Raw genomic sequence first — 144179 nt, 5'->3', positions numbered from 1 at the left:
AAAGGCTAAATATTAATTTTCCTCACTGCCTTGACTTGAATGAACAAATGAGCGAAAGAGCCAGAACCGAGGAGAATTGTACTTGCTTTGTTGCTAACCCCATAGCCAGCATTCCCTAAAGTACATCCATACTGCAAAGTTAAATATTTTAAAAATCTGATCATGGAAAGTTGCATTTTTGCCCTGATATTTTTCTCCTTATCGTCTCATAGGAAGGTGACTTGGAGACCTAGCCAATCTATTTCATTAAAAACTATAGTAGATCCAAGTTCTTCCAATCTGTAAGGGTGATAACAGAACAGACAAGAGACTAGAATCCCATTCACTTGGATCCATCCACCCATCATCTTGCTTATATTTAATTCTTCTACCAACTTGTTTGAACTTAGGAAAGGCACCTTGATCCTAGGAAAGCATCAGAACTATGCCACTGAATGATTATCAGCACAGGATATGCAAGATTCTGAGTCTAATGCAAGAGATCAACTCCAGAAACCACGGGTTAAAGCCAGGTTCTGCACCCTGCCCTTACCTGTTGTGTGATACCAACTTTTCAACAAATGCTGAAACTATGATCACATCTATTCACCATTCGTTCCAGTGGGGAGAGCTGGGAGGAGAGTAGGATGCAAGGTGAGACCAGAAGTATGTTTCGGAGCATGACTGCCCTTGTGTGATTGCAGACTAGGACTTTGCTGGTTGCCCTCACATAATAAATTAGCTTTCACAAAACACGCGTTATTAGGAAAGCTTCAGGCATGGCTGTTTGGAAATGGTGCTCCATTGGAGTTTAAGACAATGCAGAGGTTAGTAGACATATCAGCAATAACTTTTGCTTAATTTTAATGTGAAAGTTTTAGCTACTTCGCTGTGAATTGAAGGGAATTTGGATGGAGGGGACGAGGATTTGTATCATACGATGTGGTGGCATCTTTCTTGAGATGTGGGCAATGCTGGCATGATCATGTAGGTCCGAGATCTGTCATTTGCAGTCTGAGTTAGATATAGTTCAGAACAAAGCATGAGACTCTGTATTTGGTAAAATGCTTTATTAGGTCAGCATTATGACCTTTTTTTGAATCCTTGTACCCTATTACAATTAAATTCCTCAGTCTTTCATTATTTTGTCTGGTAAACATATTTTTGTCTTAATTCTAGTCTGTTTGGGGGGTGCCTGGGTGGCTCAGTTGGTTAAGCATCTGCCTTCAGTTCCGGTCATGATCCCAGAGTCCTGGGGTTGAGCCCCATGTCAGGGAACTCAGCAGGGAGCCTGCTTCTCTCTCTCCAAAACCCCCTGCTTCTGTTCTCTCTCCCCCCTGCCCCTCAAATAAATAAGTAAAATCTTTTTAAAAAAATTCCATTCTGCTTTTTAAAATTGTTATATGTGGGCACTGTTCTTTTGTGTGAATGTTCATTTTATGTTAAATGTTTAGAAGTTCATTTTTGGTACTGTATATTCTTTACTCTACTTAGGTAAGTAATAGAAATGTCCATTTATGTATATTTTTTCCTGAAGGTAATCTGCTTTATTAGACAAGCAGTTCTTTTACTGACCTGATGTCCACAAATAGACATTTCTTTAGAGCTGATGACAAGAAGTATGGTACCATGCAGATTCTTTGTCTGTTCTTAGACTGCCCTCTTTTATTTCCATGTGAATCTCATTGCATAAGGATCTAAGTAATTAATTAGCCAATTTGTAAGTAATTCTTCTTGACAAGCTAACCACCTTCCTTTAGCAAGGGTGTAAAATGAGCAATCTAGGGGACATGTATGAAATTCATTAATTAAATTAAATACAAAGCCAAGGATTTTCAGTGATGTTTCTTTTGTATGGCAAACTGTAATTATAATTAATAATTACATTGCAATCATTTAATGTAAATAGTGCCTGATTTTAAAGATAAGTTCATAGAACAACATTCACTATCAAATGTTATTATATGCTAAAGCCTGAATGTTTCTATCATTAGGTTTTTTCCAGGGGACAATTTTCCCATTGATATTATCAAAGAGGAAGTTTTTCTGAAGTTAGGAGACTTCCCATGTATCTTTCCACACCTTGGAAGAGAGAGTATACTGATGAATGTACCGTGCATACTAATATCCTCGGCTATATTGGTGGAGTGACAAGAATGTCACTTGCCACTTAGAAAGATGTTACCACACAGGAGGATGATTACTGGAAGCTGTCCCCACTGCAGAGGGAGCAGAACCAGTCTTGCTAATACAGATAGAGCCTATGTGATGCAGTCGAAGGTTACTGCAAGGCTCTTTGCCTGCAGCAGTAGGGGCTTCCTATGGAACCGTCATCCTGTCTACTTTGCCTGACACACCTCTATGTCCAATGAAAATAGTGGTGAATGGTTAAAATTGGCAGGTGGGTGCTGAATATATGCATCTTAAATCAGGATGAGGCCTGAGTGGCCGCCACACATTGCAAGGTAAAGAGTTCCCAAAGAGAGTGAGTGACATGCAAAGAGGAGATGTTAGGGTGGTGGCCTGAGTCACACTAGTGCCTACATGGTGGGGAGTGTGGGAACTGCATGCAGCCGTGCAGAGACAGGAAGCATGGGCAGGCGCTGCAGCAGCCACAGGCCTCCAAGTGGGGAGAAGGAGGAGCAAGAAGCAGGTGTGTGTGGCTGGGCAGGGGAACTTAAGACACATGTGCCTACACGTGGGTCTGTCCCCTCCATAAGGACACCTCCTTCCTCTCCTAGAGACAGAATGGGAGGGTCCATCCCTCACAGGGGACCAAAGTATGGCTCCCTTTGAAGCATCAGAGAAAACCTTCTCAGGAGATATGGGCGGATACCATGTTGCACGTGAGGTTAAAACAGGAATAACTCAGACTGCAAAGCCAAATTTAAAATCAGAGAAACAACTCATCAGAGGAACAGCAGAGAGGACAATGTGTACCAGAACTGGAGCTGAGGATCCCCAAGCTCCAACAGTAACAGGCGCCGCCCTGGACAATGCTGTTACTGTGACTGTCCATCACCAACGTGGCTGAGCTCCAGCCCCCCAAAACGTCCCTTTCATTCCAGTAGGCCTCTGGTAGGAAGCAAAATCTGGTAAGTAGGGGGAAGTAGAAGCTTAAATGCAAATCAGTGAATGAAAATAAAGAAGAGAAACCAAAAGTTGCAAACAGAAAACCAAAATATTTCCTTTATTTCGAAATCCATGGTAAACAGAATAATGTTATATACCATCAGGGAAATCTGAGTTAACACTGGTAGACGAGCAGAATATTTAGATTTTTTTTTAATTGAAGAGGAGCATGTGGGTAACAAAGGATTTATTACATGCTACTTCTATCTTTCAAGAGCTGATTTTAAAGAAAATTATCCTTTCCCAAGAATTAAGTTATGAATTAGATGGTAAATGAATATTTATATAGGTTGACACCAAAAATTAATACTGATCTTTCATTTGTTCATTCATTTCTTCCTTTAGCAACTATTTATTGATTGTTAACTTTGGTCTTGACACTGTGCCAAACCCTGGGCATAACAGGAGTGATGCCAACTGCAGTCCTTGTGTTCACAGAGCTCCTCCCCTCTCTTGCCCTCCACCAGGTTAGGGGAGAAGACATTAATCAAACAATCGTACCAGTCATATCAACAATTGCAAAGTTTAAACCATACTAGAGGATATTTTATAGTAGGGAGATTTGCCTCAGAGCCCCAAGAGAAGTCTTAACCAAGGAACTGACAATTTCAAACACAGGTAACTATGTGAGCAAAGGCCCTCTGGCATGAAGAATCATGGCCTGAGAGGTCACTATGGCGGTTATCTGAAGAAGGAGGATAAAGAGTTTCTTCTTTATTTTTTTTTTAATTTTTAAAAAGGTTTTATTTATTTATTTGAGAGAGAGGGAAAGAGAACGTGCATGAGCAGGGAAGGAGCAGAGGGAGAGGAGAAGCGGACTCCATGCTAAGCATGGAGCCCCATGCAGGGCTCCATCCCGTGACCCTGAGATCATGATCTGAGCTGAAATCAAGAGTCAGATGCATAATCAACTGAGCCACCCAGGCATCTTTTTCATTGTTAGAGCAATGCAACCTGTTGGAGGTTTTTAAGCAGAAAAGCAGCATTCTCGGAATGCCGTTTCCTAAAGGTCACTCTGGCTTCTGAGTGGAGGAGGGGGAAGAGTGTGAGGACTGGAAGAATAGTGAATGATCCAGATTGTTACAGGAAGAAGGTCCTGAAGTCATGTGGACAGGAGGCCATGGTGGCTTGGGGTGAGACAGAGAATGCATTTGGGAGATATTTAGGGGATGAAATCATAGGACTAGATGTGGGGATCAGAATATGGTGAGGGAGAAAGGGCCGGTAAGTGTGAGTCCTAGATACCTGGCTTCTATAACAGGAAAGGTGGGCATGTCTTGTGCTGAGAAAAGGAAATAGAAGACTTCTATGGATTGGTGGGTGGAAAGATCAAGAAGTTAGTTCTGGAACTGTAGGTGTACCTGTGAGACATCCACATAGAGTAAAGCTGGCAGGTGGATAAATGGGTCTGAAGCACCCATGGCATGTCTGGTCCCAAGACAGATATTTATCAATCACATGGAAAGGTTGCAACTGATGTGAATGCATGGGAAGAGAACACAGAGTTGGGGGGAAAAAGGGAGGGCCTGGTACCATGGTGACTATTTAATGGCCAAGCACAGGAGGGTGAGTACCGGAAGGAGAGGTGGCAGCCAGAGAGGTACAGGGAAGACCAGCAGAATCTTGCATCACACAGGCCAGGAAAGTTTCCCACAACCACGTTGTGGTCAGTGGGTTGCACAGAGCTATCCGAGCAGCGAGTTGAGGGCTGTGCCGTGGCCACCGAACCAGGGTTCTAGGAAGGTCATGGTGACCCTGGCAAGAGCAGTTTTAGTGGAGGATGGAGTAACCGCCACAATGAGGGGTCGGGAAGTAAGCGGAAAATGGAGGTTGGGGAAAGCAGGCTAAAACAAATAAACAAACAAACAAAACACCTCAAAAGCTTTGACAGTGATGAAGCTAAGAAGTGGCTGAGTGGCCATAAGAGGCTGAATAAGTGGCAGATCCTAACGTGTGCACAAAAGGATTCTGTCAAGAGAGATTCTCTCTGTGGGAGGAGAGTTACCAGACCGTGCAAGGGTCCTGAGGAGACAAGCCCGGAAGGGAGCCAAAGCCGGAGTGGAGGGATGGCTGTGAATGTTTGGTATCCAGGCCACGGAAGAGTCCTCATGTTACAGCTTCAATTTTGTTCGGGTTGTAGCAAATTTGCTGCTGAGATCCAGGGAGGGGCGAATGCGTGCTTGTGTGTGCACGTGGTGCTGAGTGCCGCCGTCAGCCAAGGAGGCGAGAAGCCTGGCCGGAGAGTGAGTTAGCTAATTGGAGAAAGGTAGTAAGAGGCTTCATCTGTGATTTGTTTTTCTGCATTGACAGAAAAGAAAATCTTCTCTGTTGCACGGCATTCTTCGGAAGGGTTAGGCGCTCGGGGCTGGACAGAGACCGTCGGGGTCAGCAGGGGAAAGATTCTGCCAGACAAGGGAAACAAAAAAGCTGAAGGGGCAAGGGAACTTAGAGTATTAGCAACAGGGCCAGAAAAGTGCTGAAGCAGAGGCTCTGCGGGACGAGTAGGGAAGTGAAGACCGGAGAAGGTCAATGCCCTGCGTCGTAGGCTGGAGCACCGCACCGGAAGCCCAGGAGCCCGGAAGCCCAGAAGCCCGGAAGTCCAAAGTCCGGAAGTCCGAAGTCCGGAAGTCCGAAGTCCGGAAGTCCGAAGTCCGGAAGTCCGAAGTCCCGAAGTGGCTGAAAGCAGTGGTCTCAGTGGGAGGAGCTGAACGAGCCCGGAGCGAGGAGCAGCGTGCAGAGAGCGTGGTGGCACCCACTGTTCTGAGCGTGAGGAGCCGCGCGTGATGGCAAGACCCGATGTGTGTGCACCAAAGGAGGTGACTTAGAGGAGAGCAAACCAATGGAGATGAGCATGTGAGGAATGAGGGGCCGTTTTGTCAAATGATTGTCACGTGTGCATTGAAGCTCCTGGGGGTAGCAGAGCTTGTAGGCCAGAGGCTAAGAGTAGAATTGGTTGTTTTTCTTTTTCTTTTTTTTCTTCAAGATGGAACAATGGCGGAGGTGGGAGTAGAAATGAGCAGGGAGGATGGCAGCCCTACCTCCTCCCTACTAAAATAGTGGGGACAGGAGGGAAGAAACCCTGAGGGCAATCAGAAGAAGTGACTTTGAGGGGAGGCGAAGTCTCGGGTGAGGCAAGGTGAGTGAAGGAAGGTCAATGAGAGCTGAGGAGCCTGGAGAGTTTCTCTGATGGCCAGCGAGGGGCAGGGCACTAGATCAGGGCTCCCACTAGAGCATTATTATTAGAACACAGAGGAAACAGAGTACTACAACTGCAGGCCAGAAAGAGAACAAAAGCCTTAAAAAATCGTAAGAAACGGAACCTATTAGCGACTAATCTCTGCCAGGGTTAAGCTAATTCAAACCGAGAAAAGCAGGTACCCCAAGCAGCTCTCTGAACGGCCTTCCCCTAGCAAAGGAGGCTTTCAACCAGACAAGAATTTGTCGAAACTAGGGTTGGAACCCCATTTGAGACAATTCTCTTAATATTTAACCCCAAATATTTGTACTGGAGCTTAAAAAGTGTGTTTGCTCCCTAGTGAAAACAGAGAACAGCTGAATAAAAAAATACATATACAAGCTTGCCAGTTAAAGACGCCAATCTAATCATCTCTTGGCTTTCTCTTCTTTAGACTGAATGATTGCTGTCTCTCACTTGTTTGCATACGTCTTATTTTCTTATCCCTGTTGAATTTAGGGATAGAACATTCCCCGAGTTCTTGGTGTCCCTCTCACTTTGGACCTCAGGAATGGACACAGTGCCCTGGGGAACGTTAGCTAATACCAAGTAAAAAGGGAGGATGATCTCACTGTTCCTCCGGGCGCTTGTTTGCTCATCCCCACACTGTGCAGCAGTTTAAGAGCTGGTGTGATGACTGATTGCTTATCTATTTTCATGGCTGGCTCTTGTTTAGTTGCCCTCGCCTGGAGCCAGTCACGTCTCACTTTCTATTTGTACACTTCATTTCCCTCTCTTGAAGGCACTACCCTGTATTTATCTCCAGGGAACTTAAAAAAAGCATTCTGACCACTTCTCTCATTTAGTCAGGTTATTTTAAATTTTGCTGTTCGCTGGCAGACCGATGCTGGCCCTCCCAGTCCTCCAGTGAGGAAGTGACTCATGTTCTCCGAGTTCCCTTCATGCCAGGGCTGTGTCGGAGGGCATCTGTTTGCAAACATTTGCAGCCGGAATGGCTATCTGTGACTCCTGGGGCTTCTCTTCTGTGCAGGGGGCGTTCTCCACATGCCTCCATCATCTTCCTGCAGCCCTTTATCAGTGTTAAGGGAACTAACTCCCTAGTGTTTCACACACTTTAAGGGCATCATCAGGCATCCATTGAAAGAAGAGTGAATGTCAAGAGAGAGCTCTGGAAAGGATACACCTCAGCATGCACAAATCCTTCCTCGGGAAGAGCTAATCTCTTCCTTGGCTGAGTTACGGTGGATGGCACTTCATCTCCTTTTCTTCTCCTCCTTCTGACTCTGTCTAAGTGTTGTTGCAAACACTTGTGCTTAAATCTTGCCTCCCCTAAGAAACTATAGGCCTGCTGAAGAAAGGGCTGGTGACTTAATTCATCTCTGTTTCACTCACAGAATCTTACGTAATGTCTTCTGACAGTCAGTGCTCAATAAATATTTGTGGAGTGAGTGAACAAGGAAAGGGTGCGTACGACTTAAGAGAGTTCGATCCCAAGGTGGGTTTTTTTTTTTTTTTCTGGCAAAGTCACTGAATTTTGATCAAACTCTTCTTTCTAAATAGAAACTCTAACTGATTTAAACAGTGAAAGAATGGAAAAAAATACATTTGGCGCCTAGAAATCAAGATTTTTTGGAGAAAAGGAGAAACCTTTGTGGATTTTTCTCTAAAAAGCCCTCAGATCAGTTGTCCTAAGCAATTGTAAGAGGAAGTCAGGTGTTTTCCTGCCCCTCTCAAGTTTGGACAAGATACTTGGAAGTGTTCAGCAGCAGTAGCAAATCAGTGAGGGCCATATGCTGGGATCCTCTTAGCCGGCTCCAAATGCTCTGATTATGAGAAGAAAAAAAAACCATATGCAAGCCAGTATTTCTGGATAAAGCACACATTCAAAAATGAACAAGACAGTCTGGGAAAAATTAGATTGAATTAAACATATAAATCAGATACTTTGTCATACTGTCATTGCCATGCAGGATTATCTAGACTAGGCTAAGAAGGCTATTGTTTGCAAAAATTGACCTATAGTAAATAGGTGTTGTTAATTCCTGTGATCAAGTACCCCTTTATCTGTCAGGCCATCCCCTGCACTGTGGCCCAAAGAATGTATTGTACCTGAAAGTCCATCCTGGGACTGTTTGTGTTCACGGCTTGGCATTTTCTTTATGGAATGTATAAAAGGTTTTAGTTAATGTAAACGTTTTGTTAAGAAAAATAGGCCACATGTAAAAAACAATCATCTACTCAATTATCTATTCTGATATGGTTTGTTACATTAATGGAAGATCAGCCACTGTGTTGCTGTTTCTTGGTATCAGGTGGAATGTAGAATAAAGAAGGAGAAATACAGATATGAGTTACAGTCTTAGTAGGAGGTACTGACTCTTTCAACATACAAACTCACTCAGACCTGGTCCTGAGATTTTCCAACCAGAGCCAGGAGCAGGGACATGGAAAGCCATAACCTGAGTCCATTGTCTGGTGGGATCTGGAATAATTTCTGCAATTGCAGAAACTGCAGGTCTAGAGAGAAGTTTGGAAACTGAGGTATCTAGAGAGAGTTTGGAAGCCAAGGCATCCAGGGCATTGCAAAATATCCCTACGCCATGAAGAATTTAACCAGCCTACCGAAACTCAACACTAACAAACAAAATATAAAACTTCCCCAACTACTGAATATAGCTACTCTCATTAATTGAAAAGTCACTCTGCTAGGCATTATGCAGAATGCTTTACATAGAATATCCTATTTAATTCCTCACCACTACTTGATGGGGGTGGGGGGGGAGCATAAATCTCCATTTCATTGGTGAAGAAACACAAGATTGCAGAGGATTAAAGGACTTGCCCAAACCACCAAATTGTGGTTTGGTTACCACATCTCCCCAATTTCCAAGCCTGGGCTCCTCCACTCTGCCATACACACATTCCATGGAAGATTGCACGCCTTGGTCCCTTGGCATTTGGAGCGAGCTCTGACTTGATCCCCAAATTGCTTGGCAGAAAACATGGGACCCTGCCCAGTTCCAGCCAGTCCCCTCTGCCTTTTCCTCAAAGGCGCCTGATGGAAGAATTGTCTACAAGATGATTTACAGAGAAATGGGTTCCAAACAAACAAAAGATGGAGAAATGCTACAGTTGAAAATTCTCCCTTGGAGATTCATATTATATAGTAGAATCCTAAAGACTCAGGACAGTCTTGCATGAAGGAAACACTATCTAGCTCAGTGTTTCCCAAGCTGATTTGAATACAGAATCCTTCCTGCTTGTATAAAATCTATAAATAACTATGGAAAATTATAACCTGCTGGCCATATCTTGGAAAATGGTGATTAAGGACATTTCCTAGCCTCCCCTCTCAAGAGTGACTCTCTTTTTTGGACTCCTGCTTCTATAGCTTTGAAGTTCTTGTTCTTGGATCTTTTTGGAAATCACACCACTTGAATCAAGATGGATTTTGCTACATCCTTTTGGACAAAAGACTGCTTAAAGGGTTAGTACCTAGTGCCAAGCTCATCCAGATTTCATACCCTTCTTCCTCACTCTGGCTTCAGTTTGCTGAGGCCCCAGTCACAAGAATAAATCCATGTAAATCATAACATGCACAGACGTTGATAAAGAAGAGCAAAGAAAGACGATGAAGGCAAAGGAAATGGAACAAAAAAGAAGGAAACAGGAGATTCAGTTTTCTTGTTTGAAAGCTCAACCATCACTTCCTTAGTGGCATCTGATAACATACAGAATACATTTACAACCTTTCCTATTGTTGAATCATTCCAAAACAACTTGACAAGTCATGTGTTTGTGTACAGAACTTGCAAATTCAAAGTGAGAAAAATACTCTGTCTTCTGTGACAGGGATGTTGCTGAAGGTGAGCAGTTCTTTCGTTCAGTTCTGTAGACCACTGACCTTCCTAGAGACAATAATTAGCTCATTCATTCAACAAGTTTTTATTGAGCACCTACTAAATGCCAGGCTTTTTTTCCCCCCTATGTACTTAAACAAGGAGGTTAAAAATACTGTGTGTTGGAAGGTGATAAATGCTAGAAGAGAAATAGAATAGAAAAGTTGAATAAAGGTGGGTCAGATAGGTGGGGGGAGTGGTACAATTTGCACTTCTAATAGACTGGAGAGACGAGAGGAGGTGAAAGTAAGCAAAGATTTGAAGGAGTTCAAATGAAGAGCTGATGTATTTTTATTGTCACACTTTCTTCCTCATCTCCTCTTCCATCCTCTTCTTCCTCCTTTGGTCAGGCTTCATTCATAGTTTAATTGTTCTTAAAACATAGATATTCAATCTGTTCAGAAAAAAAGTAAAAAAGAAGGCAAACGTGACCTGAAATCTTACCAGGCCTTCCAGTTCTGCTCCATACCCCACTATATATCTCCATGAACGTGAACATATGTACTTGCAATTTTTCAAAAATGGTATCATGCACTATATATTACTCCATAACCTGCATTTCCACCAAACAGAATTCGTAATGTCATTTTCCTGGTTTTTTAAAACTCTATTCTTATATTCTGTCACATGTTTTTAAAAATCAAGATGATATCAAAATATATACATTAAAAATGCCACTGCTATTTTCATGCTTATCCACCCTTTTCTCCTCCATAATAAAGATGTGTCCTTCTAGAATTTACTTGATGCACATATAGCAAATACAGATTTATATACCTTTTCTGCCTGCCCACCCCCACTTCTTACATAAAAAGTTACATACTACACACTAACACTCAGCTTTTTAACTAAAACAAGGAGGGGGATCTTTCCCATATTACCAAAGAGAGCTCTTTTTCAGATTAAGGCCTTGGTTGTGTGGCTCTACCATAATTTATTTAACTGCTCCACTATTGATGGTTATTTGGACTTAGTCTTAAACACAAGGAGACATGATCTTGAAATAGGATGTATCTGAAACAGAATTTAAGGGATGATACTAAATTACTAAATTTTCCCCTTGAAATTGTAATTGAAGTCAATGGGAAAAAATGTTCCACAAAACTTCTGATGACATTTATGGCTGCTTTAAATATTGAGGGTCCCTGGGGAAATGCTTATGTATAAACAGATTTTTTTCTTTTCTTGTTCATTTCTCATGTGAAGTGGGGTAGAAATTTATAATGAAACTTATTTAAAATACTTTATGGCGTATCTGGGTGGCATCGTCGGTTGTGTGACTGACTCTTGGTCTCAGCTCAGGTTGAGATCTCAGGGTCATGAGATCAAGCTTCATGTCTGGCTCCATGCTTGCTTTCTCTCTCAAGTGAATACATAAATCTTTTTTTTTTTAATTTAAAAATAAAATAGCACTTCACAGGTTTATTCACAGGTTTTGAATATTTTGTAAGCGTCTATCTCGTCAACTATAATATATATCTATTTCAACAGTAGTGGTAAAAGTAGTTTAAATTTCTCTGTCAGATACTTCTTTTTCTCTTTTTAATCTTTTTATTTTATTTTATTTATTTATTTGACAGAGAGAGATCACAAATAGGCAGAGAGGCAGGCAGGGGGAGGGGCGGGGAAGCAGGCTCCCTGCTGAGCAGAGAGCCCAATGCAGGGCTGGATCCCCGGACCCTAAGATCTTGACCTGATCTGAAGGCAGAGGCTTAACCCACTGAGCCACCCAGGCACCCCTCTGTCAGATACTTTTATTGCAAATTTTTTATCAATTATTTCCCCCCAAAGCTTAAAATTACTCATTGTGAGCATTAGTGTAGGATTTTCCTTCAAACTAGTTTATGTTTTCAGAAAAGTAGGTAATGAAAGGTTGCATAGAATGAATGAATGAATACCACGTGCCAGGTGTATCCAAAACTTATCTCAGGTGATTGTCACAAAGCTATGATAAGACATTATTAGCTCCTTTACAGATAAGAAAATAAAATCCTAGAGGTAAAATGCTATGTCCAAATTACATATCTATTTACTTTAAAAGCCAGGATTCAGGGGCGCCTGGGTGGCTCAGTGGGCTAAAGCCTCTGCCTTCAGCTCAGGTCATGATCCCAGGGTTCTGGGATCGAGTCCTGCATCGGGCTCTCTGCTCAGCTGGGAACCTGCTTCCTCCTCTCTCTCCCTGCCTGCCTCTCTGCCTACTTGTGATCTCTGTCTGTCAAATAAATAAATACAATCTTTAAAAAAAAAATTTAAAAAAAAGTAAAAGCCGGGATTCAGTCCTTAGTGTTTTCTTGCTCTGAAGTCTGTGTGCTTATGCAGTGCATTACCCTGACTCTCAGGAAGTTAATGGTACATGGCCTATGCTCATTTATTTGCTGACAATTTTCAGATAAATCACCTTCCTTTAAATTAAAAAAAGAAAAATCATTTTGCCATCTTTTAAATTAAGAAAAGAAAAATCATTTAAGGTTTTGTAAGCTAGCCAGGGACCTAGGTCAGCTATCTCTTTCTCTCTCTTTTTTTTCTTTTTTGCCCTCAAGAATAAAGTAGCTCTGAAAGGAAGTGATGCATATTAGATAGTAGGTCTTGGCTTCTAAAATTTAATAATAGGACAACAAATTTTTGTAGACAAACCATTGTCCCTTACAAAGATAAGGTAGAAAGAAGCACAGAGAAACCCGCTCTAGAGCATAATTTCAGTTTCTTCCACAGAGAAACCAGATCTGGAGAGATAAGTATGTCACCAAACAAAAGAAAGTAAAAGAAAAATGGGGTAATTAGAATCATATCTCCAGTTTCGTAGAGCATGGCCATATTATAACTGTTCTCTATTGACAGAAACACACTATCATCTACTGTTGGGAGTTGTCATTTGGCACAACATGTTTTATAGAATTATTGGAATAAAAAAAGGGGGAGGGAGTCCAGTGATTCATATATTGAAAAAATATCTTGATATGTTTTGATATATCTTGAGGATGAGGTAGTTCATCCTCTTGTCTAGGTTGTTGATGTGTTTGTGAAATGTAATGTGCACTGAGATTTTCCCTTCCCATTTCATCGGTTTATCTTCCTCTTTCTCTCAGAATTGGAGAAGTAATGTGGATTTGAGTTTCTCCATTGTGAAGCAACTCTAGTCAGAGAAAGTGTTGATGCTGTCTGTGCATAAAAACATCATTTTCAAAAAATAAAGCAAAAATGGTATCAGTGGGAAAATAGAAGTGTTTTGTGGGTTGGGCAGGTTCAGGAAAAAAAAAAATTCTTTTGGTTGGTAAGAGTTGTTTGATTTTAGGTATTCTGACCGAGAACTTATGGACCCAGAGTGAAGGCACTTTTCCAGACAGCTGTCCCAGTAAATCCCAACTCTGTAGGCATTCAAACCCCTTCAGTCTAGGCCTGTTGCATCCTTCGTGGATTCGGGTTGTCACTTCATTCTCTGAGCAGAACTGGGGAGGTGATAACTGGGACAGTTGGAGGACCACCCCATTCGCTTTGGTCAGTGATGGACAGAGACGGAGAACACTTTGTGATTTAAGCGCAGTGAAGCACATGTAACTTGAGAGAAATGACATAGCTGGGGAGAGAAAATGATCTTTCCCCCAAATTTCCTTTTCTCAGGGGAGAGCAAGGGCTACCCACCTAGGAGACCACAAGAAGGTGTCCATCAGAGGAGCTACATACATGTAAAAATATATTTTTTAATATTTAAATTATTTATTTGAGAGACAGAGAGAGAGAGTGAGTGCAGGGGTTGGGGGCAGAGGGAAACAGAGAGAGAGAGAGAGAGAGAGAGAGAGAGAATCTGGAGCAGACTCCCTGCTGATGCAGGGCTTGATCTCCAACCCAAGATCATGACCTGAGCTGAAATTAAGAGTTGGATGTTCAAGTGACTGAGCCACCCAGGTGCCCCTAAAAATATCTTTCATTAAGAAATGATGGAAAATGGGCATTGGAAATATTAATTACACTTGTGTGTTGGATATTCTTGATATATCTTTTTTGGCACATATCAATAAAATAAATGAATATTCAAAGTAGTGATTACCACTGGGGAAAGGAATGAAGACTACAAGGGTCAAAATAAGGTTTTAAATATATCTATTAAATTTTATGTCTTTAAAAATAAGGTGAAACAGGTATGGCAAATTTAGTATTTGGTAAGTGGGTTGATTTGCTCATGGATATTAAATGAATTTCACTCTGGTTTTTTTCATGGTTTGAAATATTTTTCTGTGGTCAATATGAATTGCCTTGCTAAAAAGATCCATACCAATCTCCTTCCGATGTGCCTCCCTGAGCTCAGAGAATGGAAATCTAAAAACCAGACTCTCTTCCATCTGGAGTCCCTGAAGTGATTTAGATTCTAACAACATGAGACTTAATTGGAGCTGACAAAATCGAGGCAAGAGGCAGGAATGAGGCATCTATTTGGCGGAATGGCCGTAGGGGTAGTGTGGTTCTGAATTCAGTGGCAGGTTCCCCAACATAGCCAAGGTGGCATGTTTTGGAGCTAGCAGGCTCTTAGACCATGCTGTGTGTGGGTGTGGGTGTTAACACCAAGCAGAAAACCAGCAGAGACAAGAGTTCCAGAAATGGGTAAGCCTGCATAGGAGTGGTGTTAAGTCTGTGGTTGAATACTGAGCTATACAAATGTCGAGTGAAATACTATGGCCTGGCAAAGAGCAACTGTAGAAGCTGAGCCTTTCCCAGAATCCCACAAGACTAGAAGATAATCAGGTTCTGACCAGTCAGAACTCAGAGATCTAGTTGAACCCTTGGGCAGTTGATAGAAATGTCTCATTTTAGTAGTGGGATTAAATTAGCTTTTTTTTTTTAAGGATTTTATTTATTTGACAGAGAGAGATCACAAGTGGGCAGAGAGGCAAGCAGAGAGAGAGAGAGAGAGAGAGGAGGAAGCAGGCTCCCTGTGGAGCAGAGAGCCCAATGTGGGACTTGATCCAAGGACCCTGAGATCATGACCTGAACCTAAGGCAGAGGCTTAACCCACTGAGCCACCCAGGTGCCCTTAAATTAGCTTTTGAATAAAAACTATCCTACATACTCCAAAAAAAGTTATAAACAAACTTCAAAAGGGTCAGATTGACTTGCAAGTGACTTAACTGCCAGCCAAAACAAATTTCAACAAAATTTAACGTCCTTTACAGGAAGGGAAAAATTCAGATACTCAACAGTATAATATTCACAATGTTCAGCATCCAATAAAAAAAAATTAGTGTCAATATAGAAAAGCAGGAAGAAAAGAAAAAGATCAAAAAATGACAGCAATGATGGAATCAACAGAAAAATCCCCTAAGACAACTATTGTATGTTCAAGTATCTAAGGGAAAGCAAGAGCATAATGAGGAGGATAAAAGAAATTTAAAAAGAACAAAATGAAAATTTCTGAAGTTGAAAAACACAATGTCTGACGTAAACATTTCATTGGATGGGATTGGCAACAGATTAGACATACAGAAAAGAGCAGTGAACTTAAAAACATTGCAGAAGAATGTTGGGTGGCCAAACTGAAGCAAAAAGAATAAAAGTGGGGGGCCTGGGTGGTTCAGTTGATAAGCATCTGCCTTCGGCTCATGTGATGATCCTGGGGTCCTGGGACCGAGCCCCACATCAGGCTTCTTGCTCAGTGGAGAGTCTGCTTCTCCCTCTCCCTCAGCCCCTCTCTGCTCGTGCTCTCTCATACACAGTCTCTCTCAAGTATATATATAGATCTATCTATCTGTATGTATATAAAGAAAGAAGAAAAGCATGAAAAAAATGAACAGAGACTTAGCACCCAGGAAGACAATAAATATCAAGCAGTCCAGATCCATGTAATTGGAGTACAGAAGGCAAGGAGAAAGGAGAAAACAAGTCATTCAAAGAAAAAGATGTTTGAAGAAGTAATAGCCCCCAGTTTTCCAAATCAGCTGAACAAAATCCATAACCACACTATTGAGAAAGCATGATAAACATAGAATATTAAAAGCAGTATGAGGAGAAGGAATGGGAAGAATTACACATGGGAGGAAAATAAGTATGGTCAGCAACTTCTCATCAGAGACAATGCAAGCTGGAAGACAGAATATTTCTGTTCTGAAAATGATGAAAGGGGAAAAAAGTCAACCTAGAATTCTATATCTAGAAGAAATATCCTTCAAAAAGACAGACAAAAACACAGGCATTTTCGGGCAAGGCAAAAAAAAAATGTTAAAACAAGATTTGTTTACAAATTTTACAAAATTTACAAATTTAACAAAAAAAATGTTTAAGAAAATTTGTTCTTTGGGCTGATGAAACACGATCCCTGATAAAAACTCAGATCAATAAAGGAATGAAGAATAGCAGACACAGTAAATATGTTAGTAAATATTAATGACTTCTTTCCTCATTTTTAAATTATTTTTCAAATAATTGAGTATGCCAATCAAAATGAATGAGAATGTATTTGTGGCTTTTACCACATGTAGAAGCAAAGTGTGTGATGACAGCAGTTCTGGGACAGGAGGGGGTGAACAAACCATGCTATCTGTGTGAAGTGGTATACTATTACATGAAAGTGGACAGAGACAAGTTCAAGATGAATGTTCTAAGTCCTTGAGCAGTTGATAACACTGGGGAGCTGGGGAGGTGTTTTGGAGCTCTGCATATTCCCTCTGCAACTTTTCTGTAAATCCAAAATGATTTCAACATAAAAAGTTAAAAAGACTAGCAATTTTTTTTTCTTTTAAGAGAGAGAAAATGTGAATAGTGGGGGCAGGGGGGGCGCGCAAGGAGAGGTAGAGGGAGAGAGAGCAGCTTAAGCAGGCTCCACACCCAGGGTGGAGCCAGAGGTGGGCTTGATCTTACAACCCTGAGATCAACACTTGACCCAAAATCAAGAGTGGGACACTTAACGGACTGAGCCACCCAAGCGCCCAGAAACTACCAACTTTATATATGTATTTGGAATGGGTGTATTTCATCTTATGCTATTGATATCTTAATAAAGTTGATTTAATAAGCAAAGATACCACCAGGGATCCAGTTGCGTTTCCTCTCTGTGTGTGACGGAATCAGCTCCATTTTCAAAGTGGTTAACCATTACAGTTTCCGGATGGTGCCAGCCACAACTGGGGCTGTTGGTTTCATGATTGTGTAGGGAGAAGAGCAAGCACCTTACAGGAAACTCTGATAATTCTCTCCCAGCGAGCCCCCAAACATCGCTTCTTATGTCCCACTATACGGATTGGCTATTCTTCCTACTCCTTAACAGAGTACTCTGGCCTGGCAAATAGGATACCTTGATATTGGGACAGATGGGTTCTTGTTGAAATGGTGGTAAAAAGGAATGTAGGCTGGGGAGCTAGCCAACACATGCCTGGAAGAATTGGCTTCTGGCTTGCTGTAAAGACAATATATTTTAAATTTCAAACCTAATAGGCTCTAAACACTAATTACTTAGCATTACTTAGTTAACTGTAGCTATTTTGTCAGCCTACCTGCCTTTCCAAGGATTGGATGGGTTTACACTTACACCGTTTACATCAAGTATAAGATAAGCTCAAATCAGTGATTTTGACTTCCTGAAGATGCACCATCCCATTCTCTTTCCTCCTCCTTCCCCTCAACAGCCTTGCTTTCCCTTTACCTCCCTCTCATTTCCCACATTCTTTTTGTTCTGAATACCTGGTTTACAGTAGCACAAGTAGAGCAATCTTTGAGTCAAGTGCAAGACCAAATGAAATTTATTTGATAGTGTTGCTGCTTTTAAAGAATGTTTGTCCTATAGATGCTGAGGCTTTGATTTTTCCAACAGCTACCAAATATAAAAGTGGTTAGCGTTGCGTACAAAAACATCAAATGTTCTAGCTGTGAGCTCTGTGCAAGGGAATAATCAGTTTAAGAGTGGGAATTAGAACCTTGGCAAACAGAAGAAAGCGATCACAATGAGTCCTCCATCCCCCTTGCCTATGGTATACAATTTTCTCAAACTTCCATTGGTAGATGTTTCCCCAGCAACTGTCATGGTAGAAGATTGTAATTTTCCTAAGCCTACTGCAATGCTTCTAGCTTTGACTGAGCCTAACACTTTTGGAACGGATTTCAAATTTTCAAGGAAAAATATGTAACTGGTTTCAGAGTTTGCCAATAACAGGAATACACATCAAATAATGTGTTAACCATAATTATGTTTTAGTTAGCAAGCTCTTATATAATTAGCAATTTTTAGATTACTGTAATAATCAAAAATGCATATATTTTGATAATGTACTGATTACATAGCCCACAGAATATTGCAGTTCTTAAGATGCTTGCCTCTGAGCATTTTTAGAATTCATAGAGTGAAAAGTCAGCTCATCTAGCTTCTCAGCTGCAAACCACTTAACAAATCCAGAGTGAATTTGAAAAATGCCAACCCTGCTTTCTAAAGAGCCTGTTATTGTGCCAGATTCCGCTGATGGAGGAATGTTTTCTACAGCTTGAATATCAATTGTGAAAAAGTATCCAGCAGAAAGTAGAAATATTAGACAAAGGGGAAAACTTTTAACCTGAGAAAGAATGTACTATTTCCCTAGCTAGAGTGGCCTGGACTTATGATTATCTGAATTCTGACTTCCCAGATCTTTCCAGTAACACAAAAGTGTTACTTTTGCTTTTTTTTTTTTCTTTTTAATAATCTCTATACCCAACATGGGGCTTGAACTCACAAAATCAAGAGTGATCAAGAGTCACACGTTTTACTCTGAGCCAGCCAGGTGTCTCTACTTTTATTGTTTTTAACTTTCAAACATTTTACACCATTCACTGTTATTAATTCACAATTTGGTTGAGTGTTAATTAAAATAAGTTAAGTATAATGTGTGTATGTTTAACCCAAATTTACAAATCAAGGTAAATCATTGTTCTTTTCCCTGGAAGATAAAAAAATATTCTGTGCTGTTTCATTGGGAACTGGTGCATATGCATTAGGTATGAGTGTGTGAAGCCAGGATTTACACTAACTGACCTCACACTCAGCGTAGTGGCAGAGTTGGTGACACTAGGGCCATGCTGTCCAAGAGAACATAGTGTGAGCCACAGATGTAATATCTAATTTCTTAGTAGCCATATAACAAGCAAAAAGAAACAGGTGAGATTAATTTTAACAATATATTTTATTTAGTCCTATATATCTAAAATACACTGTTTAAACATATAATTGATATAAGATGATATATATAAAGACTGTATACTTTACCTGTTTTTCATACCATGTCTTTAAAATTTAGTGTGTATATTATCCTTATAACACATCTCAGTTTGGCCTAGCCACATTTCAAATGCTCAACAGCTACATGTGTTTAGTGGATACCATATTCGACAACACAGCTCTAGGTAGAATTTGCCATGGATTGGATGTCATCTGCTCATTAGGCTTTGGAAGATGAATTATGTTAATGGATTTTTTAAAATATGAACTTCTTTTGAAGTATTAAACATACAGAAAAATGCACAGATAGTAAGTATAATTGGGTGACTTTTCATTAAAAAACATAGCTGTTTAACTAGAATCCATGAGATGAAATATTAACAGAACCACAGAAATTCCCTCATGATCCCTTGGATTTTCTTTTAATATCACAAATATCAAGACCTTGCTCTCTTTCTTCTCTTTCCCTGAAGTGGATCAGCGTAAATAACCAAGAAGGTATTGTTGATGTGGTGAAAACCAGCCCTTTGGTGCTCAGGGCATTTTCATCAATGCCATGAACCTGGATTATGGACCCTCACAAATATGAAGAAACTCTCAGGGAATCACGCCAGGAAAGGAGGCTTGGCCACAAAGGACATCTCGACTATTATGCGTATTTGTATTTGTCCTGGCTCTCATTTAGTTTAAAATATAGAGTGATTTAGATTCAAATGGCTTCTTAATCTGCTTTCTTTCCTCACATGGTCATTAAATATAAGAGTAGGATGTGAGAGAGAGTATAGTTCTCAGTTATATCAACTTCCATGAAATGTTGTAAAGATGATAAACATTTTTCATCAGCCAAAGTTTTCTCTTGGCATAAGAAGAACTGGGCGTCCAACATATACTCTAGAAATATTTTGTGTAACTAGGAGCTTGAGAAGCAGAGCAAGTAGCCAAGCACTTTATGTATATTTTTCTGAAAAAAAAAAAAAATGTTTGGAAGGCTATCTCTGAGCTTTATAGGTGTAAAATCTTTCTGGAGTCTGGCTGGGATGGGGGAGGCGCACAGAAAGGGCCAGCGTGGGGGTAAATGGGAATGCAAGGAAGCAAACACAGCCAAGCTAGAGACGAAATCACACATTACGCCTGGGATTGGAGAGCTGCGTACCTTAAAGAGCATTCCTAGGCAGAGAGCAGTCTCATCAATGCACAAATCAAAATGGCTCTCCCAGGAAATAGGACGTCTAGCTCCTGCTGTGAGCTTGATGGCTCTTTCTCCCTCTTTCTCTCTCTTTCTGGCTCATCCTTCCCAGGAGGGTGCCTTTCTTTGGAGGAAAAAGTGTCTGGGCTATTTTCAAGCACCTGACAAATGAAGGTCATAATGAGAGCTGAATGGCCATATAGCTATTTAAGTGGTTAAAGACAGAAAATGATATTGGCTAAAACCCAGTCTTTCCATAGCTTAGTGACTATTTTGTCAGGCCCTCTTCTGAAGACACTGAAATCATTTTATAATATTGATGTTGAGGGAATGCGGCTGAGAATTTCATGTTATTTCACTTTTTCTGTGTCATAGAATATGATTTAACCCTGATGTATCTGAATGGGTTGAAAAGCCGTATCATTGTGAAGTCTCTGGGCTGAGAAATGGGCTGGCAATGGTACGTGACCTGTGAAAGGTCTCATTCCCCACAAGACTTCTGACTGAGAATCTCTGGGAAACTCTGAATAATAGCCTTAGAACATTCAAGAATAAGGGGTGCTTGGCCTCCTCAGTCAGTGGAGTGTGAGACTTTTGATGGATCTTGAGGTTGTGAGTTCGAGCTCTGTGTTGGGTGTACAGATTACTTAAAAATAAAATCTTTTTTTTAATTAAAAAATAAAATCATAAAAAAAAGCATTCAAGAATAAAAAAAAGTAAAATCTGAATATTTACATGGAAAACAGATCCTCCTGTTCCCTGAAAAACCACAAAGTAAAATTAAAAAAAAAGAGCCATCTGAATTTATTTTTTTTTAATTTCAGCTTTACTGAGACCTATAAAATTGTAAGATATTCAAAGTATAAGACATGATGATTTGATATAGTAAAAATTGTGAAAGGATTTCCTCCCATCTAGTTCATTAACACTTTTATTGCCTCACAGAAAAGTCGGTGCTGGCTATGTAGTTACTGCATGTTTTTTAGCAAAAGGAGCAGCGATTTAGCTCTGGGAAGGCAGTTGCCTACAGCAAGAGTTTGATCTCCAGACAACCCCCAGACAATTCCTAAAACCTACCCATTTCCGTTACAACTTTCTGTAACTTCCTGCTTGAGGAGGAAGGGGGAAAAGGAGAGAAAGATGGTGACCTTCTGTATCTACTTTCTCTGGCTCTTCCTCCTATCTTCTGCTCTAACCTACTCTTTACTCCCTGATAAAGGTCTCAAGGGTTGATGTGTTTGAACAGAGCATAGAGCTAACGTTGTACTAGAGCTTCTCTTTGTGCACCTTCTCTTTAGGTAAGTTTATCACTGTCATAAATTCAGATGCCTTCTATATACCAACAGCTTCTAGATCTACATATACAGCACAGACCTCCCCTCTGAGCTTCAGACCCATAAATGGAACTTCATAATAGACATCTCCAAACACATGGTTTCTAGGTACATCAAGTTCTGCAAGTCCAGGGTGCCTGGATGGCTCAGGCAAGTAAGCTTCTGCTTCCGGCTCAGGTCATGATCTCAGGGTTCTGGGATTGAACATTAGGCTTCCTGCTCCATGGGGAGCCTGCTTGTCCCCCTCTCTCTGCCTGCTGCTCCACCTGCTTGTTCTCTCTCTCACTCTCTGTCAACTGAATAAATAAAATCTTTTAAAAAATTCAGCAAGTTCCCTGACAAACCTGTCCTCTTCCAGTATTCTCTGCCTCAGTGAATGGCACCACCATGTCCCTGGTTGTCCAAGTCTGACACTTGGGAGTCATCCATGACCTCCTACATCAGTACTCCAACTTCTGGTTAAGCACCTAATCCTATTGAATCCGGCTCCTGCATCATCTTAAATCTATCCACTTATCTCCACCACTCCTAACTGCCCTATCATCACCTCGAAACAGTTATCTAATACCAGTCATATCCCTGGAGTGGGTGTAGGGTCTCTCCATGCATGTCAAGTAACTATTAAATGCACAAAAATAATCTTCACTGCTTTAAACCCTTCAAAGTCTTATTTCCTACGTCTCTAAGAATTAACTCCGGAATCTTTAATATCATGCACCAGACTCTGCATGAGCAGAATCTTCCCTCTCCCCATCTCTGCTCACCTCAACTTTCTGCTGCCTGGCCAGGGTGGCCCCTTTCAGTTTCCAGTGGGATCTACTTCATCCTGCCTTGGCCTTTGAATGTACTAATCACTCTGCTTAGAATGCTCATCCACTTCTAGGAAGAGTTCCCTGACTCCTAAGACTAGCTCAGGGCCTACTGTTCCGGGTTCTCAGTATTTGCAGGGGTAATTATTCTGTATCTCTCTTCTTCACTGGTCTGTGGGGGTCATGAGAACAAGTGTCCAATGTTAGTACATTGCTGGGTATACAATAGACACCCAAGAGACGTTTGTTGAATGGAGGAATGAAAGAAAAGTCACTCATTGGTCTCACTAGAACTGGAAGAAAATTGTGTTACAGAGGCACTAGGGAGATAAAGAACTGGGATATTGGCATCTAACTGGCTCAAGTCATCCATGCCAACCTCCCACCTCAGGACTCCAAATTCCAATCAGCCACTAAATCCAGCCCCTGCATATCTTAAATCTCTACTTAAGCTTTGGGTGAAGGGCACCGTCCTTCAAACTGCCAAGTCTGCTCAAGACTTCTGACACCACCCAGAAGTTTGACGGTTCCCGGGGCCACCCTCATATCAGATTAACTGGGCACAAATTCACAGACTCCCTCAGGCCTGATGGTTTGAAAGGATGACTCACAGAACTCAAGAAAGTACTATGTATATGAGTACAGTTTTGTTTTTTGTTTTTTGTGTTTTTTTTTGGTAGCAAAAGATACAAATCCGAACCAGCCAAAAGAAGATATGCATTGGGCAGAATCTGGGACTGAGAAGACTCCAAGCTTGAAGCTTCCATGTCCTTAAGGAAGTGTGACTCTCCTAGTGGCCGTACACACATGGAGTGTGGTCAGGTAACAGGCTCACCTGAGCTTTGGTGTTGAGATTTTACTGAGGTTTCATTAAGCATGACTATTAAACGTGGCCCACATTATGGTTAAGCTCCGTTTCCAGCCCTCTCTCCTCCTGGGAGGTAAGATTGGTCATAATGTGGCTCAAAGTCTTTATGGTATGGTCTGTGCTCACTTTAAAACTATTGGTGTAGGCAGGGCCCCTCTACTGACTTACCTCTTTGCATAACCGGTCAGGTGCCCACAATGAATCATCTAATTAGGAGAAACTACTGTGAATATAACACATTTTTATTAGAATTCTTCGGGAAATTCCAAGGGTACAAAGATTAACTCCCAGGAGCAGGGACAAAGGCCAAACCTCTCTTTGAGTCAAGTTAATTCATCACTATACAGATCTTGGAACTGGCAAGATGATGCCCAGGAGAGTCTGTGTTCCTTTCCTAACTATATAATAAGGCCAGAGACCAGAAAAGAGCAAATTGGGGCTTAGGGAGGTTTTAGTCTTCAAATACCATTAGCACACTTTAATTTGGTTACTTTGATCTTTGGTTACTTAAACTTCATGTATAATTTCCTCCTAACAATGTGAAAGGCTTACTGATGTAATATTAATATTATGAGATGTACAAGTGAGAGATGACATTTTCAGTGACCACTATAGTAGGTTAGGGCTTACCCAAACCAAGGGTTACAATATACTACCTTACCTTTTCCTGGTGATTTGTAGTTTACAAAATGCTTTATATACCTTATCCCCTTGATTGCTAGTCAGAGTGTAAAAGAACATAAATAAATAATTTGAAAATTGAGTGACAATTAACAGAGCAAAAAGATTATTCAACTTAATTTATTTAAGAATTAAATCGTGCTAGAATTCATTTCTCTAGCTCCCAGAAGCATCATTTACATAAGAATTGATATGCTAATTGAGATTCATTTAAGAACTCTGTTATGTGACAATGCTTTGTTAATGTAGTTAACATTTTACAAATTTGAGAGTTCAAAGTTTGATAGACAATAGTTTTTTGAGAATTTTTTTTCCTGGAATCAAGCTTGTGTTAGTGTGACATGAAAAAATTAAGGTAAAGTTGATAATTAATTTTCTTCTCAGAAAGAAGCTGTTTACCATTTAAGCAAACTATTTTTTTCCTTTTCCCCCTGAATAGGTAGAAATTCTATCATATGTCTTTTTGAGAACATGTTCTTTACTTCTAACAATATACCAACCTACCGCTCAGTGATTTTTCAGCTGCAGAAAGTTTTGGCTTCACACTTTGTTCCTTTAAAATTTCTATATTTAAACCTTTCACAAATTCATACTGTCCAAACTAAGAAGGCTTAGCTATAAGGATGACATTTTTTTTAAGCCTATCAAAAAATGATTCCAGATACTTTATTTAAAAAAACAAAAAAACTCCCAACTAACTGGGCCGGGCTGGTTCAGTCAGCAGATCATGTGACTCTTGATCTTTGGATCATGAGTTCGAACCCCATGTTGGATGCAGAGATTACGTAAGAAACAAAACAAAACAAAAGAAACCCCAACCTAATAAAGGATTCTGGTTCATGATAGCAGATTGGGCTCAGACCAAAGCCTTATTCTATACCTTCCAAACCCTAGAAATAAGAGAAAAATTAAAAAAAAAAAAAAACTGATAAAAAACTGTTTGGTGGTGGTGGTGAAGGGAAGTTGTAGAACAAAAACTATGAGATGCTTGTAAAATATGGAAAGCAGAGAAGTTCAAATTTTAAAAGTCATGGCTGGAAATGTAAGAGTAATTGCTGGAAGAGATTTTTTTTAAATTAATAGATATATTGCCATGTATCAGTTAGGGAAGTGGGGAAACGGGGAAAGTAGGTGTGTGTGTGTGTGTGTGTGTGTATCTCACACTATCCATAAACTATATACATATGTATATGTTTATATATACTGTGTAAGTACTACATATATATTGTATAAGTGGATGTAAATATACCAGTAAGTGGGCAAGCCAATTTCCTGAACAAATCTCTTTGTACATAGGAATATATATAGGAACGTGTATATAATATAGAGGTATTATATATAGGGATTAGTTATAGGGATTATATAGGGATAAATATGTTTATCCCTATATAATATATAAATAAATATATTTATTATAAATATCCCTATAGTCTATATGGATAAGTGTATATATAATTGTATATCATATAATCAGTATCATATAATTATATATTATTATAATAATTAATAATAATCACATATAATTAACATTTACTATATAAAATTAATATTTACTATATTAATTATATGTGACATTAATTATTATAATTATATAATTATATTATATATTAATAATAATTTATCATATATAATTAATATCTACTATATTAATTAAGTATATAAAATATATATAATTATATATAAATATATAATTAAATATATCTACTATATTAATTATATATGATTAATTATATTAATTATATATGATTATTATTACTTATGATTTTATATTATATATGATATTAATTATATATAATATATAGTAAATATTAATTATATATGACATATATAATTAATCATATAATCATATATGATTATATACGATATATAATGAATATATATGTAACCGTGGGAGGTAAGGATTATATATAGAGAGAGAGAGAGAGAGAGAGAATATCCTATATAATTGTAGAGGGATATATATTAGATCCCTATATGATTGTGAGCACTGGTTAAGCAGATTCTGTGAAACTGTTGTCTCTGCATTTGATACTGAAGCTTGAAATCCACAGGGCTAGCATTCAGCATGGAAAGATCATGAGCAGGATGGAGCCCACAAACACCAACTGGAACCCCTTGAGGAGAGACTGAAATCTGTGCCCATTCTTGTTAATTCTGACATTGGTGACAAAGGTATCTTGCAGAAGCCGGGCCTTGTGTCATGGAACTAAACATGCAAGCCTGGCTTGGGTGCCAGAGAAGTGAAAGGATGATCCAGAGGAAGGTAAAACAATTTCAAGTCTAGCTGCAATTCCTTCCTGCCTGTGGGACACATTAGGACATCAGTAACAACGTGTGAGAGCAGTCTAACTGGAAACATAAAAGAAAGAGAACTCTGGGAAATGTAGTTCAGCCTAGCCAAGTTGGCACATTACGAAGTCATCATACTCAGAAAGAAGGAAAATATATTGGATCTGAGAATTTATACTTACCAAATTTGAAAAATGGTTGCCATTATTTCTTCAAATATGTTTCTGCTCCCTATTCTTTTAGGATTCCAATTACACATATGTAATCATGTCTCATAGATAATTAAGACTCTTTCATTATTTTTCCAGCCATTTTTCTCTCCATGTTTCATATTAGAGAGATTCTGTTTGCTGTGTTTTCAAGTTCACTGATCTTTTCTTCTGCAGAGTCCAACCAGCTGTTAAATCTATCTGGTAAATTTTCATTTCAGGTTTTGTATTTTGTAACACTAAAAGTTACTTTTATATGATTTAATTTCTCTCATTATGTTCATGTGTTCCTTTAATTCCTTAGTATATTTTTAATAATTAGTTCATAGTCCTTTTCAGCTAACTTTATGATCATTATCATCCTGAGTCTATTTTATTTTTTATTATTTTTATTTTAAGTAAACTCCATGCCCACTGTGGGGTTTGAACTCACGACCCCAAGATCGAGAGTCATGTGCTCTACCATCTAACCCAGCCAGACGCCAGTGATCTATTTTTATTAACAGATTTCTTTTCCTGTATATTAGTTACAGTATTCTGCTTTTTTTTGCCTATCTAGTAATTTTTATTGGATGCTGGACATTGTGAATATTGCATTGTTGGGTGTCTGGATTTTATAAAAACTTCTTTCATTCTTTTATTTTTAAAGGTTTATTTCTTTATTTGAGAGAGCGTGCAAGCATGAGTGGGGGGAGGGGCAGAGGGAGAGGGAATGGGAAAGAGGCAGACTCCTTGATGAGCATGAAGCCATCTCAGGACTCCACCTCATGACCTTGAGATCATGACCTGAGCTAAAACAAAGAGTTGGCATCCTACTCCACTGAATCACACAGGCATCCCTATGAAAACTTCTTTCAAAGTTGCTGAAGTTTGTTATGACTGGAAGGCAAGTTATTTGTGGATCAGTTTGATCCTTTTGGTGCTTCTTTATAAACTTCGTTAAGGTGGGCGTACAGTAGCCTCAGCTTTGGACCTACTCTAGCACTAAGTTGTTAAACTTCTGGGGTCTCCACTGGATGCTCTATGTTATCAGTATGGTTTCTCCTTTTTCACTAGTTGGGAAATCAAACATCTCCCAGCCCCATGTGAGCTCTGGGAATTTTTCAGCTTACAGCTCTTTTGCAAGACCTCATGGAGTTCTGCATTGCACATGGGCCATGTAGTATCCAGCCAAAAGCTAAACAGTCTTAGGAAGATTTGCACATTTCTTGAACTCTTGTTGTGCACAGTTTCCATTTCCCCCAGCATTCTGCCCTGCAAATTCCATTCACCTAAGCGCCCCCAAACTCCAATCCCAGTCTCTTCAGTTCAGGGACAACACTGTGGTCTGCCTAGTTCCCCCTTATTGTGCTACAGTCTGGAAAATGCCTCTAGGCAGAAGCCAATAGTGATCATCAGTTTCACCTTATTTGTTTCATTTCTTTCAAGTATCGCAGTCCTGACTGTTTGACAATGTCTAAAAACTGTTGTTTCAGACATTTTGTCCAATTTTCTAGTTGTTTATGATTAGTTCAGTGCCAGTATTCTGTCATGGTTGAAAAAAGAAATCTACATTTTTTCTCTTGGCTAGTATCATTGAGCCAATGAATCACATGAAAAAGACTCTACCTCTGGACTTTTTAGAGGCATGAGCCAATGTTCCCGTTTTATTGTAAGACAGTGTGAGTTGGGTTTTTCTGCTTACCTACAACCAAAAGTTACATAGTAAGTGGAACACTATATAAAGACTTGGAGTCTCAGTCAAAAATTAAAATATTTATTTAATATTCTATTATTTCTCTTACATTTTTTTCCCCCAAATTGGCCTTTAGCATTGTTCTTATTTGGTTAAATTGCCATCTATACATTATATATGCCTTTTATACAATAATTTACTGAGATACATCTGTATACATTTACCCAACTATAATTCAGATGCTGTGCTAGACACTAAGAGTTTAAAGGTAAAGTTCCTGTTCTCAAGAAGCTAACAGTCTACTAAGGAAAATTTACATATAAGCAAATAAGTATAACGTAGTTTGTTGTGCATTGAATTACATCTCCCAAAAAGATATGTAGAAGTCCTAACCTCTGATACATGTGATGCCATTTTCTGTGGGAATAAGGTCTTTGCAGAGATAGTCAAGACAAAATAAGTCCGTACTAGATTAAAGTGGGCTCCACTCCAATGACTAGTATCCTAATAAAAAAGGAGGAAATTTGGACAGAGACACAGAGAGAAGGCCACATGAAAGCAGAAGCGCAGAGAAAAACAGGGGAGAAGCCTCCAAGATGGAGGCAGAGATTGGAATGATGTATCTACAAGCCAAAGAATGTGAAGGATTGCCAGCAACCACCAGGAGCTAGGAAGCTGAAAAAAAAAGATTCTTCTCTAGAGCCTTCTAGAGAGCTTGGCTCTGCCTACATCTTGATTTTGGACTTCTAGCTTCCAAAACTGTGAACGAATAAATTTTTCTTGTTTTAAGCCACCCCGTTTGTGATACTTGGTTCCAGTAGTCCCAGGAAATTAATACTCAGTTTTATACACACAACAGTGGAAGTGCATAGCAAAGAAGTAGCACAAAGGAAGTAGCACAAAGTAGCATTTCTGGAACCCATATGCACTGTGATGTTATTTACTAGTAGTGACTAGAAGGACCTCTTAGTAGACACTGATCCAGATACTTGGTATCCGTCACAAGCCAGAGGGGGAAGGAGGAGCAGAAAAATATTTGAAGAAAAAAAATCCAACAATTTTCCAAAATAGATGAAAACTATGAATCCACATACCCAAGATCCTCACATTTCAGGAGCTGAAACCAACAAAGATTTCTCACGCACATGACATTCAGCGTGTTTCTGGGAGACTCTGCAGGGCGTTTTTCATCCGGGTGATGGCTTAGCAGGATCTTCCTCAGCTTTCAGCCAACATCACACAATTCTCGGGGTGGCTTCTAGTCAGTGATGAGCAAGGCAATGGATCAAAGGCTTAGTCATTTCTGCCCAAGGCGGAACTTCTCTGAAGGGCACTCTCTGATCCAGGGACCTGCCTTTTGGGGGTGGATTCTGCCTGGTCTGCACTGTGGTCTTACAGCTTCCCCTGCCCAGTCTTGTTTCCTCCCCTTTCCCTTTGTAACTTGTGCTCCACAATCCAATGTCTACACCCCTGACTCCACCCCCACAGCTGCTTTCTGGAGGATCTAATCTGTGACCCTCCCCTTCTCCCTCCACCCCTCCAGCATGAGAGGAATTTGGAAATCAAAGTAAAACAGATGGAGAAAGGTAGCTTTCTCTGTCTGATTCACTAAGAGATCTTTCCTGTAAAACAGAGAGCACTTTTTGTTGTGTTGTTGTTTGTTTGTTTTTGTTTTTTTTAATGTTTTAATTTTTTAATTAACATATAATGTATTATTAGCCCCAGGGGTACAGGTCTGTGAATCGCCAGATTTACACACTTCACAGCACTCAACCATAGCCCATACCCTCCCCAATGTCCATAACCCCACCACCCTTTCCCTCCCCCCTCCCCTGGCCACCCTCAGTTTGTTTTGTGAGATTAAGAGTCTCTTATGGTCCTATCTTGTTTCATTTATTCTTTTCCTATCCCCCAGACCCCCCACATTGCATCTCAACTTCCTCATAACAGGGAGATTATATGATAGTTGTCTTTCTCCAATTGATTTATTTTGCTAAGCATAATACCTTCTAGTTAGTACTTGGATAGGAGAGCACGTTTTAATGGAAACATACCCAAGTAGGAGGCAAATGTTCTTTCAGCAGAGTAAGCGGCATTTTTTTGTAAGATAGATGGACTCTGTCACTGTAACAGGAGGACTAGGCTGTCTGTGGTCTCAGAAGAATTCTAATTCCCAGCTGAGTCCGTGGAAGCCAGCTGCAGCCTATCCCTGCAAAGACAGAGAAGCCAAACTGTCTTGCCCAACACCCAAGGAGCCAGAGCCTCTTTTCGTTCTTTCATAACAAGGCCATAGCTGGGCAGATGAAAAGCCATCTACACCCAAGTGACATCTGTGTTGCAGATTTTGTGAGCCTGGAAGGAAGCTGGGGATGAGGTCCTTTATCTTCGGGGGGTAGGGGTGAGGAGTGATCACTAACTTTCCCTAAAACTGGTGCCATGAAGGATCTTGGTCAGCGAAATCCCAGCCCACAGTGGGCTCGTGCCATGCTGCCTGAGGATGTTTCCTGGAAAACTTGAGTAATGACCTTTTGATTTCTAATTTTTGCAAAGTCTGCTTTTACTTTCAGGCCAGTTCAATGTGATTTTAATCTGGGAAAAGAGGCACAGCAAAGTTTAGGAAGGAGGGGTTTTCAATCACTTGGCAGGTCACTGTCTGAATTTTTGTACCATCAGGAAGGACAGCTAGTCAACCTAGATTTCTCTTAATGATCCCTCCCCAAAGAAGGTTGCAAGGGACATCCTGTGTGGGATGTTGTTAAAGACAGGTCAACATACTGTTTGTAAAGACATCTATCTGTGTGTAGAATTTCCTGGATACAAATCGGTCTATTTTAGTTTTATGAATCTCAGTAGTTGGTTTATACTATAAAGTGGTTTCCCAAAGTCTGCAGGATAAAACCCAAAATGTTTTATGTCAATGTCTTGGGTGCAAGGTCTCTTTCTACCTCCCAGTTTTACCTACTGTCCCTTCCCACAGGCTCTGCCGACTCAAGTCATGGTAACTTTCTTGCAGTCTGCAAAATGTATCCTGTTTATATTATTTCCTCCATCTGAAATGAGAGCCACCTATTGTCCCTCTGGTGAAAACATAATCATTTCTTGAAATTCAGCTTGTATCACCCACTTTTTGGAGCTCTCCTGTATTTTTCTTCCTTCTCTTCTGAACTTGTCAAATGAACATGTCTCTTGAACAATGTCATCTGTTGCTCTCCCCTGATACTTTTATATCTAATCATGGAGGCCAAGAACTGGGGAGTTACTGACAGCTTTTATAAAAGACAAAGATTTTGTAGTCATTAATTACCTTACCCTTTTTATAGGTATAGTGCAGCTATTTTTAACCTGTTCATACAATTCAGATGAATCAAAGTAGAAAACATCTGTGTAACAACAATTGTTTTGTTTTGTTTTTGTACCAATGATCAGAATTTATTTAACCTTACTGTCTAGTCAGGTAAATGGTGATTTTTAAAGAACAAATTGGGAAAAAAATGGAAGTACATACACACGATAGAAGATTCAAAAAGTACAAAAAATATACTGTAAAAACAAGTCTTCCTTTTGCCTCTAGTCCCCCAGTTCTCTCCCTGGAATCACTAATACTACAATTTATTGTGTATTTCTCCAGAGATATTCTAAATATATTTGCAGAAAAATAATTATATATCATAAATGGTAGAAAGAAACAATAATTTTTAAGTAAAAAACCTTACTAAAATAAAGCACTAGTATAAGTACTATAATTACTATATTCTTTACTATATGTTCCTGAGGAAGAGGGCCTTATATTTAGTAAATTAAATACACAATAAGCCAAATTCTGGAAAGAGGAGTGAGGCAGAAATTTAAGTAATCAAAGGTAATTTTTCAATAGATTCTTCTTGGTTTACAGTTTTGCTTCTGAAACTAGTAGTCTAATTAAAGACTAATTTCCTAGTTCCAGAGATGGAGTATGAGTAAAACACAAGTGAGTTTTGTTGCCTCTTCCCGTCCTCCTGAGATGCAGAGAGAAAAAAAAGAAAGATCTTTGTTGACTTGGGAGGTGGGCATTCGAGTTTCTTACCATTTCAGATATGGTGAGCGCTCGCTGTCAGAAGAGAGGTGGGGACAGATTTGTTTCCGAAATGCACAGGTTTCTAAGGAACTACATTCTTTTTCCACTGGTCGGGGCAGGAGAACACTGGGTTTGGTGGTCTCAGCAACAGTGGAATGGGCTGGCTGTTCATCCTGTCACCTCAGACTGTCCCATAATTGAGGACCTTGAATTCTGGCTTATGGAGCCCACTGGGGGCACCTGGCTGGCTCAGTGGGTAGATCATGTGACTCTTGATCTCAAGGTTGTGAGTTCAAGCCCCATGCTGGGTATAGGGATTACTTGAAAATAAAGTCTTAAAAAACAAAAAAGGAGCCAACTGGATACACTCATGGCTTTATAAGCCTGGTAGGGTGTTCTGGGTAGGGCTGCCCAGATCCAAATTTCTTCTTCCACCTCTCCTTCTTATTTTTGCTTTAATTCTCTATTTATAAATGATCTTTTTTATATTTAAATTGGCAAAGTAATCCCATGTTACACAAAAGATATTGAAAGTTATACCACTGAGAATAAGTCTCATTCTGGCTCTCTAGCCATTCAGTTCTGCCCCAGATGTGACAATTATCAATAGCTTGTATGTCTTCCAGAGCTTTCTCTCTGCAAACAGTAGAATGATATTCACAGTGGTCTGCACCCTACTTAGTCACTTAATATCTTTTTGAGACTATTCCAAGTCAATACATATATGCTATTCTCTTTTTTTAACAACTGCATATAATTTCATTGGTAAATAAACTCTCATTTAGTGCACAAGTCCTTTCTTAAGGGACATTTATGTTGATTTCATCCCCTTGCAAGTAGTGCTAGAATGAATATTTTTTTCAGCTTTTTTGAATATAATTGACAAACAAGATTGTGATATATCAAGGGTATACAATGTTATTTGATATTTGTATTTATTGATATTTATTGAGATTTGATATTATTTGATATTTGTATACATAGTGCGTGGATTCTCACATCCACTGCCTCTCATATTTACCTTTGTGTGTCTGCGTGTGTCTGCGTGTGTGTGTGCGCTGAAGTTCTACTCTCTCAGCAAATTTCAACTCTACAGTACAGTTGTATCATCCCTGGTTACCATGTTATACATTAGATCCTCAGACCTTACTCATCAGGAAGTTTGTACCCTTTTATCAACTTTTCTTCCTCAATTTCTCTTTTTCTCTTCTCTTCTTTTATTGATTTTTATTTCCCCCAGCACTCAGCCCCAGGCAACTACTTTTTTACCCTCCGTATCTATGATTTTGACTTTTTATTTATTTTATTATTTATTTATTTTTATTTATTATTTTCAAATTATTATTTTTTAGTAATCTCTATACCCAATGTGGGGCTTGAATTCATGACCCTGAGATCAAAAGTCGCATGCTCTTCCAACCGAGCCAGCCAGATGCCCCTATGAGTTTGACTGTTTAAAAACAATTCCACAATATAAATGATACCATGTAGTATTTGTCTTTTTCTGTGTGGCTTATTTCACTTAGCATGGTGTTCTCCAGGTTCATTCATGGTGTGACAAATGGCAGGACTATTGTGTTGTTGTTTTTTCTTAAGGCTGAATAATATTCCATTGTGTGTGTGTGTATCATATTTACTTTATCCATTCATCTGTAAACAGTTTGTTACCATGTCTTGGCTTTTGTGAATAATGCTGTAATGAACATGGGAATACAAATATCTTTTTGAGATTATGATTTCGTTTCCATTGGATAAATACCCAGACGTTGGATTGCTAGGTCATATGGTAACTATATTTTTATTTTTTAATTTTTTAAATTTTTTTTTAAGATTTTATTTATTTGACAGACAGAGATCACAAGTAGGCAGAGAAGTAGGTAGAGAGAGAGGAAGGGAAGCAGGCTCCCCGCTGAGCAGAGAGCCCAATGCAGGGCTCGATCCCAGGACCCCGAGATCATGACCTGAGCCGAAGGCAGAGGCTTTAACCCATTGAGCCACCCAGGCGCCCCAAGTAACTGTATTTTTAATCTTTTGATGAACTCCCATACTGTTTCCCATAATGGCTATACCAGTTTACATCCCACCAAGTGTACAAGAGTTCCCGTTTCTCCAAATCCTCTCCAGCATTTGTTATCTCTTGTTTTATTGATAATAGATGTCCTCTAACGGTATGAGGTGATATCTCATTGTGGTTTTGACTTGCATTTCCGTGATGATGAGTGATGTTGAGATCTTTTTATGTACCTGTTGGTCATTTGTGTGTCTTCTTTAGAAAAATGTCTTTTCAGGTATTTTGCCCATTTTTATTGGGTTATTTTTATCAATTGACTGACTGATCGCTATTCAGGTAAATGAATTTCTTGTATATTTTGGATGTTAACCTCTTAATGGATATTTGATTTGCTAATATTTTCTCCCATTCTGTAGGTTGTTTTTCCAGTTTGTTCATGGTTTCTTTTGCTGTGCAGAAGCTTTTTAGTTTGATGTGGTTTTATTTTTTGCTTTTGTTATGTTTGCTTTTGGTGTCAAATCTAAGAAATCATTACCAAGACCAGTGTCAAGAAGCTTACTCCCTGTGTATTCTTCTGAGAATTTCAAGTCTTACATTCAAGTCTTAATCCATTTTGAATTGATTTTTGTGTATGGTGCGTTGTATGTCTAGTTTCCCCAACACCATTTATTAAAGAGATTGTCCTTAACCCATTGTATATTCTTGGCACTGTTGTCAAATTTAATTGACTATATAAGTATGCATCTGTTTATTTCTGGGCTCTTCATTCTGTTTCATTAATCTATTTGTTTTTATGCCAATATAATATTGTTTTGATTACTGTAACTTAAAAATATAGTTCAAAGTCAGGAAGTGTGATACCTCCAGCTTTGTTCTTTATTCTCAAAATTGCTTTGGCTATTTGGGGTCTTTTGTAGATTGGTTATTCTAGTTACATGAAAAATGTCATTGGAATTTTAATAAGGATTGCATTGACTCTGTGGATTGCTTTGGGTAGTATGGATACTTAAATAATATTAATTTTTCCAATTCATAAACATGGAATATCTTTCTATTTAGTTGTGTCTTTTTCAATTTCTTTCATCAGTGTTTTATAGTTTTCAGTGTACACATTTTTCACTTCCTTGATTAAATTTATTTCTAAGGGGGCACCTGGGTGGCTCAGTGGGTTAAAGCCTCTGCCTTCGGCTCAGGTCATGATCCCAGGGTCCTGGGATCGAGCCCCGCATTGGGCTCTCTGCTCAGTGGAACCTGCTTCCTCCTCTCCCTCTCTCTCTGCCTGCCTCTGCCTACTTGTGATCTCTATCTGTCAAATAAATAAATAAAATCTTTAAAACCAAAATTTTTTCTAAGTATTTTATTCTTTTTGAAACTATTGTAAATGGGATTATTTTCTTAATTTCTCTTTCTGATAGTTCATTGTTAGTGTATAGAAACACTCCTAATTTTTGTACCTAAAACTTTACTGAATTTGTTTAATAGTTTTTAGTGGTGTCTTTAGAGTTTTCGATGTATGACACATTGTCTGTGAACAGAGATAATTTTACTTCCTCCTTTCTAATTTGTATGCTCTTTCCTACTTTCTATCTTGGCTTAATTATTCTGTCTCATAATGTTGCTGTTACTGCACAATAGTGCCCTATAAGGTAGTTTTGGCCATCAAATAATTTTTTCTCAGTAGTCACAATAATGACAAATCCATATTCATAATTAAATATGTGCCTAATATTTTAATCGGTTACATATCCCCAAAACACTACACATATTACTTATAGGGCAAATTGTCATGGAAATAGAATCGAGTAGCCTTGCATTTAAGGCCAAAGTAACAATTATTTTAGGAGATATAGATTATTTTCTTGATTTTGGCTTTTAAGATGAGTTTTTTCTTGATTGAAGTCACTCCAAGGACAACCTTAGAACCTTCAAATCATAAAATGTAGTATTCAGAACTAGCAGAAGGTATAACTTCTGATATGATCTGCTATTTTTAATTCTGGTGAGCCAATTAATTAAACATTTTATAGTAAGAGAATAGAAATTGCAAATATTTCTCATCACAAAAACTGTAACATTCTATAAAAACACTTTTGAATAAATATAAAGCATACTAACTTAAAAAAAATATTTATTTATTTGAGAGAGAGAGAGAGCAAGCACATGGGGGGAGGGGCAGAGGGAGAGTGAGAGAAAGAATCCCAAGCAGACTCCCTGCCAAGGCCAGAGCCCAGTGCAGGGCTCAATCCCATGACCCTGAGATCATGACCTTAGCCAAACCCCAAGAGTCAGACCCTCAACCAGTTGAGCCACCCAGGCGTCCTAAGCATAGCAACTTTCTATTTGAACTAATTAATTTCCAATTAGTAATGCCAAACTTAGAAGGATATTTTTGGACTCCGATTGTATTTATAAAGATGTTCAAAAATGTAATGAGCATAATCCAAAATTGCAAGATCTACATTAAATATAATGTATATGGTCAACATTAATGTATTAAAAGAAAAAAGTCACTAGTGTTTAATTCCTGTTATAATTTGAGTGTTAAGTAAGAACAGTAGAGTAACACTGGTTTATGCTTAATTTCTCAAGTATAAGGACCAAGTAGTATGTTATGACTACAATGAAAACAAATTGCGTAAGAAGTAGATTATATGTAGAACTGCATTTTCTTTTCTGCAAGGTAGGAATGTGCTTACAAGAGTTAGAGACTAAATTTGAAATAAAGAATTTGTCCTATTTTGAAGGGAGGAAAACTAAATCTCTTTATTTTGATATCATTTTCTTTTTGGATTTTTTCCTTCTTTTAATATATATCAGCTCCATGGTGAAAAATTAGACTAATGTGATAGAAAAAATCTCTTGTATTTACGAGTTTGTTTTGTTGCTTAATCTTTGTGTGAGCATGATCTCGGTCTTCCATTAAATACAGATTTCAGAATATTTTATCCCTCTTTAAGTTTTTGATTCTTACAGAAGAGTCATATTTAAAATCAGTGCTATACTCCTGCAATCAACTGCTCAAAAAATCAGTAGCTCCTTCAGGGTTTTCTGAAGTTGGGGGTTTAGTCAAAATTAAAGATACATTTTAGATAATGCTGATCTCTTGCAAATTATGATTTTCTCAAATTTATAAAATTTCACTTATCATAGATTATACTCTGTTTGAAACTAATAGTTATTTCTTTAAATATTTAATAATTAAGACGGTCACTGGTAGATATATTTATCCATTATAATTTTTTTAAGTTTAATTTTTTTCTTTTTATTAACATGTAATGTATTATTTGTTTCAGGGGCACAAGTCTGTGAATCATCAGTCTTACACAATTCACAGCACTCACCATAGCACATACCCTCCCAATGTCCATCACCCAGCCACCCTGCCCCTCCCACCCCTCTTTCCCCCTCTTCCAGCAACCCTCAGTTTGTTTCCTGATATTAAGAGTCTCTTATGGTTTGTCTCCCTCCCCGGTTCTATCTTGTTTCATTTTTCCCTCCCTTCCCCCTACAACTCCCTGCACTGCCTCTCAAATTCCTCATATTAGAGAGATTGTATGATATCTGTCTTTCTCTGATTAACTTATTTCGCTTAATTTTTAAAAACACAAACAATGGGAACCTTTCCTCTCTACTTATTTCAAAATATACTATAGTTGGTTATTATCGTCTTTTGCTTATTGTTTCTATTGTTTGAGAAGTTAGGTCAAATTTTAATTAATTTTAAGTATGAATTTTCATTTTTAAAAAATATTTCATTTATTTATTTATTTGTCAGAGAGAGAGAGAGAGAGAGAGAGAGAGAGAGCATAAGTCGGGGGGGGGCGGCTGCAGGCAGAGGGAGAAGCCGGCTCCCTGCTGAGCAAGGAGCACAACGTGGAGCTCGATCCCAGGACTCTGGGATCATGACCTGAGCCAAACAAAGGCAGACACTTAACTGACTGAGCCACCCAAGTGTCCCAATTTTGTTTTTAAAGCTTATTTTACTTGGCATTTTTTGAAATAAATGATGGAAAATGAAATAATTTGGAAATGAAAGATTGATAATTTTTCTCCTAAATTAGACACAACCCTCCAATAATTTGTAGAAACTAAACTAACTATACCTAAAATGATCTTGCCTTGGAACCAGATCCATGTGGGGTAGCCTAGCCCTTCAAATAAGGAGGGGCCAAAGGACCCTCCATAGTCAGGATCCAGGATGATAGTCAGCACCTGCTCCTGGAAAGGCTTGTGCTCAGACTCCTTTTCTGGCAATAATCATTTATCAGTCATGATCCAACCAAAATCTTTGGCCCATTTTGGTTAAGAAAGCCAACGTGAGATCTGACCTGGCATCCTGGCCTACAATTTGCTATTGGATTACCTTACCACTCACCATAACAGGCAAAGAGAAGGGCTTGGAGAACCATTCTTTCTACCACCAACACACTGGTTTTCTTGGGGAGTCCCAGGTTATTCAATAGAGTTTATTTTGGTGCTTCTGATCTGGGTTGTATTTTTGATCAACCCACTTATTTTCAGTGCCAGGGGTCCTTAAGATGAGATTGTTAAATAGAGTTGTTCAGCTGCTGCTGCTGCTGTTTCTTCTTCCTCCTCCTCCTCTTCTCCTTCTTCTTCTTCTTCTTCTTCTTCTTCTTCTTCTTCTTCTTCTTCTTCTCCTCCTCCTCCTCCTCCTCCTCCTCCTCCTCCTCCGCCGCCGCCTCCTCCTCCTCCTCCTCCTCCTCCTCCTCCTTCTTCTTGCCCTTCTTCTTCCTTCTTAAAGCACGTTGAATGCCAGAAGCCAAACTAAAGGAATCTTCATGTCAAGGGATTGCTGAGACCATAGTTTCTACTGTTCTTCCAAAAGCATAGGTTCACGTTTCATGTAGGTAGCTGGCTAGTGGGAGAAGAAGTCGTTCTAAGTCTTCCTTCATGGCATGAGATGTCCTCACAAAAGAATATATTGTCTGAGACACCTGCTATCATCTTTTTTCTTTAAGTGGAATACATCCTGTTTTCTCCTCAACCCCACAACCTCTAGCAAACAAGCTGGTATTTCCCAAATTACAGAAACTGGGTTCAGAGTCCAAGGAATGTAAAATCAAGTCTAAGAGCTAAATGAGTCCTACTTACGGACCCAGTCCACTAAGTTAGGCTGATTTTCAAGGCCTGGAGTCAAATAAACAATGAGTATTGCTTATTTGGAAACTCTTTCTCTCAGGCTTTTAAATGATCTTTTTTAGAGTGTGGCTTCATTTCATGTGAGGAGATCTCATTTTCACAGTGGGTACTCAGTGATGTTACCCTTTTGAAAAGCCAATGGGGCTCCCCACTGATTCGTGACCATTTGCAGAACACTGTCAGTCTCTGGGGCCCTTAATTTTTTTCTCCCCTGGTTCAACGAGACAAATGCACTGAAACTCTGCCAAGGTTTTGCTTCAACCATAGCATGAGATAAAGAGGATTTACAGGCAAAGAACTCTCTTGAACAGCAGCCAAAAAAGCAGATAACTTTTAAATAACACACTGTGGTAGAAGAAACTGCCTTGTGGCAATCTACTTTTGAGAAAAATAGCAACTATTTATAGTACATGTTGGCAAACATGTATGCTTAGGCTCTAGGAAAGGTGGAAGGTTACCATACTGTTTATGGTTTTTCTTACATGGCTAACACTGAATTGAATGTTACAGACAGAAGTTACATTTTTATTACTTATCTTCAACCAAGTTCAATTGATTTACAACAATCAGCCATATGACTAATTCAATTTGAATGGAAATGAGTTCAAAAAATACACTAAAAGAAACATACAATGATAAATTATCTAAATTATACAAAGGTACCCCCTCACTTTAACAAATTTAGATTTGTAAAGTAGATAAATAATAGATAATTGCTTTCTTTTATTGAAGGGCTCTTTTATTTTTCAGTATAAGGTGATTCATCTCCAGATTTCCCTAAATAGTGAACTCTCTTAATGTTCTTAAAGTATAATTAGATTCCAAAAATCCTTTTCAAAAACATGTTTTCTGGAACACATCTACTGCATGTGAGCCGGGGAAGGGGCAGAGGGAGAGGGAGGAAACTCTCCCACGGAGTGCAAAGGCAGGACTCGATCCTAAGACCCTGAGATCATGACCTGAGCCGAAACCAAGAGTGGCTCCTTAACCAACTGAGCTACCCAGGCGCCCCTTGTTGACACTTTTTTTTTTTTTGAACCAATAAACCAACCTTTATCTGCAAAGTAAGAATCATTTATACCCACAGTTATACTCACAATTTCATTTCCTCTTTTAGCTCAGAAACTCTTGAGAAAATTTTCTTTGGTCTTCCTCTTTGGTAGGAACTGGTAGTATATTTTTCTGATCTTAATTCTTTGCATAAACTTCTAAACAAGTATGACTCTAGTGGCTTAGATTCACCATTCTGAGAATATCATTTAATGTGGAAAACAGGTCCATGGAAAATTTTTACACCAACATTTCTCTGTAATTAACAGTGAGTTCATTCATCGATGGCATTTTGGAAACCAACTATTGATTTACATCCTTTGACTTAGAATTAAAGTATCAGTATACACATCTTAAGCATTTTACCTAATTTATATTATTTGTTTCAACATATTCGTTTAGCACTTTAAATATCTTATCTCAAAAAGTTGGCTTTGGTACCTTTCTGCAGAACAAATAATGGTCTTTTTTGAAGCTTTTCTCTTTAGGTAGTCTAACTAGATTTATTAACTGGGTATACTTTGTATTGCCTACAGATGGATCAATGTTTGATTTCTAGATTAGGGCTATCTCTATAGCAACTCACATGCTGTAAATGCATCTACTTGTGATACTGCTCAAAAATTACATCTTTTCCATGCTCTTATCTTTCTCACCCCAAACATGGACAATTTTAACATAAGCTGTTAAATTGAGTGATTCTATAATTATGTATGCGAGTTGGGTATTGCTATGAAATTAAACTTCATCTCATATAGGTGTAACTGGTTTCATAAAAAATTTATTCTTTTTAAAATTTTAAGCTCACAGATGCTTTAAGAAGTTCAAATCTTTTTGGAGGGGAGATTGCCTGATTTGCTAGGCACTGTTGCTTCACTTCATAACTTTTCCATGACAAAAACAAAAAAATGCTGAGGATTAAATGAGTTACTGGAGAGCATACATGTGAATTTCAGGTAATCCTCATTATTCTGCATGATTTAAGGTTTCTGATTCCTTGGCTTTGTTGGTTGCCCACTTTTGCCCCTACATTTAAGATATATTGAGATATATTTATTTGTATATTTGTTATATATAAATATTTAAATACAGATATATATTTATGTATTTATTAATATATATTAGTATATTTATTTTGCTCCCAGATTTATTGAGATGTAATTGATATACATTGTATAAGTTTAAGGTGTACAATGTGATGATTTAACACACATATATATTGTAAAATGACTACCACAATAAGGTTAGCTAACATATCCTTCACCTCACATAATTACTGTTTTATTGTGGTTGTGGTGGTGGTGAGAATATTAAAGCTTTTACCTGCATAACAACTTTCAAGTATATAATACAGTTATTGTTAACTACAGTCACCATGCTCTATCTTAGATCTCTGGAGTTAATTCATCTAATAACAAATGTCTCTCCATTTTTCCCGACCTCTTGATTCCTGACAACGACGATTCTACTCTGTTTCTATGAGTTCAATGTTTTTAGATTCCAAACCTAAGTGCGATCATGCAATATTTGTCTTTCTCTGTCAGACCTATCTCAGCATAATGCTCTCAAGGTCCATCCATGTTGTCACAAATGGAAGAATTTCCTTCTTTATGGCTGAATAGTATTCCATTGTATATAGATACACATTTTCTTTATCCATTCATCTGTCAATGGACATTTAGTTTGTTTTCATATCTTGGCTATTGTGGATAATGCTTTGCAGTCCTGTTTTTGAAAATCATCTCTGAAAGCCAAGCACCTGTTCCTCCAGCCCTTGCAACAATGCTATAAATCTCGAATTCCCTGTCAACTAGAATAGATTTTGTTGTCTACAGTGGAACTTCAAATGATACAGTAATTGGTACCAGAAGTGGCTGCTGACCTTAGAAATCCAAAGATGTAAATCTGGAAGTGGTTGTTGAACATGAGCGAGTTTGAAATCAGTGAAGAGATCTGTTTACTTTGAGAGGATTTCCGATGGGAGTCACCTGTGGTCTCCTAGAAGGAAGTACCTTTTGGAGAGAGTTTTGACAGGACCAAAGTGGCTATGCTGTAGCAGAGTGTAGTGAACAAAAGCACCATAATGGATGCAGATTGAGCAAATTACTTCTAATTATATTTAGTAGTTCTGAGACAGAAAATGACAGGCTTAGAGTTTTAAGTTTAAGTGATTGCTAGAGAACCAGAGAGTTCCAATGACTGCCACACAATACCTTGTCTCTTGTAATCACAGTCTGGATCTATAAATTTCTGATTTATAATGTGTGCTGAATTCATAGCCTCACCAGGTTTCTGAGAAGACCTAGAAACAGTGACCAACCCAGTAGCAATGAGCAACCCACATGTTTAAATTATGCTCTCTAAATTTAATTTTCCACTATGATGAACCTGGGCAGAAAATATTTCCAAGTTATATACGACAAATGACTTGTATCCAGAATATATAGAGAATTATTATGAGGCAATAGTAATAAGACATACATCAGTTAAAAGTAGGACAAATATTTGAACAGATACTTCACAAAAGAAGATATAGACATGGTTAACAAAACGTAGAAAGAGCTGATCATTAGTCATGAAGAAAAAGCAAATTAAAACCAGAGGAGACACTACTACACACCAATAGAATGGCTAAAATTTGAAGGCCTGGTAATATCAAGTGTTGTAGAGCATAAGAAGCAACTGGATCAATCACTCATTGGTAGTGGGTATGCAAATATAGTATAGATCCTCTGGAAAAACAGTTTGGCAAGTTTTCATAACATCAAGCATACACATGGCATAAGACCCAGAAATTCCATTTTTGGGTATTTTCCCAAGGAAGGGGAAACATATGTTCACACAAAAACCTGTGTATAAATGTTTAGAGCAGATTTATTTATAACAGTCCGAAATTGGAAAGCACCCAAATGTCCATCAACCAGTGATCGGATGTTGTATATCCATGTAGTGCAATACTACTCAGCAACAGAAAGAGACAAGCTATTGATACATGCAAACTATGAACAAATCTCAAAAGCATTATGCTAAATTAAGAAGCCAGACACAAGAGGCAGCATATTGCATGGTACAATTTATAAGATATTCTAAAAATCCAAAATTATATATAGAGAAAACAGATCAGTTTTCCTGGAGAAGAAGGCTGGAGGGAAAAGTCTGACTTCAAAGGGGCATGAAAGAAATTTGGAATGATGGAAATGCTCTACATCTTCATTGTAGTAATGGTTACACAACTGTAAACATTTGTCAAAAATTATCCAGTTATATATGTTAAAATAAAAAGGACCCCAAAATATAGACATGCGCAGTAAAGACTAAGAGCCTGGGGATAACAATTAAGAGAGTAGCTTAAATTGCTTTATGAAAACTCTACAATTTGTCTCTACAACTTAACACTGTTAAGTGTATTTTCAGGATGGGCTAGTATGATGCATTGGTTCTGAACAAGGCTATAAAATTCAAGTTGACTTCAGTTCAAGTTCTGGCTCTGCCATTTATGAGTAGAGTGACCTTATACTAATTATTTCATTTCCACCTGAAAGGCTTATGGTGGGGATTTAATGATGCAATTAACTGCTTCATCACTGCTTGGCTCATATGGGCATTCAACAAATGTTAGTTATTTACGAACATTTAGAAAGAGCCTAAGGTGGGGAGAAACACACATAAACAAATAAATTACAGTATCTTGTGAAAAGAGCAGAAATAGAGCAAGTGTAAGGTGCAGTGATGGCAAAAAATGAGAAATGTTTCACCATGTTTGGAGAAGCCAATGAAGACTTCGTGGAGGAAATCATGACTAAAATAAAATTTGAAAGACAAATAGATGGTTTTCATCCTGATTAGGAGAGTGAAGGGCATAAAATGTCATAGTGTACTTGGAGAATTATGCCTGCAGTTTGCCATTTCTTTCCTTTTCTTTCTTGAGTGATTAGAGAAGTTATTGCAGTATGAAGGAGTCAGCCAGAATAAGCTCTGGAATGCTAATTTAAGAATCTTGTTGTATCTCATCCTGCATGTGGTGGAGTGGTTGGGAGCCAGCAAAGAGGGAAACAAATTACAAGATTACTTTGGTCATCTTGGAGAAGGTGGATTGAAGCTAGGATGAATCTAGAGGGAGATAGACCTGTCAGAAGTCTTGTTAGATGAAATCAGGTAAAGGATGGTGACATTCAGTGCTTTAGCTATGGGAATGGAAAGGTGAGAATAAATTCAACACAGTTTTAGGGGAATTCACATAACTGAATATGAAGGAAAATGATTCCGAAATGACATTCACAATTCATGCTTGGGTATCTAGGTGGGTAGTGGTACCTCTTGATAAATAGAAAAAAACATATTCCTAAAGGGAAATAATGAGTTCAGGTGGGTAGTGTTGATATTTGAGATGCCTGTGGACATCCAGTTAGAGCTTTCCAGTAAGAGGAAGGATATGTGAACCTAGAGCTCAGTATTGAAGTCTGCTGGGGAGCTATATATATGGCAGTTGAAGTCACAAAAATAAAGATCACCCCGGAAAAGCATATAGTATGGGAAGGGAACCAGGGACAGGACCCTGGGAAATATCAACACTTAAGTCTATATAGAAAAGACCTTAAATGGTGGTCATAAAAGAAGGAAGATCAAGAACAAGTAGTATCAAGGAAACCAAGGAAGGTGTTTTAAGAATGAGGTATTATCAAGAGAGTTATACGCAGCAGTGATGTCAGGGAGGATGAAAACTAAGAAACAGACAAAGGATAGGAGTAGTTTTAGCAGTGGGATCAAACCAGATCACTGTGGTTTGAAGAGTGAATGGAAGTTAATACATGTGGAAATATCAAATGCAGGCAACTGTTTTGGAAACTCATAGTCAAGAAGAGAAAGAGAAAAATGGAATGAAGGAAATACAGGTTGAAAGGAGGTTTTTTGTTTGTTTCTGCTTTTTGTATGAGGCAAAGGCGAGACTTCACAGTATTCCTATATCAAAGGGGAAAAGGCTGAAGACCCAGGAGTGTATTATTTAACGCCCAATCCCAACCAGGAGACAGAAATCACAAGTTAGTTGATAGAAAATTTAATATAAAAATTCTTAAATATGTATAAAGCTGTTTATCAGGTAAGCTCTGCCTGCCTCAAAAACCTCTATCCTGCCTCAAAGCAGTGGACTCTGGGAGCAGAGGACGCCTGAGCTCCTTCCTTACCGACCGCTTTCTTAAGGCGGGACAATGAGTTCCTCCGGCTGCCGAGCGCGAGCTTCCTGGGCGGAGGCGCGCGCTCAGCTGCGCGCGCAGCCGCGGCCCGGTGTCGCCTAGCAACCAAGAACAACAGTGGCCTAGGAGGCGCGCGCCAGCCGCGGCGGGTGCAGTTCTCCAGGTCCGAGGAGCCTCGGCTTTGAGGGATGTCCTGGCAGGTAAACGCAGGAGTGGGGCTGAGCAGCTACTCCCGCGGTTTGGAGAGGCCCAGGGCCAAGGTCCCAGCAGAACTTGGGCCAGGAGAAGGTGCCCCGCGGGTGGGGACATCTGGGCCACCTGAGGGAACGAACGAACACCTTGGGGGGGGGGGGCGGTTGTCGGTCCCTGCTCTATGCCCGCAGTATTAGACGGGGTTCGGGGTGGGCTTCCTAAGCATCCCGCTGCCTGCCATTTAACAGGTGACAAAACTGAGGCCCGGAGAGGGCATCTGAGGGTCTAAGATTCCGCTACTTGACTTTCAGCAAATCAAGAAGCGAGTCCCCACTTGTTCTAGCCTTCCTCCTCCCCGGAAGTTTTTTCAAAAAAAAAAAAAAAAAAAAAAAAATCTCCCCATAGACTAAAATTTAAAGTCGTGTAGTCTGAAAGTTCACCAAGAAGTACAAATGATTGGTACATTTGCGGGGGAAAATGTGGCGCCTCTCTAATAATCGGGAAGATGCACATTTAAAGCAGATTTGTTTTCGTACTCAAGGCCGTGAAGTTCATGCATTTTCATCCAGTTATTTTCCTTTATCTTAAAGAAGCAGTTGCAGAATGTGGATGAACATTTTAGGTTTAAGGATGTTCATTGCAGACTTACCCGTAATTTCGGGAAGTTGGAAACAAGTGCTCAGCAATAGGGGACTGTCAGTATTTTTTAAATGACATGATATGCTGATTCATTGGAGATGATTGGAGCAATAAATGGAGAATGAACTCTCTTAAACTTGTCCATCAGTTTTCCTACGATATTAGGAAGTTGAGAATAGGGGCTAGGAATCCAGGTAGGCTGGTAAAATCACTGTAGAAAACACACGGAAAAAGGAACTATATTGAAATAGTGCTGATCTCCCTGAGTTTTTTCCTGAGTGATTTTTTTTTTTTTTTAAATCCAAGTGCCCTTCCTTGTTTTCCAAATTTTCTGTAATGAAATGTATTACCTTTTAAAGTAGACAGTAGACACAGAGCTATACACTTAAACATGATTAAAATCGCAAATTTTATAGTATGTTTATTTTAGCACAATAAAAGTCATCAATGGGCAGGTGGTAAAATAGTCAAGGAAAGCAGGTTTGCTTCAGTAGAAAGGATTTATTTTCTTAATTTGACATCTCTGAAGCTTTAAAGGAAAACAGATTTTTAAAGAATAAAATAATATAAGGTAATTTGGTTGTAGCATGTTGATTTTAAGTGAAATGTTGAATTTACAAAGTTAAAAAAAAAACACTTTAGGATTATCTTTGAGGCTTATTGCCTCTGGCTCTATGTCAGTTGTATACCTCCTCCTGCATTAACTGTTATGCTCAAGATGGCAATAAAAACACAAACTAAATGCTTCCTACTTCATGGTATTGCGTAGGAACAGCTCCATTGCTATAATCCTGTGTTAAGGCCATTCCAACCTCTACACTCTTCAATATGCAATTATTCAAAGCCACTATCTTAAAATGGGGAAAAGACGTTCCTGAGTGAAAATCAGATGACCTACAGTAATTTTGCATAGGTGTAATTCAGTTCTCAAACATTATTCAGAAGCAGTTCTTATGTAAATCAAAGGCTGCTGTATCTTGGAATTGGTTGCAAAGAGCTGTGAAGTCTCTTTTTCCTAAAGGTTAGTCGTAGGATAGATTTTCATTTGTCCAGAATAGTTTCTGTGCATCTGCTTGGAATATTATAGACACAAAGCCTAGGGTCTTTGTGCTTGTTAAGCATCTATGAAAGATGTTTGAATTTTGAAAAAAATATTGCCTCTAAAATCTGAAAAGAAAATTGAAAATTTAATGTTAAATTTTTTTATTAATATTAAGTAACATTTGAAAACAGTTTTCTCATTTTGTAAGAATTTCCAGGTGCACAAACTGCTGAATAATTTCAAATGCTAATTTCAAAACTTTTTAAGGCAAAAATTGTATTTAATGGAGAATGTGGGTGCATTTTAATGTTCAATATATTGGATATAATGTGAGGTAGTTCATCACAGCATAAACTTGCCCAGTGCAAGTTTTTCAAAGATCTTGAAATTTATGTGACCTGAGCTTAGGGATGTCTTTCAGAAGTCCCTAGGAGTTTTTCTAGGAACACATGGCTTTTTAAAATATGTGATAAATTAGGGTCAGTGTCCCTAATGCTAGGAGTTGCAGTTGTATCTTGACAGACTATCTGAACTAACTCTGACATTGTAGATTCTCTCCAAGGATTTTTCACTTCCCAGAATTTCTCTGGAAACTATAGTAATTTCCTTAAGACTAGTTTGTACCATCTGAAATTGCACAAATGCCAAGCATAACCCCACAAACTCTCATGGGAGAAGATTCAAAAGATTTCTGGGGTTATTCTAGCAGTCATCAACATCGGGAAAGTCCTCTGTACCCAAGTGGAGTTACTCCTCTGTGGTGTATCAACTGTGACTAACAATGCTCTTGACGTTTTTCCTGCACAGTCAAGGACATGCGAGGTGGAAAAGGGTCTTGCAAGCAGTAGTCCCAATTTCCCCAGTATACAATTCTTCACATTCTCAGTTACTTTTTTTATTGTGCTATGGGTTATATTAGAGAAAACTTCTGGTTATCTGGGAAAATGACACCAATGTTAGTCTAGTATTGGTATGTCTTGGGTATCATACATAAAATCATACTCCCAGGAAAAAGAGTTAATGATTTTTATAAATATCGAATGCCTAGTGTGCGCCAGATACTCTCGGGATAGATCAGTGTGAGAAAGCAGACCAAAATCCATCCTTTTGTGGTGAAACATTCTTGCAGATCTCAAAAGTAACTTGGATTTAGTCTCCCAAACCCTCTAAGTGAACTGTAAGCATGGTAAACTATTCCCAGTTATGTAAGTAAAAGTTATGTCTCTAATGCATTGTCTTCCTTACGACCTGGAAGCCAGGACTAATGCTCAAAAAATTCCAAAAACACTGAGAATTTGAAATAAGAATGTAGGTAACATATTTGTACATGTACAATAATTTCTACATATATTAGTAGAAATAACTAATATTAGTAGCATAGTCTCTTTTCATGTACAGTTAAAATATGGAAATAAATCTCTTTCTAAGGGCATAGGTGACATAGATTTGTACATTGTATAAACAATGTACAAATGACACTTTTTTTTTAAAGCAGGCTCCACTCCCAGCCTAGAGCCCAACATGGGGCCTGAACTCACAACCCTGAGATCAAGACCTGAGCTGAGATCAAGAGTCAGATGCTTAATCAACTGACCCACCCAGGTGCTCTTATTTAACTATTTATTGTATCTTTTTCCAGAATGGGTAAAAAGATAAAGAAGGAAGCAGAACCACCTCCTAAGGATGTGGTAAGTTTCTGATTTGAATATTATAGTAGCACATTAACAACCAGTTTTAAAAATAAATTGTTCAGTTTGGCACATACCAGTATATACATGAGTACACAGTGGCAGAAGTCCAAAGTCTGACTAATGATAAGATTAGTTAGAGAAATCTAACATTATATAAACAAACATTTACAATGTTGTCATTACATAATTAGCACAATTAGAGAATAATTATTAGCTTTTCCAGTATGTGGATGGCATGTTTATAAGCCTAGTTAATGAGCAAATAGTTTTGGTTTGTTCTTTTAAATATTTTAAATTTATATTTGCCTGTCTCTCATTAACGTTAATTATCCAAGTGCATTTTCAAAGATAACTAGAGTTTATGCTATAGTGACTAGATGGGGGTAGAAGGTTGTCTGAAGACCACCATTTGGACATCAGAAGTCTTGTATTTTCCAGTTCTATGGAGAGAAAAGTGTGGGTTCATCCTCTTTTTCTATTCCCAATATTTGAGTAATGCATTTCCTACAACACGAAACCCTGTCTCTCTTTTTTTATTTTTTATTTTTTTTTAAGATTTTTATTTATTTATTTGACAGACAGAGATCACAAGTAGGCAGAGAGGCAGGCAGAGAGAGAGGAAGGGAAGCAGGCTTCCCACCGAGCAGAGAGCCCGATGCGGGGCTCAATCCCAGCACCCTGGGATCATGACCTGAGCCAAAGGCAGAGGCTTTAACCCACTGAGCCACCCAGGTGCCCCCCCGTCTCTCTTTTAAAAGCATGGTTTTATCTTATTTCTTTAAGGTTTATCAATTACTGAAAGATTGTATTAAAAATAGAAAATGAACTTGGATAGTTTTCAGTGTGGAAACTTCTTTTGAAACAGACATTTGGTATCATTTTCTTCAAATAAAATGCAAATAAAAAAGTGCTTATAGTCAGTCAGTAGACTCACAGGATTTTATAGTTTGAGGGAGCTGAGCTTAGCGCAAGATCTTCCCAACAACACTGGAGTTTTGTGGTTACAAACGTGAGCTACATCCCAGCTATGCCTCTCATGAGCTGTGTTATTTGGCACAGTTGCCAAATGCGGCTGAGTTATTTCAGCTTTTCAAAAAAAAATTTCTTCAGTGCGAATTATAATGTCCAATTCATTTTGGTTGTTGTAGGAATTAAAATGAAATAAAGCACATCAAATTTTCAGTACCTGGCACATGGTTAACACTAGTAAATAAGACCTGTTATTATGGGACTCCTTCAGACTCTGACACAGGCGCACACACACACACACACACACACTCTATGTAACTCCTTATGGATGATCCTTCAGTACAGTTGGGAACAAAGACAGCAGAAGCATCTGTCTGCCCAGGCCTAGGAAAGCTTTGCAGAGATAGACGGTCATTGTGGTTCATGATACATTTTCATCATTCTAGTTGTTCTGCCTTTGGACATACTCCTAAAACATTCCAAATTCTCTTGTTTTTGCATTACCACTTTTTATTGCAAGATAGCATTTTTAAAAAGATTTTATTTTATTTTTTTAAAGATTTTATTTATCTGTCTATCTAACTGAGGGGGGAGAGACAGAGAGAACATTCAGGGGGAGGGGCAGAAGGGGGAGGGAAAGAGGCTCACACAGACTCCCTGCTAAGTGTTGGGCTTCACACCAGGACCTGAGATCATGACCTGAGCCTAAGTAAGTCAATAGTCAGATGCTTAACTGACTGAGCCACCCAGGTGCCCCAAGATTTTATTTTTAAGTGATCTCTACACCCAGTGTGGGGCTCAAGCTCACAATCCCAAGATCAAGAGTTGCATGCTTCACTGACTGAGCCAGTCAGGTACCCCACAAAATAGCGTTATTGACATCTTATTACCGGAAAGTGGATTAATGAACACAGTAGTGTTCGAACACTGTTTGATTAAAATTGGAATTAAGAGACTATTAAACAATAGATATATTTGTCTAGTACACTTTCTATAATTTTGCAGTGTCTTTCCTCTGTATTGCAGTCCTTGCAGGACACAGTCAAGGACTTGAGAAACAGTTTTAATCCTAGCATTACCAGAAATCTAGCTCTTGTTTCCTCATGAGGTTCACAACAGCCTTAGGGACAGCCAAAGTGTATGCAATGGCCAATGTCAAAGAAATTACTGCCTGTGTTTTCTTTGGGAGTTTTATGGTTTCAGGTCTCATATTTAAGTCTTTAATCCACTTGAGTTTATTTGTGTGTATGTGGTATAAGACAGTCGTCTGGTTTCTTTCTTTTCCCTACACCATTTGTTGAAGAGACTGCCTTTTCCCCATTGTATATTCTTGCCTCCTATGATGAAGATTAATTGACCATATAAGCATGGGCTTATTTCTGGGCTCTGATTCTGTTCCATTGATCTATGTGTCTTATTTTTGTGCCAATACTTTGCTGTTTTGATGGCTATAGCTTTTGTAGCACATCTTGAAATCTGGTATTGTTATAACTCCAGCTTTGTTCTTCTTTCTCAAGATTAGTTTGGCTATTTGGGATATTTTGTGGTTCCGTACACATTTTAGTATTATTTGTTCTAGTTCTGTGAAAAATATTTTTAGTATTTTTGATAGGGATTGCATCAAGTATCCCTTCATAGATGAATAGATAGAGAAGATATGAGATTTTATATATACATATATACACATACATACAATGGAATATTACTCAGCTATAAAAAGAATGCAACAACATGGAAGGACCTAGAGGGTATAATGCTAAGTGAAGTAAATCAAAGACAGACAAATACCTAATGATTTCAGTCATACATGGAATTTAAGAAAAAAACAAATGAACAAACAAAACAAGAGACAAACAGAAAAAACAGACTTTAAATTCAGAGAACAAACTGGTGGTTGCCAGAGGGAAGGTAGGTGGAGGATGAATGAGATAAACGGGATTTAAGAATACACTTATCTTGATGTGAACTGAGAAATGTACAGAATTTTTGAATCATATTGTACACCTGAAACTAATATAACATCCTATGTTAATTATACTTAAAAAAAAAAATAAGAGTGAGACCAAAAAAAAAAAAAGGCATGTTACAGTTACCAATGGTCCTTGACTATTGCCTTTCTTCAAGGTCCTTCCATCCTTCCCCTACTCTGACTTTATGTTAATAAAGCTAATAGATTAGTGTGAAAGTATGTAATCACTTTCTATCTTGAAAATTCAAATACTTCAAAACAGTATGCCATAGTTTAAGCTATCTGAACTTGGAATTTTTTCCGAGGTGTACTTCTTCAAAGTCTACAAATTTTTCTTGTACAAATTTTAAAGGAAAACCAAATTTAAAAGATAGATATATAGCTGCTTAAGAAAATAAACTTTCCTGTGTCAACAAATAACAACTTCCTTATAGAGTTCCTAAAAACATTATTTCCAAAGATTTGTATTTTTATTAGTCTTTCATCTACTATTTAAAATGGGTTATGGGGACAGAAAGAAGAATGTTCAGTTATATGGTTAAAACAAAAAGCTCCCTTTGCTTTTCTTATTTTCTCATTGTCAAAGCATACATCTAATATATGCCTGTATGGTTTATTGACCTCCATTCTTTTTCATGAAATTGACCACTACCTAAGAAGATGCTTGGATGTGGGGAAGATACAGCTTGAGTGAGCAGTGCAAGATTCTGCCTTCCCACATCATTTCCATGTCTAGCTGAAAGGTTGTTTGTGATGCTTTAAATAGAAGGCAAACTTCTTGTAGAGTGATTGCATAAGAGAGTTACTAACAAAGGACCTTAGTAGCCAATATTTAATATAAGGCAAGATATTCAGTGACTGAGAACATAGGCTGCAGAGTTATACTACCAGAATCTGAATCCTCACTCCATCATCCATCATTTGATCCGGGGCAAAGTTTCCAAACTCTGTCCGTTCCAGTGAGGATGTAATGATAGCCACCTCGTATCTACTCACAGCAACGAGACAACATAGATAAATAGAAGATGCTTAGAACAGTGCTTGGCACTAGATAAGAACTCAGTAAAAGTGGTTATTTTGAATCATGCAGTTGAGGGTACTCTTCATTACTCTGTAAAACTTTAGAGTTTTTATGAATTGTCTCAGGAGGCAGGGAGATCAGCTGTGGAAGACCTGCTGGCCACTGAAGTTCCCGGTGGCCTGGGTGTGGCCATTATGATTCATGGTCAGGTCTTCAAGTCTATGAGCATGGAACTTTCATTTGCTTAATACTTCAGAGGAAATCAAGTTTCAGTGGATAAATCCACAGCATCTAAACTCACAAGGGATGATGGTTCTGTAATCTCACTAAGTATCAAGTTAAAGAACGTTTATGTTCATGGGTCAGCACCTTTTCTCCATAGTTCGATGCCATATGGGGGAGGAGTATGAGTCAGAGCAACAGGCAATAACAGAACTTGCTCCCTCACCTGGGCAACAAAACCCAGTTCCTTGCAAGAGTGGGATGGCTCCAGGGTCCTTTTTCTCCAGGACGCTTTCATCAACCTCAGAATGCAACCCTTAATGCTCTGTCACCGACTGCCAAAATGGACTTATTTCAGAAATGAAGCTTCATGGGACTTTATTTTCCTGTCTTTTGCTCTCATCACAGATAAATAAAATGTCATAGTTTAGGGGTGCCTGGGTGGCTCAGTGGGTTAAAGCCTCTGCCTTCCCTTCGGCTTGGGTCATGATCTCAGGGTCCTGGGATCCAGCCCTGCATGGGGCTCTCTGCTCAGCAGGGAGCCTGCTTCCTCCTCTCTCTCTGCCTGCCTCTCTGCCTACTTGTGATCTCTGTCTGTCAAATAAATAAATAAATAAAATAAATCTTTAAAAAGTCATAGTTTAATAAAAATTATTATAAATTAATAAACATATACAAAACTGTATAAAAAAATATCAGCTTGCTTACCTAGCTCTAAACCTTTAATTTGGGTCATAGAGAAAACCAGAGACCATTTTAGCTGTTTTCATTTTCATTTTTACACTTTTTAGCAGATTTTAACTGATGTTTAGATATTCTTTACTAAAAGTTCATACTAGAGTGGTAGTCTGCTTCCTTCTGTTTATCTGTCTTTCTTTTCCTGCGTAATTGGTTCCTCGTGACCTGAGACCACTGATGTAGTAAACACATTCCAGTCGACATCAAAAAAGCCTTTTATTTGCCCTTACTGGTACCATAAAAGTCACTAAACTGTCATGATTTATATACTTTCACTGAGTTCAACTTTATAATTTTGTATTCTTTTATACCTGTGCTAATGCAGTAGTCACTGGCCACATGTGGTTATTTAAATTTAAATTTACAATAATTAAAGTAAAATCAATCAAAATTAAAAACTAAAACTTAAATGAAAAATTCAGTTCCTCCATCACATTACACTTCAAGTGCCCAAAAGCCCCACGTGGCTTGTGACTTCTCTATTGGACGATGAAGAATCAGAACATTCCCATCATTGAAATTCTACTGGGCAGCACCGTTCTAGACAATCTTGTTTCCTTACCAGAGATATAAAAATATCTCTATGAGTCTATAGCTTCTCTAATTAACTGAGCTTAAAATTTCAAGTTTAGCCAAAATGCTTCCCCTTTATTACACTCTTTCTATAAATAACTTTTGTTCATCATTTATTTTGTACAGAGCGTGAAATTATAATTTCACAACCAGCTTGCTGGTGACTGACTGTGAGCTCCTCACAGGAAAGCAGATGGGATATGTAATTACAGCACAGTATTATTTATTTAGTTGTGTGGCATTCTGTTATAGCTATCATTTTATTCTCAGCACCTATTTTAATAAAAAATTACTATAATGCTGTAGGCTCTGTAGGAGAAACAAACGTCATGCCAAGTTTCTCCACTCTCTGCTAAATATTGGTATTTTTCCTCCTTTAATAGCCCTTTAGATTGTGGGTCTCACAGTTTGAATCTTCCCTTTAAGCTTCTTGTAACCCATATCATCTTTTTCTTAAGGATGACCAGAAGACATGGCAAAATACTGAAGTGTTTTCTCAACCATTAAAGAAGGATTAAAGATATTTATGATAGTTTTAGTTTAAATATATTTTCATGTACTCCTTTGACAATTGTAGTCATTGTGTCATGACATAGCCTTGTTTTAACATGGCATATTTATTCACATGCTTATAAAGTCAGCTTTAAAAATATTGAAATACCAGAATAGCAAATATTCTAGTTGGAGGAAACAGTCACTTAACAAATAATAATATAATTCAGACAGCAATGATCAATGAGGAAAAATAAAGTAGTCTATAGGGATGGAGAGTGATCAGGCTACTTTAAATAAAATCCATGTCAGGGCAAGCTTTCCCAGTGGGGTCACACTTAAGAAAGACAAATGGAATGAGGAAGTATGCTATGCAAATATCTGGAGAGAGCACCCCAGCCAGAGAATAATAACTAAGGCCTTACTTAGTATGTGCAGGAAATGCCAAGAAAGTTGGTATGACTGGAAATTACAAAGCAGGGAGTATAAGGTGGGTGCCAAAGGTGGTGGGATGATGGTGATGATTGTTTTTTTTCCTAATGTGCAAAAAGGGGAATCCAGTGGTAAGCTATAAGTAGAGGATTAGCAGCATCTCATTTATATTTAAAACAAAAAGCACAAGAGCATTCTAGCTCCACTGTGAGAGGAAAGTGAAAACTGGAAGACCGATTTGGAGGCTGTTAACAGAGGAGCCATAAACTATGCAGCTAGCCCCAGATGGTAATTGTGAAGGCAAGAAGTGGCCATAGTCAGGATCCATGTTGAGGGTAGAGTTGACAGAATTTGCTGATGGTTTGCATGTGTTGTGTGAGAAGAAGAGGAGTTGGGGGATGTTTCAAGGTTTGGCTTGAACAACTGAGCAAATGATGGTAAACTTACTGAAGAAGACACATACACCAAAGAAACAATGCAATGTCTTGAGTGCTATTATAGAGAAGTTCAGAGGAATATAGCTGTGAAAAAAAAAAAACAAACAAACAAAGCAACTCCCTCAAACAACAACAAAAACCAAGGATTTTCAATATCAAAAAAGCAAAAAACATTATCCAGAAGGATGGAGGCCTGGTAATTAAAGTCAGCCTTAAGCTTCTACAGTTTCTAGTATTGTTTATTATTTTAATTCTCTAGAAGTGAGATAAAAATGTCAAGTGATAGGTAACATGGTGATCACTGATGATGGTCTTAGTACTATTTTGGTGAACTGATGAGGATGAAAGTCAGTTTAGAGACGTTCAGCAGGAAGTGTGAGAAGGAGCAAATGGAGAAAAATCAATAGTTCACAAAATTTTTGACCAAAAGGGAAGGAGAGATAGGATAGCATCTGGAAGGTGATTAACATCTAGGAAAAGATTATTTTTGTTTTAAAATAAGAGAGTTTTGAGAAGCCAAAGTTTAGAGAGACTAAGATGGCTGGAATTTGCAGGGCCGAGTGCCAGAGAGGAGGGAAATACATAGAAAAATAGCTCCAGAAATTTGGTTAATGGTCCCCTTGATTCTTTGAAGTCTAAGCAGCACAGGGTGAAACTCATGCTCATGACAAAGAACAGGCATGAACAACTATCAGGGAGATGTAAGCTGCATAATTTTTAGACTCATACAGGTCTGGAAGACATTCTGATTTTGACCCAAAAGATTGGAGAGATCTTATTGAACATCTGGGGTATTAAATAGAGCCCCCAGCAAGGTCGTGCCTTAGTAGTAGAATGGTTAATCCAGCCCTAGAGCAAACGCTTCCCCAGGCTTGCTGTAATAAGGCTTTAAAACAGACCTTAAATAGATCAAGCTGAACCATAAATAAAACAACTGTCAAGCAGAACAAAATTCAACATCTTTTAAGAGAACCCCCCTAAAAGAATCCAGACACTCAACAACGTAATTTTCACAATGTTTAGCTGCCAATAAAAATTATTATATATGCAAAGAAATATGTGATCTAGTCAGAAGAAACTCCGTTGTTAAGCCAATAGAAGAGATAAAATTGGATACTAAAAAAATTTAACTATCCAAAAGAAGATAGGAAAAAAGGAACCAGGGACCAAATCAGAGAGAGAGAAAACAACTAACAGGATGGTCCATTAAAACCCAATTATATCTATAACTATATTAAATGTAAATGATTTAATACTCCAATTAAAAGTGAGAGATTGTCATACTGAATAAAAAAACAAGATCCAAAATATAAGCTGTCTATAAGAAATCTCCTTTCAGTATAAAGATATGGATAGGTTAAAAGTAAAAATAAGGAAAAAGATACACTGAAATAATCATAAGAGAGCTGGAGTGTCTATATTAATACTAGATAAATTATATTACAGGGCAAATAATATTACCAGAGAAAAAGAGATATATATCATCATAATTAAAAGGTTCATTTGGAAAAATGGTCCTAAATGTTGTTCACCTAATAACACTTGTTTAAAATACATGAAGAAAAAAATGATACCATTTGTCCTTAGCATCAAAAATAATGAAATATTTAGAGATAAGTTTAATAAAATAAATGTAATGCTTATATGCTGAAAAACTATAAAACATTGCTGAGACAAATTAAAGAAGACAAATAAGTGAAGAGATATACTTGTTGGATACAGATACATTGCTGGTGGGAACACAAGACAGTAAAACAATTTTGGAAAAAAAATTATTATTATTATTATTTTTTTTTTAATAAAACTAAACATGCAGTACCAGACAAGCCAGAAATTCTACTGCTAGGTATTTATTCAAGAGAAATGAAAGCATATTTCTACAAGAAGACTTATATGAAAATGCCCATTGCAGCTTTATTCATAATGGTCCCAAATGGAAACAACCCAAAGGTCCATCAGCTGAGTGGATAAATAAATAGTGTTGTATTCATACAATGAGATACCACTCATTGTTAAAAAGGAATGAATCACTGATACATGGAACAATCTGAATGAATCTCATAAGCATTGTGCCAAATGAAAGGAGCCATACATAAAAGGTACCTATGTAATAATTTTATATTAAATAGTCAAAATTAATCTATAGCAAAAGGAGGCAGATCAGTGGTTGCCTAGAGTGGATATGGGAAAGGGAGTCAACTGGAGAGAGAGGCAGGAGCAAGTATTTTGGGGTAATGGAAAGTTCCACATATCATTGGTTATACATACGAGTTTAATAAAATTCATCATACTTACACTTGGGTGGATTTTGTCAAATCTAAGCTGGCCCTCTGTAAAGTAGACTCAAACAAAGTAATGGGAATAATTTGTTAGGTGGAAGGTGATTACTTAAGAGAAAAAAAGGATGATTAATGGTATGACATAACTGGGAATATGTATGTTCTATGAGAGTGGGGGAATTGGTTATCTTGTTTAATGTGTGCTCTTCTCAGTGAAATGCATTTATTAGGGGTTGAATGAGTGTTTATTGAATGAATGAGTGAATTAAAGATGAATAGGTTAAAAATCCAAAACACACATTAGATATTGGGCTTAGGTAGTAGGAGAAGCATTTCCTTTAATATAATACAGGGATATGTGTAGAGGCTCTTGTGAATATGTGAGGCTGTTGTGAATTTGTTGATCATGAATTTATAGTAATACTGTTTTTCCCTACAGTTTAATGTTCTCTAAGAATGCTCAGATGCTTGAGCACAAAGGCAAAGAGAGAAATTCTTAGTGTCTGTTCATGGTTTGGATATTCTAAAATTGATTTGGTGAGAAGACAGAAGGACACAAAGGTTTATTTAGGGTTTGGCAGGAGTGTTATTAAAATAATAGATCATTAAATCTAAGCAGGATAAGAAATAAAGTGAAGTAAGAGTAAGACACTTAGAGTAAGACATACACAAACAACAGCTTTAATTTGGATGTTAGATGATGCTCTCCTGACATCCAACAGCCATTTCCCCTACAAGGGGGATTTTTATTCCAGCTGTGCCCTTTTAAGTCATTGCTTACTGCTGTCTTCTCTGCTCTCCCAACCTCACACAATTATGCTTCCTTACTCAGAGTAATCTGTCCCTCCATTCTTAGCCTGAAACTGAACATCAATTTTTGTTATATACCCAGACACAATAAGATGTCCATTTAGGAAGGGCCAACACAAAGAGCCAGCTAAAACTTTGAAATTTATTTTTTTTTTTCCCCTTTAACATAAACAGAACACCCTCCTTCTCCAGTCTCTGGATATGGAAGAAAAATGGTGTGATAATTTGTTTTCACCTTGACTGAAGAAATCCCGTAGGAGCCATGAATTTGTTATTGTGCATCATGGCTACCCATGAATTCTCAAGATCTCATAACACAATAGAGATTTTCCTAGAGCTCTATACTTTTTCTTTACACTGTATTACCATTTGCCCTGTTTCAGATTTTATCCAAATGGGTTTTACATTTTCTTATATGTGGTTTTCTATTGCTTTTTAGTTATTTTGCATATGTAATTTCTGCTTTCTCATAAAGAGTAGTGATTAGAAGCAAGTACTGATTATTAGAACTGTCAGGGTATCTAATATATACCGGTACTCAAGGATTCTTGTGTATCAACTTAGAATTATGCTAGTATATGTTATTTAATGATCATCTATTATGTGCCAGACAATGTGCTAAGTGCTTTACATATATGATCTCTAATCCTCTCCTTGATCCTTCGGGGAGAATATGTATCATTATGCCCATTATACAGAAAAGGAAAACTGAAATTCTAGCAGTATAAGTAACTTGCTTGATTCCACATAGCTAAGTTGAGAGACTAGATCCGTCAGATTCCAAAGTGCTTTGCTCTTCCTGCGATTACTCCAGGAATTCCAAAGCCACCAATACTGGCACTATCTCTCTATCAGTGATGGTTTTTTTTTTTTTTTTAAGATTTTATTTATTTGTCAGAGAGAGAGGGAGAGAGAGCGAGCACAGGCAGACAGAATGGCAGGCAGAGGCAGAGGGAGAAGCAGGCTCCCTGCCGAGCAAGGAGCCCGATGTGGGACTCGATCCCAGGACGCTGGGATCATGACCCGAGCCGGAGGCAGCTGCTTAACCAACTGAGCCACCCAGGCGTCCCATCAGTGATGTTTTTTAAATGAAAACTTTACGGTGCACTTCGTGGGCAGTGACCACATCCTTTTTGTATGATTACGTTCTCTTCAAGTTTCTAGACACTGTTCATTTTTTTATGTGTTTTTTAAAGCTCATACATGAACGTGACATTTTTTCTCTCTACATTTCAGTTTGACCCCTTAACGATTGAAAGCAAAAAAGCAGCCACTGTGGTGTTAATGCTTAATTCTCCAGAAGAAGAAATTTTGGCTAAAGCATGTGAAGCCATTTATAGATTTGCTTTAAAAGGTTTGGTTTTTTCAGTTTATTTTTCCATTTCATTAGTTTCTTAAAATATTTACTACATAATGGGCCCTTTCTTCCTAGTCTTTAATTCACTTCTTGTCAGATGAATTCTTTCAGACAACCAGAATATCATTTAATGCATTACCTGAAAGTAATATATCTCCCTAAGTGCCTATCTTAATCTTAAGGAGTAATTTAGTCACTGCATAGAATAGTCATCTTGAAGGTTTTGTTGTAGTTTAAAAAATTGTAAGTCACAGGAGCTGCAAGAACTCCCAGTGGTCAAAGCTGGAACAATTTGAGCAACAAAATAAAGTAGTATTGAATTATAACTCAAAGTATAAATAAGTATTTATGAGCCTGTACTGATATAAATAAATAATTGAATAAGTAAATAAATGAGAGAGAAAATAAAAAACTCCCATGCAGAAGAATTCCAAATAATTTATGTACTCTGACCTCAAGGAGGCAGAATGTAACTTTTCACTCTGTGGGTGTGGGCTTTGCATAGGGACTTCTTTTCAAAGATTACAATATGGAAATAGGGAAAAAAGAGTAAGTTCATAGTGGAGAAACCTGACAAGCACTACTGAGTCAGGTGATCAAAATCAGCATCAATAGTGATAAGTCATAGTGATAATATGTGAACTTGACATGATGTAATGAAAAATGGCACTTCTGTTATTTTTCCCCAAAACTTAGAACCCTGAAATCAAACAAGTTCCAAGTCAGGGACATTCTACAAATACGTCTAACCAGTACTCCTCAAAACTGTCATAGCTATCAAAAACAAGAAAAGTCTGAGAAACTCATAGCCAAGAGGAGTTGAGGATAGGATATATGACTAATGTCACAGGGGACCCTGGATAGGATCCTGGAACGGAGAAGGAACATTAGGCTAAAAGTAAAGAAATCTGAATAAACATGGACTTTAATTAATAGTAACATATTAATATTGGTTTATTAATTATAACAAATGTATCTACTAATACAAAATGTTAGTAATGGGAACATGGGTTTAGGATATGTGGTAACTCTGTTCTATCCTAGCAATTTTTGTGTAAAACTAAAACCATTATAAAAATTAGAATTTATTAAAACACTATACATGTTACAAGTTAGGTTCTATCTCAAGGATTATTCATAGAGGGTTTATAATCATAAATGATAATTGTATTCTAATTCATTCCAAGTGATGATAAAAGTAGACTTTTATTATACTGTATAACATTTTAATTGAGAATACTGAAGAGTTTAGTATAACTTTGTATTTTTAACAAAACCATTTAAACTAAGAAGGGAGCAATTTGAATTTTAAGGAAATGATACTTACATTTAAGGAAATGATACTAAACATTGTTTTGGGACTTGTATGAGAGAACAACAAATCACTCAAGTAGCAAATGGTGAAATACTCACCTTGCTATATTTCACTCTAGTTATTGGGAATCCAGATAAAAACCAGAATCATTGCTTCTGGCAGGTATGGTTCATGAGTAATTGTGTAGAATTCTGAGCTGGATTTCAGGGAGACGTTGGATCATGAAGTTAGGGCAACTTGAGTCTCACTCAGCCATACAGAATCATCAAATGCCGTCTTTTTTTATATGACATGAGGTAAAGAAATAGATAGATATTTTATGTGAAATCAATACAGAAATTACTGTAAGTCTGGTGTTCTATACTAGCAGTATTTTCTGACTGTGTTTTTAAGATAAATGATGAGACATTACCTCCTGGCCATGATGGACCAAGGGGTCAAATTTACTTTCCTGATTGAAACAACTAAGAAAATAAGAATCTATGAAATAACAGTTGGCAAAACACTGGATATTAGGCAATGAATGACAGACCATTGAGAGATAGGAAATGAAAGAAATAAACTTTGATTACCTCAGCTTATTGATTTCAGAGAATTTCCAGGACCACATCACAGGAAGGGGTATCCTGTACAGAGCCTTGTAGACTCTGAGAAGACAGATCTAAGAGTTCAGGGAGACAAAAGCAGCAAGAGTTTTCAGTAACAGAGAGGAAAGAGAACTCGGGAGATTGGCAAAGGGTCTGATTCAAGTGTTCAGCTGAGTACTGATAAGGAGGTATGTATGTGGGAACTACTTGAAGTCAGACAAAGCACTTAACAGGATCAGATTTAACAGCGCCTGGTGCTCACACAGGGCCACAAGTTGTGCCTATTTCCATCAGCCAGACTAGAAAACTTCAAGATTCATGGAGAATTATATAGAATACACCGAAGGGTCTTGCTTCAAGAGTTAGAAATTATTAGCCTTAGATTGAACTTTGCTCTAGTACCACCTAATAAATATTTTAAAAAGCAAGACCTAAAGTGATCAAATTGTTTCTGGATAATTATTTCCCAAAACAAATTTGAAGAATACAAAAATTACCACTTACCATCTAGGTAAAATTTATAATGTCTGGCATCCAATAAAAAATTACCAGGCATGAAAAGAAGCAGGAAAATATAACCCATAATGAGGATAAGTCATCAGTAAATAAAAACTGACACAATGTATGTGTAAGTGTAAAGAAGAGAAGGACAGAAAAAATGTTAGAAGAAATAATGGCTCTGAATTCCCCCAACATGAAGATCATAAAAAACCAAGCACAATAAATATGAAGAAAACTACACCAAGGTACAACAAAATCAAATTGCTTGAAAAGAGTGATAAAGAGAAAATCTTAAAAAGCAGCCAGGGGAGAAGCACATTACATTCAGAGGAACAAAAATAAGGATGACAGTAGATTTATCATCACAAATGATGCAAGCAAGAAGTCAGTGGAGCAGCATCTTTAAAATACTGAAAGAAAAATAAACTTTAATCCTAGAATTTTATTCCCAGCAAAAATATCTTTCAAAAAACACAAGTGAGATAATGTCTCAGACATTCAAAAGCTGAAGCAGTTTATTGCAAGCAGACCCACACTACTAATTGTAGTAAAGTAGGTCCTTCAGGAAGAAGGAAAATTGACACTAGATGGAAATGTGGATCTACACAAAATAATAAAGATAGAACACTAGAAATGTTAACACACAAAGGTTTTTCTCATTATTTAGATCACTTAAAATTGGTTATTTTAAACAAAAAGAGTAACCATTTCCTGTGCAGAAACACTTATAAAAACAAGATAAATGACAACAATAGAACCAAGGTAGAAAGGGGAAAAATGGAAGTATACTACTGTAAGTTTCTTGCACTATATGTGAAGTGGTCTATCACGACTGGAAAGTAGACTGTGATAAGGATGTTTACTACAGAATTTAATACAACCACTAAAATGACAAAGAATAATATCAAATAAGCCAACAAAAGAAATGAAATGGAATCATCAAAATAATATTCAATTCATACAAAGAAGGCAAAGATGAAAAAAGGAAAACAAAGAATAATGAGATGCACAAAAAACAAATAACAAGATGGTAGACTTAAACCTAATGATATCAACTATCAAACTAAATGTAAATGGTCTGGTAGTCAATTAACAGGGAGATAGTGCTATAGTCTATAAAAAGCAAGACCAAACTACATGCTACATCCAAGAAATGCATTTAGAATGTAATGACACAAATAACTTGAAAGTAAAAAGATAAAAAAAGATATCCTATATCAACACTAATCAAAAGAAAGCTGGAGGGACTATATTAATATCAGAATAATAAAAGCAGTATCAGATAAAAAACATCATTTTATAATAATAAAAGAGTCAATTAATCAAAAAGCTATGAAAAATAAAATAAGATGAAAACAGAGAGGGAGGCAAACCATAAGTGATTCGTAACTATAAGAAACAAACAGGATTGTTGGAGGGGAATTGGGTGGGGGAATGAGGTAGTTGGGTGATGGGCATTAAGGAGGACACTTGATGTAACGAGAACTGGGTATTATATGAAACTAATGAATCATGAATTCTACCTCTGAAACTAATATTACAGTTTGTGTTACTACATTGAATTTAAATAAAGGAAAACAAAAGAAGCTATGAAAAAACCTAAACAATTATTAATGTCAGACCTTCAAAATACATGAAGTTAGAGATTCAGGGAGAAATAAACACCCACAATTACTGCTGAGGACTTTAATAACCTTCTATTAATAAATAAAAGAACAAATGGATAGCAAGTCTATAAGGATATAAAAGATTTGAACAGCAATATAAATTAATTTAACCTAATTGATATTTATAGAACACTCCAAGCAGAATAACATTCTTTTCAATGCATACAGGACATTTATCAAAATAGGTGGTATTCTGAGCCATAATACAAGCCCTAATAATTTTATTTTTAAGTCTTAATAAATGTAAAAGAATTACAATCATTTAAATATATGTCATACCACAATAGAATTAAATTGAAAATCACTTAACACAATGGACTCTGGATAATCATTAAATAGTTAGAAGTAAATTACACACTTCTAAATAATCTGTCAGTGAAAGAATACAAAAGGAAAATCCAAACTGAAGATGAAAACATAACACATAAAAATAAAAATTTGTGGGATGCTACTAAAAGAGTATCTGGGTTAGCCAAAACTTTCTTAGATATGACCCTAAAAACATAATCCGTAAGAGGACAATTGATTGGATTTTATCAAATTTACCCTAAACACACACATCACCAGAAAAGATACACAGAGGGCAAATAAGCACATGAAAAGACATCATATGTTATCAGGAAATTGCAAAGTAAAGCAATAATGAAATATCACTACACATCGATTAGAATGGCTAGAATTCTAAAAACTGACAACATAAAATGTTGGTGAAGATGTGGAAACAACAGGGACTCTCATTCATTGCTGGTGGGAGTTCAAAATAGTACAGGCACTTCGGGAGATGATTTAGTAGTTTCTTAGAAAGCTAAACATGATCTTACACATTTCTCAAAACCTATAGAATTGGAAAACACATACAGTGAACCGTAATATAGATTATCAACTCTACTTAATAGTTACATATCAATATTGGTTTATCAATTGTAACAAATGTACCACATAATGCATGACTTTAATAATAAAAGAAATGGGGGAGGAAAGGGAGATGGAGTATATGGGAACTCTGTATTTTTTCTTCATTTTTTAAAAAGATTTATTTGAGAGAGAGAGAGAGAGAGAGAACATGAGCAGAGGTGAGGGGGAAGGGCAGAGGGAGAGACCCCGGAGCCCAACACAGTACTCGATCCCAGGACCCTGAGATCATGACCTGAGCTGAAATTCAGTCAGCGGCTTAATCGACTGAGCCATCCAGGTGCCCGTGTTCATTTTTTAATAAACTTGAAACTGCTCAAAAAAAGTCTAGTAATTTTTAAAAAAGATGTGCTATAGACAAGAAGAAAATTTTTGTTAATCATATATCTGATAAAAGATTTGTGTCCAGAATATATAAAGAACTCTCAAAATTGAATAATAAGGGGCACGTGGGTGGCTCAGTTGTTGAGCGTCTGCCTTCAGCTCAGGTCATGATCCCAGGATCCTGGGATCCAGCCCTGCATGGGGCTCCCTGCCCAGCAGGGAGCCTGCTTCTCCTCCCTCTGCCTGCCACTCTGCCTACTTGTGCTCTATCTTTTTGTCAAATAAATGAATAAAATCTTTTTTTTAAAAACCTCAATAATAAAACAAACAAAATTTAAAAATACATACGAGCAAGAGATTTGAACAGACACTTAACCAAAGAAATATATGGATGGCAGAAAGGTACCTTATGCTCACCATCATCAGTTGTGAGGGAAATGCAAAGTAAAACCATGATGAGATAATACCTCACACCCTCTAATGACTATCATCAGAAATATGGACAGATGTGTTGGCTAGGATGGGGAAAAATTGGAACTTTCACATTCACTTTGGAACAGTTTGTCAGTTTCTCGAAAAGTTAATGCACACCAACCATATATGGTCCAGCCAAATCACGGTATATCCATATAATAGAATAGTAAATGACAATAAATAGAGTTAACTATGATATATGCTACAACATGAATTAATCTCAAAATAGTTAGACTGAGCAAAACCAGGCAATAATGAACTCATACTGCGTGATTATATAAAGTTCTGGGAAAGGCAAAATAATGTATAGTAACAGGAGGAAGAGATCACAGTGTCAAGAGGGCACTTTTGGGGTGTTAGGTATTTTCTTCATGATAGCGTTGGGTTTCATTGGTGTAAAACACGTGTCAAAACTTATCAAGTGGTTCTCTTTAAATATGTAGTCTATTATATGTCAATGATCTCATCAAAGCTTTAAAAAAGAATAAAAGTAGATGTAAAAGATGACATAGGTTGTTAATTTTGCAAATCCTCTTCTTCCAATCATAAAATTATAATATATAGCATTATTTTAAATTTTTTTAAAAATATGTTTTAATGAAGAAATAATTCAAGTTATATAATAAAAGTCTCTAGAATGAAAATTTAAAGAAGCTATTAACTTTTATAACAATCTGATATATAATATATGCTTTTATTTAAGCATAAGTACCTTAAAATTTATCTTAAGATCATTTAACAAAATGTTTTCATCTAAGAAATTAAGTTTTAAATTTCCATAAAATACAAATATTGGAAGATTTGAAAAAAAGTTTGTAAGAGTCAATGGTGCATATTTCAACGTATCCTTACCAGGTGACAGATTTGACCATATAGATACAGGGCAATTCCATGGGCTCTAAGAATATATAGTCTGTGTCTTACCAGAATGTGGACCTACAACTTAAAATATAAAATACTCTAATTTTATGAGAAAACTGAGACAAGAAAAGTTAAAATGACTTTAGTGTACTCTCAAATTAATTTTGAAAGTGAAATCTATATTTTCATTGCCTGTGAAATTGAAAAGCTGAAATTAATCAGGATGTAAACATTATTCCTGACTTTGTACAATGCTATCCCACTCATCAAGATATAGACAGACAACTTCTACAGTTAAGCAAGACTCTGGCCTTACCTGGCCTTCTGGTTCTGGGGCTTCTTGCCAACCTAAGGAGTCCCCAGTGACCCCGGCTGCTCCCCTCTGCAACGCATTCCTCCGTGCTGGCTGTGGGCACATCTTGCCTGACAAAATAGGAGCTATAACCCCATTGGGTGAAAAATGAACCCCTGGAACTCACACACCACCCCACTTTAACTCAAAGTGGGGACTGTGTATGTTAAGGAAGTCTTGTGATTAATTATGCCAATCCATGACTGGCACTATGCTAGACACTGAGGGATATGAGAGAGTAGAACGGGTAGGTTGTCTGTCCTCATGGAAAGTAAGTGGAACAGGCAGACAAAGCAAGGAGATCACCAAGTGGTATGAAGAAGGTAGACTAAAGAAGGATAAGAAATGCTTGGATGTAGTGATAACATTAGATAAGGGGGTCAGGGGAGACCCCCTCAGAGCAGGTGCAACGTGGGCTAAGGACCAAATTTGTGACAAGAGGAAACCAGCTTTGTCACCATCAGGAGGAAGGAGAGCAGCTCATGTCTAGGCTACCTGTGCTCTAAAGTTTATTCTGAGAGAAATATATGTGGAAGCAAAGAGAAATGTGGGAGGCAAATGGCAAATAAGAAATTAAAATGAAATGAGGAAGAGTTTTGATGAGACTGATGATGTCCATGCATGATTTTATTTTACCTGTGACATCAGGTGAAGAAAATAAAGCTACCCTCCTTGAACTTGGAGCCGTGGAACCCTTAACTAAACTGCTCACCCATGAAGACAAAATTGTAAGAAGAAATGCTACTATGATATTTGGAATCCTGGCTTCTAACAGTAAGTGTAAACTTTTAAAAAATAATCTAATAATCTCATGTAATGCATTATCTTTTTTAAATTTAATTTTAAGGGATTTCTTTGAATTTCATTTGAACTGACTTAAACATTAACAAAAAGTTAAGTATATATAATACAACAGATGTATAATTTCATATTTTAAGAGTTTTTAAAGTTTTATTTATTTATTTTAGAGAGAGAGTGCCAGCTGGTGAGGGGGGTTCGGGGAGGGGCAGAGGGAGAAGGAGAGAGAGGCGGAGAAGGAGACTCCCTGCTGAGCGCAGAGCCAGATGTGGGGCTTGATCCCAGGATCCTGAGATCATGACCTGAGCCAAGACCAAGAGTCAGAGGCCAACCGACTGAGCCACTCAGGTGCCCCAAGAGATGTTTTTAAAATATGAAAATATGTGCAAATGTATCCATGCAAAATTTGTCAAAGGTGGTGATGTACGTTCCAGTCTAACAAGTCGAAGGCAATCATTGTCTCTTAAAATTAAAATGGCTTTTTTTCTTGAGTTAGCATAATGCAATTTGTCTGCCTATATGTAAGCTACATTTCATATGTATGTCACAGTGAAAGTAGCCCAGGCTAAAGAGGTTTGACACATTGGTTTTTTTTGAAGCTATTAAATATATTTTGCCAAAAATAATTTTAGATGTGTATTTATTTCTTAAATCAGACTCATTACTTGCTTGAATATTTTCATATATTTAATATGGTGGAATAATAGCATTAGTCAAAACATGCTATTATGTCTGTTAGAATATCAGTTTGACCAAAACCATGGCAATAAAGGCAGCCCCTGACTAATGAACAGGATGTATTTTCCATTTGAAAATCATTTTCATGTTATAATGATAGGTTTTTTGAGTTAGCCTGTGAAAGTCTTCTAACTTTATAATAAAAAATGACATTCTTGGTAGAGACTGAATTCTAACATGAAACTCAGGCAGCTAGGAATAAATATGTCTCTCTGTCTCTCATGGCATGTGGCTAAAATTACCATATTTTCCCTCTCACCAGTCTCAGCGAAAACAGTTTCCTCCTTCAGCTTCCGGCCCCCCACCACCTCACTTTCCTGAACGTGTGAGACAGGGCGGGGGCGGAGAATGGGGCCGCTCCTTATTCCATGGTGTCCGGCTGGGACTGTCGCATTAGTCAGAGACAGGAAGATGGGAAGAGAAGGGCAAGGAGCGTTTTCTGTGGCATCTGTGCCATTTCAGCCCCAGCTGCAGAGACGGCATGGACAGCACCTGCAGTGGTGGCGGGCAGGTGGGGCTCCGTCAGGGCTGTTGCTGAAAGGGATTTTGGCAGCATGAGTTCTAAAGGTGGCTGTTGGGTAAGGCACGGGCTCTGCAGATGGCTGTGAGACGAGGACGGCTGTGGGGGAAGGATGTTCCTCCAGCCCAGATTATGGTAACAGTAGTCAACCCTCACACAGCATTTCCAGTGTGCCAGGTGCTGCTCTACGTGCTATTTGCGTATTGTCATTTAATGAGGTCGGTGCTATGATCGTTCCCTTTACATATAAGGCAACTGAGGCACAGGGCAGTTAAATGAGGTAGTAATCATTTATACTGTGGAGCCCTCATAAATTTAATCTCCTGTATACTAATTCTGCCATATTGAATGAGCCTCACCGATGGATTTAAAACCAAAAAAGGGAAGACTAAAAATTTTCTTATGTTTTATTCTGTTTACACACCACAGAATTTGAGAACCAGTGGTGCTTTGTAGCACGTCTTTTGCAATTCCTGCGAGTCCTCATCTTAAAAATAGGAACGGGCTCTGAAGGGATTAGGTTCCTGGTGCAGTCATGTAGGTGCTTAGTAGAAGAGATGAGATCAGAGCTAGAATTAGAACGTACTCTCTGGCTCATAGTATAGTGGGCTTTCTGTTCCTCGGATCTTCTCTGATCTTTAACGTTAGTGCACATGCTAAGTCAGGTTCTCCTAAGTGATTTTGTGGGGGGAGAATGTGATTTGTTTGGAATGGAGAGTTATAATTGCCTGTGTGTACTTATATGTTCTAATTTAATGTCTAGGTTTCTGTGACTTCTTTCCTGTTTACTTTTGTTCTTAATTTCTATTACTCATTTTAGTTTGCTATTTCCAGCTTCCAATATGTGAGGAGTTTGTAACCTGTGAAGCCCTCCAAATGGCAAAATTTTCCTGGGCAGGATCTATATAGTGAATTCCATGAGTTTCTAAAGGAGCCTGTGACCCCACAATATTGAGAATGACTATTGCATCTGAGTGCTAAGTGCGGTGGTGCTCAGAGCTCTAGGGCCCTGCTCCGATGGCTGCTGACTGGGCGGCCACCAGTGCTGGGCGAGTTCAGTCTGCAGCCACGAAACCTAGCAATGGAAAGAGCTTTGCTGTATTTGCGATTTGAGTCTTACATAAGATGAATGAACTTCCAAGAGCTTTCTTTTGATTTCATGAATTGGGTGGGAAAAAATCAAACCATTATGAGGATGAACTCATTTTCTATTTGAACACATGGCGTCCTCAACCGCTTGTGGAGTTCCTTTTCTGTTACTACACCCAGCACATTAATGGCTGTTGCTTCACTCTGCATACATGTCCAAGTTGACATGGAATAAAATATGAGCTGCAGTCATGTGCTCTAAATCAAAAGGCATATTTCCAGATGAATACATAAATAAATGCACCTCCGTGGCTCCATGGTCAAGCTGTCTTTGGGCTGTTTTAAAATAACTAATTTTACTTTAGCAATTTTTATCTTTACATGGCTTTTATGTACTCAATTGTATCACTACGTTCATATGGATGAACCAACAGAAGGTTCCAGCAACAGATGCCAGGTCCTAAAAGGATTGCCATGAGAGCGAACAAATCTTCCTTTTTCTTCCTTGTCTTTTTCTCTGAAGTGATTGAGTTACCTGCCCATGCCAAGCCTGGGTCCTTCAAGATAGGCACTTAAATTACTTTGTTAAACCTTTTTATCGAAATGGAGCCTCTGTCTCCTTTTACCTGCCAGTCTGTATTTCGTTTGATGAAGCCATCTAACAGAGACTCGTTTAATGGAGTCTGCTAAAGAGAGAGTTCACTGCAATCCTCAAAGCTCAGACTTTACATTACTTTTGGCAGTCTGAAGAGCTTGCCGTCTTAAGAAATGGTTGATGTAAAAGAATATATAAGGCCAAAAGTAAATTTAGACGGTCAGTATTATGCAACCAAAACTTGTAAATAAGAATGCAGTGAAAACAGATCCTTGAAGGTACTCCAGGACGTGAAGGTGCTGACAGTTCTGGAACAACCTAAACTTGTAGATGTCACACTGTTTAGCAAGAGTGGATTTATTGGGCCAACCACAAGTCAGCTGCCATATAGGGGAGTCTGTTGAGAGAGAAGGGGACAGAGGGCAATAATATTGTTTTTAAAGTGATGAAAACAGCAGCTTCGCCCTTATTTTTATTTTACTGATTTAACCTCAAGAAAAGAAAGATTGGGGCGGGGGAAGGCAATTTAGTGTCAAAAAGCAGAATAACCAATTGAGCAGCTATGCTTCCGATTTGTAAGACCAGTCGGTGAATCCAAATCATCCACTGAACCAAGAGAAAATGGTTTAGTGGATAGATCTACCAGATCTATCAGATTTGGCTAAATTTATATCGAGAAGGGAATTTCAAAGCAGAGGGAATCCTCTGATGAGAACTTTGGACTTGTTAGGACAGACCAAGGGATGATGGCACATACGGAGGCAGCAAGCCGGCCTCTCTCTGCAGAAGCAGGTCCTTCCTGCAGAGAAGCAAGAGGAACAGAGAGCACACAGAGCCTGAACGTCCCCGACATGTTATTTTATATACCAAATGGGGAATGAGCTTGAAAATGTAAAGGCCAGAAATATTTAGTGTTAAGTATGCAAAAATAGACTGGTATGGCCTTCTCATTTTGGAAAAATAGAGACTGCACTCTTCACAATGAGAAGAGAATAGAAACAGCTCTTCCGGAGGGCACGCACCTATATAGCTCGCCAAAACACCCGGAAGGATCTGAGTATTATGCCTTAACTGAGTTAATTCCCTGTCAAGGTAATACCTTTGTTTTTTGAATGAGTGTCAACTGAAAAATAATGCCCTTCACTTTGGGGCACTGTGCTTTCCAGACACTCTACTATTCTTTTGTACTTCAAGCTTGGGTTGACATAGCTATAGCTAGCTGGAAATTTGCTGGCCCGCTGTAGCCATTTTGAACAGAAACAGAGCAGAAGTTTCGGTGGCTAGAGAAACAGCCACATCCCAGAATCCTGCAGGAAAAGGCGTCCAGTGGAGGTCAAGTATGCCCAGTGGTTAATGAGGAAAAATTCACCCAGAGACCATCTGCTTTAGATGCTGCTGAGCGAAATTTTCCAAAATTCTGCTGATGCTAATTTTGGCTTACAGGCAAAGATAATTGACCAAGAAGAGAAACTACAAAAACTAATTAGTACCTATGCCTTATTTCTCAGAAAACAGGGGCTAAAGATGGCAGGAGAGGAGCGGGGGCATACTTGCCTGGACTTAATTAGGCTCACATAAATAATACAAAAGTGAACTTAAAAAATCGGTATACTTATCTTTAATCAGTTTTGGCATCTCTGATAAGAAAATGGAATACAAACAAGATATATTCATTGAAAAGGCTGAGGATAATTCTCTTGGGCATTCTGTACAAGTTTTATTAAAATCAAAATTTAAGAATACACTTCCCAACAAAGCAACACAACAAAGAATTTCTACTATATAATAAACAAATGTAGGGCACAGTTACTCAAATGTACTGATTATGGTCCAGGCACATTTTGTATTTTTTTGGTGTTTTGGAAGAAAGTATATTTCAGTGATCAAGGAGCAGAAGCCAGAGTCTGTCTAGGGTCAGGCAGCCCTGGACAGGCCACCTGGTCCCACCACTCACTTGCTATCTGATTTTTGAGTCTCAATGTCTTTATCTATAAAATTAGGTAATAATAAAGCCTTCTTCATAAGGGTCTATTTCAACAACATCACCATTATTAGTAGTAGTAATAAACATTAATATTCTGTGTCTCCTTTTGTAGATGACGTTAAAAAACTGTTAAGGGAGTTAGATGTCATGAGTTCCGTCATTGCTCAACTTGCTCCAGAAGGTAACTTTCCATCGTGCATCTGTTTCAAAAGCGGGGCTGGTTTGTTTTTCACATTGGGCTAAACTATTCATTGAAAATAGTTTACATAGTATCAGCTGTGAATTGTCATTAAAATCTCTCAAACCAAGATGGACTCCAACCAAGTAAGATTTGCAAAGCTTTGGTTTTCAAAACATATTTTAACATAATGCTTGAGTAAGCCTTTTGCATACTTGTGTTGTTTATCTCTGATGCACAGAAGAAGTGGTTATCCATGAGTTTGCCAGTCTTTGCCTGGCGAACATGTCTGCAGAGTATACCAGCAAAGTGCAAATATTTGAGCATGGTGGGTTAGAGCCACTCATCAGACTGCTGGCCAGTCCAGACCCTGACGTGAAGAAGAACTCTATTGAGTGCATTTACAACTTGGTCCAGGTGAGGGTAATTTCTAAAAGTGTGTTTTGACCAAAGCTATTTCTAGAATTTATTTCAAGATTGCTCTGCTATTTAGGGTCTTTTATGGTTCCATACAAATTTTAGGATTGTTTGGTCTAGCTCTGTGAAAAATGCTGTTGGTATTCTGATAAGGATTGTATTAAATGTGTAGATTGCTTTGGGTAGTACAGACTTCCAATTCCAAGTACAGTTCTTCCAATCGATGAGCATGGGTTGTCTTTCCATTTCTTTATGTCCTCTTCAATTCCTTTCAATGTTTTATAGTTTTCAGAGTTCGGGTTTATGAAAGGGCATTTTAGGAGTGTATTTAAATTTTGAAAGAATAGAATGGCTTGCAAATTAAGACAGGATTATACTAGACAAATGTTATTTCTTCTGAAACAGGATATCTAATATATTGAACTAAGTTTGACACAGGCAGTCATTTGTTGTCCTAACCTTGGTGATCTAAGCATATTGGGTGCAATATATGCCTTATTCAGTGTACCAACATTTTGGATTAGGCTTATTTATTGGTGAAGATCCAGTAAGTTGAGTACACTGAACAGAACTCATTGTTCACAATTGCAAGATGCTATGTCACTGAACAGTTTTCCTTTGTTATGGAAAGAAACAGCCTCCGTTGGCCTTTTCCACCTGTGCTGTTTTATGTCCCTACCCCTAGCTGCAGCCCCACAAGGCACACACACTCACACCCACAACAGGTCCCCTTCCTGACACTTTGGATACCCTTCTCTGCTTCTTTCCCTGCTCAGGTTCCTGAACAATTCCCATACACCCTTGATAAGCTTTGGATCAACTGAAGATACAAAAACACCATCTTAAGTAGCCAGCAGTGGAGTATAAAAGGAAGAGATAGTGAAGTGAAAATGAGGCCTCCATTTCATGGAGAGGCGATGAGCTCACGCCCAAAGACAGCAAAGCAGACCTACATTCCTGGCCTTAGAAGTCATTGCCACAGGGCTGGGCACTCACTGGCTTTACCTTTGCTCTTCCTGAGGGACACATGCTGAAGGAAGCTCAGCTGTTTTCCTTCTCTCATCCCACAGGCCTAAATAATCCTGTCAATGTATTAGTGTCTTTTATCTCAAGACTCCTCATAGCTTTGATTTCCCTGTATTTTTTCTTTTTATCAAACACAAATGAAAAGCTTACCTTCACTATTCCTTAGAACAGAAATATACTAGTTAATAACAGTATATTAATTTCCTTGGTTTACAACTGCATCACTGCAATCTCTCCTCCTCCTTTGAAAGACACACTCTTAGGAGGACACCATTAAGTACCTACCCTACTCCACTATGACCTTATCTTAACTAATGACATCTGCAATGACCCTGTTTCCAAATAAGGGCACATTCTGAGAGTTAGGACTTCCAACTTATAGCTTGGGAGGGACATAATTCAACCTATAACAAATAGTTACCCACGATTTTTATATTTGTAGGAAGCATTCGTTGAAGAATGGATAGAGAAACCTAAGCTGTTAGTTAGTAGGGTTTTTCCACCTTTAATACTATTTTACATTTGTGATGTTTTGATTTTAAGTGTCATGATTTAGCAGTCAGAGTTTGGGGGCTCTTCATGACTTTTCTCCATTGCTGACCCCAACTAGCCCTGTCCCCACCACTCACATACACAAAATTATAGACAAACTGCAGAGCAACTCATCTAGACTCTAATGACCCCTTGATATTGTAAACGTCTCAAATAAAGGTCATGTGTCTGAACTAAACCTGATAAAAATCTGTGTGCACAGGGCCTGCCAACAGCACTATGTGCATGTATACATTTCACAAGCATTCCATTTGAATAAAGATAATAAGGAATTGATGCCATCATTTCATTTTATCAAATACAATTTGAAATAGGGTACAGTGTGTGAAAAGAATTTGATTATGCACAGATTTTATTGTAGTGCTATTTGTAATAAAAGAAATTTGCTGGATAATAAAGAAACAATAGATACTGCAGAAGTCATAGATCGCATCTTCCTGTCATCGACAATGGCTGCAGAGTTAAAATGAATATTTAGGTGTTGCTGGTTGAGGGTTTGCTTATATTTGGGGGGAGTTATTTTGGAAGGGAATCTGGAATAAAGATGGGAAACCTAGAATGTCCTTCGTTAGAAGATAGAGTTTTCCATTCTTGAGATTGACTGTATTTTGCTTTCAAAGTTACTTATTTGATCATTTGTATTTCATGGCAGGATTTTCAGTGTCGAGCTACAGTTCAAGAACTAAATGCAGTCCCCCCTATATTAGATCTCTTGAAGTCAGAATATCCAATTATTCAATTGTTGGCTCTCAAAACCTTAGGTGTTATCACAAATGATAAGGAGGCACGGGTGATGCTAAGGGATAATCAAGGAATGGACCACCTTATTAAAATCCTAGAAACTAAGGTATTTGTAACTTTCATTCAACTCTCTACAAGGAAATGTATCTCTTCTAAATGTTGTTATAAAATATGAACTGTAGAATTTTTAAAAATGAAATTTTAATATATTTAAGCATAGTACTAAGTACAATGGACTAATATGCTTATTGCTACATTGTTTATCACATGATTAAATCAGATTAATGATAAAAGCCATTATAAAATAATTTTTTTAGTCTTCTGGTTTAGAAATTTAAGATTTTAAAATTCTTGTTTAGGACCTTCTTTATGATTTCCTGAAGTACCTAGAATTAGTCTTTTGAGCTTTATTGGCCATAGTTTTCTCTAAGGTAAAGTAAGAAGAGTTGTTTACTCCTCATTGTGGAGAGTAATCTGCTTTACTCAGTCTACTGACTTAAATATTATTTTCATCTAAAGAAATACTTTCACAGAAACATCTAGAATAACATTTGACCAAATATTTGGATACCATGGCCTACCCAAGTTAATAATCATCATAAGTCCATCCCTTATAAATTTGGCACCCATACCCATCTCCTTAAATCATACTCAATCTCCAGGTAAAGGCAATAGCAGGGTCCTACTTCTGCCTGGCATGATGTAACTATCCTGTGTACAACCAAAACATACTAACCCTTTTTCCAGAACAGGATGCAATGATGTTTACTCTTCTCCTTGATATCCTATAATGTAAATACTGTGATGTAAAACTAGTGCTAATTTTTTAAAGTTAGTACATCTTATGTTACCTAAGGGGATAAGAGAGGGGGAGAAAAACAAAGATATTTCATACATACACACATACACACATACACACTGATTTATAACAAAATAAGGAAAAAATACTCATGGCAATTGCAACCCTTTTGTCTATAGGTGGCCACATGGTGGTAGTTAGTATTTTTAACTACTTTCCTCCAATACACATTCCATGATCCCTTTGCCCTCAGCAAGCACTTTAGCTGGATGCGGTTCTTTACCTGGTCGGGTGATCCATATCTTCATTCCTGAGGGTCTGGGCCATTAGTAGTCCTGCCTGGATTGCATAGTTACAGTTTTCCATTGACCTTAATCACAACACGTGGTAATACTAAGAGACACCACCCTGAGGACTTCCTATATTCTAGATACAGCCTTCTTACCTCTACTGTGGAGTAACAGTCCAACATCCCCTTGGTAAATGGGATCAGTCACCCCAGCAGCATTGTAACTCCCTCCTTTGCCTGCTTTAGAGGCATGGGGAGGCCAAAGTGGCTGGGTGGCAGTTTTTAACTTCCAGTTCAGTGGAATCATTGTTGTGTCTCTTGGTGGAAGCATTCTCCTCTTTGGAACTAAGACCTCTGGGCCAGCAGAGCCTAAGGTCTGGGAGACAGGAAACAAAAATGTTGCTCGTGGGTCCCTGGGGGTAATCATGACTGGGGCCACACCCATTTCCACCCCTTGATTCCTGGACCCACCATCACTGGCTATGGGAGAAGGGCACCTCATGTCGGACGCTGATTCAGAACATAACCTCGTGGAGAACCTTGCCCAGCCCCTGCAAAGTACTGCCACTTTGCTGACATTGTAACTAAGTCTTCAGAAGGCCATTCTGTCAAGCCAGCTGCTTCAGGATGGTGGGGATCATGGTAAGACGGGGAATTCCATGAGCATCCTTCCTGTGTTCCTCTCACTCTAAGGATTCCCACTTTAAACGTCTTGCTGTTCAGGGAAGGCTGCAGTTTTCCACAGCGATGGGGATTTGGGAGATTCGTCAGGCAAGAAGGCCACAAACTTATAATACTTCCTCTACTAGTAGGAGATTTTAAGGAATATACTTTCCTTCAGCTTCTGTCTGCTTTTTCAAAGAATATTATCTTCAGGGGAGCCTGGCTGGATCAGTGGGTTAAGCCTCTGCCTTCAGCTCAGGTCATGATCTCAGGGTCCTGCGATCAAGTCCTGCATGGGGCTCTCTGCTCAGCGGGAAGCCTGCTTCCTCCTCTCTCTCTCTGCCTGCCTCTCTGTCTACTTGTGATCTCTGTCTGTCAAATACATAAATAAAATCTTAAAAAAAAAAAGAATATTATCTTCAGATTTTAAAGGTGGTGTTGGTAGGAGGTTGTATGAGCAGCTTCACTTGGCTGCCATTACTGGAAATGTCCAGTAATTATCTTTTTTCTCCGGGGGAGGGGAAACAAGAAGAGATGGGCAAACTGTGAGGAAGAGCAATGTCATGATCATAAACAAAACTATTTCCTTGGGCATCTGTCACAACAAAGTTAACAGCATTATGTTTTGACTGACCTTTGCCTTAACAGTAAAATTTAGGAAGTATCCATCTCTTTTAGTACAGTTTTCTAAAGTTACGTTTGCTTTTATTTTTAGGAAGTGAATGACCTTCATATAGAAGCACTTTCCGTGATTGCAAATTGCCTTGAAGATATGGATACTTTGGTGCTGATTCAGCAGACGGGGGGTCTTAAGAAGCTCCTGTCATTTGCAGAAAACTCTACAATTCCTGACATTCAGAAGAACGCAGCAAAAGCAATAACTAAAGCGGCTTATGATCGTATGTCTCATTTTATATAAACTAAGCACACATATTTCCTCTTTTATTCTTGATTTAGATTAGAATTAAGCACTAGAGTATTTGTCTGCTTTTATTTTTTTAAATTTTATTGTATTTTATATTTTTCCAGTGTTCCAAAATTCATTGTTTATGCACCACACCGAGTGCTCCATGCAATACATGCCCTCCATAATACCCACCACCAGGCTCACCCATCCCCCCACCCCCTCCCCTCCAAAACCCTCAGTTTGTTTCTCAGAGTCCATGTCTCTCATGGTTCATCTCCCCTTCCAGTTTCCCCCAACTCACTTCTCCTCTCCTTCTCCCAAAGTCCTCCATGTTATTCCTTATGCTCCACAAGTAAGTGAAACCATATGATAATTGACTCTCTCTGCTTGACTTATTTCATTCAGCATAACCTCCTCCAGTCCCATCCATGTTGATATAAAAGCTGGGTATTCATCTTTTCTAATGGAGGCATAATACTTCATTGTATATATGGACCATATCTTCTTTATCCATTCGTCTGTTGAAGGGCATCTTGGTTCTTTCCACAGTTTAGTGACAGTGGTCATTGCTGCTATGAACATTGGGGTATAGGTGGCCCTTCTTTTCATTATATCTGTACTTTGGGGTAAATACCCAGTAGTGCAATGGCAGGGTCATAGGGAAGCTCTATTTTTAATTTCTTAAGGAATCTCCACACTGTTTTCCAAAGTGGCTGCACCAACTTGCATTCCCACCAACAGTGTAAGAGGGCTCCCCTTTCTCCACATCCTCTCCAACACTTGGTAGTTTACTGTCTTGTTAATTTTGGCCATTCTAACTGGTGTAAGGTGGTATCTCAATGTGGTTTTGATTTGAATTTCCCTGATGGCTAATGATGATGAACATTAAAAATAATGTTATTTTTTCATGTGTCTGTTAGCCATTTTTATGTCTTCTTTGGAGAGGTGTCTGTTCATGTCTTCTGCCCATTTTTTGACATGATGATCTGATTTGTGTGTGTTGAGTTTGAGGAGTTTTTTATAGATCTTGGATATCAGCCCTTTGTTTGTAGTGTCTTTTGCGAATATCTTCTCCCATTCCATGGGTTGCCTCTTTGTTTCCTTTGCTGTGCAGCAGCTTTTGATCTTGATGAAGTCCCTAAAGTTCATTTTCGCTTTTGTTTCCTTGCCTCTGGAGACATGTCTTGAAAGAAGTTGCTGTGGCCAATGTCAAAGAGGTTACTGCCTATGTTCTCCTCTAGGATTTTGATAGATTCCTGCCTCACGTTGAGGTCTTTTATCCATTTCGAGTTTATCTCTGTGTAAGGTGTAAGAGAATGGTCGAATTTTATTCCTCTTCACATAGCTGTCCAATTTTCCCATCACCATTTATTTAAAAGACTGTCTTTTTTCCACTGTATATTTTTTCCTGCTTTGTCGAAGATTATTTGACCGTAGAGTTGAGAGTCCATTATCTGGGCTCTACTCTGTTTCACCGGGCTATGTGTCTGTTTTTGTGCCGATACCATGCTATCTTGGTGATCACAGCTTTGTAGTAAAGCTTGAAATCAGGCAACATGATGCCCCCAGTTTTGTTTTTCTTTTTCAACATTTCCTTAGCAATTTGGGGTCTCTTCTGGTTCCATATAAATTTTAGGATTGTTTGTTTCAGCTCTTTGAAAAATGCCGGTGGAATTTTGATCAGGATGGCATTGAAAGTATAGATGACTCTAGGCAGTATAGACATTTTAACAATGTTTATTCTTCCATTCCATGAGCATGGAATGCTCTTCCATCTTTTTGTGTCTTCTTCTAAATGGTCATTTGAGAATAGGTGCCATATTTATTATCTGGCAGCAAAATTCATCCTGATGTAAAAGGAGAGATTGCTTTGTCAGGGATATAATAAACTCTTTGATTTAATTGTGAGTCTTTTTTTTATTAGGCAATTCATTCCTAAATTGTTTTTAAGTCTTTATTTCTCTTGATTTTGAAATTCTACAGAATCTGTGCATTGTTTGTGATCCTAAAACATTGTTTCAGTATATCCACATTTGGAATGGTATCTATATAGTAATTTCAACGTCAGCTGGAGACAAGCAGTGCCATGTGATATAGCTGAGAAAAATAATATGCTCATACTATATACATAATACAATTTTCATTTCAGTGGCAAGCTATATTGACATAAATCTGTAAAATATGAGGGATAAATTATATCACAAGTACTGAAGATGAAATTATAGTTTTAATTTATGTATATTTGGAGTCTTTTATTTAATAAAAGAAGTGATTTTATTTTCCCCCTTCCACATCACTCTTCTTATAAATGATGACAGTTCTGACTAGTTTAAGTGATTTATATTCTAAACATATATACTCACATCTGTATATTTGTCTATGTGTATATTATGGGAAACATTTCCTTCTCAATCCATACTGATTTCTTGAAGGCAGAATTTTATTGCAGTAAGCCGAGTTTCACCATCCAGTGCATAGTTAACATAGAGGGGACTTGGCAAATCTAGACAGGCTGTGAAATTAAAGTTTTTAATACTGGCATAAGTTGCTTGATTCAGTATTCTGTCAAATAGAGTTTAGACCTTATCAATCCTGATCAGTTCTGTTTTCTAACTTTCTCAGGACTTCTTAGCTATTTGAGACCAAAAGCCATGGACAATATTAGACCAAAAATTTTTACAATTTCTCTTATTTCAAGATGGTCACAGCCCCTCTTGGAATAGTGAGTTTCATGAATTTATTACTCATCGTGTGATGTAGCATTGGGAAGAGCACTGGATGGAGAGTCCCTGGTGGTCCAGTTGTTCTGCTAGTCCCACTACTGGCACTGCGATGACCTTAGGTTGTGACTATGAGGGAATCACAGCCTCTCTGGACCTATTTATTAATGATTTATTGAGCCCCCACTCTGTGTCAATAAACCCAGAATAGGCAAGGAAACAGGTGATCACACTGTAGTGTTAAATGGGCTTGATGATGGAAGAACAGGATTGGGGGGGCAGGGTAACTAATTGTCAGCTTGGATCAGATAGATCTTCCTGACATATGTGATTTACAAGCTAGGACCTAAAGTAAATAATAGAAATTGTCTGGGCAAAGAGGGTCATGGTGAGATGGGGAAGGATCACCAGCGCTCTAAAGGGAAAGAACGGTGTATAAAGGCCAGAGGAGAGACTGAGCATAGTAAATTCCAGAACTGAAAGTTTTCAGTGAATAGAATACAGTAGAAAACTAAAAGTGAAGGCTGTAGAAAGAGAAGCCCGATGCTAATGGGTGATAGAGGCCAAGTTAAGGACTTTGGACCTTATTTTGCCTACAACAAAGAGCCACTGAGTGGCTTAGAGAGCTGAGGGACCATTACAGATAGTCACTTTTTAAAGAAAGCACCCTCTTGCTGCAAGGTGGAGGAGAGGTTAGAAGTATGCAGGACCAGACCCAAAAAAGACCAGGAAGGGGATTTCTGTGGTTATCGAGGTGGAAGATGAGAGTATCCTGAAACAGACATTTGCAAGGAGGACCACCAGCACAGTGCTTGGCACACTGGGAGGGTCCATAAGTGTTTGTTGATTGACTACCTGGGTGGGAGGAGGAAGAAAGCAATGTCAAGAATAAGACCAGGTTTCTGGCTGGGATGGCTAGAAGCAGATGGTGCCATTCATAGAAATGATTTTTTGATGAAAAGAAAGGAAATGAATTTTATTCTTCTTTTAAAATTGGTTGTAAGAGGGGTGCCTGGCTGGCTCAGTTAGTGGAGCATTGCGACTCTTGATCCCAGGGTCATGAGTTGGAGCCCCATGTTTGGTGTAGAGATTATAAAGAAATAAACTTTAAAATAAATAAATAAATAAATAAATTGGCAAAATACACATAATATGCGAAATACCCATAATATTAAGTTTATTTATAATATTAAGTTTATTTATTTATATAAACTTAATATTAAGACAATAAACTTAATATTAAGTTTATTGTCTTAATCAATTTTAAGCTCAGTGGCATGAAGTCCATTCACATTTTGGTGCTGCCATCACCAACATCCGTCTCCAGAACATCTTGCCAAAGAGACAGCCTGTACCTATGGAACAGCGAACTCCCCACTTCTTCCTTCTTGCAGTCCCTGATAACTACCATCCTTGCTGTCTCTATGATTTTGACTATTTTAAGTGCTTATGTAAGTGGAACCATACAATATTTGTCCTTTTGTGATTGGCTTATTTCACTTTGCATGACTTATCCTCAGGTTCATCCATATTCTAGCATACATCAGAATTTCCTTCCTTCTTAAGCCTGGCTAGTGTTCCATTGGATGTAAATATCACATTTTGTTGATCTATTTGTCTATTTTTTTAAAATATTTTTTATTATCTATTTATTTGACAGAGAGACAGAGAGCACAAGTAGGCAGAGGGGCAAGCAGAGGGAGAGGGAGAAGCAGGCTTTCCGCTGAGTGGGGAGCACGATGCAGAACTCAATCCCAGGACCCTGGGATCATGACCTGAGCTGAAGGCAGACGCTTAACTGACTGAGCCACCCAGGCACCCGATCTATTTGTCTGTTAATGGACACTTGGGTTGCTTCCACTTTTTGGCTACTGTGAATAATGCTGTTATTATACACAAATAGCTTTTCAAGTCCCTGTTTTTGGTTCTTTGGGGTATACTCATGACTGGAATTGTTGGATCATAATTAATCTGTTAAATCTGTTGAGGAGCTGATGTGCTCTTTTCTATAACAACTGCACCATTTCACATTCCCATCAGCAGGACACAAGAGTTCCAATTTCTCTACATTCTCACCAATACTTGCTAATTATTTATTTATTTATTCAGTTAGTTAGTTAGCTAGTTAGTAGCCATGCTAATGCCTATGAGGTGGTATTTCATTGCGTTTTGGTTTGTATTTCTCTAATGATTGTGTTGTTGAGTGTTTTTTCCATGTGCTTATTGGCCATTTGTTTCTTTGGAAAAAATACCTGTTTAAATCCTTTGTCCATTTTTTTCACCAGGTTGTGTTTTTTGTTTTGTTTTGTTTTTTGTTGTTGTTTTATTGAGTTGTAGGAGTGCTTTATATATTCTGGATAGTAACTCCTTATCAGATGGATGATGTGTGAATATTCTCTCCCATTCCATGGGTTGCCTTTTCACTCCGCTGATTGTGTCCTTTGATGCACGGTTTCTAATTCTGATGTAATCCAATTTATTTTTTGTTTCTTGTACTTTTTGGTGTTATATCCAAAAAATGATTAATAAATCTGATGTCAGGAAAATTTTCCCCTGCTTTCTTCTTAGAATTTTATTGTTTTATCTCTAATGTTTAGGTCTTTGATCCATTTGAGTGGTTTTTACATATGGTATAAGGTAAGGATCCAGCTTCACTCTTTTGCGAGTGGGAATCCAGTTCCCTAGCACCATTTGTTGAAATCCATTCTTTATTTGTAATACAAGGAAACTCAACAGAGAGTCTTTAAATCCCATCTGGCACTTTATGTTTTATGAATCTACTTCCTTATGTTAGTTCTAAAATGACTATATTCCAGGTCCAAATTGTGTCTCCTCACTCTTTATTTTAGAATCAAATGACTAAATCTGTATTTATTACATCGATGTCATTTGTGATTTTTTCATGTTCCCTTTAGCCACCATTTTTCCAGACTGAAGAATCTATATTTTACTTAGTCTTTCCCTATATATCATGTCTGTAGGCTATCCTGTAATCATCCTCTTACTTTTTCTGGACTTTCTCTTGTTCACCATGTCTCTCTCAAGTGAGGTGATATGTATTATAAACAGCATTTTAAAAATATGCACCATGATTTTATGTAATATAAAGATTTGGTTATCTTATGATTATTTTCAGTTTCAGTTTTATGAAGCAAGTGTTTTAATCAGCCTTTTGACCATGTCAGCAAACTGAGCCAACACTTTGAGGAAAACCCCTACAGTGAACCCCAGATCCCCATTTTGAACCCAGAATTCAAAGGCTTCCATTTTAAAGTCTAATAATTTTTTAAATTTGTAGTTAAAAAATGTAAATTTTGCCTTGGAAATAATAATGCATTTTCACTGAGGTCTAGGAAATAATCAGTGTATATAGGTCTTCTATGAAATCTTGAAAAGGTATGCTCTTTTCTTACTACCTAACAAATATTTATTCTATGCATGCTATATGCAAGGAATTATTCTAGAAGGTAAAGGTAAACAATGAATAAAATAAGCGGACAAATATTTGTTGAATAGAAAAAAGATGTATTTCCAGTGGAATGTAGAGTTTGATATTTACCTTTTAGTTCAACTTTATAAATTACATTGTACAGTTTTTGTCCTCTTTATTTTTATCTATTCTTTGATATCACAGAGGAAGAGTGGTATGTTAGAAGTTTCTCACTATGTTATTTCTGTTGATTTTCTCTTATAATTTTATTTTAACTGACTTTGCTTTATTTAGTGTTATTTTATATCCACTATTGATTTTTTTTTAAATCTCACTTAACTGATTTTTAGCTTTAAATTCTAATTTGATACTAAGATTGCCACTTCATCACCCAAATATGGTCTTGGCAAAAACCAGGTCTGTAAACTCCAGATGGTTTAAATAAAGAGACGAATGAAGGGACCCCTTTCCAAAGTATATTTAGAGTTAAGGGAACAAACAACAGATGGTGATGTCCCCACAGATTAGCAATATCTTATCTCCATCCCTTAACCTTAAGCATGTGATTTCTTCTTCTACCACTCTGCCAAAACAGTCCTTGTAGAATTTGACATTGACTTCCCAACTCCTAAATCTTACAGACGTGTCATTTAGCTAATTATTCTCTTCTTCTGTTTATTTACATCCTTATGCTGTTTACATGGCCAGATCAACAATAACCACCTCCTCTTCCCTGCTTCCATTCTATTCTGTGCCTTTTTTTTTTTTTTTTTTGGTCAAACACTACCTATATTTCTTATCTACCCCTTTTTATAACTGTTGCCTGCCTTGACTTCTCTCTACCAGACCTAGCCTGATCTAGCATACTTTCTTTTATATTAATTAGTAACAATGATAAACTCTAAAAACTTAACAAGGATTAACAAAATTACCCCCTAGTATTTCTGTATTGAAGATAAATAATTGTGAAGTTTCAAAATAATTTTCCACAGTTAGAAAATCCTAGAAGAGAGCACAGGCAGTAATTTCTCTGACATCAGCCGTAGCAACATTTTTCTAGATATGTCTCCTGAGGCAAGGGAAACAAAAGCAAAAATAAACTATTGGGACTACATCAAAATAGAAAGCTTCTGCGCAGCGAAGGAAACCATCAGCAAGATTAAAAGACAGCCTACCAAATGAGAGGAGCTATTTGCACAGTTAGAAAACTCCATTCATAAGCAGGTTTTAACAAACATTGCTCTTTTTCCTGTTGTTAAGAATAATGTAACCATCAGTATTCTTTTATAACATTTTTTTTTTTTTTACTTTCCATTATCATCAAACATGTTTTTAGGTTAGGTAATGCATTGTCATTGCATGTCAGAAACACAGTTGAAATACACAAACACATTAACGCACAACCTTGAAGTTTTGTTTGTTGAATACTTTTTAACACGGGTCCTCACCATAGAAAGCCCAGCTCAGTATGTCTTTGACCTGGCACCAGGAGGGGGAAGGTGTTAATTACCACGTTGCCATGAGGTTTATGAACTGGCATTAACATCTCAGCAGGAGCAAAGGTGGCACAACAGCAGCTTCTGAGAATGGGTGAAGAAAGCATCATCACGTGAAATTTATTTCCAGTTACAAAACCTCGTGCTTTTTATTTTAGTGATACTGCACAAATGTTATTTTTAAAGCACATTACTCTATTAGTCACATAATTACCTTCCCATCTTTATTATCTCTATAATTAAAACATAAATACTTTACTTCTTGGCGTAGCAATTCAATGAAGGTGCTTGGTTAATACATTAATTCATCTTTTAAATCTATTATAGCCACACTGCAGTCAGCACTTTTGAGGTTTGGTGAACACAGCTGGATTTCGAGAACACTCCCAGCAGGGCTGAGAAACTAATTGCCTGCGGTATTTAGACTATTTTGAAAAATCTTTCCAATAATTGCATATATACTGTTTTTTGAATGCAACAACAGCATACTTCAAAGTTAGTCTTTACAAATTAATTTGTTTGGCTGATTTCCCTCGTAGAAATTTACTCTCAGACTGTTCTGTTTAGTAAAGTTGATTTAGAGCTTTAAATTCAGGGAAGTCTTAATTATAAATCTAAACAATTTAGGTCAGAGACTCTAGAAAACTTTCAGATCTTGTTTATTCAGGGATTACTAATCAGGACTACATATATGTTAAAACATTGCAGAAGCCACATAGTTGAGATTTAACTATTAATCACAACATTTTTATGAATCAGTTCTGACCTGATTGAATTCTAATTTTAAACGAAAGGAGCAAGGGATTAAAATGATAGGATTACTGGACATGGTTTGTAATTGGTTTAAGACAAATGACTGGAAGTGTTAGTAATTTAGCTGATGCCTGTTACGCCCAGATTGCGGTGTATCAGACGAACAAGGGCCAAAAATGTTTGCAAAAATGGTGGCATCCGAATGTGACTCTGTTTCTGTGAAGGGGGCAATTTTAAAAATTTATTGTTGGAAGAAGATAGAAATCATATATTAACTTTAAAGTGGAAAACCAGTTTCGATAACTTCTGAGAATATTCCTGGAAAAACAAGTTAATTACAGTATATGTACATAATGAATTACTTCCACATGCAGATGTTATGTATGACCTAAATTAGTATCAGCTGTTTTTACAGAGATTTTTATTTTAACAGAATAGTATTCTCCGATGTATATCAACATCCTAAGACATGTATCACACATTCTTCTGTTTTAACCAAGTAAACTGAGTTTATGAAAGTCGGTTAATGGAGAATCAACCCTATGACAAAATATTTTGAAGGAACTGTGAATAAATGAGCAAAAAATTATTTGTAAGCTGTTGCTTTTCAAACTAGTCTCTGGCACCTCTTACGGCATTAAAATTGAGTTTGGTTTAATATACCTTTTTTTGAGTACATGTCTTTAATAAATAGTAACTTATTTAGAATTAACTATAGAACACAGACCAAAAAATTAAGTTTTAATGTTCTAATTTAGTTTAATGTAATGTTTGCTTAGTATAATAATGAGGTTGTCATTTATTTAAAAAATGAAACAAAGTCCGGAGAAAAACATTAGGGAAAAAAGAACATTAAAAATACTTTGGTTTTTCATTTAGTGTTCTATAATGGGGTAAATATCATGCTATGTACTTAGAGTCATAATTTTATTTGTTTTCAAATAAAGAAAAACATACTAATGTGTGTTTAGATTATATTGATTGTAATTTAGCAATTAAATATTTCATTTTTGCTACAACAGTACGTATTGTAATGAGATAAAAATGATTATGAGGTTTTGATAGAGGATTATAAATCCTTGAGTCTTGGAATCATACTCTATTACTCGTTTTTACTTTCTCCTCTTCTCTCTTTTTCTCTCAAGCATGTAGCATGCCAGTTTGTACACCTTAGGCACCCTTCAAATACTGAGTTTTGTATTTAAAATGAAGATCGAATAAACAGGGCTTTGTCCTTAGTGTGAAGACAGCATCATGCCAGGCACATGAATGACGTTAAATAAGTTCTCTCTAAATCTGAAACTTGCCTTTTTATTTTTATGGAATTTTCCTATTTTTTTTTTTTTAAGATTTGTTTATTTATTTTAGAGAGAGAGAGAGAGGGAGAAACCATGAGCAGGAGGAACAGAGGGAGAGAGATTCTCAAGCTGACTCTGTGTTGAGCACACAACCTGATATGGGGCTCGATCTCACAACCCTGAGATCATGACCTGAGCTAAAACCAAGAGTTGGAGGATTAATTGACTGCGCCACCCAGGAAGTCCTAGAATTTTCTTTGCTGTGTTATTGATATCATATTAGGGAACAGAAAAAAATTCCAATAACCATAAGTCATTTTGCATAATCACTGTGTTCTAAAGGTTAAGCAGGTGTATATTTTGTTTAGTTTAGAGTCTTTGTGACTGAAGCTAAGAAATAGTTTGAACTCTTGTCATATTTTCGATGAAGAAGTAGTTACGCTTGCATGGTTTTTGCAGCAACATTCTGAATTTTTTTTTTCCTTTTGGTTTATGCAAGCCGAAAATAGAAAACTCTTTCACGAACAAGAGGTCGAGAAATGCCTTGTAGCCCTTTTGGGTTCTGAAAATGACGGAACGAAAATTGCTGCCTCCCAGGCTATTTCGGTGATGTGTGAGAATTCAGGCAGCAAAGACTTTTTCAATAATCAGGGTAAGCAAACCAGACAGACCCATTTTGAACATTTTTAGGCCACCAAACTGTTGTTTTTTTGGATGTTTATAGACTCACGTCTTCCCTTTCTGCTTCTGCAGGGATTCCACAGTTAATTCAGTCGCTCAGGAGTGACAATGAAGAAGTGAGGGAAGCCGCGGCCCTTGCCATGGCTAATCTGACCACGTGCAACACGGCAAATGCAAAGTGAGTACCACACCACACACGGCAAATGCAAAGTGAGTACCACACAACTCCATACCGCCTCTTCTGGGGACATCCAACAGTCCAGTATGTTCTGATTGTAATATTTTGGCTTTCAAGCCATTGTACATATTCTGTCAGCTGTTCTATCTTGGATTATTCCTCAGGAACCCTCTCTTGTGGAAGATTCCAGAACAAACAGAACTGGATAGTGCTGGAAATATTAAAGACAATGCTATATAAACCTTTGATAAAGCTAGAAAAAATTTAAAAGATCTGTTTTAAAATGACATGAACATTAGGCAAATGTAGAAACATTTTAGAAAGTCAGTCCGAAACAACATATTATGGGTAAATACTATGAGGAAAGATTGGAAAGGAATGTCCGCTGCATGCCAAGCACTGTGGTACATGATCTATATTTATTACAAATTTTAATTATCAAGATAATCTGTTAACAAATGAGAAAACCGAGGCTCTGCAATTTACCTAGTTTTCCTGGGTATACAAATTTATTAAAATAGCTGATCTGGAAATTAAACCCAGGTCTCCTGGCCTCCAGAATCTATGTTCTTTTCTCTGCAGTAGTCCACCTTATAAAAGAGTGAAAATTTATTTATTTATTTATTTATTAAGATTTTATTTATTTATTTGACAGAGAGAGATCACAAGCAGGCAGAGAGGCAGGCAGAGAGAGGAAGGGAAGCAGGCTCCCTGCTGAGCAGAGACCCCGATGCGGGACTCGATCCCAGGACCCTGAGGTCATGACCTGAGCCGAAGGCAGTGGCCCAACCCACTGAGCCACCCAGGCACCCCTGAAAATTTATTTTTTTTTCTTCTTAAAGATTTTGTTCCTTTATTTGATAGAGAGATCACAAGTAGGCAGGCAGAGAGAAGAGAGGAGGGTAGCAGGCTCCCCACTGAGCAGAGCTCAGTACGGGGCTCGATCACAGGACCCTGAGATCATGACCTGAGCCCAAGGCAGAGGCTTAACCCATTGAGCCACCCAGGCGCCCCTAAAAGAGTGAGAATTTCTTGAAGACAATTTTCATAAATAATTATTTACCCTCCCTATATCACATTTGGTATGTTTATTAGTCAGGATTCTCTAGGGAAACATAACCGATAGGACATAATATACATAGACGAGGAGGTTTATTATAGGAATTGGCTTATGTGATTCTAAAGGCCAAGAAGTTTCATGATCTGCCATCTGCAAACCTTGGAACCAGGAAAGATGGTGGTATAATGTAGTCAGAGTCTGAAGGCCTGAGAGCCAGGGGAGTCAGTGTCCCAGGGCAGGAAAAGATGAATGTCTCAGCTTAGGCAGAGACCTTTCCATTTCTCTTGTTCTATTTGGACCCTCAATGGATTAGGTGAGGCCCACCCACTTTGGCCAGAGCAACCTTTACTCTGTGTACTGATTCAAATGCTAACCTCTTCCATAAAGACCTGCACAGACACACTCAAAAACAATGTTTTACCAACTACCTGCATGTTGTTTAGCCCAGTCAGGTTGACACATAAAACCCACCTTCACAATACGCAAGTTATTAACTTTTGTATATTTTTCCTTCGTGATATTTTGGCTAAAATCACTCTTTCTAAATTTGAAATAAATCATCCTCCACCTCCCTCATATACTTAATCTATTTCTTACACTTTCTTTCCCTTTCTCTCCTCCCACACAAATGTTTTACAAGGCCTTATTCAATGACTAAAAAATCTAACAATGCCTGATTAAAATACAGCCAAAATGTATAAGCATCAGAATAAAATTGTTCTCCTTAAATAGCTATAATCATTGACATGGTAATTTCCGAAATTCAGGCTCATAATCATCTACGTGAACCACACGAATTTCTAGAATACTGAGTCATAGTAAGTGGCAATTTGAAAATAACATATTTAGTGATTGTTCCAGTATCAATGTGCTGGTGCAGAAGTCTTATCAGTGACATTAAAACACTTCTGTCTTAGGTACATTTAGATTATATAGTATCTAAAATACTTTAGTAGGCCCCCAGAGTATACAGACATTGCAATTTGATATAAGTTTGCCTGGCTTCTATCATCTCACAGTTTTATATAAAATCAGAGAAAATTAGGATGTTAAGTAGCTTCCAAAAGAGGCTGCCCCCAGTTTTTCTCCTGCAATTTAATCATCTGTTTCACAGAATTGTGTCATCTGACTCTAGTTCCATTTTGTCAACACAGAAAGTTCAGTTAACACTAAATGATGCCACACCCCTCTTTATTTTTGTAATTTATTTTTATTTTTATAAATTTCCAATTGCAGTTATTTCTTTAACCTATTATATATGGTCCATTCTGATTTTTTTGTTTTTCAATTTGTGTTTGGTCTGGGACTTGGGACATGAATGAAAGTGGTTTTATGGATATCTTTTGAGGCCTACATAGTTTTTACTTTGGACTTGCTGGGCTAAAAGATATTGAAAATAAATGTTTCTGAGAAGGAAATGGAGTAAGATTTGACATGTTTGTGTCAAATGTTAAAGACTAGAGCTGACAAAGATTCTATAGTCCACCAAAAGGAATGAAAACAAATAAGCCATATTGTCTATCTTTCTAGCAAACCTCTTAGAGTAGTAATTAGAACCACAACAGAAGAGACAGCAACCATGATTGATTTTTGTTAATAAGAAGCATTTTCTACTCAGATCATCTTTAAAAATATATTAATTTAAACTCAGCATTGGTAAGTATTTCTAGCATCACATTTTAGAAGCAGGGCCTTCCCTAGATCATCTTTCCTAGCTGTGGGATAGAGGTTGGTGAGAGGTTGGTGGGCTGAGTCATGGCTCTGCTGCTGGGGTGGTAGGACTAAGGGATGGAAAGAATGTTGCTTTTCTGCCACACCTAAGTGATAAAAGAAGGCAAAAAACCAGAGCTAATGGCTTCCAGGTGTACTGCATAGCTGTTTAGATACCTGATAATTGCTAGCCTAATTAAAAAGAAAAATTGCAGTTAAGCACTGTGAATACTAATTTTGTTTGTTAAAAGACAACCCTTCTCTAACATTCATATCTCTATGTGCCTATAATTCTTAAAGCCAGGGTAACTTCTGGAGTTGGAGGCCCATTTCATGAATTGAGTTTTCTCTGGTGTGTTATGATTACATGTAATGCTGATATAATTTCCTTAATGTAACAACGGATTTTTGCCTGGAAAGTTGTGGGTAAATAAAAATTTTCTAAGTTAAAGGAAAAAAAAATCAACCAGAGGAAAGAAAAATATACTTTGTGGTGACTCTTTTTGTAAAATTGATAAATGCTTTTAAAAAATAAAATATTTTCACAGTCTAAAAATAGAATTTTATACAAATTTATAATCTAAAATACCTGTAGTCAGATTTTCACTCATCTTGCTTTCTTAAGAAAGAAAACACCCATATGCTAGAGAATGGTAAGACGATGAGTAATTTTGCTAGCAATGACCAACAAATAGCCACATCATCCATACCCCTTTCTACTTTAATTATAAATAATTAAATTTATTGGTGCCAAAAGATTTTGCCTCATTGGTATATTCTCTGTGAATGAGGATTCCTAGATGCTCAAGTTTTCCATATATTTGAAAATTCTTTATAATCACAACTTTTTAAAAAAATTCATAATGCATTTGAATTAAAATCTGAAATCCTTCCCTCCAACTTTTGAAACGGATCATACTGTTTTTAGACTTTTGCGGGGGAGGGTTATGGTTGCCATTTTGAGTTGATGGCCATCGTGTGCCCCAAGGTGGTGGTGTCAGGCCCTGTAGCGGGGGTAGATGCTTGCCTCACTCCGAGTGTGGCCTTCTGGTGGTATTGCCTTTTGGGTGTTGATGCGTTTTGTTGACTCCTCATTGGCAGCCTGTCAGTATGAATTTTCACTACTGTCTGTAGATCTGATTGGCAGGACTGATCCTGCCAAAATTCTCCTCAAATCCTTCCTTTCAGTCAGTTAAAACCTCGGATACCAGGTAACTGAGCTTTATCAAATTTTATATAAAAGCCACAAGTAAGGACCTGAGACCTCTTCTCTAAGTGGTGTTTTGGTCCTCAGTGACCATTTCTTCCTTTTTCCCTCCTTCCCTCCCTTCTTTCCTTTTCTTTCTTTCTTTCTGATAGTTCTCATGTATATTCTGAATATATGAAGTTTCCAGGTATTTGAGTTATATAGACAATTGAGACTGTACTTAAAAAACAATAATAATCTAATAGACACAAATCCCTTTGCTCACAAATAAGCCAGTATTGGGGAGTAAAATAATGAAAGGTGAAGTAGGTCATAAAAACTTTTCTGGAATTACGTACAACTTCCAGGAGTATTTTGCGCCAGGCCTTATGGATGGACTGGTCTCAGTGCAAGGAATATTCTTGGCCCCAGAATGCCCATGGCTCTCTCCTCCTTCAAGTCTGCTCAAATGTCACCTTCTTAAAGAGCCACCATGACCACAGTGTTTACAGTTGTACCCAGACACACTTTTTTTCAAACCTCCTTCCCTGCTGCCCCTTTTCCGTAGCACTTATGATTTTCTAATACACTATGCGACTCACTCATTATGTTTGTTATTTATTTTCCGTCCCCAACCCTTCTCTGACCAGCACCCATGAAGGAAGTGCCTTTGTCTGTTTAATTCACGGATACTTCTCAAGCATCTAGAATAGTGCCCATTGCAGAGTAGGCATTTGGGGGAAGTGGACTTACCATAAATATAATGGAAAGCAACAGGACAGTGAAAAAACAGTTCTGACATCAACCAATGCTCATAACCTCCAAAAGAAAGTGATCATTTTACGTGCTCATTTTTACATAATTTGAATCACAAAAGCAACAGTGGAAACTCACCTCTAAGAGTTTCCTAGTCATACTTTTCATTCTTTATTATCTTCGGGGTAAAAATCTCTTAAAGTGGATAAAAACACAAAGGCCATGAACACAAATAAAAACAATAGTTTGGAGGTGTAGGAAAAAAAGGACAAGAACAGCCAGATTCACTTAAAGTGATAGGGGAAAAGAAAAAGTAAAATTATTTTTTAAGTGAATAAATAAAAAGCAAAAAGGCTGAGACAAGCCCATAGGAAGAAGTAGGTGAAAATAGAAACCAGAGAGCAATAATGAATTTTTATATAAAAATGTAACCCATTGGGGTGGCTGGGTGACTCCATCAATTAAGCATCTGAGTTTCAGCTCAGGTCATGATCTCAGGGTCTTGAGATCAAACCCTGAGTCAGTCTCTGCTCTCAGCAGGGAGCATCCTTGAAGATTCTCTCCCTTTCCCCCTGCTCCTCCTCACCAGCCCCCCAACCCCTGGCTCACATACATGCACTCTCTCTCTCTCTCTCTCTCTCTCTCAAAATAAATAAATCTTTTTAAAAAATGTAACCCATTTAGTTACTCTGGACACTGTTATCCTTTCTTGGTTCACTGCTAATCTTTCTGACAATTCTCAATTTATAATACTTTCTGGAAAGGATAAAGTTGTTGATTTTTGATGTAGGAAATACCATTTCAGCAAAATTTCATGTGATATTTACCTTGTACTCTTCTATCCAGTTATTCATATCAAAGCTGTACATTATTTATGCAGATATCTAGAGAATTATTGTTGGTTGACATTCTTCTGGGGGGCAGACTCTACATATTACAAGAGTATTTTAAACTGTTAATTTATAACATCACTGCCATCTGTTGGACCTGATCAGAATTAGTTTTTGAGTTATCCTAAGAATAAAAAGAGTTCGATGTTTTTCGTTTTCCTTGCCAACACTCAGTAAATTTTGGCTATTAGTAAACTATGAAAAGATTAGAAAATAGTAGGGTTGGTGACTAGATCTCAAAAGATATAGTTATTTTAGGAAATAAGACAATGAATAAAATGGAAACATAAAAAGTAGTAATACAATGAATACCCATAGATAAGTAAGTACAAATTGTGGTTTTGCTGTAGAAAATACATAATCCACTCTCTGTTGTTTATTCATAGATCATATTAACTCCCGCTTTTTCATACTCCTTACTTCCATGTTCTCTCCACGAAGAACTGAGCGATTTCACTCAGGCTGAGAGACCTTCTTATCTCCATTTCTTTATTTTTTGATTTCTTATACCCCTTCTTGGCTTTCCACAACAGTGACTTAAGTAAGTTAATTCTAAATGACAGTGCATATAGTGGTTACTTAAACAGAAAGTTGATTGATGGCTGGGCCACTGCAGGCCTCCACAATATGAGAGACAGAGCCCACCTCTCCCCCACCTCCCCTCCTCTTCCTCCTTCTCTTCCTCCTCCTCTACCTCCTCCTCCTTCTCTTTTTAAAGATTTTATTCATTTACTTGAGAGAAAGAGATAACAAGAGAGAACACAAGCAAGTGGAGAGAAGGAGAAGCAGGATCTCTGGTAAGCAGGGAGCCCAAAGCGGGGCTCGATCCCAGGACCCCAGGATCATAACCTGAGCTCAGGGCTCAGGTCACTTAACTGACTGAGCAACCATGGGGCCTCTAGAGACAAAGCTCTTCTGTAAGGACCCATCTGCTTTTGTGTGACCTACGGTGAGGACCACAGCAAAGGAAATGAGGAGATGAGTAAGGAGTACACCTCAAAGGGATTCCAGAAAGAGACAAAATGTCCCCAAATTATATGGATGTGTATTTGAGTACTTCGGGAACTTTTGAATGTTCTTTATTATCTATGGATAACCTGTCATTTTGTATTATCAGTATTAATATTTCTCTTCACTAATTTAGAAATAAAGCATTGACGGAATGGTAGAATTATTCCTGACGCACCATGCCTAAGGAAACCATGTAAGGTGTAGAGAAACCATTTGGAAGGTATGCCACATACAGAACTTTATACAGCCCTTCCAGAAAAGGCAGAACTTCATCCACTCACCATGACCCAACTCCCCGTCAGTCACTGGGCATGGTCAGGGGAAAGCCTGACTCTAAGTCATTTCTTGGAATGTTAAATCACCCTAGTATGTATAGAAAGCACTTTTCAAAGCTTTTTTTTTTCTCCCATTCTCACCCCATTAAATAGAGTTGGTGGAAAGTAATATATTTGTATATTTATTTTTACAAATATTTCTTTTGATTTGTAAACTTAAGTATATAGACTAATGCTATATCTTAGAATCGGTTATATTGTGCTCTCAAGGCTAATGTGCACTGAATGAGGACAGTCACTTTGAAGGAGAAAGAAAGTCTCCCCTAAAGTTGGCAAAACACCACAAGCTTCACTTCCAGCTCTGTTCCTCTATAGGAGAGATGGGATGTACAGCTCTGAGATGGCTAGAGTGGTGTTTTCTCACTCTTTGAAAATAAATTCTACTATCTGTTCTAGAGCATACTTCTTTTTTAAATTTTTTTTATTTTTTGAGATTTTATTTATTTGAGAGAGAGTGAGAACAAGAGGGCAGAGAGTCAGAGGGAGAAGCAGACTCCTCACTGAGCAGGGATCCTGATGCAGGACTCAATCCTGAGACTCCAGAATCATGGCCTGAGCCAAAGGCAGATGCTTAACCAACTAAGCCACCCACCTGCCTTTAGAACATGCTTCTTGGCCAAAGCACACAGATACACTTAGAGTAAACCATCTCGTTACTTTGAATACTTTGCTATTAAAGAAACATCCACTGTAGAACTAATCCACTGTGATTTACAAAATTAAAATTCAGTCTTGTGAAAAATGCAAACTCATGTTATAGACTTGATGTTTCGGCTGTATATATATATATATATATATATATAACCAAAGCTATACAGTTACTGTCTTTGTTGCCTAAGGGTTTTTCACCAGTAAAATGTTTCCAGAGCTCCGGTTTCCCTGTGAACCGTGAAGGGAACTATGTCTTCATACTGACCCCTAGTGGTCATTGAGGAGGAAGTTGGGGGGATGGGCAAAAAAGGCAACGGAAAGAGCTCTGTATTGTCTTGAAAGGCACACTAATTTAATTTGAAACGCTCTCTGATGCGTCTAAAATAATATTTTAAAACATTAAAATATTGTCTCATAAGCATTTCATTTTGTTGCTTTTGAAGAGAGAATATTCTACTGCTAAATGTGTGTTAATAGACGCTTGCGTTTGTCTTTGGTCCCTTTTAAGGTGCAGGCACTTTAAAATGTTTTGACACGTGTCTTGCTCGGGTGACTGAATAGCTGCGGTGCTGTATAACCATATAGATTAATAGATATGCTTGGGGGGCGCCTGGGGGCTCAGTGGGTTAAAGCCTCTGCCTTTGGCTCAGGTCATGATCTCAGAGTCCTGGTATCGAGCCCCGCGACCGGCTCTCTGCTCAGCGGGGAGCCTGCTTCCTCCTCTCTCTCTGTGCCTGCCTCTTTGCCTACTTGTGATCTCTGTCTGTCAAAAAAAAAAAAAAAAAAAAAAAAGGATGCTACCTCCTTTGAATTAGAATGCTCACAATATGAGCATCCTACAAGATAACTGAGTTAGTTTCATAACCTTTTAGAAAATTCAGTTTTGTATAAGGATATTTTAAACTTTTGTATTAAGGATGATATCTCAAAGAACTTAAAGTGTTTATTAACTATTTTTAAAAGGTTGCTGAAGTTAATAGATCAAATAAATGGGAAGAGTCTTTGTAGTAAATTTATTCTTGTATTATTTCCATTCAAGTTTACTGAATGGATACTTTTCCTTTCTACCTGTTAGGGGAGTTCGAGGGAGTTGAAACTCCTAGTCTCCACTCCAGCAACTTTTCTCTCTCTGCCTCCTGCTCAGTATCTGAGTCTGAACTTCTCCAGATCTTCACCAAAATGCTGTTCTTTGCTTTCCTGATGTCTTTGAGTTCTAGACTGGACCGGCCAGGCCCCTCTGGAGGGGTGAGTCTTCATTTCCTCCTTTCCTTCCTACACTCCCTCCACTTCTCCCAGTTTCCTTTCCATTATCCTTCCTCTCCTTCCCTCTCCTTCTGTAAAGAGAATAAGGAAAACTGAAAAAAATATATCCAGTGGTTAGTAAGAATTCCCCACTATGCTACATATCAAAATGGCTTGCCTCATTTCTCATTCCCCGGCTGCTTCTTTTTTTTTTTTTTTTCTAGAAAACCTCATACTTTTTAAAGCTTCAGAGATGGATGATTGTAAAAGAGGTTATAGACTAAACGTCAGACCACCAAACTTTTAATCCTGTGTTGGTTGACTGACTTGCCTCATGAGCAAATCTTAATCTTTCTATATGTTGTCTTTCTTAACTGTAAAACAAAGAAAAGCAAGCCTAGACTATCTGTTTTATTTTGGGCATCTACTAATGACACTCTATCCAGCATCATAAGGAGTCTTGATCACAACTTCCACTAGGAACTAGTTGGAATCATCCTTTACCACTTTTATCATTTTATCGCAGAGGTGAAGGAAGTTACAAGTTTAAGTTTCTTTTGTAACTTTCACCATTACTTGGGGGTTCTTATGTCTAGGCGCTGTTCGAGGCTGCAGGGAAACTGTAGGGAGCACATGGAAGGTTCCATCAGACTGCTGTCATGAAACCTACACTTCACACAGTCAGGCCATAGGGAGTAACTTTAAGAAGGTAATTTCAGAAGTGATAACAGTATCAATTAAATACAGCAGCACAATGTCCTAGAGAGGAGCATGCATGACACTGGGTTTGTGAAAAGGGTCAGGGCCGATGACATAAAGCTCGTCCAAGACAGCCTCTCTGAAGAAGTGACATTAGAGCTTCCGAGAGAGTAAGGCAGCTCGGCAAGTGCCTTGGGTTCGTCTGTGCTGTCGCATGAAAGCAGGTGGTGTCCTTGTTATTTAGTGAAGAAAATCAACATGGTACCTCTAATTACTTAGGGATTGCGTCACTTGTCACATACAGATGCATAAATAGAACGATTTCCGGGTTAAACAGAAACATTCAGTAGCTGCAGAAGCCATTTATTATGAGTATTCCAACACCTTGACCATTATTCCTGTTGTATCAGGATACAAGTCAGCCATGTGAAATGAAGACGGTGGTTCTTTCCTGATGGCAGCTAGTTAATTATTGGCAGGCAGTCCAGCTTTTGAAACAGAAGGTGGCATGTATGGAAGTGAAGTATTGCGATTGAACAGAGAGGTCAATAAGGATTCCACGTCACTTGTAAGAAAATTACATTTGATTTCCCTAGACTTTGATTGACTGCCTTATAATTGGTAACAAAAACCTGCACGCTGCTTGTGGAAGCGCTAGGTTAGCCTCTTTGCAACTGCTGCTCTCTCTTTAGAACCCATGATGTCATAACCAGCTAGAGAACAGCACACTCCAAAACTCTCAAAATTATGCCACAGAGATACATCAATATGAGAGAAACAATTAGGCCACATACTTAAAAAAAATTTTTTTTTTTTTTTTTGCGTTTTCCCTATTTTGCTATAGGATGTAAAACTGCTTGCATTTGTTTTCGTGGCTGGGTTTTACTTTAATAATTACATGCTACTTTAAAAAAATCCTTCATTTTAAGCATTCACCTACAATTAATTGTGATCCTCTTCCTTAACTACTGATAAGTTTCTTTAAATAAGATTTCTTTAAAAGGAGAAAATTCTCTTGGCTACTTTTGTCAGTCCTGGAGTTCAGCCAGAGTTGGGGACAAACATCCCATTCTCCTGCCACCGTGGGGCTGCGCTGGGGTCAGAGTTGTTTCGGATGTACTCAGAAATTGATCAATTTAACGAACACACTTGACTTTTTGGATCATTACTTTTGTTGAAAAATTGGCTGGAACGAGAGTCAGGAATCCTGCTCCCAGCATTCCAAATCTGGCTGTGATAACCAGGAGACCCGTTTATCATCCCTGCCAGCGTCCCGTCCCCACGCACCTGTGTAGACTCATGGGGAGCCGTCAAGGCTCAAACATGCCCCACCTTCACCCCGAGTCTGCTGCCTGAGCACCTCTCCTGACCACTTGCACCAGGTCTGCCGCCAACACGTCTTCCTCGGTGTGACAAACCTCGCCGAGACATATGAAAAGTCAGGCTGGTGGGAATGGTTGTAATTACTGTTAACAAACAAGGTTCTGATTGCCAATATTACCATCTGTTTCATCGGGTTCCACAGATTACCCTGTATGTGGGCTCTGTTAAACAGATTTCTGTCCTGCCCAAGGTCACCCTTGATTCACGTAACCAGCCTTTGCTGATGGGTTAAATGGGATCTCCAAACCGCAGCCAGGATTTTCTGAGAACTATCGAAGAGGGTCACCTGGTGATACCACTCAGATGAACGGAGCCGCCCACGTCTGCAAAGACAAAACGGGGACATCCTTTGGTTTATAAATGGACATATCCCTAAGACCTGTTCTAAAGTGTAAGATGTTATTACCTAAACTCCATATAAAAATTCCTTCATTAAATTAGGGAAGAGTTGGGGTTGGGGAGAGCTGCTGTAAGTGCTCCAAGCAGAGATCTCAGTTCTTTGGGGTCCTGTGCCTTCTTTTTTTTTTTTTTTTTTTTTTTTTTGGTCCTGTGCCTTCTTGAAACCGTAAAGCAGAACTGGGTATTTTCCCCTCACCCTCTCTCGACTCTTCCTGAGGTTTTCTTCATCGCTCCCCTTGAGTGGAGTCAAGTCACTTTATATATATTGATCTTCTCGGCACTGGGGATATAAATAAGACTCAAGACGTGGGGACCGGGGGTAGACATAGCAAGAGGAAGGAGTGAGTAACAAGGAGAGGCGGGGATGGACAAGAATGACTGCAGCGGAAGGGGCAGCTGAGTGGGTTCTGAAGGGCGAACTACGGTTCCCCCAGGAAAGGGATGTGGACAGGTAGGACCAGGCCTTTCGGGCAGAGAAACCATGAATGCAAAGACACACAGACACGAAATCGCATAGTATTTTCAGTGAGCTGTAAACAGACACTATGTGTGTACAGTCATTGTATTTTTTCCTTAACCATATTCTTAGTGCCCCTTCTCTAAGTGCTTTTTCACTGTGGGGCTCAGGGATTCAACCAAAAAGCTTTGTGGTCAGTCCTTTACACAACAAGCTTCTTTAACAGAATATTTCAAGATCATTGCCATTCTGTGGGACCCTTTGTGCCAAAACAGCATTTTTTAAAAAATGTATATATGTTTCGCAAACAAATAATCTTGAGCTCGTGGGGAAAAGAGACCTGGTATCTAGTTTGGGGCTCAAGATATGCTAACTTGGGGATGAGGCACTTGTGCTGAGCTTGGCAAGGTGATTGGGAATTTTCAGGAGGAAGAGTTCATCGGGAAGTAAGAACGGTGGGTGTATGAGAATACCCAGGGATAAGCCAGAGAGGCCCTGAGCACAAAGTCACAGGGACAGGTGAGAGGGGTGTGGGCCGGCAGGGGAGGCAGGTGGGCTCATGTAGGGCCTCAGAGGCCATGTGGGAAATTTAGGGCTTCATCCTGAGCAATGAGAAACCAGAAACATTTTATTTTTTTTCAAAGATCTTATTTATTTATTTGACAGACAGAGATCACAAGTAGGCAGAGAGGCAGGCAGAGAGAGAGAAGGGGAAGCAGGCTCTCTGAGCAGAGAGCCCAATGCGGGTCTTGATCCCAGGACCCTGGGATCATGACCTAAGCCAAAGGCAGAAGCTTTAACACACTGAGCCACCCAGGCGCCCCCAGAAATATTTTAAAGAGGGGAGAAATCTGATGATGTGTATGATTTATATAATTATAATCATCTGGTAATTATTTTAAAAGATTCCTTTGGCTGTAAGTTGGAGAAAGAATCGGGGGGTGGAGGGAGGACAGACCTGTTAGAAGAGCACATCAATTCACAAGGGGTTGATGGAATAGATTCGATCGAAGAGACGGAGCTGGAGAGAAGAGAGAGATTCGAGAAATAGGGAGGTGGAAAAGAGTCAGGACTTGGTAATAAATTGGTTACACACGACATGCCGAACTTCACTTCTGTTTACATACATCAACTGATATAAACAGATGTTTTTATACTTTTCCATATTTGGGTTTTAGTTCGGTTTTTTTTTTTTTGAAATGTACATTTTAAACTCTTACTTGATGAAACTCCAACGGATGGAGGTTCACGATAGTAAGAATCAAAATATTTTCAGATTATCGTGATGACATATGGCCCTATAATTCTGGATTTTGTAACAAAGCAGTTTGACTTCTGTCCCGTTCATTTGGATAATGCCATACCATCTAGGAAACAGAAATGTGTTTTTAAAATATGACAGGCTCCAGCCTGTGTACATTATCAGACACAGGGAAAAATAAAACAAAATGTCTTGGGTTTAAAACACAGAATTAATGCGATTCTTTAAAAAAAAAAAAAGTAAATTCTGTGCTCTATTTCTATAATGAAATGAGGTGGGTTTTTTTTTTTTTGTAAGAATAATAGCTTGATTTTTTTTCACCATAATAACTTAATTTCGCTTATGCTTTTTACACCTAACCAGACGGCACACGGCACATTACGGGCAGGTTTGTCACACAGTGCGGCTCATTCTCCCAGCTGCATGTGTGCGATCTGTCTTTCGGTGCTGGAATTTACGTTCAATCTAGTAAAAGCTATATTCCACTGTGTACTAGAATCTCCCATTTCTAAAACAGCTAGGATTTTGTGTACTTCTCCTTATTGGCTCATAAAGAGCACAGAAAAGAGCAGAAGGTAGAGATAAAAATGAACCAAGGCAAAATACGTCTTTGTCCAGGAGAGAGGAGGAAGCAAACACAAGCACAAAGGCTGTGAGCAGAGATGCATCTGGTGAACATTCCGGGAGCTTGCAGCCTGTTTTTTGTTTTGTTTTGTTTGTTTTGTTTTTTAATAAATAAGAGAAATCAAACGACAAAGTGTGATCCTATGTATTCACTTAAATTTTCCAGAAAACCCGTGAAGCATACAAAAGACACAGCCCTGGAGAACGTACTGGTAGGCGCTTTCCTACAATACTTGCAGCTTCTAACACGGTTGCAATGAAACACCTCCACTGTGTGCTCCTCCCTGATTCTCCAGGACGTTTTAAAAAGCGAACGTTGTCAAGGGAAAAATCACTAAGTGACAAAGGAATCGTGCCTTCTAACTGAGGCATGTTTCCAGTGGTTACGAAGTACAAAGTATTTCGGTTGAAGGGACTGATTGCATTCAGTACACGAAAAATAAGTCAAAGAAATTAAACAATTTGTAATAGGTTTATGTCTATATTAATTAGAAAATATGCATAATTTAAAATTCTTGCTGGCAGTTTTAAAAAATTCAATATTTAAGCTCTAAGTACAAAATATGAGAAGTTTCTGAGAAACTAATGTACTAGTGCCTCCAAATTTTTCCTTATTCATACAATCAAATGACCCCTGTTTGATTAATAGTAGGAGAAAGCTTGGAAAGTAAAATTATCTTGAGTGTTTATTTTGTCCCCTAGGAAAGGAGGGCAAATGCTGGCCCTCAAGCTGTCATAGTGAGATACAGGCAGGCCCTTCCTATATTTTTATAGAAACAAACTTTGGTTACAGGTCATCTAACCAATTTTTAAAGAGATGCCTTCCCGGGAAAAGAATGGGAGACCCCACAGGAAGGATTAAATATGTACCAAGGACTATGGGAAGAAATGGAAACAAACTCTGACTTTGCCTTCATAGCAATCTAGTGTGTTTTTTGGATGGATGTAGTCAAACCAGGGGTGGGAGCTGCCTTCAGGGTTAACACCAACGGAGCCCAGCTTTCCCCGGAGTGGCCGGCTTCATTGATCATTTCATCCCAGCCCAGTAGCTGCTGTTCGGTCCACTTCAGAGCTGCTCTGAGTGCCAATCACAGCTTCCTTTCTCCCTGGGGGGCACTTCATTTACATTGTGGCCTTTCTCAGACAGTTGTGATAACCTCTAATCTCGAGATTATCACTTCTCCTTCACCATCAGCAAATGTAAGTGACTACCGAATTAAATTTAATTATCAGAATATTCATCATAATACAGGGTGATGGGCTGAATCCTATAGCCTCACTTGTTTTCAGATTTCATTCTTAATATGATCTTAAGTGGAAAAAAATTGTCAGATATAAAACATAAAGGGATGTTCATGTTATTGGAGTCTCAGGTATGTTTTTATTGTCTTGATTACTTCTATTCCCATGACGATGTAAATGGGTTTTTAACACAGAATTTGGGGTCTTCCCAAAGTAGGGAAGTAGGATGTTCTGTATATCTTATGGCTTGGAACATCTCTTATTTGAAAGAATTCCAAATATTAAAGAACATAATTAAATCATCTACCTCTTCTTAAAATGATCCCCTTTTTAATTTTTACTACTTTATGAGCTTTTTAAGTGATTAGAAAGCAAGGACTATAGAGAGTAGGGCCTTCTTAAAAAGAGACTTATTACTTGCGAGACTATTAATGTATTTGACGGATAATCGTGGTCTTTTTATAGCAGAAATAGGAAATTAAGCAACTGAATATGCCTACATTACTCAAACTAGTTATTATGTCAATATTATGACTTTGATCTTTGATATTTACTTTGTAAATCAGCTTTCACCTCCAAAATGTTTTGCTGGCTTCAAATGTGTTAACCCCTGCCTATAATTAACAACCTCATTTAAGGGGGGGGGGGGGAGGATGAGCTAAAAGAGTTTTAACTCAAACCAGGAGCATCTCCCACTCAATCATTCCCCCTATTTAAAGGCTTAGTTTTCTAGGGACACTTGGGTGGCTCAGTTGGTTAAGTGCCTGACATTTGATCTTGGCTCAGGCCCTGATCTCAGGGCTGTGAGATTGAAGCCCAGATTAAGATTAAGGTTCTTCCTCTCTAAGGAAAAAAAAAAAAGAATAAAAATATATATAATTTTGCTTTCCTACTGGTTGAGAATATCTTAATTGACTTTCTTTGAATAAAATTTCCTGGTCTTATAAGTATCACTGAGTTTAAAAAAAAAAACAAAAACAGCTGTAGGAGGGTTTCTAAGAAGTAGTCATGCATTTTTCTATAATGACAAGCTGTAGAAGTAGGAAAAGGATAATTTAAATTCACTCTTAACTGACATTTTCCCAAACTCCACTTAAATCACTGGCACCTCAAGTCTGGGTTCATTGCATTGGACGTTATTTTTTTTTTCCTAAAATTGTATTTATGTACTCATTTGTTTAATAAGCTCCATTGTACCCTCCAAGGACCGTTTCTTGAACTCAGATGAATGACGTGCATTTCTCTAACGTGTACCCAGTGCTGCTGCTGAAGCCGATGCAATCGATCCACTGATAAGCATCCTGTCGAGTAAACGAGACGGAGCCATCGCCAGTGCCGCCACCGTATTAGCGAACATGGCGATGCAGGAGCCCCTGCGGGTGAACATGCACAACCACGACGTCATGCACGCGCTCATCGGCCCGCTCCGCTCCTCCAACACGGTGGTGCAGAGCAAGGCGGCTCTCCTGGTGGCCGCAACCGCGTGCGACGTGGAGGCCCGGACAGAGGTGAGAGCTTGTCTGTCCGCTCATTTTTCGGTCTGTGCCTATGGGTGGATTAATTTGAAACATTTTCAAGGGTTTGAACCTACCCATCATTTAGACCCTTCAAAATTGGTGCAGCCCTTCAGCCACGGGCGCAGGGTGATAATAACGTGTCAGTGTACTTTCATCAGTTGTAACAAATGTACCAGTCCGACAGGGGATGTATTTGATGATGGGAAAGCTGCTCCTGCCTGGGCGCAGGGGAGTGTGGGAAAACTCTGCACCTGCTGCTCAATGTTGCTTTGAACCTACAACTACTCTAAAAAGGTAAAATTATTTAATTGGTGTGACCCTTTGGAAAGCAAATTGGCTTTATCTAGCAAAGAAGAGCAAAGCCTCTAATCCAGTATAATTTGGCAGTTCTGTTTCTAAATTCTACCTAGGACGGTCTCTTGCCTCTTTGCACCAGGATGCATTGTTTCTAATATCTAAGCAACTGGAAACACACCAATTGTCTAATTTTTTAAGAGAATGGGTAAATAAATTTGTAATATATTCATAAAATGGAACTTCATATCGGTGAAAATGAACTATAGCTACAGACATCAATGGAGCATAATGCTGAGCAAAATCAAGTTGCAGTAGAATACAACTTATGATTCTATTTAGGTAGCATTCAGAAATATACACATCTAAGCAAGATATTGTTTAGGTAAACATACATGTGAGTTGCAACTGTAAAGGCAAAGGTCAATGATATGGCCTTGATTAACTGCAAAGTCAAGAAATCCTCTTGGGGAATCAAGGGAGTGGATGTAATTGAGAGGAACAAACAGGGGTTCAAGGTCATCTAAATGTGTCATTTCTTAAACTGATCAGTAGACAAACAGGTATGCCTTTACTATGATGTGTTACATTATACGGGTGGGTTCCACATACTCTCGTATTTCTTGTATATTTCAAAGTTTTAAAACCTAGAATTGTATTTTTTTTACAAGTGTATCATATAAAAGTGTGTTTTGTTCTATTCATAAAAATAATGCAAACCTACAAACATCCTTTATTTTTTCTCTTTCTTTTCTTCTATTTACTTGTCACAGGGTACTCATTCAAACATCTTAGGGCTTTGTTCCTCTCTGCCAGTATAAGTAACAGTAGCTAACACTTACTGAGCACTTACTAAGCAGTGGGCACTGTGCTAAGCACTCTACAAGCATTTAAGCCTCACTTGTGATGGGCATGTTTGTAATCCCCATTTTACAGATGAGGAAAACGAGGCTTAAAGACACATTGTGCTCCCAGCAGAGTTGGTAAATTGGGAGATCAGGGATGCCATCCAGAGCCCAAGCTGTTGCACTGGGTTCTCTGCTCAGACAACTAAAAAATATTTTCTGTCCCCTAGGGCAGAAGAGACAGTTCCTTTCTATTCTATACCCTTCTTTGTTCCCATTGACTCCAGTTCATTTGTATTTATCCATTAAGGCACTAAGACTACCAAGTTTTAAAAAATATTTATTTATTTAGAGAGAGAATATATGCACACACAAGAGTGGGGAGATGGGCAGAGGGAGAGAATTCCTAAACGGACTCCCTGCTCAGTGAGGAGCCCAACAGGGGGCTTGATTCCACCACCCAAGAGATCACGAAAACCTGAGCTCAAACCAGGAGCTGGACACCCAACGGACTGAGCCGCCCAGGCGCCCCAAGACTACCAAATATTTATTTGCCCTCTATTCTGTGTCAGGCACTACGCTAGTCTTCAGCAAGATGGCGATCAAAGCGCTTTGGTTCTGCGTCCATGCAGTCTGCAGAACAGTCCATCTCCTTCCAGGAATATCGCAGCTAAGTCTCCTGCTCTCCCTACACCTGCCACCTCCTGCTTCCCACACTGTCCCCAGACTGATCTTTCAAATATATGATCATCATCACATCATTGATGTGGCCATTGGTGCACCATCACCCCAGAGGAAAAGTTCAGCAGCTTAGCATGGTGGACGAGGACGCCCAGTGACCTGCACCTACCCACCTTGCTTGAAGCCTCTTACCAGGCTTAACTCCATAGTCCAGAAATCCCATGCTATTTGTAATTCTGTCCATATGCTCTGTTCTCTTATTTATACGTCTTTGATTTCTTCACTTGGAGAAATATTCTCACTTTTGTCCACCTGATAAAATCACAGTTCTCCTTCAAAATTCATGTCAAGCCATCCTATCTTCTATGACGCCTTTCTTCAGTCTTCAAGCTGGGAACGGCCCTCCTCTATGCTTCCCTTACACTCTATGCATGCTTCCCATGTCCTCTGCTTTGCCTATATGGTTCTTGTATGAAAGACTATAAGCTCCTTGAGGCTTTAGAGAAGGGACCTGGGAGTTTTTCTTCCCTGTGTCCATGCCATTAATAGATATCTGGCACAGAGGGCATGCTTAATAAACAGTCATTAAATGAATGGGAAAATGAATTAATCAATGAATTAGATCTTTGCCACAAGAACACATGAAGAGTTAGACTATCTTCTCTTATACTCAGAAATAAAGAGGTTCAGAAATTTGAGTTGCTAAGCTTAAGATGCTTCCAGTAAACTTTTTGAAGCTGTAATGTTCCATGTACTAAAGTGTGATCCCTGAGAAGAAAATGTCTCTGGACATTGATGGAAAATGACTGACTATGGATCAAATGGATCATACCCCATAATGGCCCTTGTCTTCAGATACTACACATAGAAACTGGTAGAATGTTCTTTTTTTGTCCTCTAGGTTCAGATGACAGAGTGTTGCATTTCAGACAGTGAGAAAAGAGCTCTGTCAAATCTTTTTTCTTCCCCTGATTAGAATAATTTTATCCATGAATAATTACCTTTATTACCTGAATTTCCTTTAACAGTGTAATTAATGTAGTTCTGTCCAATTCTCTTCTTATTCTTTTTATCTCTTCCTCATTCCTGGGAGAAATGAGGAGAAGACACTATGCAGCATTAACAAAAATCGGTCTTTTTCTAGGGCATTGCTATGGTAATTCTTTGGCCACACTGATGATTTGGTGGCAGTGGCCAGTGACGTGGGTCCCCTGGTGTCACTCTTTCGGTTCCTCCTGCTCAGCCTTGGGGACTGGATTCCTTCCCTATTACTGCTGTAACAAATGACCACAACATCATGGCTTAAAGTAATGGAAATCTATTATCGTATAGTATAGGACGTCAGAAGTCTGAACAAAGGTATTATGGGTTGAAATCAAGGTGTTGGCAGAGCTATGTTCCTTTGGGAGACTTTCAGGGAAAGTCTGTCCTTTCTAGATTTTACCATCCACCCCCATCCCTTGGCTGTGGCCCCTCCCTCCAACTTCAGAGGGTACCACTCCAATCTCTGTGTCTATACGGCTCCGTTCTTGGCTCCAGGCACCCATCTCTCCATCTTACAAGGACTCTTGCGATTAAATCGGGCTCGCCTGATTATCCGAAACAATCTCCCCATCTCAAAATTGTTAACTTGTCACATCTGCAAAATCCCTTCCAGGGAAAAGGACACCTTTGGGGGACCATCATTCTGTCTACCACAGGGCCAAATGAGCATTCAGTGTCAATGAGCAGAATGAATGAACACAGGGGAACAGGAGGACAGGCTCTCTGTCTCCCTCCCACGCAAAAAAATCACAGTGACCTCCCTCGATTATTTGACTGTGGCCTCCTCTTGACCTTGAACAGAAATCTGGGCTCCTGTCTCTAAGGTTTTGTAATAAATTGTTTCCTGGATGTAATCAATTCTAAAAATCTGGATGTAATCAATTCTAAAAATCTGGAAGTAATCAATTCTAAAAATCCTAAAATGTTCTTACATGGTTAAAATCATTTAAAAATCCAATGAGATTTGAAAAAATAAAGCAGTGTTTATATTCTGTACTTCCGATGCATAAACTTTCGGTTTCCACGTCCAGTTAAGAAATTCAGGTGGCCTGGGGCCGCTGGTGGAGCTCCTGCACTCCAAGAATGACGAAGTGAGAAGGCACGCCAGCTGGGCTGTGATGGTCTGCGCCAACGACGAGCTGATGGCTGTTGAATTGTGCAAGCTTGGGTGAGTGGAGTGGCCTCAAGTTTTGGGCTCAGATTAAAGGCAGAAGATGAAGAAGCACATTTTTCAGGCCCAAGAAGATCAGGCAGAGTCCACACTCCCGCTCGCATGCGGCCGAGCCCTAGAGAGCTGGGACCGTGCAGTGGGTCTTCCATGGGAAGGGGCGGCCTGGCGGTGGCGGCGGGGGGGGTCCTTCTCCATTTTTTCCAACTGGAGGTCTTCCCAGCACGCTTACAAAACCATCTTCACCATTTCCCCGTCCACCTCTTCACCCTGATCAATCCCTCTCTTTCCTTTCCTCCTGCTATTGCTAACCCGCAATTCTGCATCACCACTTTTGAAGTGAAAATAAAAGGTGAGCCATGACTGCGTCTCCTTTCTCTCCCTCCTCTACCCAGACCTCTCCATCAGAATTAGGCATTCACCAGCCGCAGCAGGTGAGCGAGTTGCCTTAGCACACCGGCAAATAGGGTTTTCAGGTTCCATGGTTGGGGTCACCCTACTTCTAACCATCTCTGTGTTCGTGGATATTGCCTGGTTAGCTGGAAAACTTGGAGCCCAATACTACTACCGCTTTAAATGAAGATCTCCCCCCCACCCCGCTCATCCTTTTCAGTTGTTTGAATATGAGTCACTAGGTGGCATATATATTCTCAAAAGGACTGATTTGTCTTCATAATTCTGTCAGTCTAGCTTTATCTAATAGGGTGAGATAACTTTAACCTTTCCATCTCAATTCTTCATTCAGGGTCTTAGCCGGCTATATAAATGAGAACTTAATGTTGGATTGCTTGTTTAAAGCAAATAATGCTTTTTTTTTCCCCTCTTATTGACAGTGCTTTAGAGATCCTTGAAGAAGTTAATCTATCAGTAAGTCGGAAAAATAAATTCAGTGAGGCAGCTTACAACAAATTGCTCAACAACTACCTGTCTCTGAAATACAGTCTGACTGGCTATTTGTCATCAAGTAACATAATTGGTGATGGATTCTATGACTATGGTCGGGTGAGTGACAGCAGTAATTTGTATTTTAGTATGTACGATCATTTCTTCTTTAATCACGGTGCCCTTACATTGCAATTTTATAACCACCTTACAGAATGTATATTTTTATAGGTAGAAACTTAGGAATCAGAGCTTTATTCTTAACTTTGGCTGTAAGATTTTGCATTTGTGGACAGTTTTAACTAGAATCTGGTTACTTATAGTAGAATCAGCTTGCTGAGGCTACTCTCAAGTTTCAGAGAAGACATAAAGGAAGGAGCATTTTCTGTTCTAATATTTCTAGGATTCATGAACCGTGTTAGTGATAAGGATAGAAGTATAAGTGTTTCATTCTATTATAATCTAATTGAAATTAAGCAGACTGTAATACCAAATTTTAAAATGTAATATAAAAGAACGTTATTTAAGCTGCATTTCTATGATTTTAAAAACAATATACAGTGTAATTCAAGGTTAATGTCAAGAGAAATGGGAAGCTAAAAATTAGAATCTTAAGGACTTTTCAGCATTGCTGCTTAAGCCAGCATTTTCCTTTCTTCTGGAAACCAAGAGCAATTAGGAGAATGGAAAAAAAAATTTTAAATATACAAATGCCACTTTCGGCAAAACTAGGAAACAGATATGATCCACAGACTTCATTAACAAAAAAAAAAATGTAGGAGTTACTGAAAATCCCTGAGATCAGACAAAAGGAGTGCAGGAGGAGGAAGTGAAAAGGGGGAAGAAATAAGCCCAGAGAGGGGCAAGGCAGCTAGTTGTAGCAGGTCTCGGAAAACACCATCCCCGTCTCAGCTGAAGGGAGAGCTCAGAAGTGCAAAAGCCAAATGCTCTGTTTGCCAGGCAGGTGCAGGACCAGAGACCTGGGATGAGCAAGGCGGGCACCAAAAGCCAGTTTGGACCAGTTTGGTCCAAAAAGGCAGAGAAGACAGGGCCATGAAAGAATCACATAGCTGACTGTATTTGAAGGAAACACTATCGTGGTAATAGAATTGGAGACATTTTAAAATTATATTATTTTTTAAGTAATCTTCACTATGTGGGGCTCGAACTCACCACCCCGAGATCAAGAGTCACGTGCTCTACCGACAGAGCCAGCAAGGAGCCCCGGAGACATTTTTTAAAAGGTTTTATTTATTTGTCGGAGAGAAAGAGAGCACAAACAGAGTGAGCAGCAGGTAGAGGGAGAAGAAGGCTCCCTGCTGAGCAGAAAGCCCGATGCGGGACTTGATCCCAGGACCTTGGGATCATGACCTGAGCCAAAGGCAGAGGCTGAACACACACAGCCACCCAGGCATCCTGAGACATTCTGAATAATGAAAAATGGCTAGCCTAAAACTTGACTCCTGCTGTTCCCTCTGCTTTCCCTGGCTGCTGCTACCACCCGACCTAACATAACACACACACACACACACACACACAAGCCACTGAGAAATCAGTGCTCCCAGAAAGCCCATCTCATTCAGTGATGCATCGTTCAAAAAGAACAAGTACACCATTATTAGTACAAAGATGCTCTGAGAAAAGAGCAGAAAAACCAACAAAGAACAAGTTCTCAGAAAGATGTTGCCATAAATCAGATAAAACTGTGACAAATGTATTTGTTCATACAGTTTTTTAAAAATTTAATGAAACAATATTCTTTATAAAGAAGAACTCACTGATTCCTTCATTCAGTAAATATTAAGTTTCTAGTATTATAGGTTGAAGATGTCAGTAAATACAAGACATAGATCTCTACTTTCATGACACCAGTGAGAAGAAACAGACAATAAGCAATAAACATGACAAAGAGATAAATAACGTTTATCACATGATCAAAATGATCAGAGCTTGGGGGGGCAGTAGAACAGAGGCAGGATAAGGGGGCTCTATAGTGCTGGGTGGGGACTGGGGTTGATGTTCACCGTAATTTTGGAAATTGTGGTCAGGAAGGCAAAAACTAAAAAGTTGAGGGACTTAGCTGTGGGAACGGCTGGGGGAAGAGCTTTCCAAGCAGAGGAATATGTGTGCCTGGCGTAGTTAAGAAACAGCAGTCAGTGTAGCTGTAGCTGAGTGACCCAAGAAGCAGACTAGTAAGGACTAACCCGGAGAGGTAGAGCCCAGACCATGTAAGTCTTATAGACGACCGGAAGGAGTTTCGCCTTTATTCTGAATGAAGTAGGAAAACTTGGCAGAGTTGTGGGCAGAAAAATGACATGCTCTGTCTGATTTTTAAAGGATCTTGTAAAGTATCTTGGATGAGAGAGGGATCTCAGTATAATACAATTGGGGAAAGACCCTAGAAGGTGGTGCGGTGTAACCCACCTCAGCAGGCTGGTAAATTTGCGAATACAGGACCTGGAGTAGCCTGTTTTTGCATATCCTCACAACATTGTCAGTCATCTGTTTAGTAATTAGTTACTCTCACAGACAAATTCTCTCTTATGTATACATTACACACATCAAAAACTCAACTATTTTCAGGGGCCGAACTGATAATGATGGTGCAAAACAGCTGAGAGTATAAAACAATACAGATTGTGGGGAACCGGAGGCGAGCTGCCCACAAGTTCAAGTTCCTCTTTCTGAGTGTGCCTTTGTGTGTGTGAAATTATATTACTTCAAACAGTCGAGAACATCAGTGTTCACTTAAAACAATATAGCCCATGCGGATATTACTTTTTTGTTCTTAAATTACCTACAGATTAATCCCGGCACCAAACTTTTGCCTTTGAAGGACCTTTGCTTACAAGAACCCAGTGATCTACGTGCTGTACTCTTAGTTAACAGTAAATCCGACATGTGAGTCTCATGGGGGAGGAGAGATGCAGGGAAACACGTAAGGCTTTTTGTCTGTCCATCATCACATGAATATATAAGATTTCCAGGACGGTATCCTTTTGCCTCCCTGGCATTACCCCGAAAACAAACACCAATCCATAAACTCATAGCCTGCCATAGTAAAGACCATGAAATCACCACCAACGTGGTTTTTCCTCTGACTCCCTTTTACCACTCAATTCCAGATGTATTTCTGTAGTCAGTGCTTCTTACCCTGCTGGCAACATGAAGTAATTGAAGAAAGTGTAAGTAGATAGGAGCAAACCAAAACGAATTATGTTTATAAGGCTCCACAACTGTATGCAGGACTCTAACTTCAGCCCAGAGGTTTTCTGTGTTGTTTTTTTTTAAAATATAAAATAAGAAGTAAATAGTAAAGCTAAAAATTAAAGCTTCAAAATGCTTCCTTAAAATGTTCATGTATATCTATATATCTGTCATAATTTATTTTATGTGATGTATTTTATAAAAATATTTCCAGTTCTAGTTCATGAACAGTAATCTTTTTGTCCTACCTTCACCTCTCCTTTATGCTTTCATTCTGTCACTGTTGAAAGTCAGCTCCCATTATGATTTTCCGGAAAAAAAAAAATCTGTTTTGTAGGACCAATCTGGTATTGAAAAATAAAGCATTTTAACTTGTATATAATTTCAAAAATTTTAGTTCTCCACCTCCATCTATGGAAGATAAGTCATCAGATATTGGTTACGGACGGAGTATTTCTTCCTCATCTTCTTTAAGAAGAGCAAGCAAAGAAAAGGCAAAGTAAGAAAAGGGTATCTTTTCTGTACTCAAATAATTCTCCCCTCAGTCTGGGATTAAGAATGAATTTAGAGTGTAGATTTGGGCCAGTTAATTCTTTTCATGCTTCTAGTACGATCATTTCATAATTGCCTCTTTAAATTGCTGTGGAAAAGATCTCTAGGACAAGTAGGCTTTGGGTGCCGTGTGCTGGGAACTTCCAGTGAGCCCTGAAGCACAGGACATAGGAGCTGTGAGCTGGCTTCATTTGATTATCCTTGCTGGAGTCATGCCTGGTGCTCGGCCTCATGAAGGGAAGGGGAGCCCGAGCATGTCATGGCAAAGAAACATGTCTTCCAATTTGCCCAGCAAATGTAATGTTTTATTATTTTTCATGATGGAAATCAATGATGAGTTTTATCTTGTCCTAAGAACAAATAGTTTTCATTTTAGTGCCGGATTTGGATCCCCTACCGAAGACAGATCAGAACCGACTTCTGGACGAAATACGGCTCTTAGCAAATTTGCCATTAAAGAGAAAGGATCAAGGTAGGAAATGGGAGACTGTCTTCTTTTCCAAATGATAATCATGGGAGGTTTTGATTCCCCACCGAAGCTGGTGAACCGAAGGGGCGGCCTTTAAAATAGGAAGCTTTTCTTGTGGAATCAGGATGTTGTGCGAGGCAAGACTCATGAAATGTAATTAAAAAGTAACTTCATTTTTGTCTCTTGGAATCTCTTGGAAGTTTTGTCTCTTGGAATCTCCCACCCAGAGGGAATTTGTTCTCTTGCCTCTGGGTGAGAACTCGGGTCACTTTGATCAACTGTACTGTCCTACAGACACGTGCATTTGAAAACAGCAACAGCAGTCTCTACCCAGTCATTTAAAAGTCCATCCCTGGGGCGCCTGAGTGGCTCAGTGGGTTAAAGCCTCTGCCTTCAGCTCAGGTCATGGTCCCAGGATCCTGGGATCGAGCCCCATATCAGGCTCTCTGCTCGGCAGGGAGCCTGCTTCCTCCTCTCTCTCTGCCTGCCTCTCTGCCTGCTTGTGACCTCTGTCTGTCAAATAAATAAATAAAATCTTCAAAAAAAATAAAATAAAAAAAGATAAAAAATAAAAGTCCAGCCCTGTGTCGTGATCAATGTAAAATGACCTTCTGCCCTCCCCCCCACCCCCACACCCCGCTGCCTTTGCAGGTGGTGAGCCCCACACACCAGAGTGCGGTCCCCTCTCTCTCTACCTTGTGCTTCAATCACCCCCCCCAAGCCCCTCCCACCCAACCCCCCCCAAACCCTCCCCCCTGCCCCCGGCATCCTGCTCACCCAGAGAAACCTCTGACCCTTCAGGAGGCAGGGAGAGGGAGGAAAGGGAAATAGGACCCAGTTCTGCCTTGATGGAACAATTAGAATGTGGTTTCATGCTTTTTAGTCCTGGCATGTTTCAAACATGCTTTCTATATGTTTACGTATTTTTAAACCTATTATTTCCCTAATGAGCACTTTCCTGGATTCCTCAAAAACCCACTTGGACCTCTCGCCACACTCCGTGACCCTTTAATTATTGTTGACTTAAGCCCTTCAGAACCACTGTGGTATTGGAGGCTGTTGGCACGCATTTCAAGCATCCGCTTTCTAAACTGAGACGGCCCTCTATGGTCTCCCGAGGTCCGGGCAATGGTTTGCTCTCCTCAGACCTCACAGCTGTTTCTTGTCTATTTCTGACCTCATTCTCTATTGTCAGTCTCCTTTGCTTCTTATCTGCTCCTCTTGTTCCAGGACTGATACTTTCTGCCCTTCCCTCCCCTCTCTTCCTTTCCACCACCCCTCTTCCTGCCTCTCCCCTCCCTTCCTTATCCTGCCCCCGCCCCCCACCTTCTCTTCCTGTCTTTCCTTTCCTCCCTGGGCTTCTCTGTGCTTCATTCTACTTGCATGGAGACCTCCTTGAGGACAAGACCATGTTCTGACTTGAGTGATTTCTCTTTCCATCCCTAGTGCTTAGCCCAGGGATTGGTGAGCATACAGAGGCATTCATGTTTCTTCAAGAGGATAGAAATCTGAACGTCTGCAGGAAAAGATTATTTCTGACAAGGTCCACCGTGATAAACCATGTGTCTTGAGCAAGTTGTTTACCTTCTCTTTGCCTGAGCCCCCTCCTCGGTACAGTGGACATAACATAGGGTGTTCTGAGGCTTAAATAAATTAGCGAAGCATATAGAGCAGTGCGCACAGAGGAGACACTCAGCGAATGTCAGTACAGTTGTAGGAGACAGCTGCAGGGGGCCCAAGTCCACTCAGCCCTTGAAGGGATGCGGAGAAGACTCCAGAGTCTGATGTGGGAAATGCAGCCATCCCCTCAAGGACGAGAGCTGGGAGGAAGTCAACAGAGTATCTGTCTCTCTCCCTCTCTTTTTCTCTCTCCACGTGTGTGGCATCTTCTTTACAGATGCTTTGTTATCCTCCTTGACTTTCTTTTGGTTACTGCCTCACCCGTAACCGTAGCTTTTATGTGACTTTGGTTTGCCATGGGGACAGATCTGGCTCCAGTTCCAAGCAAACTTACAGTTCTAAAGCCCAACAACTATCCAGTGCATACTTGTCAGAGAGACCATCTTCCCCTTCATAGGCCACACAAAGTATGGGCTGGCTTTGAGGCAGGTGTCTCCCTTTGGTCTACCCAGCCATGGCCCTGGGGAAGAACTGGCCTTCTGCCCTCTTGATAAGGGAAGGGTAGGCGCTTGTCTGATGGGAGACCATTGCACATATATTGTACTTAACATCATCAGTCAAAGTGTACTTTTCCCTCTGGTGCCTCTGATAGTGTATCAGCTTTAATCTTTGGTGATTCTGCTATTCTTGGCAGAATATCGTCTTGTTTTTCTTATAGCTTAGTCTGGTTCTTAATCCTAAATCTTTTGGGAGAGAATGGACAGTCCTACTGGTTTGAAAGTTATTTTGTGTACTTTAAAGATCAAAATGTTGATCTTCAGGGAGGCAGAAAAAGAGAGGGGGAAACAAATTATGAGAGACAAGATCTTAATTATAGAGAACAAATTGGGGGTTGATGGAGGGAGATGGGTCGGGGATGGGCAAGATGGGTGATTAGGGTTAAGGAGGGCACTTGTGATGATGAGACCTGCGTGTTTTATGTAAATGATGAACCACTGAACTCTACTTCTGAAACCAATATTGAACTCTATGTCAACTAACTAGAATTTAAATGAATTTTTTAAAAGTGCTGATCTTCAGATAGCCATGGGTTCTTAATTACAATATTTGATAGTTTGATTTTTCTGTACTATTCACATCTTTATCTCATTTGATCCCTACCTTCTTGTTGATGGTAAGTCTACTCTTTTCTGGCCCTTTTTGTTATATCCTCATCTACCCATCACAACTACCTTATATACTGACATGCTCCAGAATTCTTCATTTGCTCCCATTCTCCAGGATTCTTCATGTACTCCCACTCTCACTCTCCATGGTTTTAGCTACTGCTGACATGTATATACCCCTCTCCTGAGTCTAGCCTTCTCTCTCCTGCTGCCCTGTAAACAATGTGTTCCTGATGAAATTCATTGTTCCCCCAACTGCCAAACTTCCTCCTCCTCTCTTCCCTAGGCTGGTGAATGTTACCATCTTCCCATGCAGTTGCTCAAGCCTAGGAATCATCTTAAAGTCCTTCTTCTCCTTTCCCCTCCTACACTGACTCTCAGTCCCATGCCTTCAATGTCTCTTAAGTCATGGTTTTCCTCCATTTTCACCTTTACATCCCCAGTGCAGGCCTTTGTATTACATCTCAAGCCACTAACCTCCTTTTTGTAAGATTCTTCTGCCTTTTGTATAGCCCTCCACAAACCTATCCTCCATGCTACCCCCCTGAATTACCTTCCCTGAAATGAAAGGCTGATGATGTTACTCTGCCTAAAGCAATGATTCCCTGTCATCCTCCAGATGAAGTCCAAACAGCCACCATGGCACCCCTTCTGATTGTCTTACATATCTCCTATGCATGGCAAATTCTTCTTCTTCTTCTTCTTCTTTTTTTTTTTTTTTTTGCATGGCAAATTCTGACTCATTATATATTTTGTTTTTGTGAGGCCTTCCCTGGTCACCCCACATTAGGTATTCTCTTTGTGTTCACTCCTTCATGAATGCAAATAGTCTCATATGTAACCTGAACTTCTCGCTTTTGATCTATTTGTCTTTCTTACTCAGCAATGGACAACTTGAGACCTGGGACCAGGCCTTTTTCATTTTTATAGTCGTAGAGCCTAGAATAATATTATGAACACCGGGGACAGTCAAGAAATATTTATAGATTAAATATTCATAAATAATTTCAAATATTGAGTGTTGGTTGTTGAAGGGAATAGAGGTTGACTCCCTCCCAATATGCCCCAGGAGAATAAGTAAACAAATGAAGATAATTATTTCTTCTCAAGCCATTTCCATTCTCCTCCTTGTCCCTGAATCTTCTCCCCACTTGAAGATAAACCCTGATGTACTCCCAACATTCAAACAGATTGTTAGCATGAAGGAGAACACACATTTTACGTTCAGACAAAACTGGTCCTTTGTTTTCTTATCTCTAAAACAGAAAAGATCCTTGCCTCATAGAGGTTCTGTGACAGTAAGTGAAACTATGTTTGTCCAGTGCCTAAACCATTGCCTGGCATACTTAAGCGATCAGTGTATATCCAGACCTTTACCCCCTCCTTATTCCTGGGTCCACTGGGGAGATAGGTTGGTCATAATCTTGTTGTCTTTTTGTCTGTCTTTTGGTCAGTCCTTCTTGTCTTGTGACTATTAGTCCTTTGGATCGTGGAGATTGAATAAAACATTTTAACTCTATTCATCTGAGAATGTTTAATGAGAGATACTGACAAAGAATGATGAGCCATCTAGGACCACAAAGTGGCTAACTTCTTGAAAGGAAGAGGAGAGAAGGGATGGGAAACAAGCAAATCAATTATGTATGTGGGGTAGCCTAATATGGATAAGGAAGGAATGATTTTTCTCTTTCTCCTCATGAATATCGTCACCATATTCTACGTAAATTAAAATCTGGAAGCAACATGGTCTCACTGGGTAACCAGCAACCAGATTATTTTTGCATGTGAAGGTTTCAGTCGTGCTGTCCTTCATGGGAAAACACTCATGGGAGAGGTAATTAGTTTCCTCTTTATCCTTGATACTTTCCTAGGCTTCACCGGAGCCAACAAATCTAATATGCCCTCTGAAGCTTTTCTTTATGAAGACCATTCTCCTTACAATAAACATTTACTATACCTATTGTAAATGTATTATAAGTTCTATCTGTGCTGTGTTTTTGTACTCAGACCAATTTTCATAAATATTTAAGTTGACTGTGTGTGAGTTTATTATACACACTTAAAAGTTTATTGCTTTCCTGTCTCTATTTTGTTTCCTTCTGTTCTGTTTATCTCTGGAGTCTTCTAGAAATTTACCACATGTACTTAAACATTTCTGCTGTTCTGTCTTGATCTTCATCATTGTGACTTCCTAAAACATTTTTATTTTTAAAATAATTTCCCTCAAGCCCTTCTTTTTAACCTTAGCTTAGCCATTTTTTCCCTCCCCCCCCCAAATCTGGACTGACTACAAAAGTCTTTCAGAAATAGATACTGTCTCTTAATCACCCTTAACATCTTAATCACATTTAAATACCTTCTCACCTTCTTTTCTTGATATTATTCATTCATTCAGCAAATATTTACTGTACTAGGTGCTAGGAGTTGTTCTAGTGTTAGAGATACAGCAGTGAACAAAAACCTCTGTTTTCAAAGAGCTTACACCCTACTGGGACACTGACAAATAACAAAATAAACTACACACACACACACACACACACACACGCACACATGCATCCTTCTAAGCCCAGAATACATTGTGTGTCCACTTTGTACAATACTGTCTTTGGAACAGAGTAGGTGGGATAGGACGCCCAGTGGGATAGATTTCTAGAACATCTTGAGTTTCGTATTTTTGTCACTCATGTGGAATTTATCGAACACTACCAGGCATGATAGTTATTTTTCATATACCAAAATCTTCCTGCCTAAATTGAAACCCCATATGGGCCAGATTCATGACTTACAATTCTCCCAGCAGCCTTGCCTTCTAATTTATTTGTTCAAATAGTTGATGATGTCAAAAAGGAGTGAGTGATTAAACTTTGAAAATGTCAATGCACAATTTGGAGCCAGACAAATCTCTCTCTCGACTTCGCTGCCTGCCTTCTCATCCACCTATGAACACAGAAACGATCCTTGTTGTTCTGGATCCCCACAGTAAATCTCTGTTTTCTGAGGTAGTTTCGCTCAAGCCTCTGTAAGAAAGTTAAAAGTCCTGCTATCTTTAATCACAAATTGATGTTCTTTCTGAGGATTAATTTTACGAGAGTTAATTTTGTTATTTCTGAGCACTTGTTTCCATATTTATTTAGAAATGAAATTCCTTTAAGTATTAAAGCCCTTATTAACACAACTGGGCAGACTTCATGGGAAAGAAGTCCAAATGAAATACTTCCATATAGAGCTGTGGGAAACTACAGTTCAAGAGCTCCATTAAATTATCCCTTTTTAATCGCTCAATAAGCTTGCCCTCCATGATGCTCTTAGCCCTGTGTGCTGGCTGACATTTGGCTGAGCCAAATGATTCTTCCTTTCTCCTGGAGGCACACTCAGTGAGAAATAGCAACCTGCTTTGTTTTATAGGTGGCTCTGAGTCAAATTGTCCAATATTACAAAGCTACCCTCTAACTGGGTTTACCCTGAACAGGTAAACCTAAATATGCTTCCCATCATTCTGATTGACCTTCCAGTGGTCGTTTGTTTTTTTCTAAAGTCTTCCTATGGGTGTGAAGATGTTCCATTTACAAAAAAACAAAGGAAGGTGTTTAGATTGTAGAGCTGGAAAAATACTAATTTTTGCTTAAAGATTTTACCATAATATGTGGTGAGTGCATTTCATACATGATTAGGCTCAGCTCTTTACTTAGCTACAGTCAATAGAATATTGAATTAGAAAATATAAAACTTGGGGCACCTGGGAGGCTCAGTCAGTTAAGCATCTGCCTTTGGCTCAGGTCATGGTCCTGGGGTACTAAGATCAGGCCCTGCTCAGCAGGGTCCTGCTTCTCCTTCTGTCTCTCTCCAATAAATAATAAATTTAAGAAAGAAAATATAAAACTTTTAGTATTTTTTTTATGATCACAGAGTTTTGTGTAATTCTCCAAAAGCATTTCATAAAATTATTTTTGTATTTTTACATCAAAATAAAGAGAAAATTCACATGGCCTTTAGCTGATCCCCCCTCCCTTCACCTTGTACTTCAGGAAATACTTAAAGATAATTCCTGCCAATGTACTGCTTGTGGAACAGAATGCTCAATAGTTGCAAGGACATAATTTAGGAAATTCACCTGACCTAGCCCCATTTTCTTGGCTAGCTGGGGATATATTTATTTTTATTTTTATTTTTATTTTTATATGTATATATAGTTATGGCCGAGATTTATTATGGCAAAAGATATAATATAGGAGCTGCAGGAAAAAGACACACTTAAGCAAAGGCTATAGAAATCACACAGAGGTTTCCTTGTCCTCCCTCCCTTTCTGTTAGCATAGCATAGGATACAATTTTCTTGTGGGAGATAGCTCCGCCCAAGGAAGTCCACTTGAGTCCTGGAATCCAAAATTCATAAAAGCGCATGCTCCAGTTTCCTATAGGGAAACTCCAGTTTGAATGACAGTACATTTCTCTCAGGCTAAAAGGAAATAGCATAACACTTCTCAACTGCTAAAGAAATCAACCATGTCTTCTATCTCTGCGGAAACTATCCTTTAGCAACGAAGAGGGGGAAGTAAAGACATTTCCAAGCAAAGGAAAACAAAGAATTTATTCCCAATAGTTCTACCTTTACATACTGACTAGTTACTAGAAGTTCTTCAAACAAGAAGAAAATGTTGAAAGAAACTGGAAGCATCAAGGAAGAAAGAAAGAATAGCAAAAAGAATTGGAATATGGGTATACACAATAGCCTATTTCCTCATGAGTTTTATAAACCATATTTGATGATTGAAACAAAAATGAAGAAAGGTAAAGAGACCTCCATGGATGTGAGGTTCCCATGCTTCCCTCCAGGTGGTAAAATGTGGATACCAGCAGACTGTGATAAACCACGTATGTGTACTAAAATCTTTTTTTTTTAAAAGATTTTATTTATTTATTTGACAGAGAGAGATCACATGCAGGCAGAGAGAGAGAAGGAAGCAGGCCCCCTGCTGAGCAGAGAGCCCGATGCGGGGCTCGATCCCAGGACTTTGAGATCATGACCTGAGCCGAAGGCAGCAGCTTAACCCACTGAGCCACCCAGGTGCCCCGTGTGTACTGAAATCTTACAGTAACCACTACAAACCAATACAAAGAGATACAGTCAAAAATGGTGCAAATAAATCAGAGTGGAAAACTAAAAAATATTCAGGTAACCAACAAAAAGTCAAAAAAGGAAAAAACAGAGGAGTAAGAACCAATCAAAAGGCAGAGTTTGGCAGAGTAGATTAAAAAGTTATGATGGAGGGGCACCTGGCTGCCTCAGTTGGTAGAGCATGTGACTCTTGATCTCAGGGTTGTAAGTTTGGGCCCCATTTGGGTGTAGAGACTACTTAAAAATAAAATCTTTTAAAAAATGTTATGTGGAACTATATGCTGTTTAAAGACACTCACTTCAAATTCATTGGTATAGGTAGGTTGAAAGTGAAAAGATGGAAAAAGATACCGTGTAAACATTAATTTTTTAAAAAGCAGGAGTGGCCTTTTAATATGTAATAAAGTAGACTTCAGAACAAAGAAAATTTCTAGACACAAAGAGGAACATTACATATGACAAAATGGGTTAATCTGTGAGGAAGACATAATGGTCTAATAATGTTAGCACCAAACAGCAGATCCTCAAATACATGAAGCAAAAACTGATAGAGCAGAAAATAGAAATAGACAAGTCCAAAATTATGGCTCAAGATTTCAACACTCTCCTCTGAGCAACTGACAGAACTACTTGACCTGAAATCAGTAAAGATATAAAAGATTTGAACAACACCAGCAATAAATAGGATCTAATCAATATATTATAGAACACTCCACCACTAACAACAGAAAACGTATTTTTTTCAACTTCATGTGGAACATTTACAAATACCCAGGGTCATAAAACAAAGCTAAGCAACTTTGAAATAATTGAAATCATAGAGGATATGATCTCTGACCATTATAGAAACAAACTAGAAATTAACAACAGTAAGACAACAAGAAAATCTCTAGATGGGCAGAAATTGATGACACGTTTTTAAATAAACTATGGGACAACAGTCTCAAAGGAAGTTTAAAACTACAAAGAACTGAATGAAGGTGAAGATATAGCATATCAAAATTTGTGGGATAAAAGCAAAGCAGTACTTAGAGGGAAATTTATTTTACTAAATGTATTAAAATGAAAGGAAGGTCTTGAGTCAGTAAGCTAAGCTCTTACCTCAAACTAGAAAAAAACAAGCAAAGAAAACCCAATACAAGGAGAAGGAAGAAAATAAAAAGGGCCAGAAATCAATGGAATTGAAAACAGAAAAACTGCAGAGAAAGCAAATGAAATCAAAAGCTTATTCTTTAAAAACATCAATAACATTGAAAAACTTTTAGCAAGACTGACAAAACATAAAAAAGAAAATATGTAAATTATCAATATTAAGAAATGAAAGAAGGAATTAACATCACAAACCCTACACACATTGAAGGATAATGCTATGAACACTTTAATTCAGCCACTTAGAGGAAATGAGCAAATTCATCAAAAACTGCAAACTACTAAAACTCACCAAGAATGAAATGGATGACTAAATAATCCAGAACTATGAAAGAAACTGAATTCATAAAACCATTCCTAAAAAGAATCTACTGACCTTGATGGTTTAATTTGTAAATTCTGCTAAACGTTTCAAGAACTAATAACAATTCTAAATAGTCTTTTCCAAGAAATAAGGGAAAATGTTTCCCAATGTATTATCCTAATGCCAATATCAGAAAAGGTGGTTATACAAAAAATTATGGGGATGCCTGGGTGGCTCAGTCGGTTAAGCCACTGCCTTTGGCTCGAGTCATGATCCCGGGGTCCTGAGATCAAGTCCCCCATCAGACTCCTTGCTCAGCGGAGAGCCTGCTTCTCTCTCTGCCTCTGCCTGCTTGTGCGCTCTCTCTCTCTCTCTCTCTGACAAATAAATAAATAAAATCTTTTAAAAAGAAAAAGAAAATTACTGCTGAGTAACCATCATGAATACAGATGTAAAAGTCCTCCATGAAATATTAGCAAATCAAATCCAGCAATACATAAAAACAATAATTCATCCAAGAGGAGTTTATCCCAAGAATGTAAGGCTGGTTCAGCATTTGAAATCAATGTAATCTACCATATTGACAGTATAAAGAAAAAAACCTACATGATCATATTAATTGATGCAGAAAAATTATTTGATGAAATTCAACATTATTTATGATAAAAAATACAACTGTCAGCAAAATAGGAATATAAGGGAACTTTCTCTATCTGATGAAAAGCATCCATGGAGGGGTGAAGAAAAATACTGATTATATCTTACTTAATGGTGAAAGACTGGATGATTTTCTGACAAGATCATGAATAAAACAAGGATAACTATTCTTATCACTTCTATTCAATACAATATTCAACATTGTATTGGAAGGCCTACACATTGCAATAAGGCAATTTTTAGAAGTATGAAGATTGGAAAGTGAGGGGGGAAAAATAGTTCCTATTTGCAGACAACAAGATAGTCTAAATAGAAAATCCTTAAAGAGGGGCGCCTGGGTGGCTCAGTGGGTTGAGCCTCTGCCTTTGGCTCAGGTCATGATCCCTGGGTGCTGGGATTGAGCCCTGCATTGGGCTCTCTGCTCTGTAGGGAGCCTGCTTCCTCCTCTCTCTCTGCCTGCCCCTCTGCCTACTTGTGATCTTTGTCAAATAAATAAATAAAATCTTTTAAAAAGAAAAGAAAAGAAAAGAAAATCCTTAAAGAATCTACTTTTTTGTTGTTGTTGTTGTTAAAGATTTTACTTATTTATTTGACAGAGAGAGATAGCACAAATAGACGGAGAGGCAGGCAGAGAGAGAGAGGAGGAAGCAGGCTCCAGGCTGAGCAAAGAGCCTAATGCGGGGCTCAATCCCAGGACCCTGGGACCATGACCAGAGCTGAAGGCAGAGGCTTTAACCCACTGAGCCATCCAGGCGCCCCAAGAATCTACTTTTTAAAAAACCTCATAGGACTAATAGGTGAGTTTAGCAATAGAGCAGGATATCAGGTCAATACACAGAAATCATATTTCTATAATACTGACAATAAAAAATTGAAACCCCAAAATTTGTTGACTACCATTTTTAATAGATTTCAAAATGAAATATGAAATAAAAATGAAAGTGAAACAAAACATATACATTGAGAACCATCAAATACAAAGGAAATCAAAGAGTCACTGAATGAGTGAAGAGATATGCTATGTTCATGTGTTGGAAAATTCAACATAGTAAAAATGTCGGATTTCTCCCAAATTAATCTATAAATTTGGTATAATTCCATCAAAATTCCAGTAGGATTTTCTGTAGATACAGATATGCTAATTCTAAAAACTTTATGGGAAGGTATGTAAAATAATTTTGAAAAAGAAGAATAAAGTTGAATGTCTCTGATTTAATGATTTGTGATAAAAATACAGTAATCAAGATATTAGTGAATGAGTCTTATATGCCTTCAAAGAAAAATGTCTTTTTTGTGTGTCTGTTTTAGCCAGTAGTTGACCCAGTTGATTTCTTCTTCTTCTTCTTTTTTTTTTTTTAGGTTGTATTTTATTTAAGTAATCTCTACACCCAGCGTGGGGGCTCGAATTCACGACCCCAAGATCAAGAGTCAGACACTCTTCCAACTGAGACAGTCAGGCACTCAGACCCAGCTGCTTCCAATCTTAAGCAAGTTTCAGCCAGTGTTTCGTGGGTTGTCATTTCCACGGTCAGTCTGGTTTCCAAAACCTTGGCAGTGCTATTTGGAGCAGTCCTGACTGTGTGTCCAGCTTAAGATTTGGGTGGTGGTCAGTCCCATTGTTCCATCCTCAAAATCTGTGATGTACTGTTTAGGGTCAGAACCATGTATACACAGCTTGGGGGGTGGGGGCGGTAAGCCTAAGAATTCATAAATAACTTGATTTTTTTTTTTTCCTGAGCTTTTCCCTCTTCGTGATCTCCCTTGTCTTTGTTGGTTCCTTGGAGGTTTCTTTTTGGTCCTCAGGCCAGAAAACTTCATTTATCCTGCCCTGCTATATTCTTACCATGACTGGCCCTGTATCTCCAGCCAAGCAACATGAGGACTGAGCAAGTATAAAGTTATTTTAGGTTCTTATGAAATGCTGATGTCACCACTGCCACCACTGTCACAGGATTCCTTAGGGGCTGGGGCACAAAAGAATGGAGGGGAAAAAAAAGAACACAACAAAACACAGCTTTCCTCCACCCTGTGTCTTTTCTGTTTCTGAAGAGGGCTCCTCCTTGAGCTCTGTCTGTGCTAATGACTACTTCCAGATTTTGAGCTGTGTCTGGTTTGGAAAATACTGGAGAAAAAAATAAACTCACCATCTGTTCAGTAATAATTCAAAAGATTTTCTCAGATCTTCCTGCTACCATTTGCTTTTCAGAGTCTTCAAGTAGTGGTCGAATCCTGTCCGGGTTTGATGGACTGTATTCAGTAGGAGAAACAGGATTAAATGTGCCTACTCCTTGTTACCTGGAATGAGAACACATGTCATTACTTTTGCCCAACTCATAAGTTAATGAGGGAACCAGTAAGATGTTAATATTAGTCCAAAGGACATTTGGTCCAAAGGACATTTGAGGATCTAGGTATTTATATCCAGTTTAATTAAGGAATGTTAGGAAAAGATCACTGAGTTACATAAACAACAACAATAACAACTAGTTAGTATCCTACAGGACAATAAACTATAGCCTCTGGCAAGATCTTCTCAATCCACAGAAATAGTTTGCATCTCTACTAAACAAACACATGTTAGCTAGCAAATTCTCTAAGTTTGAAGCAATTAACTCACAGAATGTTTTAATTAAACAGTATCTTTACAACTACGTACATTCCAGTTTTCCTAAGTACAGAATTAAGTGCATTTCACTAGATAAACTTTAGGTAAGGGATGCCTGGGTGGCTGCGTCGGTCAAGGCACTGCCTTTGGCTCAGGTCATGATTTCAGGGTCCTGGGATCAAGTCTCGCATCGGGATCCTTACTCAGCGGGGAGCCTACTACTCTCTCTCCCTGTGCCTGCCACTCTGCCTGCTTGTGCTGTCTCTCTCTGTCAAATAAATAAAATCTTTAAAAAAAAAAAAAAAGATAAACTTAGGTAAGTCTTCACTCCTGCGTGACATGGATGCCAGCCTTATTTTGTTTTGCTTTTTTTCCATGTTTTGGATCATTCTTTTTTTTTAAAACACAGTGATTCAGATTCTTCCTGCAGAAGGTCTCAACCGAGGCAAGAAAGGATGTAAGACCGGCTTAGACTCCCTGAGGAGGCAACCTATTTTTTCCCAATTCAATAAATGTTTATTACGTACCTACTATGCACCAGACATCTGGCCAGGCAATCGTAGGCAAGACCAGGGTACGATTTTCATAATACGTATCAGTCATGTCATATTATCTTGAAAGCTAATTTCTCTTATATAATATAGAACTATAAAATGCTATCATTGTCATCAAAAATTTGAAAGCTGCGTATGATACAGTCGTTAAGGTATGAACTACTCTATTTCTGGGGTGCTCTTCAGATGAACTTGGAGCGCAGTTACTGCCTGTTCATTTCATGACTCTGATTGCTGCCGTTTCCTCTCAAAGGAAAGGCCGAGGGAAAAAAGAAGAGGAAAAAGTGAAGGAGGAAGAAGAGGTTGCAGCAGTCCCCAAACTGATCGGAGAAGGGAGCCCCGATAAAGAATGGTACCCTCCCTCCGACCCGGACTTCTGTGTTTATGTATATGAAGTGACCAAGTCAATATTCCCCATAACGAATATCAAGGAGCAGATTGAGGCTCTTGCCAAGTAAGTTGTCTCTATCTACATAGGCATTTTAAGTTTCTGAAGTAAAGTTTTTGATTTTAGTGGTTTGCATTTCTTAGCCCATTTTCAGCTAATGACACCCTAATTACTGCCCCCCACTCCTGACCCTGAAGCAGAAACACAATAAATTGAAAAAATGCCCAATTTCTATTTTAGGTCTCATTTCCGCCAAGAATCAGAGCTAAGAGCTGGAAATTGCTTAAAGGAAAATGCTTTTGTCATTTTCTCCAGCTAAACCATTAAAGGCATCGTTCAATGTGATCCTGAAGAAGTTAGGAATGAATCCAAAAGTTTGAAAATTAAATTACTCCAAAAATTAAAAAAAAAAGAAAGAAAAAATTAAATTACTCCTTAGGTACATGGGGTGCTCATGATTTAAAGGAATCCTGTTGTGAATTCTTTGCAAACTCAAAAATTATTTTCTTTTTTTGATTTTTTTTAAATTGAAGTTCAGTGGATTAACATGTGGTGTATTATTCATTTCAGAGGTAGAGTTCAGTGATTCATCGGTCTTCCATGACACCCAGTGCTCATTCCATCACATGCCCTCCTTAATGCCCATCACCAGGTTACCCCAGCCCCACAAATTCTTTTCTGATACAAATAGCTATCACTGATTTTTTTGTCAGATAGATGTCTGGTATTTTGCATTTCGCGTTGCTCTCAAGTGAGGGTGTGCATTCTCTAAGGGGTGGCTGTTCGGGCAGGCTCCACGCTCTGTGGACGCCAGGTGCCGTTGCCTTCCTCATTAGAGCATTTAATGTGAGTCCACTAAGAGAAATCTGAGAACTGGACTTGGTAGCTGTAAGGGATTAGGAATCGCAGGAAGAGGAGGGTGGCCTCTGTAGCTGGCACCGACAACCCGTAAGTGAGCTACTGGATCTTATAGCAGCTGTAGTCTCCACGAGAGCCTGGATCTACTCCAAGTAGACGTGCCTTGCACTCATCAAACCTGGGTGTGACAACTGCAAGAAACACAGCCTCCAGATCATTGACTTCTCGGCAGCCAGAACTGGAAGAGAACATTTTTGGCGACAGAAGTTTTCCTGATGTCCTTGAGAAGTGATGACGTGCGCAGAACTCTGAGCTCATTTCAGCATTTGTCAGATGTCCCATGCTCTGTTCCTATCAGGAACACTTTTCATCATTCCCAAATAATTGGGGTTTTTTTGTCTTTGTTTTTGTTTTTTTAACCTGAGCCCTTTATGCGGCAAGATCCAGAGTTTTGTCCCTGTGCCTTTGGTTCCCGGCATTCATTACAGGACATCTGGCGGAGTCCATGCGGCAGCTCTCTCCCCGCCCCTTTCTTGTTTTCGCCGTTGTTCTTCTTTGCTTGATCCTATGGACAGCAAGAGGAAATTCTTTCTTAAAATTTGCAATTCTGCCTCTACTCCAAGATGGAGGAGCCTTCAACAGAGGATTTTTGGAGGTGTGTGTACTAACTTCTGCTGGGAGAGCTTCCAATAAGGAGGAAACCCCCAGGCAAAGCACTCCACCCAACTTAATTAGTTTTCCTTCTGCCCCCTTCTTCTCTCCTCTCACTTCAGTGTTACATAAATGCCTCTAAAAAAAAAAAAAAAAAAAAAGACAATTTAAAAGGAAAACACTTATAGGACTTGAAAATATTTGGGAATCCAATGGGAAAATTTCCAGTGTGTTTTTATTATCCCTGTGTTCAGATTCCTTAAAAGAAGGACCATATGTTAGTATAATGCCTTGGATTTCAGATTGAAACGTTTGAAAATATTTTCCAAGAGCAAGATAGAACTTTAAGACTGCTCTGATACAAATTTAGTATGATATTGATTTGTATCTTGTTGTAAATATTGAAATTAGCATTTATTTCTTCCTTTGTGTTGAATGAAATAGAATTTCAGTTTACACATGGTAGTTTGAAGACAATAGGCATAATGTTAACACACTTATAATAAGTTTAAAAAATAAAGCCAATAATAAAAGTCAGAGGAAATATAGTTTTTGCACATACAGTTATACTCAAAGCATCCAAAGTGAGATATTAAACTTGATTAATTTGATCTCAATGTAATTGAAACAGGTATGTGGCAGAAAAAATGGGTGGTAAAGTTTCAAAAGAGAAACTACATGATTTCAGCTGGGAACTTCATATAAGTGAACTAAAATTTCAACTTAAATCCAATGTTGTACCAATTGGACTGATCAAACAAGGAATCTTCTACCATCGAGCTTTGCTTTTCAAGGTACTTAAGATGTTTTGCTTCATCTGCCAGTAGGTAAAACTGTTGGTCTTTATCATGATGGTGTGAGCCAGCGGCTAACATTTAACTGGCAAATATTAACCCTGTTGTTTAGAGTTGCTTCTATTTGAGATATATATGTATGTGTATATTTGCTAGACTATCAGAAGCATATTCATTCAACGTTTATCATACATCTACTATAGGCCAAGGGCTCTTCTAAGATCTGGGAATATAGAGATATGAAATTGGTAGCCCTTACACCAGCTACCTAAGGAGACTTGTGGGTTCTAAGGAGATGTCGGGGAAAGTTTCAGGGGAGGAAGTGATATGCAGCCTGAATATTAGAGGCTATGTAGAAATTCAGCAGGTAAAGAAGGAAGAAAAGAGCATTCTAAACAAAGCAAACATTTTATACAAAGTAACAGGAATGAGAGTCCCTGGTCCATTGGAGGAACGCAGAGTAGTTTGCCTGGATGTAGGAAAGAGGAGGGGTTGGGTGAGGCTAATGGGCAGATCACAGAGCACTGTGGGAGTTTGCACTTGACCCTAAAATCTGTGAGAGCCACTGAATGTGGTTAAGGGGAAAGCAGTAACATGATTTTGAAACACCATTCAGACAACAGAATGGGGAATCGATTAGGCAGGGGCAGGACTGGAGACAGAAAGACCAACTGGAAGATCACTGGAACGAGAACTACAGATGACCTTTACTACAGCCATAGCTGTGAGGGCGTGAAAGGAGGTGTGAGTGTACAGGGAGATTTAAGAGATACAACTGAAAACAGTTGGTGTCTGCCTAGGTGTGGTATGAGGGATTGCATGAGAAGAACAAAGTGATTTTCAGGTCCTGGGTGGGGCAACTGGTAATGACGGCATTAGTCACTGAGATGAGGACACTCAAAAAGGATCAGATTCAAGAAAGAAGTAGGTGGTTTTTTCCTCCATTGTCTCAAGTATCTGGACTATAATAGGAGCTGCAAAAATGGTTTTTGAACTATAAACTAAATGTAAAGATTCCTACCCCCTCCCAAATACCTACAAACCTCTTTACATCCATGTGTATCTTGTTTCCAGTTCTAAGCTAATTCGATCTCTAATCCAAATGCCAGCCTTCCCTATTTTCTTGGATTTCTTGCTTTATCGAATTTTCTCCTATCTTCAATCTTTCTCTCTATTAGCTGTTTTTCCTTGAAAATCTAAAGTTAAGTCTATACTACTTAAAGAGGAAATAGAAATCTTTTCTCATCATAGCTACAACTACTCCCAAAGCTCCTATTACCATGACCACCATCATTTTGAACTACGTGTCAAGCACTTGATAAATGCAATTGTGAAAGTCTCAGAAATGCCAAAGGTTGAAATTACTACCTTGTTTGAAAGAAAAGAAAACTGAACTCAAAGAGGGAACTTACCCAAGGTCAACCAGAAACCCAGCTGGAGCCTGAACCCGTGCCTATCTGAATCAAACCTACCACATTGCTTCTGTCTGTAGATAATTCTCATTCTGGGTCAAAATTCAGAGTCATCTCAGCACCTTGTCCTTCCTCTGCTTCCTTAGTTTTTCTCCTCAGTCCACCGAAGCCTGGCCTTGGCTTCCTCTCAGAACGGACCCCAGGAATCTATCGTCTGTCTTACTTGATATGTCAAAGAATTTGTCACTGGTCCTTCTTGTCCCTTGTCACCACTCTCTTTGGTCTTTTGAACTCTCTTTCCCCCTCATCTCAGTCACCTTTGGTGACCTCTTTTCCTCGACCCCTCTTCAATGTGGGGGTCCCTCACGGTTCCACCCCAGACCTTCTCTTTTCTCACTTTATGTATTTCCTACAGTGAGGTCCTCCAGTCACATGGCCTTAAATATGAACTGCCAAAGGCACCCAGATTCTTTCCTCTGTCCCACAAACCTCTCCTGATTCCTGATCTGTGTGTCTGCGCACAGTGGGCTGCACCCTAGTGTCTCACAGGCACTATATTACTGTGCTCGTGCTACCCTCACAAAATCCCATACTCTGAGGGGTTTAATCAGTAAACACTTTTTTCTCACAATTGCTGAGGCTGGGAAGTCGAAGATCAGGCTGCCAGCGGAGTCAGCATCTGGTGAGGACCCTCTTCCTGGTTTGCATTGGCCACTTTCTGCCTGTGTCCTCACATCCCAGACAGACAGGAGGCTCTGATCTCTTCCTCCTCTTACAAGAGCATTAATCCCGCAGTGGGGGCTCCATGTTCATGACCTCCTCTGAACCTGACTCCCTAAAGGATCCGTCTCCCAATACCACCCAACTGGGGAATCAAGGTTTCAGCATATGTGTTTGGGGTGGGGAAGGGCACGAATATTCAGTCCATCTCATCATGCCAGAGTGAACCTATTACCCTCACACCTGCGTGGAGTCACACAACTCAATAACCGGGTCTTGCCCACCCCTGACATTCTGACCGCCAATACCAATAATGAAATCTTATCCTTCCGCCCTCCTAAATCATTCACTCCTATGAATACTCTTCATCCTCCTATTTTCTTCCAGTTTGCTTCCTCCTTTTTGGCTTTGCTTTTCCCCCTTGGCAGCCTAGATGAATTATCCTTGGACCTTATAACTGACTCTCTAACTCCCCTCGCTTTCTTGACCCCATCTGTCCTCCCCACTACCTTGCCAGTCCCCCCAGGCCCAGTCAGATTGCTTGCCCTTTCCACCGTGATGCTCGGGCTTTGGAACTTGACAGTGGGGAATGCCACAGCCAAGTCAGCATCCCCAACTCACATGGACAGTCATGTAGGCTGGCCACTCTTTTCCAGCTCCTGGTCACAAGCTTTCCCTTTTCTCCTCAGCAGCTCTGCCCTACGCCTGCCCATCCTTCTACTAACACTTTCATCTCTGCCTCTTTCTTGGAGCAGACGACCTTGTTTCCCACTTCACAGAGAAGATGGAGACTTTCAGCTGGGAACTCATTCCACTCAGTGGGAGGCAGGATCACCCTGAGCTTAGGAGCTCAGACTCCCGGGGACAGATTCCCTGGCTTCCACATCAGGTCACCACTTATGGTGACCTTCCTCGGGAAATTGATCTGGCCTCAGTTTTACTCTCCATAAAATGAGAAATGCTATCTAAAATGGGAAATCATTATCTATTTTATAGAATTATTTTGATGATTTAAAGGGCCTTGACATGATGGAGTTAAGAGAGCAAATAAATATTTCAGAAAACATGTTTATTTTCAACTCTCTACCCCACTAGACAATGAGTGTAAGAGGATCCAAGTACCAGTTCCAATGAGGGGAGGGGTGGCAGACCCAGGGGTAGGGGGGCAGTTTTATACACCCAGCCAGTCCTCCGACATCAGCTAGCTCAATGCAACTCAATTCCGACACTACCCGCCTAGAGACAGTGTCAGACCCCACAGGTTATGGGCTCGGTCCTGCAACACTGTCCCATCCCCGCCACACACACTTCAGCCAACCAGTCCCAAGCCCCATTTGTCATCTGTGCTTCTGTAGATTGGAGGTTCCCAAGAACACAGCCCCCTCAGGGCTGATTAATTTGCTAGAGGGACTCACAGAACTCAGAAACATTTGGATGACTAAATCACCAGTTTATCATAAAAGGATATAACTCGGGAATAGCCAAATGGAAGAGATGCATGGATAAAGGTATGGGGAGAAGGCTTGGGGCCTTGGTGCCCCTCTCCAGGTGCGCCACACTCCCTGGATCTCCACATGGTCACCAGCCCCGAAGCTCTCCAAACCCTTGCCTTTTGGGTTTTCAGGGAAGCTTCATTTCATAGGCACAATTGATGAAATCATTGCCACAAGTGGCTGATTCAACCTGCAATCCCTCTCCCCTCCCCAGAGGTGGGGATGGGACTGAATGTTGTAACCCTCCAATTAAGATTGGTTCCCCTGCCAAACAGCCCCCATCCTTAAGTGCGGTCCAGAAGTCACCTCAGAAACATAAAGACATTTTAATGGTTCTCATCGCTTAGGAGATCCCAAGGATTTAGGAGTTCCATGCCAGAAATGGGACAAACCCGAATGTGTATTTCTTATTATAAATGACGATACCACAGAACGCCATCCATTTGGATACAGTTGTATTGGAGTTGACCATCAGGCAGGTTCAGACTAGATAGGACGGAAGGCTCTGAGAGGGAAAACCATGTCTTAATCGTCTTGGTCCACCCAAAAATGTCTACCTGGTGTAGTCAATACATTGTAAATAATCAATAAATCACATTACTATATACATGGATTATTAAAACCACACAATTCTTGCCTTCTACTACTGGGAACCCTTGTTGAGTCCCCACCCTGTGCAGCATTCATAACTCTAAGCACTTGTCACGCATTCGTCCCCTTCATCTCCGCAAACACCCTGCTAGGAAGGAGGCTCTTCTGTTGTTCTCATCTCTCAGATGAAGAAATGGAAGCACAGGGAGGCTGTCATTTGCCCGAATTGACGATAACTAGAAAGTGGCTAAGACGCTACAATGTGGCTAAGAAGTTTCCAGATTATTTTAAAGACACTTTTAAAAATAACCTCAAAATCAGGGCAAACTGAAGAGAGCACTTCCAAGGGACATAAGCCACTGCAGAGGAAGTGGCAGCAGGCAGCCCAAGAAGGACCGACCCATAGCGCACGACACCATCCCCATCACACAGAATAAATCAGCAAGGAAAAGGTCCCCACCAATTTGATCCTTCCATTCAATCCCACTGCATATCACACCCACAGAGCAGCCTAGAAACATAGAAAGATTGATAGGTGTGGTAGCGCTGAAAGCCCATGGAATAGCTTTTCTCCAATGACGTTATCAATCTTGTGCTGATACAATGCAGTGTAACTGCCTGAAAAATGTCACTTCCCAGCAGGACCTACACAGAGATTTTGAGTCTACAGGATCTCTGGGAACAAGGGAACTTACCATACTGTATTTGCTCCTATCACAACATTCCACATTTTTTTCAGCCTCCTTTCTAAGCCCTTTTTTGCAAGAATTGTACGTTTCACTTTCAACAAGGTGGGTTTTCTGGCTAAGTATTTTTCCCTGTCCCTCTCCCTCCCCACTTTTGGTTGCTCTTGTGTTTTCTCCCACAGGCGCTGGCTGATAAAATTGGCATCGGCTGCTCTCTCGTTCGTGGGGAGTATGGCAGAGCTTGGAATGAAATTAAGTTGATGAATGAAACTCGTAAGGGATTGATTGGGGCTCTCCCTCCCCCTGAGGTGTATATCGTTGACCTCATGTTCCATCCAGGTGGGTTGATGAAGTTAAAGAGTAAAGAAGCGGATCTTTACAGATATCTCTAAGCTACCAAAAGAACAAAAAGGGGTTCACACAAGAAATGTATTATTTACACTTCCTATGAAGTTCACCGATTGATTTTATTTCTTTAAATAAAAGTATTAGAAATGTTATCTCTGTGTAGAAACGAGGACACTTGGATTGAACGTGGTGGTGGATCTGATTTCAGGCTCTTGGCGAGAGTTCAGTCTGGTTAGATCCTATTACGCACACTGACCCTCATGTAAAGTTTATTATTGTCAAAATTAATCCCTCCCACTATTTCCTGAGGAGCCTCTGCCCTTTGGGAACCATGTGGTAAAACACCCAGCTGCTGACCGCTGTTCCTGAGACAATATCATGGCCTCATGCCTGTCATGTCCAGAAGCTTCAGGAACACTAGGTTAAATAAATTCAATAGTATTTTATGTCTTCAGTCACTAAGACTGACTAAGTGACTAAGTCACTAAGACTATGTCTTGTCTCACTAAGTGAGAGTACTGATAGTTCGAATATCTATAGATCGATTTTAGTATTACAAATTCTAAAAATTTTTTGTTCCCACTATAAAAAATTTATTATTAAGAAAATCACTTAATATACGTCACTGAACTAAAAATCTTTCTAAAACCTATTCCCATAAACTGTGTTTGTCTTTTGTCCTGTCTGTGTTTTACTTAAATATATACCTCCAGTTAAAAACAATTCTGATTTGCTTTTACACATTTTCATGCTCGGCCATGAAATGAGTTGTTTGCATTTGTGTAGCCTAAAAATCCTTTTTTGGAAAATTTTAGATAAGGAAAGAGAGTAAATCTTTGTGAGAAATTGTGTTCTGAGTATGGAGAGTGAAACAGGGAACAAACACACATTTAAAAAGATAAATAAAAACTACTAATATGATGACTGTCATGAAGTACATATATCCTAGACTGACTTTAAGTCTAAAGTTTACTGTAATCATTTTACTAGGAGGTTTTTAAAAGTCAGCTTGGCTTTAGAAATGAAGGCTGAGATGATTCCGTATGAACCGATGTATAACTTCAAAGAATTTGTATTTCCTTATTTCAAAATAAAGTTCTTTATATCAAATGGTGTGGTAATTATATTTATCATGCAATTTTGTGAACTGGGGCATGGATTATAGGATGCAAACCCGTCTAAGCATTTTCAAGTCTGTTTTGATCCAGAACACATTTAAAGTGGATTACAAAGATATGTAAGATGTAACAAGATAAAAATAAATGAAAAACAGGCGTAAGTGTTGGAAAGCAAGTTCAACAAGGCCAGGAATAAGCTTAGAATTCAAATGCATCCATGAAAATCCCATGCATTTGTTAGCAGTGGGTGAAAATTTGACGCTAAGCTCTCTAGCAGACAAGGCAGTGGGAAATGCTATCAGTTACATGATTTATAATAGGGTCCGCTGGCTAAAAGCACAAAGCAGTTTCTCAGGAGGAACAAAGACCAGGGGAATTCCTCTTTGGGAGCTTCATACAGATGACAAATGTAATATAGAAAATAACATCGTTGAAAAACAACCTCCTAGTAAGTCCTGAAAAGGGTTTTTGTAGGAAATGGCCTAACGGCAAGATGGAATGAAGCAAAAGTTCTCTTCGGAGCCACTGTGCTGTGGTCTGGGTAGACAATGTATTTTTCAGCCTGGTACAGGCCAAGGGCCATCCTCCTCCCCTTTTCTCATCTAAGAAACATTTGTGTATAATGTCTCTCTCAGCTGGCTTCTAGGAAATTATTGTGCAGGTTTGAGTTTAAATTCTATTTTGAGACAGTTCTTTGAAGTTCATCTCTTTTGTGTAACCAAAAGACAACATGTTCACGATAGCAACACAAAGTATAAAGTACCTAGAAATAGATTTAATAAGGAAAACTATTTCATGAGATCTGAATAAATGAAGATACACATCATTTTCCTTGATGGAAACCCAGCAATATAAAGATTTCAGTGCTCCCCGTAATAATATATACATTTAGTATCTCATTTAGAATCCCAGCACATTGTCTTTTCTGAAACCTGACAGATAGGAAACTTTATCTGGAAGAATGAATGCATATGCATGCCAATAATATTTGCAATAAATGAAGAGGAACTGGGTCCATCATATATCAGAACATATATTAAAAAGTGGTAAGAAATTAGTATGGAATGGGCATAAAAATAGAACAATATCAAGAGTACAGACACAGATACATATTTTATATGTACATATAAAATATGGCTCAGTGGGTTAAGTGTCTGCCTTCAGCTCAGATCACAATCCCAGGGTCCTGGGATCAAGCCCCATGTCTGGCTCCTTGCTCAGTGGGGAGCCTGCTTCCTCCCTCTCCTCCTGCCTGCCACTCCCCCTGCTTGGGCACTTTCTGTCTCTCTCTCTCTCTCTCTCTCTCGCTCTGTCAAATGAATAAATAAAAAATATTTTTAAAAATGAAATCTTTATATATATACAGATTTATTATTGATAAATAATTCTAATTCTAATTCTAATTCTAATTCTAATTCTAATTCCCTGCCAGGAGCAGGGCACAATGATAGCCTATTTAGTAAATGACTATGAGAAAATTTTTATCTTAGCAAAGGAACATCCTCTATTTCTGACAGATAAACTAGAAGCCATAGAAGAAAATATCTGACATGTTTAGCCCTATAAAACTTTAAATTTCTGTTCAGAAAAATACTGCATAAGCAAAAATATTTCTGTTTGGCAAAAAAAAAAAAAAAAAAAGGAAGCAAAACCATAAGGAGGAAAACATTTGCAGCATACATTAACAGACACCATGTCAATATCCTTAACAAAGAGTTTCTATAAACCAATGAGGAAAAGACAAGGCACTTGGAGAATAGCCAAAGACAACAGTATTTAAATAAGACATCTATACAGTGGCAACAAACAATTCCCAGATCTCAGGAGCTTGTCTTTTATCACATTACATGTCAAACAGAGGTCGGTAGAAGGGGCTCTGTTTCACACAGTCACCCAAGGACCCAGGCCAATAGCAGCCTGGAATATAGGACCTTCTAAGCCACTGCAGTGGGAGGAGAAAAGGCCGAGGATCTTCTTCAGGAATTACCTGCTTAGGAAGGCAGCTGTGCCAACCACTACACCACCAACGCAGGAATCACCTGCTTTGTGCTGACATACCATGTAATTTGGTCAGAACTAGACCCAGGAAATATTGGGTAATGTCTGGAACCAAGAAGATCTGAGTTAGAATCCTACCCTGTCACCTAAGAAGTGTGCAGCCATAGTGGCTGTGAAGTTTCCAAACAATCTAAAGTAGCTTTTGTTGTTATTCTGTCAGAAGCAAAAACCACAGTTTCTCTTCTGGAGATCAAACCATTTCATTAAAATTAATATCTGACTTTTATTTTCTTTATAGGTGGGGGGAGGAAGAGAGGGAGAGGGAGAGAGAGAATCTTCAGCAGGCTCCACACGCAGCACAGAGCCCAAAGTGGCGTTTGATCCCATGACCTTGAGATCATAACCTGAGCCGAAATCAAGAGTCAGATGTTTACCCAACTGAGCCACCCAGGCGCCCCTAAAATTAATATCTAACTTTTTAAAGCAGCTATGCATGGAGAAATGGACAGTTAAGTAAAATCCTTTCCCCAGGCCTCCAACTCTGGGGCAGGTATCGTAACGAGGATTCAAGTCTATACTGCACTTTGAGTAGCACACATCAGACGGCAAATGAGTTGTTTCCTTGTCAAAGAAGCAGCATTGTCATCAATGAGAAATACTTTTCTAGATGCTCAAAATAATATGTAAAATCGAATGAGTACTGACCTTTTCTTTTTATTGATACAGAATTCTTTAAATATGCTAACTTGTTTCACAGCAAGATATCACCAGACTATTCCTCTGCGCAAGGAGTATCTGGGGATACAACTTAAGGGGTTTGGGGAGATGGTACATTTTCCTTTAGAACTCTTCACAGATAGCCTGGAATATACATACTGGTGGTGATCGTTGCTTTCTTTCCCCCTCTAACTCAGCCCTGCTCAGGGTAGGATCAATGGACTCTATGAGAATTATATGGAAAATATCACTATTTGGGGGTTGATTCTTAAAACAATGCAATAGTAACAAATCACTTATCTACAGTTTAGTATTTAAAAGCACTATTCTCTCATTAAAATTACCTGAATATTGTTATATAGGTAACTGGCAAAAGCTTTGCTTAGACTTATACTCTTAAGACCATGAATGTTATTATTTTAATAATAAAAATGGACTTGACTTCAAAGGATAACCATCAAAGCATCAGGTGGGAATATATTAATATAATGAATTCAAATAAGGCTCTCGCAGAACCCAGACAGGACAAGAGATCTGTAGGATCTGCCAATAAACAACCCACAAGTCACAATTTTAAAAATAATAAGTATTGTTGGAAAGGGTAAATTCTATTGTGATTTTATGTATGAATTCTATAGGCCTTTAATATTGAGAGGCAATATAATAGCAGTAATAAGGTCCAGATTTTAGACCCAGAGCAGAAATTAAGTTGTGCATCTACCTTTTCCTACCTACATGACCTTAACAAAAACACCCAACCTCTCTGTCCCTCAGTTTCCTCTGCTGGAAAATGGGGATACATAATAACAAATATTTTATGCCTTTGTGTGATCCTTCCATGGACCCTGTGATGTGTAGGAATTTCACAAGTAACAAGACTGACGCTCAGAGAAGTTAAGTGACTTATCAAAAAATCCCTCAGTTAGTAAGTAGCAAAGTTATAAATTTGGACCGAATTTGTCTCCAGCGGCTCTGCTCCTAAATCTATATGCCTAATAGCCCAGCTGTGGAGATGAAATAAGACCACCAGGCGAATGACAGACAGGTGTATGATTAGGGGCAGGAAGGGACGTATACACATGTGAGTACGTACGTGTGTGTGTGTGTGTGTGTGTGTGGACAAACATGGATGTGCCTGTGTTTACGGCTCTCTTTTTTATGCCCACATAATGTTCTGTTCATACCTCTTCAGCACATTTTGGGGGAATTCTTTATTCTACATGAATCTGTTTATTTCTTTAGACCGGAAGTCACCAAGTGTTTTCTGGAAAAGACCAGACAGTAATTATTTTAGGCTTTGCAAACCATGGAGTCTCTGTTGCAACCATTCAGTTCTGCTACTGTCCCACACAAACCACTACCAATAATGCCTAGAAAATAAAAATTTACTTACTGAAAAAGGTGTGGGCCAGATTTGGCTCATGGGCCAGTCTGTCAACCCTTGCTTTCAGTGATGAGCATTTTGAGAGTATGGACATGGGAATAGTAGTACTCTACTTAGCCTCGTCTCTGAGCACCTGGCTAACATTCAGGGGAGCCCCCCACCCACTGCCATTTTGTCTTCCTTTATTTCTTTAGGCTCTAAGATGGACCTGCTTGATATTAATCTAACAGATGCCAAAGTACATGCCTTATTTTTCTATAAGGATGAGGACAAATTTGACCTCTCTAGAAAAGAAATTTTCCTGTCTTCTGAAGTGTGAAGGGCCTGAGATTTTACCCCAGTGGCAAGTTAACTGCCACGGTTTCATGGTTGCTGGAGTAAGACATGAGACTCCTGGGTTAGAGACAAAGGACTTTGTTACTCATAGCACAGCAAGCAGCATGAACCAGGGCAGTGGGTTAATTCTCCTTGCTCCCAGGTGTCATGGGGACAACCCGGATAGACCCGGAAGGATGCCTATAAGTGCAGTGGATTGCATTTCAGGAGGGGGACCCTGGGCTTAGAGAGCCCAGTCTTTTATAATGGGCAGTAAGCCTACCTGCCCTTTCACCAGAGGGGACACCATATCTTTCCAGGCTGTGTGCCAACATCCTTGAAAAGATAAGCTGGAACAAAGGGAAGTTAGGAAGCCTCTGTTTATAAGACACACAGAAACAAAGGACACTCATGGAGATTTGTCTCCCAGAAGCCTGATCAATTCTTATAGTATCAAAGGCTTTATGGAATTTCTCATCTATAAAATAGAGATAATTAACACATGGATATGAAAACCTACCCTAGCCATTGTCTCTATAATTTTCATATATATATATATATATGTATAAAATAAAATATACATTTTTATAAAATGTTGTGTAAATACATTATATATCAGTTCAATGACTTGTGTATCAGCTCAATGACTCATGTGTCCAAATTTTCTTCCTTGTCAAAGAAGTGATGGTGAGAAAGTATGGTAGTTATCCTCAATATCATCCACTAATCTTTTGTCTGCAAGTTCAAACCCAAATTCAGATAAGCCTCACTGTCTCCCCTAAGCTTCCCCATGCCTTTCACTCTTCTGATGACCTCTACAACCCCATCTTCAGCACACTTTCTGGCTTCTCCCCATATGCTTCCTGCCCAGCACTGCCATTTTCCTAACACATGTAACTATCAGGTTGAGAGCACACGTGGCCCTTGGAGTTGGAGAAACTTGGGTTTGTGTCCTCCATCTGCCATCCTTAGCTGTGGGATGCTGAGCAAATGTTTTGATTTTCTTGTCTTTAAAATGAGGATGTAATAATAGTTATTAATAATATATATATATAATATAATAGTTATTAATAATAATAACTTCATAAAGTTGCTCTGAGGAATAGATAAGACAGTGCATGTAATGTGCTCAGTACAGAGCTCACCCTTGTAAGCAGCTAACAATCGTTAGCTCTTATGCTTTGATCTCCTCCAACGAGACGGAAAGCTATTTCAGGTCTGGCAAACCCCTTACTGGCAGAGAGTTGCTGGCACAAGGCTAACCTGAGCGATATTTGTTGACTGTCTTGATGCCTTGATGCCTAACTGACTTTAAAGACTGAAAGGGGATTTTCATTTTCACTTGGGTGCTTATGAGAGCAGCCGTGGGGTCAAGAAGTGACCCGTGGGGTCACTGCCATCTCCAATTAGGTACTGGTTTCCTTCTACCTTAGGTGTCAAAGAGATGATGACTGCACTGCCACTTTTGAATTTGTGCAATGGGGAGTGAAAAGTCAGAACCTCTCCCTCTCTTTGGAGATTTTGTCTGAAGTCATCCTCATTGCCTCTGTGCGTTCCCACGTAACCAATACCTTGCTTACCCACAGGATGCAACCTGTTGTGATTGCTTCATTGGGAAAGAGTGGAGCATTGCTTCCGTGGTTTAATGATTTTGTACTGCTGCTTGGCCCAGCTTGCCTGTGATTGTGAATGATTCTTCTTGCATATTTACCTTTTCAAGTAATCTGTGTCATGAAGACTTCTCAGGTCGTCGTTAACTTGCGAACAGCGCACAAATGTTCCATATTGGCTGAGATCTCGCCATCACCCAAATTCTGCAAAGGAGCAGGCCCTTGTAATGAGCATCTGCTTTGAGTATATTTCAGTCACGAGTGTCTGGGTCTGACCTCAGGATGATGAGCTGAGAGCCATCAATTTCCTTTTCCAGCTCATAGGTATCAGCCCCCAAATCCTGCAGACAGTCCGACTCTGATTATCTTGAGAAAGTCCCAGTTTGTTTTACACAAGAACAGCTGGCATACAAATGGAATCAAGCACTTTTAAGTAGTCATTAATCATACTGATGAGAACAGCTGAAACAAAGTGTTCTCTCTAAGTACTTACATATCTGACATACAAATCAAGTGATAGTCCAATTAGTTATTTATAGGTTCCTTTCTTTGAAAAATCGTAGTGCCTATCTTTCCTCTTTGATTCTATAGTCTTTACTTTTAGAAAAAAAAACTTTTGAAAACCCCAGATGAATGCATTTATATTTATGCTATCAAGTCATTTATCTGCTAAATCATTGAAAGTCAATCTTACATACACAATTTTCTGTGTGATTTTGTTTATTTGTTTTCGGGGAAAAAATTTTTTAATCTCTTTTA

The 144179-nt window shown here is 38.8% G+C and overlaps 1 protein-coding gene across 2 annotated transcripts; it reads left to right on the top strand.

Moving 5' to 3' along the window:
• Window positions 1-46066: 46066 nt before the first annotated feature.
• Window positions 46067-137388, top strand: ARMC3 (armadillo repeat containing 3). 2 transcript variants are annotated; one of them, XM_032880826.1, is made up of 20 exons: window positions 46067-46093; window positions 48473-48537; window positions 49406-49454; window positions 60636-60753; window positions 68398-68523; window positions 73586-73654; window positions 73893-74068; window positions 76299-76493; window positions 78854-79037; window positions 89242-89394; window positions 89496-89601; window positions 105766-106015; window positions 109920-110056; window positions 110890-111058; window positions 113742-113839; window positions 114543-114644; window positions 115074-115169; window positions 128591-128791; window positions 130866-131028; window positions 136113-137388. In XM_032880826.1, exons 1-20 carry the CDS (start codon window positions 46082-46084, stop codon window positions 136320-136322), a joined length of 2679 nt encoding a protein of 892 aa, XP_032736717.1. In that variant the 5' UTR covers window positions 46067-46081; the 3' UTR covers window positions 136323-137388. The 2 variants fall into 2 exon arrangements, with proteins under 2 accessions (XP_032736717.1, XP_032736716.1); XM_032880825.1 differs by lacking the exons at window positions 46067-46093; window positions 48473-48537 and having other exon boundaries at window positions 73896-74068; window positions 115062-115169.
• Window positions 137389-144179: the final 6791 nt, after the last annotated feature.

Source organism: Lontra canadensis, unplaced genomic scaffold (assembly GCF_010015895.1).
Source record: "Lontra canadensis isolate GAN:19392208 unplaced genomic scaffold, GSC_riverotter_1.0 scaffold72, whole genome shotgun sequence".
Classification (NCBI taxonomy): Eukaryota; Metazoa; Chordata; class Mammalia; order Carnivora; family Mustelidae; genus Lontra; species Lontra canadensis.
This window is presented reverse-complemented; position numbering and strand designations above follow the sequence as displayed.

Coding starts and splice junctions, on each gene's coding strand:
- ARMC3 (XM_032880826.1), top strand. Junction 68,524..73,585: donor TGGAATCCTGGCTTCTAACA/GTAAGTGTAAAC, acceptor CTCCTTTTGTAG/ATGACGTTAAAAAACTGTTA. Junction 106,016..109,919: donor ACGTGGAGGCCCGGACAGAG/GTGAGAGCTTGT, acceptor TTCCACGTCCAG/TTAAGAAATTCAGGTGGCCT.